The 108,456-nt window shown below is 37.7% G+C and overlaps 1 protein-coding gene across 1 annotated transcript; it reads left to right on the top strand.

Annotated features, from left to right (window-relative positions):
* The first annotated feature begins 18,766 nt into the window (after window positions 1-18,766).
* LOC121367375 (serine/threonine-protein kinase NLK-like) lies at window positions 18,767-97,695 on the top strand. Its single transcript, XM_041491512.1, has 10 exons — window positions 18,767-19,154; window positions 56,545-56,674; window positions 59,484-59,539; window positions 74,141-74,247; window positions 76,361-76,446; window positions 78,321-78,530; window positions 84,294-84,482; window positions 86,245-86,443; window positions 87,627-87,723; window positions 88,146-97,695. The coding sequence occupies exons 1-10, from the start codon at window positions 18,970-18,972 to the stop codon at window positions 88,240-88,242; spliced, it is 1,356 nt and encodes a 451-aa protein (XP_041347446.1). The 5' UTR covers window positions 18,767-18,969; the 3' UTR covers window positions 88,243-97,695.
* Window positions 97,696-108,456: the final 10,761 nt, after the last annotated feature.

The following is a 108,456-nucleotide window of genomic DNA, read 5'->3' as shown; positions in this document are numbered from 1 at the left end:
ATGAAGGAATTGGACAATTTAATTCTAAAAATTGAGGAAATAAAAAAAAATAAAAAAAAATAACAGGTCTATGGGTATGATGCCTTGTCAATGACACTAATCAGGGCACATTCGCATATATTTGTTATTAACAATTCGACTGAACCACCTTTACGTGATCTACGATTCGCCCGCTATCCTGTCAACGTATTATTTGCAAGGTCAACGCTCTAGATTAAACACATATTTTTTTCAGGAAATAAGTGTATGATTTAAAAATATGTATTCAAATATAATACTCACTATATATATATTGTAGTAATATCCATATTTTTAAAACTGTATTGATCTTAGTTTACGTTTAGTTAGCGCCCATATTTGCGTGCATAAAAAAACGATTGACGTGTGACCTCACATTTTTACTGACGTCACTCACTAATGCATAAAAATAAGCATGCAGACGACACTTCGATAGATATTTTGGGCATGATCGCCATAAATTACGAAAACTACAAATGTTTTAATTGTCATACGGGTCATGTGTTTTTGACCTATTTTGGTTCCTGTGTAGAAAAGCTATTTTTTAAGGTAACAAATAATTGGATATACATAAAAATTTCGTAGCTATTTGACTGTCTACACATCTTACAGACTTAGAACGTAAACAAACGGTAGGTACTTTAAAAAGAGGTGAAATGACACGACTTAATAGAGACAACGACTCAACAGGGGTGAGAGTATAACACGTTTATAATGTTTGAATGACGTCAGTCTTTGAATGACGTTGCATACAAGAACAACTGCTTCCGTGTTTAGAACACTTTCAATGTAAAATTGTTATTTATTTCACCGTGTTTGAAGAAAGAACGATTTTCAAAAAGTATCATTTGTTAAAACGTTGTCCACCACTGCAAACACATAGATCTTCAAACTAAATCAGTATAAGAAAATTAACTTACTATTTTCAAGTCTTGATCCAGTCGATTTCTAACAGTGACAAAATCTCTCACAATGATCCAAACGAATCTTCTTCTAACAATGACGAAATATCTCAAACGAATAACAATGACGTAGTAGATGTGGTCGTTTTCGGCGAGCGAATGATAATGAAACCGTATCTAGCCTTTTTATACTCTTTCGTGTTAGTCTAAGTAGGTCAGGGGCCGGTCTAAGTAGGTCAGGGGCCGGTCTAAGTAGGTCAGGGGCCGGGGTCAGTAGGACGTTGCACACGGCACAGTAGGCCAGTCTAAGTAGGTCACGGTCAGTCTAAGTAGGTCAGGGCCAGTAGGACGTTGCACACGGTACAGTAGTCCGTGACGTCATCAAGGCCAGTCTAAGTAGGTCAGGGCCACGGAAAGTAGGTCATGGGGCTATACAGGACGAGGTCACGGCACAAGGCCGTGACGTCATCAAGGTCAAGGTCACGGAAAGTAGGTCATGACCCCATATAGGCCCCCCTACTACTAGCGGGTTTCCTCTGGTGACTACGTGTCAGAATTACCACGTTAAGATGTAGCGGGTTTCCTCTGGTGACTACGTGTCAGAATTACCACATGTTAAGATGTAGCGGGTTTCCTCTGGTGACTACGTGTCAGAATTACCACATGTTAAGATGTAGCGGGTTTCCTCTGGTGACTACGTGTCAGAATTACCACATGTTAAGATGTAGCGGGTTTCCTCTGGTGACTACGTGTCAGAATTACCACATGTTAAGATGTAGCGGGTTTCCTCTGGTGACTACGTGTCAGAATTACCACATGTTAAGATGTAGCGGGTTTCCTCTGGTGACTACGTGTCAGAATTACCACATGTTAAGATGTAGCGGGTTTCCTCTGGTGACTACGTGTCAGAATTACCACATGTTAAGATGTAGCGGGTTTCCTCTGGTGACTACGTGTCAGAATTACCACATGTTAAGATGTAGCGGGTTTCCTCTGGTGACTACGTGTCAGAATTACCACATGTTAAGATGTAGCGGGTTTCCTCTGGTGACTACGTGTCAGAATTACCACATGTTAAGATGTAGCGGGTTTCCTCTGGTGACTACGTGTCAGAATTACCACATGTTAAGATGTAGCGGGTTTCCTCTGGTGACTACGTTACCACATGTTAAGATGTAGCGGGTTTCCTCTGGTGACTACGTGTCAGAATTACCACATGTTAAGATGTAGCGGGTTTCCTCTGGTGACTACGTGTCAGAATTACCACATGTTAAGATGTAGCGGGTTTCCTCTGGTGTGTTAAGATGTAGCGGGTTTCCTCTGGTGACTACGTGTCAGAATTACCACATGTTAAGATGTAGCGGGTTTCCTCTGGTGACTACGTGTCAGATTACCACATGTTAAGATGTAGCGGGTTTCCTCTGGTGACTACGTGTCAGAATTACCACAAGATGTAGCAGGTTTCCTCTGGTGACTACGTGTCAGAATTACCACGTTAAGATGTAGCGGGTTTCCTCTGGTGACTACGTGTCAGAATTACCACATGTTAAGATGTAGCGGGTTTCCTCTGGTGACTACGTGTCAGAATTACCACGTTAAGATGTAGCCCTCTGGTGACTACGTGTCAGAATTACCACGTTAAGATGTAGCGGGTTTCCTCTGGTGACTACGTGTCAGAATTACCACGTTAAGATGTAGCGGGTTTCCTCTGGTGACTACGTGTCAGAATTACCACGTTAAGATGTAGCGGGTTTCCTCTGGTGACTACGTGTCAGAATTACCACATGTTAAGATGTAGCGGGTTTCCTCTGGTGACTACGTGTCAGAATTACCACATGTTAAGATGTAGCGGGTTTCCTCTGGTGACTACGTGTCAGAATTACCACATGTTAAGATGTAGCGGGTTTCCTCTGGTGACTACGTGTCAGAATTACCACATGTTAAGATGTAGCGGGTTTCCTCTGGTGACTACGTGTCAGAATTACCACATGTTTAGATGTAGCGGGTTTCCTCTGGTGACTACGTGTCAGAATTACCACATGTTAAGATGTAGCGGGTTTCCTCTGGTGACTACGTGTCAGAATTACCACGTTAAGATGTAGCGGGTTTCCTCTGGTGACTACGTGTCAGAATTACCACGTTAAGATGTAGCGGGTTTCCTCTGGTGACTACGTGTCAGAATTACCACATGTTAAGATGTAGCGGGTTTCCTCTGGTGACTACGTGTCAGAATTACCACGTTAAGATGTAGCGGGTTTCCTCTGGTGACTACGTGTCAGAATTACCACATGTTAAGATGTAGCGGGTTTCCTCTGGTGACTACGTGTCAGAATTACCACATGTTAAGATGTAGCGGGTTTCCTCTGGTGACTACGTGTCAGAATTACCACGTTAAGATGTAGCGGGTTTCCTCTGGTGACTACGTGTCAGAATTACCACATGTTAAGATGTAGCGGGTTTCCTCTGGTGACTACGTGTCAGAATTACCACATGTTAAGATGTAGCGGGTTTCCTCTGGTGACTACGTGTCAGAATTACCACGTTAAGATGTAGCGGGTTTCCTCTGGTGACTACGTGTCAGAATTACCACGTTAAGATGTAGCGGGTTTCCTCTGGTGACTACGTGTCAGAATTACCACATGTTAAGATGTAGCGGGTTTCCTCTGGTGACTACGTGTCAGAATTACCACATGTTAAGATGTAGCGGGTTTCCTCTGGTGACTACGTGTCAGAATTACCACGTTAAGATGTAGCGGGTTTCCTCTGGTGACTACGTGTCAGAATTACCACGTTAAGATGTAGCGGGTTTCCTCTGGTGACTACGTGTCAGAATTACCACATGTTAAGATGTAGCGGGTTTCCTCTGGTGACTACGTGTCAGAATTACCACGTTAAGATGTAGCGGGTTTCCTCTGGTGACTACGTGTCAGAATTACCACGTTAAGATGTAGCGGGTTTCCTCTGGTGACTACGTGTCAGAATTACCACATGTTAAGATGTAGCGGGTTTCCTCTGGTGACTACGTGTCAGAATTACCACATGTTAAGATGTAGCGGGTTTCCTCTGGTGACTACGTGTCAGTATTACCACGTTAAGATGTAGCGGGTTTCCTCTGGTGACTACGTGTCAGTATTACCACATGTTAAGATGTAGCGGGTTTCCTCTGGTGACTACGTGTCAGAATTACCACGTTAAGATGTAGCGGGTTTCCTCTGGTGACTACGTGTCAGAATTACCACATGTTAAGATGTAGCGGGTTTCCTCTGGTGACTACGTGTCAGTATTACCACATGTTAAGATGTAGCGGGTTTCCTCTGGTGACTACGTGTCAGAATTACCACATGTTAAGATGTAGCGGGTTTCCTCTGGTGACTACGTGTCAGTATTACCACATGTTAAGATGTAGCGGGTTTCCTCTGGTGACTACGTGTCAGAATTACCACATGTTAAGATGTAGCGGGTTTCCTCTGGTGAATACGTGTCAGAATTACCACGTTAAGATGTAGCGGGTTTCCTCTGGTGACTACGTGTCAGAATTACCACATGTTAAGATGTAGCGGGTTTCCTCTGGTGACTACGTGTCAGAATTACCACATGTTAAGATGTAGCGGGTTTCCTCTGGTGACTACGTGTCAGAATTACCACGTTAAGATGTAGCGGGTTTCCTCTGGTGACTACGTGTCAGAATTACCACATGTTAAGATGTAGCGGGTTTCCTCTGGTGACTACGTGTCAGAATTACCACGTTAAGATGTAGCGGGTTTCCTCTGGTGACTACGTGTCAGAATTACCACGTTAAGATGTAGCGGGTTTCCTCTGGTGACTACGTGTCAGAATTACCACGTTAAGATGTAGCGGGTTTCCTCTGGTGACTACGTGTCAGAATTACCACGTTAAGATGTAGCGGGTTTCCTCTGGTGACTACGTGTCAGAATTACCACATGTTAAGATGTAGCGGGTTTCCTCTGGTGACTACGTGTCAGAATTACCACATGTTAAGATGTAGCGGGTTTCCTCTGGTGACTACGTGTCAGAATTACCACGTTAAGATGTAGCGGGTTTCCTCTGGTGACTACGTGTCAGAATTACCACGTTAAGATGTAGCGGGTTTCCTCTGGTGACTACGTGTCAGAATTACCACATGTTAAGATGTAGCGGGTTTCCTCTGGTGACTACGTGTCAGAATTACCACATGTTAAGATGTAGCGGGTTTCCTCTGGTGACTACGTGTCAGAATTACCACGTGTTTGATATCCAGTAGCCGGGGCAGGACGTAGCCCAGTGGTAAAAGGCCTCGCTTGATGCGCGGTCAGACTAGGATCGATCCCCGTCGTTGAGTCCATTAGGCTATTTTTCGTTCCAGCCAATGCACCACGACTGGTATATCAAAGGCCGTGGTATGTGCTATCCTGTCTGGGATGGTGCATATTAAAAAAATCCCTTACTACCAATGGAAAAATTTAGCAGGTTTCCTCTCTTCAGACTATATGTCAAAATTAACAAATATTTGACATTCAATTACCAATGAGTAATAAATCTACGTACTCTAGTGGTGTCGTTAAACAAAACAAACAAACATACAAAATGGAGTAATGCCGTGTTTATGATTCTAAATCATTCGCCTGTACTCAACATCAAGTGATAAAAAAAATAAAAATAATGATGATGATAATAATAATAATAATAAATAATAATAAATAATAATAATAATGATAATAAATAATTTAAAAAAACAACATGAAGACTGGAAGACAAACATAAACAAACAAGTAACTATATTTGGAACATATTAATATTTAAAAAAACAAAACAAACAAAACAAAAATAAACAAACAAATTTTTTTATTTTTTTTTTTATTTTTTTATTGCTTTTGTTCTCTAAAAACCTTTTATTTTCGATCCCTGACACGCAGACCTCCGTGGTAACGATGGAAACCACTTCACACACTATTCTCAATATTACTATAATTTATATTTATTTACATTCACGGATAATTATCTTCTTCAACTTATTTTCGTGTTTATATCCAACTAAGGTTCAAGTACGCTGTCCTGTTTTAGACAGTGCACCACGACAGGTATATCAAAGGCCGTGCATGGTATGTGCTATCATGTCTGTGGGATGGTGCATATAAAAGATCCCTTGCTATTAATGGAAAAAATTAAGCGGGTTTCCTCTCTATGACTATATGTCAAAAATTACCAAATGTTTGACATCCAGTAGCCGATGATTACTAAAACAAATTAATACCGCGAATAGCCATCACGGGTAACAATTCATCAGTGTCTTCTGATAGTACACGGTTAGCTCCCTTCAGTACTATGCCTGCTGAATGTTTCTGGTCGTCCAGTTTTATGTTTTGTTTTTGTTTCCTTTTTAAAAAGGTTTATTAACCCCAGAAACAAATATGGTAGAGTTAGGGTTTCGTCCTAATATTTTATTTCCTAAAATATATTTTCTCCAAGGACAAAGTTATTTGGAGGTAGTATGAGTAGCATGAGATGACAAACAGTACTTAATAATTTTATTAGCATATTTTAATACTGCTTGGTAACTGTATTATAATTATTAGTTGAAGAAACTTTTTCATTGTTCCCTAACCTATGACGCAAAGAAATACACCAAACTATGCTATCAAAACTGCATACTTGGTTACAATCAGCCGCTTACTTCAAACGAAGAAACTCTATTGAGTGACGTCATTTAGTATTTTTAAGTATATAGAAGCACAAAGCTTCATAAACTGAAAAAGTATATAGCTGAAATTTGTACGTATCTGAACAAGTTAATAAAGAAGTAACTGTTCCTACAAATTTTTTTTTATATATATATATATATATATATAGATTTAGCAGTCAGCAAATTGTAGCATTGTATTTGCCGATCCAGAAAATCTATCTCCCTTTTTTTTTAGGGGTGGGGAAGGGTAATGACTTTCAGGATTCCTCGGTTTCTCAACGTAACAACTGAAAACATAAAATAAAAATGTAACTTTCGCAAAATTGAGCGAGGGGGTCCGGTCCCCTGCCCCCCCCCCCCCTAGATCCGCTACTGTATTGTGTTTAAAAAAATTGCCTGCAAGATAAGGTGGAACAAACTTGTTTTGTATTTTTAGAATAGCTTTCGAGATTTTAATTTATATTTTTAATCTAAATATTAATTTAATATTGATTCAAATGGAATACTAATTATATATATTATATTATAGTGATAGTCGTATTTTTAATGTAAAACCCTATTTTACTTTTGTAATTGCTTCCCCATGGGCACCAACTGTACTCCACTACTCGCAGATTTGTTTCTCTGTGGATATGAATCAGAAATTGGGAACGTAAACAAAAGGTAGGTGGCGTATTACTTCAAAAAGAGAGGAAATCCCAAATAGCGCGACTTAACAAAGACAGCGACTCAACAGGGTGCGAGTATAACATTCAATTTTGGGATACTGTAGTCCTGTTCAATTGTTTAGACCCTAAGTTTTTGGCAAATGTTATGTTTAATTCCTATTCAATGCTTCTTTTCTTTACATTTTCATGAAAATAAACCCAAACCCCGACAGGTTTTACATACAATTCATCATCTAACATGCACGAAGTTGACTTATTACCATTTTACAAACAATTCTGTATGTTTAGAATACAGGTTCATTTTCCTATAAATAACTACGGCTATTTGCATAATAAAAGATTAGGATACGAGGCTACGTGAAGGCCATTATAGCTATTTTTATTGAATCAAGGTTATGATTGTTTTGGAATGTAAAATGTATACCACCTTTGTCTAACCTTTTCTTTAAACATATACGTAAAAATATATGTAACCATTCCACGTACATGCAGTATATTGAATCAAGTTTTGCCAATACATTATTTATTTGAATTTTTAAAAAATAAATTATATATTTACATACCGTACCTAACCTAACACAACTCGGGTGTAGTAGCAAACAAAAATCAGCTGACACAAGGTTGTGGTGTTACAGAGTCCACAGTGTTAGGTCTGGTAGGCCCCCTCTTTCCACAATTTGTTTCTTTTAATTGGGATCCCTTGTGGTCAAATCTATAGTATTTATGGTGATGCTTGGGGGGGGGGGGGGGGGGGGGTTACTTTTGTAATGCGCTAAGCATTTTTGTAAAACAAAAAGCTATTGTTCAGACTTTTTCGAGGGTTCCACCACTTGCCCATCCCCTAGATACCGCCCTGAATGTCCAAAATACGATAACATTGCTTGTACATATCAAGTCGATGGTCAATAACATATTATTTTCGAAGTATAATCTATGATTGCACGTGCTGTTGCAACATTGTGTAAACCACATGAAATACAAGTATAGAAGGGTATATAAGTTCACAGACAATGTATTACTGGATATTCCATACATTATTGTTATTTGAGTAAAATATGGGTAAATCGTGAAGCATTTCAGTTGATGTAGACCTAGATATGCTGCTTATCGAATTGTCGAATGAGTTGCCGCTGCATTTAAAGGTTCGGTTTCAACAGTGAAAAGAAGTATAAAAAATCTAAACACTACCAATACGAGCACAGAATGGATTGTATAAGAACCTGACCGAAAACTCCTCTATTTCTCTGATAAAGATGTTATTAGACGACAAGTATATCGGTTTTTTTATAGAGAGGGCGAATTAACTACATTACATAAGATTAATTTGGCTTCGAGGGAGGAATGCGGAATCAACGTATCGATATCAACATTACGTAGAACACTTCACGACCTCGATTTTAAATATCAACATATTTCTACAACTGGAAAAGTGATTTTTGAGGACGCCAATATATCAGACAGAAGACTCTCCTATCTCCATGATTCTCCGGAAAACAGACAGAGAATGGTGCAAGCTCGGACATTATTTAAATCATGTGCCAGAAAATGTAGACTTAACCATGATAGAGAACAAACCACTAAACTGTTAGCAGACAAACAAACAAACGTCAAAGCATATTGGAAATTACTGGAAGGGGCTAGTAACATGAATAACCCAAATGTTTCATGTTCCGAGTTCGCCAATTATTTTAAATGTGTAAATAATCCTTAAGTCCATGTTTTAAGCCTGGTGAAGATGTTGTGCAGTTTGTTGATACATATATAAAAAGGGAATTTGAAGTTATGTTTGACGAATTAAATATTGCTATTTCTTGTGATGAAATTACGAAGGCCATTGATGGTTTACATAATTCTAAGAGTAGTGGTCCAGGTCGTATTTTAAATTAATTTAGTATGATTGGTAAACATGTACTTTGTCCATATTTTACACTTTATTCAACACTATTTTTATGTCTGGTCACTTTCCACGCTAATGGGCTGATGGGTGTATTGTACCACTGCACAAAAAGGGTAGCATTAATGATGTTAATTATAGTGGTATTACCCTTGTAAGCTGTTTGGATATGCAAAATACTCTCGTGAGACAAGCTCAAAAAGGAATGTATACCAAATGCAAAAGTATTTACAACAATTTGTGTCGTTAAAACCTTCTCATGTGTGTGATATATTTGACAAATTAATACATCCTATTCTAAGCTACGGCTGCGATGTCTGGGGGGTTTATTCAGGGAACGGCAGTAGAAAGAATGCATTTGAAATTTTGTAAGCAGTTACTTGGTGTAAAGCAGACTACTCAAACTGATTTTGTATATGGCGAATTAGGTAGATTTCCTTTAATTGTGCATAGACATTATAGAATTATTACGTTTTGGTTGAAAATTATAAAAGGTGACAAGAGAAAATTTACAAAAATATGTTATGATATGATGATATGGTTTTCTATTGTCTGGCAAAATCAGGATGTATGGAATGAAATGGTGTTTTTAATCTTTATTAAAGCAAAGATTAAAAGATATGTTTATACAGGGTTGGCGCTCGCGATTAGACCTTTCTTCAAGAGCATCATTATACCGACATATATCAAATATGTTTTTCTTATAAGTTATATTTAGACAGTATTTCTGTTGGAAAATATAGAACTGCTTTGACAAGACTGTGCATTGCTGCTCATAGATTATTAATTGAAACGGGAAGATGGGCAAAACCTAACCCAATTGCACTGGAAAATCGTAAATGTGTTACTTGTAATTTAATAGAAGATGTATTCCATTTTATACTTGTGTGTCTAATGTATAAATCTATCAGACATTGCATACCCGGTACAAAAATATAACAAAAATAACCCTAGTATGTTCAAATTTATAGAACTGTTAAATAATAACAATGGAATAATAGTAAGACGGTTAGATTTTTATTGTTTTAAAGCCTTTGAAAAAAAGAAACATAATTCTGTACAATTCAGTTTTCCCTGCATGTGAATGTGAATGTGAATGCATAAGTAGAAAGTTTGTTATATATATACATTATGTGTATCTTTAATTTTGCATTTATTTATTTTATAAACATCATGTTAATACTCATGCGCGCCATGTCACTAATGTAACCGAATTATGTGTCAATACAATTTTACGTTATACACGTTGTATACAAACATTATATCTGTGTATACATGTATATGTATATATTATGTGTCAATACAATTTTACGTTATACACGTTGTATACAAACATTATATCTGTGTATACATGTATATGTATATATTATGTGCTCAAGGGCCATTAGGCCTAATGTGAATAAAGTTATTAGCATATATTATTTGCATGAAGTATCCAGTTTACGAGAACAGGGGTATTTAATAGTATATCAAGATGAGACGTGGGTGAACGTTCACCAGTTAACATCCCAGCACTGGGCAGATATCCACCCGGGCACAAGCACCGCCAATCACCTTCCAAAATTATAACGTTCAATGCATTTATTAACGCTTTAACACTGAAATTTTTTTCCCCCATGACATTCATTATCAGTCACTATCAAACAACCTATCAGTTGAACAAATATAGACGTGTATTACAAAACACTGACAATCAATATCAAACCATATACACCTACATACGAAGCCAGAGATGGGTGTGGGGTTGGGCAGAGAGCCACGCCTCCACCAATCGCGGGTATACAATATTCTGGACACGTGTGTGTGCAACATGTCACAATGAACATCACGAGATTAAGACCTCACCCCCACCCACCCACCCCTTACTAAAATGGAACGTGGCCTTCAGATGAACACTTGCCCGTGCATGAGTAAATAATAACTATTATATATTATTCATGGACATACAACCTGACAGTCACAATATATCAACCTATCTTATAGTTACTTTACAGTGTTTTATCCCCAATAGCACCCAAACTTATTTAGTTTTGTATCAGTACATTACATTAATGAAATAGCAGGCACGGATCTACAAGTTTTTTTAATAGCGGGGACCCAAAACCCGTTGTTGCTTTTGAACAGGTGGATGGGATAAGTTTTAATTTTTTGTGTATTCTGTAATATATATTGTTTAAAAAAAATAGAGGGGGGGGGGGGGGGGGAGGGGGTGTCACCTGGACTCCCCACCTGAATCCGCGCCTGAATTGTTTGTTGACTTATGTTTCCAAATTCTTTCTTAAATATAGGTCATACTACAATATATTCCGCTAGGAGGTGGATGCTTTTGTTACGCAAATAGCCGTAGTTATTTATAGGAGAAAGAATCTGCATTCAACACATGCAGGGGGCAGGACGTAGCCCAGTGGTACAGCGCTCGCTCGGTGCGCGGTCGGTGTGAGATCGACTCCCGTCGGTGGCCCCATTGAGCTATTTCTCGTTCCAGCCAGTGCACCACGACTGGTATATCAAAGGCCGTGGTATGTACTACCCTGTCTGTGGGAAGTGGCGAAAGCGGGTTTCCTCTCTCAATATCTGTTTGGTCCTTAACCATATGTCTGACGCCATATAACCGTAAATAAAAATGTGTTGAGTGCGTCGTTAAATAAAACATTACTTTCTTTCAACACATACAGAAATTTTTGTAAAATGGAAATCAGTCAACTTCCTGCATTTTAGATAAAAGAAAGAAAGAAAGAAATGTTTTATTTAACGACGCACTCAACACATTTTATTTACGGTTATATGGCGTCAGACATATGGTTAAGGACCACACAGATTTTGAGAGAAAACCCGCTGTCGCCACTACATGGGCTACTCTTTCCGATTAGCAGCAAGGGATCTTTTATTTGCGCTTCCCACGGGCGGGATAGCACAAACCATGGCCTTTGTTGAACCAGTTGAAGCGGGTTCTGAAATGGGTTCTGATGTGTGTTGTCAAATGGGTTCTGAAGCGGGTTGCGACATGGGTTCTGAACTATGTTGTGAAATGGGTTCTCAAATGGGTTCTGAAGTGTGTTGTGAAATGGGTTGTGAAGCGGGTTGCGACATGGGTTCTGAACTATGTTGTGAAATGGGTTCTCAAATGGGTTCTGAAGTGTGTTGTGAAATGGGTTGTGAAGCGGGTTGCGACATGGGTTCTGAACTGTGTTGTGAAGCGGGTTCTCAAATGGGTTCTGAAGTGTGTTGTGAAATGTGTTCTGAACTGGGTTGTGAAGTGGATTCTCAAATGGGTTGTGAAGTGTGTTGTGAAATGTGTTCTGAACTGGGTTGTGAAGTGGGTTCTCAAATGTGTTCTGAAATGGATTGTTTTCCATTAATATTCCACCAAGCTTTCTAAGAGTATTTCCGTATCAAACCTCGCATTTTTCAATTCAACTTATTTTCGTGCTAAGCAATCACTATCTTCCAATTGAAATTGGCAGATGGCAAAATATTGAACGAAAAAATTGAATTTGCCCTCTTTGCAAAATCACAATTGGTGATGAATTTCATTATCTATTTAAATGTCCACACTTTACTAACGAAAGATCAACCTACCTAAATAAATATTATTTCAACAGACCAAACACTTTCAAATTACTCAAGCGTTTTAACACAAAACAATTATCTATTATAAAGAAACTATGTACGTTTCTTAATGTCATTAATAGTGTATTAAAAGACACGCCTTTGTCATAGATTTATTCAACTAATATATTTTAGCTTTTGTGTATGATATATATATAGATATATAGATAGACAGATATATATATATATATATATATATATATATATATATATATATATATATATATATATATATAGATAGATAGATAGATAGATATAATTATATGCATGTATATTTTAATCAGCAGCCGCCATTGTATTGTATATATATGTTTGTAATCACCTCAATGTAACACCGTTTGGCGTTCTGAGTGAATAAAGTTCTGTTATAGAACATGGTGTGTGTGGGGGGGGGGGGGGGGGGGGGCGGCGTGATTGTGGGTGGCATTGCCCCCGCGCCGCGGGATGCAGATGGTTCGTCCACAACCAGACATTCGTCCACTGTTGAATTCGAGACGATTCGTCCACAACCAAAAATTGTTCTTAGACAATTGGTCCACTATTAAAAAAAATTGTATTAGTTATTTACCGTATATTACGTCCACAGACTAAATAAATGTATTAGTTATTTACCGTATATTACGTCCACGGACTAAATAAATGTAGTAGTTATTTACTGTATATTACGTCCACGGACTAAATAAATGTATTAGTTATTTACCGTATATTACGTCCACGGACTAAATAAATGTACGGACACTTTTTATTTTAGTGGAATATCGACACAGAGAATTGCCAGAGAAGTGCAGATTGTAACATAAGAACTTTGCCATGCCTATATCTCTCGCCAGTGGCTTTACCCGCGGCAGAAGGGGGTTACCAAGTATGATGGGGACAGTTTGATAGACATAGTCTATTATAGTTATAATATTGTATTTATAATAGAGGATGGGACAATTAAAGTAAATTTATGATCATTGTAAAAATTTACAAATTTATTATGACGCTATTTTTGAAAGAGCTATCAAATCAATGATCGATAGATATTTGAGGGAGACTACCTGGACAACTACAACAACCCTCCAGAAGAAGCTGTACCGCACAAGAAGTGATCTACAGAGAACAGTATCGTTCATAGTCACTGCTGGCCTCGACGTGTAGTCAACAAGCGAACGAAAAGATGAAGAAGCTGATCATTCAAGAATAACAACATATCAATAAAGTACTATAATGGACACAGACAGACAATAACAAGTTGATGGTGCCACTAAAATTTAGTTTGTTTTATATACTAGTAGTTTACCATCAAACGAAAATAAACCATTTCAATAGCTAAAAAATAACATTTTACATTTATTGGTCTAAATGTTGTAATCTAGTGGACGAATTGTACGGTGGACGAATTGTACGGAATGCCATGCCCCCACTTCCCGCTACGCCAATGTATAGGTGTATGGAAATAATGAGCGCAGGCGATAGGTGCTGCGGGCCAGGGGTGGTACAATACGCTCGAACACGCAGCATAGGAGAAAGAAAGAGGGAGGGGTAGAGAGAGAGGGAGTGCCGGGGGGTGTGGTTGCATTGTTATACCAAATATTTATGTCTCTGTAAAGCTTTATTTCATGTTTATATATATATATATACACATACATACATACATATATTTTAGTGATTTGTCCATTTTATATTTATATTTTATGTTCAATGGATTTTACCAGCCATTAAACATAAAATATAAATATAAGATAGACAAACCATTAAAAATAAATATAAAATATGAAATAAAGTCACGTATTTATGCCTAGGAACAGGACATAGATCAGTGGTAAAGCGTTCACTTGATGTGCAGTCGGTCTGCTATCGATCCCCGTCAGTGAGCCCATTGGGCTATTTCTCGCTTCACCCAGTGTACCACGACTGGTATATCAAAGGCCGTGGTATATGTTATTCTGTCTGTGGAATGGTGCATATAAACGATCCCTTGCTGCTAATCGAAAAGAGTAGCCCATGATAAACGAATAGCCCATATAAGTAGCGACATTTGTTGAGTGCGTCGTTAGATAAAATATTTCTTCCTATTGATGTGCATATAACTGCAATCTGTCAAAGCCGATCCCTTGCTGCTAATCGAAAAGAGTAGCCCATGAAGTAGCGACAGCGGGTTTCCTCTCTCAATATCTGTGTGGTCCTTGACCATATGTCCTACGTCATATAACCGTAAATAAAATGTGTTGAGTGCGTCGTTAGATAAAACATTTCCTTCCTATTGATGGGAACAGTCTAAAAACAACTGTGTATCTGGTCTCAAGCTAACAGTACTGGGAACTACTCTGTATAGAAGAAGGGGCCCGTCCAACTGGAATCTGTCACCTGGTCTCAAGCTAACTACATCTCTCTAAAAACAATGTGTATCTGGGAACAGTACTCTGTATAGAAGAAGGGGCCCGTCCAACTGGAATCTGTCACCTGGTCTCAAGCTAACTACATCTCTCTAAAAACAATGTGTATCTGGGAACAGTACTCTGTATAGAAGAAGGGGCCCGTCCAACTGGAATCTGTCACCTGGTCTCAAGCTAACTACATCTCTCTAAAAACAATGTGTATCTGGGAACAGTACTCTGTATAGAAGAAGGGGCCCGTCCAACTGGAATCTGTCACCTGGTCTCAAGCTAACTACATCTCTCTGAAAAGTAAACCATGGCAATAATAATTGATCACGTATGGTTTTTTGGTGACCGCTAATTTGATACTAACACATGAAAACAAAAATGAAGAGGTGCATAATAAACCAATAAATGATCCACTTTTATCATAGCATATGACATTTTATGAATTCTAATTTCACCTGTGCCATAATTAGTAAATAAATGAAGATGTAAACTGGAGATAGTCAGAGTCAAGAGAGGATCATTTGTACCAAGTTTGGTTGAAATCTGCATGATGGAACTTGAGAAGAAGATGAAACCGGTAGCCAATCAGAGACCAGGGCAGTTATCTTGGATTTTGAATCTGCTCAAAAGTATCGCTCAATCTGGATCATAAGATGATCATATGAACCAAGTTTGGTTGAAATCTATCTAGTGGAACTTGAGAAGATGTCAGATATATAAAATGTTTACCCCCACCCACCCTTAATATAGTTTCAGGGAAGCATGACTTGAAACCCCTGTAAACTTTGCTCGTCAGTCTAGACCCTACCCCACTTGCATAAATTCCTGCACACGAGCCTGCAAAGAAAGTGGATTTTACGGAATACGTCTTAAAGATTATGCGTATAACACAACATTTGCGCCTAAATTAGCCAGAGGGGACAAATATCACGCAATCACGTACATAGTAACGTATTGACATCTACGTCAGAGAGAGAGAGAGAGAGAGAGAGAGAGAGAGAGAGAGAGAGAGAGAGAGAGAGAGAGAATTATTCATTATTCAGTCCCATACCAAATGAGGGGGCCTGTTCTCCCCATTCGAGAACGAAAATGTACATTTTTTGTCCGACTCTGTCTATACAAATAAAAATAAAAATATGGTTTGTGGCTCCCATCAGAGGCTGTGATCCCCACTACTAAAGATTGTGCCTCCTAACTCTCCAGATATCGTTCCCACCGACCTGATTTTGTATTCAATACGAAAGAGCGTCTAATGCTTTTAGTAATTTATTATTATTATTATTATTATTATTATTATTATTATTATAGGCCAACTCTCCTAAATGTATTATTATTATAGGCTAACTCTCCTAAATTTATTATTATTATTATTATTATTATTATATATTATTATTTAAATAATAATAAGACATTTTTCGGGATTGTCAGGTACTCAAAATATCAATGTTAAACATATGTTTCAACTAAGAACCTTCTGTAACATTTCCCCAACTTGACATTACAAGAAAACAGTCTCATCTGCAAAGCAATTCACAATTTCATTGGTAAAAGCAAACGTTTTAACTGATGAAAACAGGTCACGTTCTCCCTTAGTCTTCTACTTACTAATCTATATCCTACTCAAAAGAATTTAAGGGTCAGACGATATTTTCGACATTATTTTCTGAATGTCAATTATATTAGCTAGACCATAATGTCACGCATGGTATTGTTCCATTTTGACGAAAGTGGGTCTAAGCAACCCATAAATGAATTAAAATCCACTGTCATTGACACTGTCGACTAGTTCTAATGGCGAAAACATGCTTACATTTGCACGTAAATTAGGGCGAAAGCGAAAGGTCTGCTAAGTGCCCATAACTTGCTTTTTCACAAAGGGCTTCATTTGCACGCTTTGCACGTGTATTCCATGTTCCCAATGCTGAATTTCCGTATAATTGGAGCTTGCGTTCGTGTACGGTGCACACTCTAAATTCGACAATGGTAAGACTTCAACTGACTATCGAAGATCGAGGAAGGGCTATTGCTTGGCTTCAGGATAGAAATACGCAAAGAAATGTTGCTCTGAGACTTGGTGTCGGTCAGAGTGTCGTTGGCCGACTGTGGCAACGGTACCAAGCAACGAATTCTGTTCGAAATCGTCCACGTTCGGGAAGACCCAGAAGCACTACAAATAGAGAGGACCGCTACATCACCAATATGGCTCTACGTCAACGCACAACCACTGCACGCCGATTACGTGACAATCTGCGGACTGCGACTGGAACTCGAGTGTCTGATCAAACCATACGCAATCGTCTGAGAGCCAATAATCTACGCTGCCGTCGCCAGGCTGTTCGACCACCACTCCTACCACGTCACAGAACGGCCAGACGTCACTGGTGCACACTTCATCTGCGGTGGCAACGTGTTCAGTGGGGTCGAGTGATGTTCACTGATGAGTCCAGGTTTAGTCTCCAGTTCAACGACGGTCGGGTTCGTGTCTACAGACGTCCTGGGGAGCGCTTCGCTGACGTTAACGTTAGACAACGTCACCGGTTCGGTGGTGGCAGCGTCATGGTGTGGGGCGGCATCTCTATCCACCACAGGACCCCCGTCTATGTGGTGGATGGCAATCTGAATGGAATCCGCTATCTGAATGAGATTATCCGACCGTTGGTTCTCCCAGGCCTTCAGCAGATTGGCGGCGGGGCAGTTCTGCAGAATGACAATGCCAGACCCCATCGCGCCAGGGTGGTAACGGACTTTCTCAGACAACAAGGTATCGCCAGGATGGATTGGCCAGCATATTCGCCTGACTTGGCCCCAATAGAGCACGCCTGGGACGAATTAGGCAGGAGAGTTCGGGATAACCATGCCCCTCCAGCCAACCTTCATGATCTGGGTCAACTTCTTATGGCAGAGTGGCAGGCCATTCCCCAAGAGTTCTTCAGACGTCTGATCAACAGCATGAGGCAACGATGTGTCGAGTGTATTCGCGCCAGGGGTGGATTCACACACTATTAAACGAATGTTCTAATGTGTAAAATCCATGTTTGACAACCTTCAACTTTGACAGCATGTCATGTGACTTTCTTGTATACAGTGACGTTTATTTGTGTTTTTTTGTAAATATGGAACAATAAAAAAAAAAATTGGTGTAGTTTACATCATCAATCTAATACACTCTGAAACTTATTTGGTTATAAATTTTTGACCCTTAAATTCTTTTGAGTAGTATATATATACAAATATTTATATTTCGACAGCTTAATAATGCAATAGTTTTAAATTTTTCAATACTAAACAGTACTTTCTAAAATCTCCACGTTGTCCAGCTAATATTTAAGTTGTATAATATAGGGAAAGGTCTTTATATAGGCTAACCAACACTTTTCCTTAAAACACAATTATTGTAATACATTGTTTACTCTAGTAAAAAAAATACTGTTCTGATATGATACAGGTAAGACCACGAACAGTAGAATTAACCACCAGACTGTAACATCCAAATGGTTAATTCCATTTAAAAAAAACGAATCAGCTGATTTCTGATTTTATCTGTAGAGGAAACGGCCTTTGAATCTTGGGAAACGTATAGGCGTGGTCACGTGATCGTCTTTGTGTGCTGGACTCACAAGCTGCAGTGAGTCAGTGCCCCGCTTACTAAGAGTTTTATGTCGATTTTCTCCGTCAAAACTTCACCTTTAGTCACCAAACTCTCCCGATTCGTAGGGGAGTCACTGCTAAAGAGACGAGAAGCCATTCTGGGTATGCTGCCATCAGGAAAGTTGGAGCTGAGATAATTTTCCGACCGGACGGGTCGAGAGCGATTGTGTATGGATTTGTAATGGCGCTGGTAGGAAACCGACTCCCGGCCAGACATATCATGACTTTTCAGGGTGGCTTGGCCCAAACCACGTCCCAACAGGCAATCCTTGCCGCTGCCGTGACCGTCCCCTATTTCCAGGTGGTCCAGCCACAGGATATACAGCCCGACCGACCCATAGGATACGGAGCGTTTGGCGTCGTTTGGTGAGTAGAATTCTCTACATTCTTTTGTCGTCCCTACGAAATCCTTTGTGTACGTTTTGACGTGTCCAATTAAAAGTCCTTTATCGGCGACAAATTAATATTTCTAATTTTAAACTGGTCTGCGGAATATATTATGAAGTCTTGTGAATATTTTGCTCGCTTTGGTTTTTGTTAATTTCGTGTTTTCTACTTGGTAAAATGAGTGTAAACTTGGTGAACTGTGGCCCTTTGTCAGTGGAAAACCAGACTGGGCTTGCCTGGCCGTGGGTGTAACAATGAATCACTCAGTAGACCACAAAGGGTTAACTATTGTCCCGCTGTACAGGTTTTGGTGGAATAAACACAAAAAAATGCCCCTCTTGTTGGGCTAATTTAATTTAGCCCGTGAACAATGCCCAGTTTAACGCACATGTAATTATGTCGTTAATCTGGGTCAGTGGGCTGGACTTAAACTAGACCAAATAAATTAGGCAAATAGGAATCTGCCTAGCTTGTATGTGCATGTAGACTGCTTTCAACTTTGATATTATGACACAGCTTTTTTAAGTGAAGAGGTAGACCCAGAGGGAGGGTTAAAGGCCCACCCCACTAAATACATGTATTCAAGTACCTCCCCCCCCCCTTTTTTAACTTATTTTGGAAATTATTGCTTTGCAATTTTACAAGTTGGTCCAAGTGTCCTTTTTGTCCTTGTCCCCTTAAAATATTTCCTGGATCCTGTAAAGTACTTAAGTTCCAAAAAATTGATGTAACTTGTCGTGGAATAACTGATGATATTCTGATTGAAGACAACCAATTATTAATTTAAAATATGCTAGTAAAACAAAGCGAACACCAGCAGTACATATTTGAATGGGGTTAGTTAGGCTATCAGCCAATTCTTAAAGACATAGACCATAATTTTAGCAAGTGAAAATGTACATTAAGTTTAGTTAATCTACAAACCAGTAACACAATTGGATAAAGTTACAATAGAGTGAAACAAGAGTCTGTGGTGTTGAAATGGGGAAGTAGTTCAAATACCTTTTAAAAAATAGACTACATTTAGTGTTTTCCCTAGCTGGTTGTAGCATGGTGCAGCACCATGCCTCAATAGTCTAGCACCATCTTGCCTTAATCAGCGCCATGCTGCCCTGAGATTAAACAAGCCTTTTTCAGAAATTAATTCTTTATAAAACACCAAAAAGGTATTATTAATTAATAAAATATGCCGTTTATATCTTTTGCCATTCATTTATTAAAGTAAGCACATAAATTACATTAATATTTATTTCCATAAATTTTTGTGTATTTTTAATGAAAAACAAGTGCTCCGAAAATGGTGAAAATGCCCCAAAAATGTTTGGTATACCATGCCTTGTCTAATTTCTAGGGAAATCACTAACATTTCTTCTCCTTAGTCTTTACTTCTCACAGGTATGTGCATTTTAAAAAATATGAAAAATGCATTTCATTTATTACAAACACAAGACTTACCAGAAACATGTTTTTTTAATATGAATAATGTAAACAATAAAATCTTATTAATGTCTGATTTCAGTTATCATAAACAGCAGTACTAGTGAAAAATATGCTGTAATGTTTAAAAACTAGGGTCCATCTCTTTAAGGGAATGTTAACCACATGACCAACACTGCACATATTATTTTTAATTACCTGCTGGTAGATAACAATGGATTATTGCATACAACACAGTGTGCATGTTTAGCAGACTGCTACAAACCACAGACAGAATGTAATATGTTCACTGGTATAGTTGGAGATTATAAGTGTTTGTTGTTGCACAATGCATTGTCTTAGTACTGGTGTCCTGATTATAGACGTGGCCAGCTAATGAAAACAATTTTAGGATCCGAACTGGCAAATAATCGCAGCTCTACTGGTGCATAAACACACACAACTATGACATGGTTGTGTGTCCTGTTTGTCATTTGCTTCAAATATTCACCTGCTTGGTCAGGAATTCATGTGAAAAAAGATTTAAAAAACCAACCCTAACTACTTGATTGTCCCATCTTGACACATATTCTAGGACCATGTTTACATTTTCTTGATGCCCACAGGTCCCTTCCATAGCCATTGATTAATAAATCAATGTGCTCTAGTGGTGGTGTTAAACAAAACCAACTTCTGATAGACTTTCTTCTTACTGCTACTTCCTACAGACAGGCACTAAATAGAGATGTATATATATGGAATAAACCACCATTTTGATAAATGCCCATTTGACAGCATTGTTGTGGGTGTAGGAAGGTGCCAAAACGTGTTTTTTTTGGGGGGGGGGGGGGGGGGGGGGGGGGTGGGGTGCACACAGTTTACAGTTATTACTAGTAGTAAGTACTACTACAAGTTGAAAGAATCTAGTTGGTGGTGGTATAATTTGGAATGCCAATTCAAGGCATTTCATATACATTTTACACAAGTTTACTTATACTTTGTACTGTATTAATTTACATTGTACTACAAGTATGTTTTACACTTTATAAAAAGAATAATAATATTGTTTTACATTGTATTACCAAGTATTGTCATACATTGTAGCACAAACCAGAGAACATTCCTCAATTGTAAAAAAAACACACAAAACAACAACAAAACACACAAAACAACAACAAAACACACAAAACAACAACAAAACACACAAAACAACAACAACAAAACACAAGAAGAAACAGGTTGGCCTATGTGCAACAATAGACAATGAAAAAATGTATATAATAATAACACAAACAAAGGTCATTCATTTATGTCAAAACAATGTAATATTTTAATATTAATGATGTAGGAGAAATCCTTGAAGCAAATGTCATGCATTAAAGTGTCTTTCTAAACTCGTAGAAAGTGATGGAATTAGCTTGATAACAAGGTGTATGAACTGTGGTCTACAATAACCTAAGAGAAATGTCACATTTAAACATGTAATGTATTTTAAGATGATAATCCGATTATACCGAACCCCCAGTGATGTGCATTATAACGAAAACCCTGAATTAAATCAAATGAAAAAGGCCAAACAAAAAATGTTGCTTGTGCCCTAGTATGTGCTGAAATTAGAAACGGAAAATAGTGTAGATACCTGTAGGAAACAATGATCAGTTTTAAAAATTAATTTTATGTGGTAAATTGATAATCATGCCATTAAAGTGAATGCGTAGTGTCATATTACATGTATTTGCATAAACCAACTTTTTCCAATAAAATATCAATTATTATATGTATGAAATTATTTTGCCAAGTTAAAATAAAATTTGTCAATTGTTTTTAAGATTCACATTTGGAACTCCCTCTGAGTGTTCTACCACCCCAGATCTGGTCTTCATTAGGCCTTAAATAAATTTTATTTCTCTGGGAATGTGCAAAAAGAAGAAAAGAAAAATTAGGTACATGTAGCAGAGCTGGCCAAAAGTACTTGTCCGCTCGCCCCAGACGAGCAAAAATGTACAATTCAGTCTTATAATTTAGTCATCCGCCGAGCAACCACAATTTCCGAACACAAACTGCCTGTTTATCCTAGTGTTTTAGCATGGCGCAGCACCATGCCTCACTAGTCTAGCACAATCTTCCCTTAATCAGTGCCATGTTGCACTGAGTTTAAAAAAACCTTTTTCAATAATTCTAAAATTGCCTTGATAAAACACTAAAAAAATTATTATTAATTAATAAAAATATCTGTTATATATTTTGCCATTCATTTATTAAAGCAAGAACATTAATTACATTTATGTTTATTTCAATTGTTGTTTTTGTCTTTAATGCAAAAAAAAGTGCCCTGAAAATGGTCAAAATTGCCCCCAAAGTGTTTTGTCTACCATGCCTTGCCACATTTCTAGGGAAAACACTATATCCCTTTTGTACACTTACAATTTTTGTAATTCCGTAGTCTGCACCAAGCGTCGTCTGCCATTTTAAAGCTTGGCCAAGACCGCGAGGCCATTCACAGCCTTCTATTGGTTGTGTAAGTAAGAAAATTATAACTGACCCCAACTCCACCCCTATATGCATACAATGTGTGCGTGGCCCCTGATTAATATATCAGTAACATATTTGACCGGAAGTTGGCCCACGTCTTTGAATAAGCGCCGCTCTTTTTTGAAGGCGTTTAAGAAATTAGGCCTTTATTCATAAATCATGGTATTTCATGTCGGTGTCCGTGAAGTAAATTGCCGAAAACGTTAAAGGATCGAGAAAAAGATGTTTAGAACGTTACTAAAATGAATAAGTAGACTCTTTGTAAAGTTAGTTTTCATTTTATCTATGTGAGCTCGTGCACCACACGTGTGGAGTAAAACGAGGTCAGGGAATTGCCACAGCACGGTTGTTTTTTCACCAACATAGTCACATTTCGTATTACGAAATTAGGTTGTCCATCTGCACATTTTCGCACTTGTTTCCCAATTAATTTGATATATTAGATACATGCAATTAAAATTTTATTGACTAAATGTTAAAGAACAGTGAATAACCTAGGGTCTCCACAAGTACTCGGGTACTTGGGCATGGGCCGAGTCTAGCAAGACAATGTGAAATTCCGGCCCGATTTAGACCATGGGGACAGGGGTCCGGGGCACTTCAGGTCTCCTCAACATAGAAATTAAATTGCATGACAAATTTAAAAAATGAACTAATTTTATAATTATTACATTTGTTTTATATATATATATAAGTAGCTCTTAGTCATGGGGACCCTCTGGCAGGGGGACCTGGGACATTGTCCCCTTTGCCCCCTTATAAATCGGCACTGGTGGAATACAATGATCCACTATAATACAGTGGACAATGTAGGACAATAATTTCAGCAGTAAATAATCCAACAATATAAGTTGCACAATAATTATATGATCAAGTGCTAGTTTCTCTTTTAAATCTGGCTGTTAAACCGTCACATCACAACATATCAACCGGTTTCTAAATGCAATACAATGGCTTCATTTGGGATCCATGTCCAATGCTGGAATTAAGATGCATAATGCTGTTTTAGTTTATTCCTTAATCTCATCATCATCTAGTGTAAGTGCCAGGTACTCGGGTCCGGGTTGAGTTTGACCCTCGAGTAGGCTACTCAAGTCCAATATTTTGGACTTGTGGAGGCCCTAGAGGTATACCCCCCCCCCCCCCCCAAAAAAAAAAAAAAATGTCCATAAATGCAGTGTCATGCATTATGCATGTACAAGTACAATTCATCCTGAAAAATAGAAGGGTATACTTATTTAAATATTTAAAACAAAATCTCTTTAATGCACTAGTCCGTCATGACCCCTAAATTTTTTTAATTCCCAACCCCCCACCAAAATTAATGTTATTCACTATGAAATCATTAACTCAAAGTAGCATCTGGTATGATGATCATATTTTCGATGATCATTCCAAAGTAATGTTTTTAAGTTAAAACAAAAAAACCCATAAACTCATTTCCAATTTTCCTTCATTCCGATAGCAATTTATTTTGGGTTACATTTACAAATTAAAGGAAATAAACATATTTAGTAATACAAGACTTACAAGTGCTTTGTATGATGTGAAATTGTTGGAGATGTACAGTTTCATTTTGATTTAAACTGCTTACATTTTTCGACAAGTTAACTTGTTTGTGGGCGAGTGAAATTTGATAGTTACTTGGCCAGTGGGCATTTGAAAAGTTTATGATATGACCAGCCCTGTTGTAGGGTAGATTGGCTGTTTGTATTTGTATTTTACATTCACCTCATGGGACCAGATAGAATAATGTGTACATACTCTTCACCTACATAGTAATTTTTAAAATGAAAAAAAATATACTTTGAAAAACCTAAAGGTCTGCCCTTATTTTTTATGCAGGGTTGGGTTCCCAGAAATATTAAATTGTCTTTTTAGGCTTTATCATGAAACCAGCATAAAAGAAGACTCTTTTTGGCTGGGGCTTATGAATTTATAGGGTTGTGACACATTTTATACAACATGTACATCAGCTGGTTTCTTTGTTTAACAATGTTTATCACTAAGGTAGGAAATAGGTCACTCATCATGCAGTCCACCAGTGTCTTTCACACATGATGTTTGTGCCAAGCGAAACGTACTCAGTTGTACACAATTGCAACTGTGGATTGAAATTAAATTGAAAACTGAATAATTTTAGGGCTAGCTCTGGCATTTGCCAATGGTGAATTTTATTTTAACTTGGCGAAATAAGTTATGTAACTGTTATTTGTAATTTTTGAAGTTTCATAGATAGCCCTGAATTTACTGTAATTAAGCAATCGTGACATGTTTTGATAGTAGATTGTTTCAGTTGTGTGTGGTGTGTTGATAGTAGATTGTTTCAGTTGTGTGTGGTGTGTTGATAGTAGATTGTTTCAGTTGTGTGTGGTGTGTTGATAGTAGATTGTTTCAGTTGTGTGTGGTGTGTTGATAGTAGATTGTTTCAGTTGTGTGTGGTGTGTTGATAGTAGATTGTTTCAGTTGTGTGTGGTGTGTTGATAGTAGATTGTTTCAGTTGTGTGTGGTGTGTTGATAGTAAATTGTTTCAGTTGTGTGCGGTGTGTTACATGCAGACGTGTATTTCAATTGTGTGTGGTGTGTTGATAGTAAATTGTTTCAGTTGTGTGCGGTGTGTTACATGCAGACGTGTATTTCAATTGTGTGCGGTGTGTTACATGCAGACGTGTATTTCAGTTGTGTGCGGTGTGTTACATGCAGACGTGTATTTCAGTTGTGTGCAGTGTGTTACATGCAGACGTGTATTTCAATTGTGTGCGGTGTGTTACATGCAGACGTGTATTTCACTTGTGTGCGGTGTGTTACATGCAGACGTGTATTTCACTTGTGTGCGGTGTGTTACATGCAGACGTGTATTTCACTTGTGTGCGGTGTGTTACATGCAGACGTGTATTTCACTTGTGTGCGGTGTGTTACATGCACACGTGTATTTCACTTGTGTGCGGTGTGTTACATGCAGACGTGTATTTCACTTGTGTGCGGTGTGTTACATGCAGACGTGTATTTCACTTGTGTGCGGTGTGTTACATGCAGACGTGAATTTCACTTGTGTGCGGTGTGTTACATGCAGACGTGTATTTCACTTGTGTGCGGTGTGTTACATGCAGACGTGAATTTCACTTGTGTGCGGTGTGTTACATGCAGACGTGTATTTCACTTGTGTGCGGTGTGTTACATGCAGACGTGTATTTCAGTTGTGTGCGGTGTGTTACATGCAGACGTGTATTGCAGTTGTGTGCGGTGTGTTACATGCAGACGTGTATTTCACTTGTGTGTGGTGTGTTACATGCAGACGTGTATTTTAGCCTTAAAGGAATCCTCGTGCAAGACTTTTGGACTGGTTTGCATATTCAATGATGTTTAATGCAAATTATTGCTTAATATTAACAAGTATAATCGTACCTATAGTTAATTAATAAAATGGTTAAATGTGATGGCTATTATATATAATGGGCACAGCCATTTTGTACTATCCCAGTGAATATGTGATCTAGTGAGCCAGTGGTTACGTAATACCTAACGTGTCACGTCAGGAATTAGTCTTAGAACTGAATAAACAAAACGTACCTGATTTTTGCTGATGCATCGCAATGTTCTGTATTAATATTCATCCAAGTAAGCCATTAATAAGTATATATTATTTTTTAATACATAATAAACAACCTTTGTCAACGTGTCAAAATAACTATTAATAATTAAGTTTTTTCCATACATTATCCCACAGTATGTACTGAAATAATAATCTGTGTTTTCTTAGTTAATTGGTATTTTCTTTCTGTGGCCTGTACTTGTGGTTCCTGATTGGCACGTGTATATTTTGGATGGTCACCAGTCAATGTATCTAGACACACTAAAAATGTGTGCCTCTTTTCTTAAGATCACAGGGTATTGTGTGGTGACCGCGCAGACACCCCTAAAATCGTAACGGACATTGTCAGCCCTCCTGCTTTATTACCGTAAATAGACTTTTCCATCTAAAATCACAGAACTGACCAATAATGTAGTCCCAAAGAAAAGAAAATTATACTTGTATATCATGAGTGGTCGTCTTTTCTCCAACGTAACCTACCAATAGGCCTAATAGTATGCATAGATTTTTTAAGAGATAAAAATACTATAACCACAGTTCGTGCTATTAATGTAAATTGAAATAGATTTAGTTAAATAATGTATTATATTATCACGTCATTTATATTATTTTACAAGTTAAAAGTAAAGTGCCTTATCGTAAATGACTGTCTTTGTTTACACTGTGCGTACAGGAGTTGGTCAGAGCTGACATCACTTCACCCCAGGCTAGAATTCTGGACGCACCGAAAACAAAAGAATATAGCTGTCCCCAGTTAGCAGGAATAATCACGTTTTTAAATTAACTCTAAAATTACACATTTTTAAAGTGTCAGTATGTGTTGGTGGTCCGGGTATGCATCTTTCCAACATATACGGCTCATGTTTAAGTTTACTCTCCCTTTAAAGTGTCAGTATGTGTTGGTGGTCCAGGTATGCATCTTTCCAACATATATGGCTCATGTTTAAGTTTACTCTCTCCCTTTAATAACAACTCTAATGGATTAGTAGTTCATTCTACTGGAAGTGGAATAGATTATTCAAATGTTGCTTTTCCCAAATACTTTGTGTTAACAGTTACATATTTCCTAACCCCTGACAGTAGATAACTAATGTATAAAAGATGATGTACTAGAGTTGGGTAAATTGTAAAACATTGTTATAATTTTGTATGTATAAATTTCCCTTTAGGCCATTCTTTAAACTACATCTTTGTTCTACAATGTTGAAAAAAGGCTTAACTCTGTAACTCCTTAGAACAGGACATGGTTAGTACACATGTTCTGTTGATCACTTGATGCATTTAACTATAATATTTACCATGACTAACATTTAAAAAGTTCTTAATTTCTCACCTCAAATATCTATAGATCTATGATTTGATACCTACTGGTATTACTTAATAATAACTACAAAACACACCAGTACAAAGGTGCCATCTGTGAACAACAAGCTGTCTAGTAAAGATGGACTGGTGACTAAAATGTATCCTTGAGTGAAGCAGACATTTTGGTTACTTCAGAAGGCATCCCAGTCCACATGACACCAAATACTGTTATGGTGCCAAAAACTAACATAGTGACATGTACAAAATAATCACATACAAGTGGTTGGTCAAGGGTTACGTTACATTGTTTAAAAAAAGATGACAAATGTTGTTGCTATTTTAGGAACTAAGAACAGGGGAGTATAACTGGGTGGGTTTTGTTACATTACCTGTGTAATATTACCTACTTCATGCACAACTGTAGCTACACTTGTGAAAACACTTTTATACATGTTTAATACGATGTGATGAGTTTCACTAGGACTTACCATGTAGAACGAAGTAGAACAATAAACTGTCTGCATGGATGATGTGATGAGTTTCACTAGGACTTACCATGTAGAATGAAGTAGAACAATAGACAGTGTCTGCATGGATGATGTGATGAGTTTCACTAGGACTTACCATTAGAACGAGGTAGAACAATAGACAGTGTCTGCATGGATGTGTTGTGTAATGATACATTGCTATTTGTCTGCTGGTGTGTGAGAGTATTCTTGTGAAAACATTGACCTACATATTTGACCTGTCTGGTGCATTCTCGCACTTGGGTAACACAAATGTACAGTAGGTTTTTGATGATTACCCAACCTCCAAGAGTCCATTTCTTTTTATATTATTGACTTTACTACAAGTTATTTATTTCTGAGCCATTTGTTTTTTAAACTACACACACAAATTTCTTCTTCAAACCAAACTGAAATTATATAAAAACAAATTTGTACTAGGATAGGATGGACTATAGCAGTTTGTAGGTTTTGTGGTAGGCAAATTTTTTTTCTTATTTTTTTTACAGTGTATATATAATACCATGTTCTGATACATATTGGTAAATCCAGAAAAACTAATCCTTTTTATGGTGAGACAACTGTTAACTTGTTGTACTGTGTAATACAACACTGGTAAGCGAACAGAAACCACCGCCCAAACATTATACGTCAATGTGCAATGGGTGAATCAATCCTAGATGTATGTAGTTTGATCAACCTTCCTGCAAGTGTGAAACTGACACTTGTACTAATAATCTGGTTACAAATTAATGTTTATAATATCGTTGTTACTTATGTCATTTATAAATTGAACTTGTTTACTTTTATACATAAGTATGGATCACAGAACCTCTTTACACACTGAGCATTGTGTGACTTCCACGATGGTCTAATTGAAATAGAGAAAAAAAAGAAAATTGCACACACTACACACACATTTGATTTGATTACATAAAGTGGACAGGTGATATGCATGTTTATTACCCCTGTGGTCACTTACAATAGGGAAAATATTTTCCGTATTTATGTAGTGGGAAATATTCTGCATTGGTCTAATGAACTATTGGACGATTTGAAGCTTACAAACCAATTACCTTGTTGGTACTAAATATGACGTCATCACGATTTGGCAAACACTAAATGACGTCATGTAGTTTAAAGAGTGCGTCTACGGCTTTCTGTTTTTGGTGTTAAATTTATAACAAAATGTCATGTTAATGCAATTTATTATAGCTTGTGTACAAAAATAAAGAAAACTTTTGTTTTTGAACATTATCTATGAAAGTAATTAAAATACAAAGTTATAGCAATACTTAGAACAGCTAGTGTGTCAAGTGGTTTACATTGTTTTTATACATGTGTGTCCAAAATAAAGGCTTTTAAAGAAAAAATAGCTTAGGTATTACCATAATAAATAGAATAACACACTCAGTACCAGTTATTATCAAATTTATGTCCCTCATAAAATAATTTTCAAAATTATTTCACTCGGGACATAAATTTGATAATAACTGGTAACTTGTTTATTATCCTCTATATATGTGCTGTATGAAATAAATTAAACATATTATTACATGTACTATATATAGTATACATACACAGATAAAGTGTACATGTGACAGTACCTACATATAATATGAGTACTGCATGCATGTGATGTATAAAATGTATGCAGCACATTTGAAAATTGTTTTATTCTCCCTGAACAAGTTTGATATTTTGATATGAAAACACTGTGTAACTAATGTGTTTTTTCACAGCTGAAAAGGTCATTCCATTACGTATGTATAGTGGGATGGGTGCAATGTACACTCCCATCATGTAGCTACACCAGTTTGACATCATAGTGACCATGTCAGAGCTTTATGAATTACAGCACACTGTATCTCTGGCAACAGTTTATTCAAATTGTATGGATGAGAATTCTTTTTAGTTTTTATTTACTTGAACTGATTGTTAATTGCCTCCAATCCTTGTGTATTTCTCTAGCCATTAAATCTGATATCTATATTTTCCCATGGATCCAATTTATATTAAAATGTTAAATTTATAAGTATAAAATTATTTAGTCCAATTATGACAACCCTCCAAACAAAACTAGTCTTCAGATTTTAAATATTTATGGCTACAGATAGTTGCAGCCAGTTCACCACGGCTGGTATATGAAAGCCTGTTGTAGATGCTAGTCTGTCAGTGGGATGGATGGTGGCTATAAAACAGCCCTTGCTACTGATGGAAAATGTAGCAGGTTTCCTCTATAAAACTAAATGTAAAAATTATCAAATGTTTGACATTTGGTAACTGATGATTAATTAACCCAAGGAATGAAGTTTTAAATAATTGTGGATTATTGTCATTGCTATCATAGTATGAGCATTAAGTGTGGATGTGAGATCTAGAATCTGGCCTGGACTGAGGTTCTCTAAGGAATTGTCTTGTCGACCATGACGCTGGAGTCTGTAGCCGTGCTGTGAGAGAAACCTGCCAGTTCATTAAAGCAGGGCTGACAGGAGGCAGATGTAATCATCCTTATCACCCCTTGTCTGGGCGCCTGCACAACATGTGTGGCAGATAGCAAGAGCCACTTGGTAGACCCTGTTACACTGCTTGTCTGTGTTATACTTGTCTGTGTTATACTGGACTGTGTTATACTTCTCATTGTGTTATACTTCTCATTGTGTTATACTTCTCATTGTGTTATACTTCTCATTGTGTTATACTTCTCATTGTGTTATACTTGACTGTGTTATACTTGTCTGTGTTATACTTCTCATATTGTGTTATACTTCTCATATTGTGTTATACTTCTCATATTTGTTATACTTCTCATTGATTCAAACATATTTTATTGCATATAAGGTACAGATGGATTGGGCACAAGTTATCCAACTTACAAGGCCCTCTCCTATATGTCTCATATGCTGTTATACATTTCATATGCTGTTTTATGTCCGATACGCTGTTATACGTCTGATACCCTGTTATACTTCTCATATGCCGTTATATATATCTCATATGCCGTTATATATCTCATATGCCGTTATATACTTTTCAATACACTGCTATACTGCTCACAGTTTACTATACTGCTATACTGCTTATAGTTTACTATACTGCTATACTGTTCATAGTTACTGTACTGCTATACTGCTCAGTTTACTATACTGCTCATAGTTTACTATACTGCTCTAGTTTGCTATACTGCTCTAGTTTGCTATACTGCTCATAGTTTACTATACTGCTCATAGTTTGCTATACTGCTCATAGTTTACTATACTGCTCATATTTTACTATACTGCTCATAGTTTGCTATACTGCTCATAGTTTACTATATTGCTATACTGCTCATAGTTTACTATATTGCTATACTGCTCTTAGTTTACTATACTGCTCATAGTTTACTATACTGCTAATGGTTTGCTATACTGCTCGTAGTTTGCTATACTGCTTTAGTTTACTATACTGCTCAGTTTACTATATTGCTATACTGCTCATAGTTTACTATATTGCTATACTGCTCGTAGTTTGCTATACTGCTCGTAGTTTGCTATACTGCTCATAGTTTACTATACTGCTCAGTTTGCTATACTGCTCATAGTTTACTATACTGCTCAGTTTGCTATACTGCTCATAGTTTACTATACTGCTCATAGTTTACTATACTGCTCATAGTTTACTATACTGCTCATAGTTTACTATACTGCTCAGTTTGCTATACTGCTCATAGTTTACTATACTGCTCATAGTTTACTATACTGCTCATAGTTTGCTATACTGCTCAGTTTGCTATACTGCTCAGTTTGCTATACTGCTCATAGTTTGCTATACTGCTCATAGTTTACTATACTGCTGTAGGGTTAGCTCTGCTACTTGTCAGATTTACCAATTATGGATTTTAAAAACAAATGGTGGATTTTATTTTAATTTATTAAAATAATTTCATATATTATTTTGTTGGAAAATAACTGAGGGTTCGTGCAATTTTTATAGTTTAATATGTAATTCGGTAAAATGTTCTGCATACTCAAAGCTACCCCTGGCTACTCATAATATGTTAAATTGCTAGTGCAATGTATACTGCTATCTATATTGCTTGTTTAATTAGTTACTTATACATTATATGTTGTTAATACTGCTTTCATATTATTATATATGTCTGCTATATTTCTTGTATGCTGTTAAAGCTGTCAATACACCCTTTGACAGAAATAGACAAAATATAATATGGCTGCCTTATTGGTGGAGAGGACACTCAGTAAAGAAGCCCCAGTCTTGTTGCTGTGGTATTATTTGGCAGCTGTCTTTTAATAAATATTGTGCCTCAAAAGGCTGACTGGTGTGTGACCTGGGTGTGAACTCGTGACCCAGTGGAGAGCTGGGCTGCCGCTCCTTGCAGGCAGTGATCAGTGCTGATCAGACTGACAAGACAAGGCCACTGGGAGTTCACAGTTTGTGCTGTACAACTGGTCAATACCTGGCCGCATTCGTGGAGATTGGCCATTTCTCGCAGAGTGGTCTCCGTCTGATTCGTCCTTCACTGTTAGCGCCAAACGCAAGGCTTGAGACTCTTGTTGTGGAATGGCCAGTAGTTATGGCCAGTAGTTATTGCATCTCATAGTTTAATCTGGAAACAATGCTAGAAATAGGCAGCAGTAGTAGATAGTTTGTATATAAGGCTAAGCTTAATTTTATGTAAATTTAAAGTAATCATTAGTTTTCTTCTTTCTTCAAAACAAAAGTTATTATTATTATTTTAATATTGGTAGTCTTAATATGAACATAGTTGGCATTAATTTCTTAATCTGAATAGTTCTACATTTTTCCGTAAGTAGCAAAGAATCTTTTATATGCACCATCCACAGACAGGATAGCACATACCACAACCCTTGGTACTCCAGTTATGGTGCACTGGCTGGGACGAGAAATAGCCCAATGGGCCCAACGATGGGGCAAAATCACAAACTCGCTGTGTATCAAGTGAGCACTTTACCACTAGTATACAGGCTATGACCTGCCCTACCACGTGGATGCATGTTAGGTTATTGTTTTTGCATATATATTCTTTAGTGATGTAAAATTTACCTTCAACCAGCAGCAGTTGTCCACGGTGTTTACATAAATCTGCCATGTGCATCAGTGTATTTGCATGTTTCATAGTGTACCACAATTCTGTCACTTGACATAAATATTAATCAGACTACTTTACATGCACTAATGTATGTACTTGTGAATGCATGTGTTCAAGTAGGTTACTGCATCTAGTAACCGTGATACTGGTACCTATTATATATACAGCGTATAGTGAATGAATTGGATGAATGCACTAAAATGTGTGTGGAATGTTTAACAACCTTGGCATGCGTTTCTCTCATTGGAGACCCTGCGCTTCCTGTGTAGTGCTAACTACTAAGCTGTTCCAGTTATGTTTTCGTAACACAGAGGGACAGATGACTAGTATATATCAAAGTCTGTGGGAACATGTAGCAGGTTTTCTCTGAGACTGTCAGAATTACAAATGTTTGACATCTGATAGCCGATTAATAAATCAGTGAGTGCGCTCTATACCATTACACTCATGTCAGTGACATAATATAGTGGTTAAGCTATTTAATACAGTGTGTGTCAGTGACATAATATAGTGGTTAAGCTATTTAATACAGTGTGTGTCAGTGACATAATATAGTGGTTAAGCTATTTAATACAGTATGTGTCAGTGACATAATATAGTGGTTAAACTATTTAATACAGTGTGTGTCAGTGACATAATATAGTGGTTAAGCTATTTAATACAGTATGTCTGGGCGGTGCTGGGTTTGTGACCCAACATAAGTTTTAACACCTTTAAGCCACTTTGTTTTCCTCTTCTAAATTACATTCATCCACTGTCTGGAGAACCACATTTAATAGTGTGGATATGTAAGGCACCAACACCAACTTGTCGTTAAGTATACTGCAATCACTAACAACCATTAACTCCCAACACCAACTTGTCGTTAAGTATACTGCAATCACTAACAACCATTAACTCAACACCAACTTGTCGTTAAGTATACTGCAATCACTAACAACCATTAACTCAACACCAACTTGTCGTTAAGTATACTGCAATCACTAACAACCATTAACTCACAATACCAACTTCTCACTAAGTATACTGCAATCACTAACAACCATTAACTCCCAACACCAACTTGTCACTAAGTATACTGCAATCACTAACAACCATTAACTCACAACACCAACTTGTCACTAAGTATACTGCAATCACTAACAACCATTAACTCTGGTTTACCATCTTGTCTCTAAGTAATTGCTAAAAAGCATTAACCTGGTCATTGACAAATACCACTGTAACAGCCACGGCCTGTGTATGACAACAGGGCTGGCTGAACCTTCATTAGATGTGACATAACAATGAATAAAACAGTGATTGACTTGTACATACAGAGGCAGGACACTAGAAGAGGTAGCTCGGTGCTTGTAACACTCGTTTTCACCGCTATGTGTATGACAACAGGGCTGGCTGAACGTTCATTAGATGTGACATAACAATGAATAAAACAGTGATTGACTTGTACATACAGAGGCAGGACACTAGAACCGGTAGCTCAGTGCTTGTAACACTCGTTTTCACCGCTATGTGTATGATGTACATACAGAGGCAGGACACTAGAACCGGTAGCTCAGTGCTTGTAACACTCGTTTTCACTACTATGTGTATGATGTACATACAGAGGCAGGATACTAGAACCGGTAGCTCAGTGCTTGTAACACTCGTTTTCACCGCTATGTGTATGATGTACATACAGAGGCAGGACACTAGAACCGGTAGCTCAGTGCTTGTAACACTCGTTTTCACTACTATGTGTATGATGTACATACAGAGGCAGGATACTAGAACCGGTAGCTCAGTGCTTGTAACACTCGTTTTCACCGCTATGTGTATGATGTATCGTGGGATAATTGATCTCCACCATAGAACCATAAATGTTTATTTGTCATTCCATCACTCTGGTACCTTGGCCCTTCCTTATGTGCATACAGTCATGTCTGTGGGAATACATTATGCATGTGTATAAAAATAGGAAAACATTATGTGTATAACAATAGGAATACATTGTGTGTATATCAATAGGAATACATTGTGTGTATACCAATAGGAATACATTGTGTGTATAACAATAGGAATACATTGTGTGTATATCAATAGGAATACATTGTGTGTATACCAATAGGAATACATTGTGTGTATATCAATAGGAATACATTGTGTGTATACCAATAGGAATACATTGTGTGTATAACAATAGGAATACATTGTGTATATAACAATAGGAATACATTGTGTGTATATCAATAGGAATACATTATGTGTATAACAATAGGAATACATTGTGTGTATACCAATAGGAATACATTGTGTGTATAACAATAGGAAAACATTATGTGTATAACAATAGGAATACATTGTGTGTATATCAATAGGAATACATTATGTGTATAACAATAGGAATACATTGTGTGTATAACAATAGGAATACATTGTGTGTATGTGTGTATAACAATAGGAATACATTATGTGTATAACAATAGGAATACATTGTGTGTATAACAATAGGAATACATTGTGTGTATACCAATAGGAATACATTGTGTGTATATCAACAGGAATACATTGTGTGTATACCAATAGGAATACATTGTGTATATAACAATAGGAATACATTGTGTGTATGCATGTATAACAATAGGAATACATTGTGTGTATATCAATAGGAATACATTATGTGTATAACAATAGGAATACATTGTGTGTATAACAATAGGAATACATTGTGTGTATAACAATAGAAATACATTGTGTGTATAACAATAGGAATACATTATGTGTATGTGTGTATAACAATAGGAATACATTGTGTGTATAACAATAGGAATACATTAAGTGTATGTGTGTATACCAATAGGAATATATTATGTATGTGTGTATAACAATAGGAATACATTAAGTGTATGTGTGTATACCAATAGGAATATATTATGTATGTGTGTATAACAATAGGAATACATTAAGTGTATGTGTGTATACCAATAGGAATATATTATGTATGTGTGTATAACAATAGGAATACATTGTGTGTATGTGTGTGTAAAAATAGGAATACATTATGTATATGTGTATAACAATAGGAATACATTCTTTTATTCTATCTCAAAACTTGTGAAGCAAACATTGCTCTCTACCATACATAGGAATTGCAAGCCTTGTACTGCTAGCATCAGCTGTATATGGGAGGGGGTTGGGGCTGGTACCATGTATAATTTTTGAAGGATTTTGTATTACGGTGTCTACTCTTTATCACCACATATTATAATTAGCCAGTATATAGAGGGTGGTATGGCTTAGCCTCAGTGACTTTCTCTAATTCTGTGCAGTTGTGTGTGCATTGAACCATGACAGGTAATCCTGTGTTATTATTTTTGACTCTGAACAAACCTGATTGATCACATGTATTGAAAGCACTAATCGGAATGCCAGCCATGTGCAGTGTCAAACTTAAACCTGCTTGGAATTCCTAACTCATGGGTGGGTTGAGAAAGGAAGGCAATTCTTTATAACAGCAACATGTCTCTTGTTTTAATCACCCGATTGTCTACCTGTATGTGGTGACTGACAGTTCATCTAGAGAAGAAACCTGTCGGTTACCAAATAAAGCTACTTGTTATTGTTATTGAACTAGCACATGTTATACTGACTCGCCACCACCACACTGAAAATGAAATAATATACAAATCAATATGAAGCTATTTATATAGCGAAAATGTCATTTCTCCCCGTCATCCCACCTTTCCGCATACCTGTGGTCCAGACCAAGCTATGGAATGGGTAGACTGAGTCAGTTAGTTTGAGATCAATCCCTGTTGGTGGGCTCACTTGGCTATTTGTCATTCCAGCCAGTGCATCACAAGTGGTATATCAAAGGCCATGGTATGTGCTATCCTGTCTATGGGATGGTGCATATAAAAGATCCCTTGCTTCTAATGAAAAGATGTAGCAGGTTTCCTCTCTAAGACGATATGTCAAAATTACCAAATGTTTGACATCCAGTAGCCGATGATTAATACATGAATGTGCTTTAGTGGTGGTGTGAAACAAAACAAACTTTAATGCTCCCCCCATATGACAAACTGGTGATTAGTCAGCCGAGTGTGAAACAAAACAAACTTTAGTGCTCCCCCCATATGACAAACTGGTGATTAGTCAGCCGAGTGTGAAACAAAACAAACTTTAGTGCTCCCCCCATATGACAAACTGGTGATTAGTCAGCTGAGTGTGAAACAAAACAAACTTTAGTGCTCCCCCCATATGACAAACTGGTGATTAGTCAGCCGAGTGTGAAACAAAACAAACTTTAATGCTCCCCCCATATGACAAACTGGTGATTAGTCAGCCGAGTGTGAAACAAAACAAACTTTAGTGCTCCCCCCATATGACAAACTGGTGATTAGTCAGCCGAGTGTGAAACAAAACAAACTTTAATGCTCCCCCCATATAACAAACTGGTTATTAGTCAGCCGAGTGTGAAACAAAACAAACTTTAATGCTCCCCCCATATGACAAACTGGTGATTAGTCAGCCGAGTGTGAAACGGTGTGAACTGTAAGTACTGAAACCAGGATTGCCCAAGTCCAATATCAGTGCACTGTGTCAACTCTGGCAGACATCGACCATGTACAAGACACACAGCAGTGTACCGCTTGGTAGTTCTTCAAGTGTGCCCAGCTAATTGGTGTGTTTACTTTCTAGGCATCACCGCTGTTGTTTAATGATGGCCTCCAAGGAACAGCTGACTACTCCAGTAGATCAGACTGAAATAACACGACTGGGGTCATCCTTGGAGAAAAATCTTCTGGAAACTAAAAAAATTATTGACAGTAGTTTCTCTTTTTTATGCTATTTATATACACAAAATTGCTGTTTACCTGCACAGGTATTTTGAGACACTCATTGAACGACAGACAATGGAATATTTCTGCATCTGTTTTCCTTTTTACATGCATGTACATATATTAAATAATATGTGACTGTAAATAACATTATTTGATATATATTAACTACAAATAGAAATTTTTTGAGGAACAATATGTCCTCATTAATTATCCATGTGTAATGCATTTTTGTTTTAATACCAATGTTATCTGACAACATTTGATTCCCTATTGATATGTCGCATGCATCAGAATAAGTTAGAACTCTTGTTCTGTCTTCAGGTTACCACATGTCAAGACTTTGTTGTGTTGTGCACAAATTTTCTTTAACAAAAAACACCACAATCAAATTTTTTATAATTTTGCGTGCTAGCTGTTTAAGTATAATTTACACACACATATATCATCAGCACAATGAGAGCACTGGTATGAATGAATAACAAGCTTATCGGGATCATTATTTATGGTAATTTCTACAAGTGTTATCAAGCACCAGCCTTATTTCAGTACCCATTGTCATTTATATTAAAGTGGTTACGGTTTAGAAATTGCTCTTAATAAGATTTAAAGTACATGTATTACTATTATTTAAGGTTTGAAATTGACGGTATGCAGCAGAAAATGTTGCTCACTAATAAACATGCTTTTTGATAATCAACTTCACAAACAGCCATGTCACGTTTCTTGATCCAGTAGCAACAGCGATGGTTTACATATATTTATATGTATGTGTGTGTGTGTGTGTCTCCCCACGTTTTGGCACCTTCCTATGCCAGTGGGAATGATATCATTGATAGTATAAATCATAAGCCATTATCTGTGTTTCCCTGTCAGTGAACCCATTGGGCTATTTCTCGTCCCAGCCAGTGCTCCACAACTGGTGTAACAAAGGCCGTGGTATGTACTATCCTGTCTGTGGGATAGTGCATATAAAAGATCCTTTGCTGCTAATCGAAAAGAGTAGCCCATGAAGTGGCGACAGCGGGTTTCCTCTTAATATCTGTGTGGTCCATAACCATATATCTGACGCCATATAACCGTAAATAAAATGTGTTGAGAGTGCGTCATTAAATAAAACATTCCTTCCTTTTTTTAATCGGTGTTTGTTCTGAAGATTTTAGTATTGCTGTTGACAAACGGAACACTGTCAGTCTGATAATGAGTCTGTAGAACTGTGTCTCAATTTCTGATGTTTTCTTCCAAATTAAAATGTGAGAAGTATGGATTGCTGCCTACTCCACAAAATGAACTGATTATTATCTGGACATGGAAGTTATATTTTCTAATAAGATCTTGCCTGGACATAGTATTTCAGACCTGAGGCTTGTTTCAGCACTCAAGGAATCTTATAGGATGTGTGTGCTTTTCATTTACAAGCCTATTATTGAAATCTGATTCCTCCATTGTTACATGTACTGCCAGTCTTTCATGATTCTGAAATATTTCTGTCATACTCAACTCTGTTGGAAATGGACCGCATGATTTGTAGTTGTTAAAAGAATATGAGAAGAAATAATAATACATTTAATTGATTTTGTAAAAATGGAGTATAAATATGCCTTACTGCAAATTTTCTAAGAGTAGCACATTATCAGTATGTCTGACACCATATAATGATCATTAAAATGTGTTAAGTTCATCATTAAATAAAACATTCCTTACTTGTATAACTGGTTGTATTCTGGTAGGCACTAAATAAACCACAAATTGTATACAAGGTTTGACCCTGTCTTTTATAACAACCTCACACATGACAAGCGATAACAACTGAAAACGATAACAACTGAAAACGGAGTGCTGAATTTTCACTGAAGTTCACTTTATTTGAAAAGGCACACACTGGTGTTGAACTACAAAATGTTTAGTGCCCCACCCCTAGATGCTGCACCTGGCTTCACATAAGCCTGTTAATACGGGTGGCTGGTTGATGCAGATGGCCACTGGAGCAGGTTTGACTGTATGATACATATCGCCCTGTTATTGTTTGTCCCCTGCCATACTTTCAACGTGTATTAATACTTTACTTTAGGCTGTTGGACCAGTTGGTCCTCAGCTTGCATGTTCTGTACTGTTACATGCACAGTGTACATCTAGTTATTGACAGTGAAGTTTGGTACTCAAGTTTGATACATGTATGTATTACACACTGCATATATGGTAATATCTTAACATTACTGGTTGGGTGGGGTCACTGTTGGATCGTGTAGCTGTTTTTCTTAAAATGTGCATGTCCAGTTTATAACTGTATACAGTGAAACCTAACAAAACCGGACCCTGAGAAAACCTGAATCCTGTGAAAACCAGCCAACTTTCATGATCTGGAATTTTCTAAATTCTAAAACGTGACCCTCTAAACACCAGATGTTAAAACACTGGATCTTAAATTGGATATATTAGGTCCCCGGTGTGATCTGGTTTAGATGGTTAAATTGGATATATTAGGTCCCCGGCGTGATCCGGTTTAGATGGTTAAATTGGATATATGAGGTCCCCGGCGTGATCTGGTTTAGATGGTTAAATTGGATATATTAGGTCCCCGGCGTGATCCAGTTTAGATGGTTAAATTGGATATATGAGGTCCCCGGCGTGATCTGGTTTAGATGGTTAAATTGGATATAATTGTTTCAAGTAGGTAGGTTTTTTATGTGTATGTAGCAGATTGTCAGTTTGACAGATGACATACAGTGATACGCAACCCCATCTTATATCAGGATATAGCTAATACCCTGAAAAATTAATTACAACATGTTTTCAAAATGCTACTAGCATCTCGAATTATTTGCACCTGAGTAATTGTACTAACATTCAGTCGGGCATCTTGGCCCCCTGACATAATCTCCTTTGTAATGAAACTATTAAATATGATCTGTACTGTAGGTTAAATATATATACTTTGCATTGCTATTAAATAACAAGTAAAATGTTTTATTTCTACTTTGTTTTCACATGAGCACTGCATAGCAACATATAAACTCACTACATGTACACTCAACATATGTTGATATGTGACGTCATTCTAATGTTTTAGTACTTATACTATACAGCACATAAAACAAATTATGTCAAAGTGTATGAACTACGTCACTATTGAAGAAAACAACATATGAACTGTGTCACTATTCTAGAAAACAACATACAAACTATGTCACTATTCTAGAAAACAACATACGAACTACGTTACTATTGAAGAAAACAACATACAAACTATGTTACTATTGAAGAAAACAACATACGAACTGTGTCACTATTCTAGAAAACAACATACGAACTATGTCACTATTCTAGAAAACAACATACGAACTACATTACTGTTGAAAAAAACAACATAAAAAACTATGTTACTATTGAAAAAAAAAACATACAAACTACGTCACTATTCTAGAAAACAACATATGAACTATGTCGCTATTCTAGAAAACAACATACAAACTATGTCACTATTCTAGAAAACAACATACAAACTACGTTACTATTGAAGAAAACAACACACAAACTACATCACTATTCTAAAAAACAACATAACGAACTACGTCACTATTCTAGAAAACAACATACAAACTACATCACTATTCTACAGCGTTAACTCTTGGTCCTTGTCCTTTAGCCAGAAAGCAGTATTTACAGTAATTTTTATAAAATTAAAATAGCCTTTATTAGAAATGACAACATGTGTAACATCATGTTCTTATATTTGACTGAAACTTGGCAAAAACAATTTGGTTTTATCTTGACTTTTTTTTATAAAGTGACCCTTGAAAGGAAACCGACTGACACATGCACAGGACTGATGGTAACTGCTGTCACTTCGTTGCTGAATATTTTGCATAACACTGGCTGAAACCGGTGACCCTCTGTCACTGGTCATTCACTGGACAGGCAGATGTTGTGGTGGTCATTCAATGATCTGACCAGGCCATGCACTGGACACACTGGTCACCGGAAGCTGATTGTCTTGCATCCTTGCAGACAGCAGCTGTCCATTCATGGTCAGCTGGCCATGAGATGGTGTCTGTAGTAACCAGTGAAGTATGTTGTACCTGTAGGGACGGGATGTAGCCCAATGTTAAATTCTTGTCGGTCCCTTCGGTGGGCCCATTGGGCTATTTCTCATTCCAGCCAGTGCACCATTATTATACTGAAATATGTTAAACTTAAATAATAAGAAAACAACAGGAATTGAAGACATTCCGTGCATGTCTTGTTGATGTCCTGTAATGATAACTGATTTTCTATTACCATGGCGATATTAACAGTTTTCAGATTTATTGCTGTTGCTATAGTAAGAAAGCAAACTTTGTCATGGGGTTGTTATGTCTTGGATCAGATGAGGATATTTAAGTCTATGGTTATAGATGAGCCCAGGGCACCGTTCCACAAAGCGATCTTAGCCCTAAGATTACCTTAAGCGCATAGCTACCCTATGCACTTAAATTGATCTTAGGGCTAAGATCGCTAAGTGGAATGGGGCCCAGGTTGTCACGGTGATTAAACACTTCATGCCTGGTCTGTCCTGTCTTTGGAACAGGTTTCTTCTCCTTGTCTCATTACTACATCATATATTACACATACCTAACTGCATTGGCCACTGAACATACCACATTCGACAACTAGTATATCAGATGACTGTGGTATGTGCTATCCTGCTTATTGGAACATGCAGAAACTGCTCATAATAAATAAATTATAACAATAAATTACCATCACCATGTGGGTTACACATACCATTTTCACTCTTATTGAATGCAATTACTGTACATTATAATGTAAAAGCCACACATTGGGCTATTTCTCGTTCCAGCCAGTGCATCACGACTGGTATGTGCTATCCTGTCTGTGTGATGGTGCATATAAATGATCCCTTGCTACTAATGAACAAATGTAACAGCTTTTCTCTCTAACACTATGTAAAGATTACTAAATGTTTGACTTCAGTAGCCGATGATTAATAAATAAATATGATCTAGTGGTGTCGTTAAACAAAACAAACTTCTTTTGTTCTCCACCAATCCCATTGAGGAGAGTGTAGCACATAAAGCAGTTTAAATGGAGCTCCTGCAGTTTCATTAGTTCATGAGGGATTGAGGATACACACACAAGAATTCTGCTGTGTTTTCTCACATTGTAGACAAAGCTACCATTCTGATTGGTGGGCAGTTGACCAGGTGACAATGGTTTGGATAAAACAAGGGTCATGGGTCTCTGTCAGTGAAAGGTGGACACAGTCGGTGGTTTTGTAATGTATCAGGTGTAACAAAAGAGGTATGCAAATATGGAGTTAAAAGAGAAAACCGCCAGCACCTTTTGACATCAACTTACCCATTCACAGGAAGGGTTGAGTTAGAGAAAACCGCCAGCACCTTTTGACTTACTCATTCACAGTAGAGGTTGAGTTTGATGTGTGATATAGCATTACTGTATGCTTGATTTTTAGACATGCATTATTTGGATTTTAAATATTGATTAAAACCATTTCTGTATTAATTGCACGATAACACTGCTGACTTGAACATCTGTACTACTTGCAGTTACCAATGGAATTCTGGGGTGTGGGTGGAGTTGTCGAGTGTGTGTGTGGTAATATTAAGCAAGCCTCTCCAACTGGAAATAGTATTCTTATGACTTGATTTTCTTTTGTTATTCCTATTTCCATGTTTACGGTATATCCAATTAAGGTTCAAGCACACTGTCCTGGGCACACAGCTCATCTATCTGGACTGTCTGTTCAGGTCACGTGGTTAGTAGTTAATGAGAGAGAGATTGTTGTACTGACCTTCACCTACCCATTGAGTCATTGAACTCTCTGGGTGTGAGCCAGTAACGGTAGGTGAACCCAGTACATACCAGCCTCTAGTACGATGGTTATGTCACTACATCACTGAGGCTGCTTTATCACTGGAATAAAGAGGTGTTATTTTATATCAGCGGTATTGAGAAGTCATTTAGTACCACCCAGCTATACCTGTTACTGATGAGTGCATGTTGAGATGGATAGCCTATAGGTAATGTAGTTTCTTGACAATCAGCGGTATTGAGAAGTCGTTTAGTACCACCCAGCTATACCTGTTACTGATGAGTGCATGTTGAGATGGATAGCCTATAGGTAATGTAGTTTCTTGACAATCAGCGGTATTGAGAAGTCGTTTAGTACCACCCAGCTATACCTGTTACTGATGAGTGCATGTTGAGATGGATAGCCTATAGGTAATGTAGTTTCTTGACAATCAGCGGTATTGAGAAGTCGTTTAGTACCACCCAGCTATACCTGTTACTGATGAGTGCATGTTGAGATGGATAGCCTATAGGTAATGTAGTTTCTTGACAATCTGCGGTATTGAGAATTCGTTTAGTACCACCCAGCTATACCTGTTACTGATGAGTGCATGTTGAGATGGATAGCCTATAGGTAATGTAGTTTCTTGACAATCAGCGGTATTGAGAATTCGTTTAGTACCACCCAGCTATACCTGTTACTGGTGAGTGCATGTTGAGATGAATAGCCTATAGGTAATGTAGTTTCTTGACAATCAGCGGTATTGAGAAGTCGTTTAGTACCACCCAGCTATACCTGTTACTGGTGAGTGCATGTTGAGATGGATAGTCTATAGGTGTCTGACCCCCCTGCAGGGCCCAGTTGTTTGATTGAGAATTCGTTTAGTACCACCCATATACCACTGGTGAGTGCATGTTGAGATGAATAGCCTATAGGTTCACAATTTCTTTACATTCAGCGTATTGTGAGTGGTGGAGTAACCCAGCTATACCATGGTTCCTGTATATAATGGCCACTATTACAGGCTAAATTCACAATCAGCTTTACATTCTGTGTATGTGACTGGTGGAATAAAGGGGATATACCATCTGGTGTATATAATGGCCACTATTACAGGCTAAATTCACAATCAGCTTTACATTCTGTGTATGTGACTGGTGGAATAAAGGGGATATACCATCTCCTGTATATAATGGCCACTATTACAGGCTAAATTCACAATCAGCTTTACATTCTGTGTATGTGACTGGTGGATTAAAGGGGATATACCATATCCTGTATATAATGGCCACTATTACAGGCTAAATTCACAATCGGCTTTACATTCTATGTATGTGACTGGTGGAATAAAGGGGATATACCATCTTCCTGTATATAATGGCCACTATTACAGGCTAAATTCACAATCAGCTTTACATTCTGTGTATGTGACTGGTGGAATAAAGGGGATATACCATCTTCCTGTATATAATGGCCACTATTACAGGCTAAATTCACAATCAGCTTTACATTCGGTGTATGTGACTGGTGGAATAAAGGGGATATACCATCTCCTGTATATAATGGCCACTATTACAGGCTAAATTCACAATCAGCTTTACATTCGGTGTATGTGACTGGTGGAATAAAGGGGATATACCATATCCTGTATATAATGGCCACTATTACAGGCTAAATTCACAATCAGGTTTACATTCTATGTATATCACTGGTGGAATAAAGGGGATATACCATATCCTGTATATAATGGCCACTATTACAGGCTAAATTCACAATCAGCTTTACATTCTATGTATATCACTGGTGGAATAAAGGGGATATACCATTTCCTGTATATAATGGCCACTATTACAGAGTAAATTCACAATCAGCTTTACATTCTATGTATATCACTGGTGGAATAAAGGGGATATACCATATCCAGGGCTAGAAATGAAAAAAAAAATCTACATGCATCAGGTGCATGCTGAAAAAAAAGTTACATGCACCATTAAAATTCTGCATGCACCAAAAATAAGGCAACTTCGTTTTTTTTTTTATACGAAGATATTCGGAATTATTCGGCAATACCTATATTTATTTATTAACAGTACCGGAACGTTATACAACTGCGTTTATTAATGATTCTTGATCAAATTTGAAAATTTCACCCAACGTAAACGCCTTACAGAAATCTATAATAAGCCTATTACAAAAACGTACGAATATTTGTGTTTTGTATTAAGCAAGTTATCAACTTTTTTACGCAATACACAGTACTTGAAAAATATTAGCATGCACCGTGTGCACCCAGTTTTAAAAGTTACATGCACACGCAAAAATCAGCATGCACCGGTGCATGTACTAACACTGCATTTCGAGCCCTGCATATCCTGTATATAATGGCCACTATTACAGAGTAAATTCACAATCAGCTTTACATTCTATGTATATCACTGGTGGAATAAAGGAGATATACCATCTCCTGTATATAATGGCCACTATTACAGGCTAAATTCACAATCAGCTTTACATTCTGTGTATGTGACTGATGGAATAAAGGGGATATACCATCTCCTGTATATAATGGCCACTATTACAGGCTAAATTCACAATCAGCTTTACATTCTGTGTATGTGACTGGTGGAATAAAGGGGATATACCATCTTCCCTGTATATAATGGCCACTATTACAGGCTAAATTCACAATCAGCTTTACATTCTATGTATATCACTGGTGGAATAAAGGGGATATACCATCTCCTGTATATAATGGCCACTATTACAGGCTAAATTGACAATCAGCTTTACATTCTATGTATGTGACTGGTGGAATAAAGGGGATATACCATCTTCTGTATATAATGGCCACTATTACAGGCTAAATTCACAATCAGCTTTACATTCTGTGTATGTGACTGGTGGAATAAAGGGGATATACCATCTCCTGTATATAATGGCCACTATTACAGGCTAAATTCACAATCAGCTTTACATTCTGTGTATGTGACTGGTGGATTAAAGGGGATATACCATATCCTGTATATAATGGCCACTATTACAGGCTAAATTCACAATCAGCTTTACATTCTGTGTATGTGACTGGTGGAATAAAGGGGATATACCATCTTCCTGTATATAATGGCCACTATTACAGGCTAAATTCACAATCATCTTTACATTCTGTGTGTATCACTGGTGGAATAACAGAAATATACTGTCAATATGTATATAAGTTTAAAGTTTTGTTTTCTTTAACGACACCACTAGAGCACATTGATGTATTCATCATTGGCTACTGGATATCAAACATTTTGTAATTCTGACAGTGTCTTACAAATTTATAAATTGTTGCTCATTGTCTTTGCTTATATCATCTTATTTGATGATATGGTTTGAAGAACACCCTTTGACTGGGAGTACAGCAGTGGTGGTGTTGGCAGATTGTGTCTGGTTTCATTAGCTCTCCTTTATTGCCCGGCCCTGTGGCAATTCCCGCTGCTTCATACCTTTATTACAACATCTCCGTCAGCCTGTAAATTAATTATCAACTGGGACACAGCCTTTATTATTGTCCATTCATTCAGAACCCTTGTTGGGCTTTTATGGTCCACAGGGCCTCCAGGTCAGGTTGGTGGGCATGGTAGTGTCCTTCACTCTTTCATGGCTATCTAGGGAGAGTTTGTTATGGTCCCCAGGGGTCTGTATTCTGGGTTGGTGGGCATGGTAGTGTCCTTCACTCTTTCATGGCTATCTAGGGAGAGTTTGTTATGGTCCCCAGGGGTCTGTGTGCTGGGTTGGTGGTTATGATGGTATTCTTCACTCAGTCACAGCTGCCAATGGAGATTTGTTATGATCCCCAGGGGTCTGTATGCTGGGTTGGTGGTCAGTGGTATAGTCACCCTGTGTGGGGAGCAGATGTCCAGTCTGTGGTCAGTTAATACTACATGACATGTCACTAATGGCTCTCATAAGATCATTGACCATCAACCCTATGCTATCTTCATCTCAGTAGTTGGCTGTCAATACAGTTATGTTAGTCTATTCCATTGTATCTTTTTGCCTGTGGTGTACGAATATTAAATCTGTATATTTAACACCCTTCCCAGTACATGTTTACACTCAGTTATTTATTCATTTATTTGTTTATGTATATTCTGTGCCATGTCAAAAAATACATACTTACAGGTACACTCGCAATCTCAAGTTATATTTTTTACTAATTGAACATAAAAAATTCACCTTTAATAAACCCATGGGTTTCTGCCAGCAACAGATACTGTTACTTGCCTACGTAAGTCTTTTGATCAGGTAAATGTAATGTGTAGCATGGTAGCATGTACTCATATTCCACTGAATACATGATGTAGTCATATTCCACTGAATATATGATGTAGTCATATTCCACTGAATACATGATGTAGTCATATTCCACTGAATACATGATGTAGTCATATTCCACCGAATACATGATGTAGTCATATTCCACCGAATACATGATGTAGTCATATTCTACTGAATACATGATGTAGTCCTATTCCACTGATAACAGTGGTAACATGCTAGCATGATGCACGGTTGGTCTAGGATCGATCACCATCGGTGGACCCATTTGGGCTATTTCTTGTTCCAGCCAGTGCACCACAACTGGTGTATCAAAGGCTGTGGTATGCGCTATCCTGTCTATGGGACGGTGTATATAAAAGATCCCTTGCTACTAATGGAAAAATGTAGCGGGTTTCCTGTCTATAAGGCTATGTCAAAATTACCAAATGTGTTTACATCCAATAGCTGATTATTAATAAATCAATGTGCTCTAGTTAAACAAAACTAACTTTCTCTCTATTCCACTGAAGCACTTGACTCCACCATTCTTTATTTCTCTAAAAACTGTGCATTTCATTGTCTTTAAGATCTAAAAAAAACATTGTTTTAAATGGAGGATTTAATGAGAAAAAAGCTAAATATTAAATGTTAAAACTATTACAGTACTAGAGATTGTAGCTTTAATTAAAAAACAAAACAAAAAAGAAAAAGAAAAGAAAAGAAAAAACAGAAACAAACCTGTACATTTCTCTTAGGTGTACTTGGGACAACAGTTACATGGTCTTGACTGTCATATGTTTGACGCACTGTAGCCAGTGATTAGGTGTACTTGGGACAACAGTTACATGGTCTTGACTGTCATATGTTTGACGCACTGTAGCCAGTGATTAGGTGTACTTGGGACAACAGTTACATGGTCTTGACTGTCATATGTTTGACAAACTGTAGCCAGTGATTAGGTGTACTTGGGACAACAGTTACATGGTCTTGACTGTCATATGTTTGACACACTGTAGCCAGTGATTAGGTGTACTTGGGACAACAGTTACATGGTCTTGACTGTCATATGTTTGACACACTGTAGCCAGTGATTAGGTGTACTTGGGACAACAGTTACATGGTCTTGACTGTCATATGTTTGACACACTGTAGCCAGTGATAGGTGTACTTGGGACAACAGTTACATGGTCTTGACTGTCATATGTTTGACACTGTAGCCAGTGATTAGGTGTACTTGGGACAACAGTTACATGGTCTTGACTGTCATATGTTTGACACACTGTAGCCAGTGATTAGGTGTACTTGGGACAACAGTTACATGGTCTTCACTATCATATGTTTGACACACTGTAGCCAGTGATTAGGACAATGTGTTAAGGTGTTGGTGAACAAACATTCCTTTCCTCTACGCTAATTAGGTCAAACAGTGCTGCCGGGAATCACCTGTGTGTTGGAAGCCGGGTGAGAACAGGTAGGCCTGTGGGTCGTGTCAACATCCACTGTTTGGCAGACTGTAAACAAATCACTTCAATACACACTTTCTTCACCTACATCTGGCTGTGATTTCCAAGCAGCGGAATGTAAGGAACCTGGACAAGCTATTGAAAATCATGGCTCATTTTAATATTCCATATTTTGTTCATGTTCAGCGTGATCAGTCCAAATCTGTAACGCTTCTACTATGACTCAGTCTGTATAGTCATTTATGCTCCATCACCTTTACAGCGTGAACATTACACATTTAGTTCCATTACGACATTTCCAATATCAATTTGTCATCCACCCATCATCATTTCCCTTGAAGTGTATCTCCTCTAAAAGTGGTGCTTGGATCATTTCACAAACTTGGTATGGGGATTCTGTGGGGCAATCTAAATTGAAAGAGATTTTGTAATAAACATTTTATATTGAAAAATCTAGTCGTGTCGGTAAGTCAATAAATTTAGTTAACTATACATTTGTCAACTATTATTTTTACTTTTGTAATCTTGAAAAGTGTATAAAAGTACTAGTGGAGCTGTCTAGGTCTGCAGGCATATTAACTGATATACCTTTCAAGTTTTATTTCTATAATACAATAAATTATATTAATTTAGTTAACTATACATTTGTCAACTATTATTTTTACTTTTGTAATCTTGAAAAGTGTATAAAAGTACTAGTGGAGCTGTCTAGGTCTGCAGGCATATTAACTGATATACCTTTCAAGTTTTATTTCTATAATACAATAAATTATATTAATTTGATATTTTTGTAATCTTGAAAAGTGTATAAAAGTACTAGTGGAGCTGTCTAGGTCTGCAGGCATATTAACTGATATACCTTTCAAGTTTTATTTCTATAATACAATAAATTATATTAATTTGATATTTTTAATTAATAGTTATAATATTTTAGGAATAATTGATGGAAATATTGATAAATGAAAAAATTATATTTATAACATTTATTTCTACATTAAATTTTTGTTTTAAAGTACCACGTTTAATGACACATATACAAACATGCAGTTTTCAATATTAATGTCCAGAAAGCAATTTAGATCATAATATAAGTTAACTTTTAGACTTACTTTGTTGTTTAATGACACCCCTAGAGTACATTGATTTATTAATCATCGGCTGTTGGATGTCAAACATACATGTATGGTCATATTGACAGTCATAGAGAGGAATTAAACCTGCTACATTTTTCCATTAGTAGCAAGGGATCTTTTTTTATGCACCATCCCACAGACAGGATGCTACATACCATGACATTTGATATACCAGTCATGGGGCACTGGCTGGAATGAGAAATAGCTCATTGGGCCCACCGACGGGGATCGATCCTAGACTGATCGCGCATCAGGCGTGCACTTTACCACTGGGCTACATCCTGCCCCTAACTTTTAGAAGATACGGTGTTAAACGTTTTATCTGAGGGATGCAAAATACTTGTGCCCTGTTTTTAACAAAGCACACATTAAAAATGTTTTCAACTCTGCCATTTGTATTTTACCATTCTGCAATGATATAAACCAATTCCTCTCTCAGTAGTTTGTTTTGTTTATTTCCTCCCACCCTGTGACATTTTCTAGTGGATTTTTCAAACAAAAAGTCTGTAACAGGCTTCTTTTCTTGCCCTAACTGTGTGTTGTATGTTGTACATGTCCTTATGTCTTATTTGCCACTATCTGAACAATGAGCTGAGAATGTCATTAAGGTGTCATTAACCAGCAGTTAGTGTCCCCCCTCCCGTGGTGTCGGTCCCTCTGGATATATGCTGCACACGCTGCTCCTCCCTGATGTGATTGTATCTCGGCAACCAGCTGCTTCAGCTCTGCTATCACTGTTAGGTAATGAATACATCAGCTGCTACAGTGAGCCATGACTGTTGTGTAACAGATACATCTGCGGCTGCTACCTGGCAGTGGATGCATGTTACCAAAACACAAGCATCATTACAGTATACACATTCATTTAAACTCCCTCTTGAAGACTGATAGATGAAACAGTTTTCTTCATAGAGCTCTGCTATCTGTGTCCTACTATTGCACTGTATTGTGGCTTTGTGACTTGAAAACAGGTCATTAATGCAGTGTGTTATATATATACTGTGCCATGCATCGGATGAAGTTTGTAGTAAAACAAAAATCTGTTTTTTGTACATATGGCATATATGCATCACTGCTTTCGAATGCCTCAGTTAATGATGATAATAATTCAGTAGTTATATACATACAGTGTGTTATTATCTCATAACAATGATAGCTTCAATAAAACGATTATTAATTGTGTATTTATTTTTGTATTGAGATTTGCAGATACATTAGCGATACACAAGTTAACTCTCGATGAGACAAATCCCACCAGTTTACTACATGTACATGTATTATCCAAACACTTTGGTATTCCAATTGGCACATGTTACCAATATCTTGCAGTGCTTATCTTTTGTTGATTAGTATGACAGAGAGGTGCAAGTTGCAGAAGAGATAAACCTGTAACATCTGTGTAAGAGTTTCCTGCAATTCGATCACTCTTACTGTGTGCATTCCTCCGTCAACACAACTCGCAGACTGACTGGAATTCCACGTAATTACCAACAACCATGCTTTACTTCCTTTTCATCGTACAATATGTACTTCATCCTACAATATGTACTTCACTGTACAATATGTACTTCATCATACAATATGTACTTCATCACACAATATGTACTTCATGATACAAAATGTACGTCATCATACAATATGTACGTCATCATACAATATGTACGTCATCACACAATATGTACTTCATGATACAAAATGTATGTCATCATACAATATGTACGTCATCATACAATATGTACTTCATGATACAAAATGTACGTCATCATACAATATGTACGTCATCATACAATATGTACTTCATGATACAGAATGTACGTCATCATACAATATGTACTTCAGCACTTCCAATTGTCACTTACATTATTATATTTGTATTAACCAAAGATGTTTTGTGAGGGTTTTTTTTGTAATTACTTTGCAGACTATATTCTCTAAACTGACCACCCACTGGCCATACAGAAAGATTAACGTGGTGACTGATGTGTGTGTGATGTGTCATGTTTATAGCAGTCCTGCCAAACATACTGAAACTGCTCCCACCAATCTTAACTACTTAAAAAAAACCCCATGTACTTGCTTAATAGTGTCTTTAAATTTAAACTTGAAGCTTTAGCATAAAACTGTTAAAATGAATCACGGCTGAATATAGGCCTTTATGAAAGGGTGGGGGTGGGATAAGACCTGAGGGGTGTTGAGACCTGCTGACTGGAGTGTTGGTATTACATGGGGGGGGGGGGGGGGGGACCTAAGAGTAGTACATGCCAAAAGGGGATGTATTCTGCTAGGTTGTTTGCCCCTTAATCTGGCCCTGTGATGTTTGTCTAGACATCATTTATGTGTGTGAGTTCATGCTCAAAGTTAGCTTGAGCGTGTAGTCACCTGTCGTATTCGCTTACACACAATTGTGTATATCGATATGAAGCTAGCACTATCTGAACAACTCTACAGTAACTATTAGTGTTACTCAGATAACATGTTTTCTTTCCCTCAAATAGGATGAGTTAAATAACATACAAATATAGATAATACTACTATTCCATATACGGATCTGGGAAGTCTTAAGTGCAGTTTAGCCATAAATCAGAACATCAACTTCGTTCAGTTTTGGCTAGCATTAGGTATTACAAGTGTAACATGGCTTATTATAACTAGTAACGTGGCCTATTATAACTAGTAACCTATTATAACTAGTAACATGACATTATAACTAGTAACGTGGCCTATTATAACTAGTAACATGGCTTATTATAACTAGTAACGTGGCCTATTATAACTAGTAACGTGGCTTACTATAACTAGTAACGTGGCCTATTATAACTAGTAACATGACATTATAACTAGTAACGTGGCCTATTATAACTAGTAATGTGGCCTATTATAACTAGTAACGTGGCTTACTATAACTAGTAACATGGACTATTATAACTAGTAACATAGCCTATTATAACTAGTAACGTGGCCTATTATAACTAGTAACGTGGCTTACTATAACTAGTAGCATGGCCTATTATAACTAGTAACGTGGCTTATTATAACTAGTAACATAGCCTATTATAACTAGTAACGTGGCCTATTATAACTAGTAACGTGGCTTACTATAACTAGTAGCATGGACTATTATAACTAGTAACGTGGCTTATTATAACTAGTAACATAGCCTATTATAACTAGTAACATGACATTATAACTAGTAACGTGGCCTATTATAACTAGTAACATGGCTTATTATAACTAGTAACGTGGCCTATTATAACTAGTAACCTATTATAACTAGTAACATGACATTATAACTAGTAACGTGGCCTATTATAACTAGTAACGTGGCTTATTATAACTAGTAACGTGGCCTATTATAATTAGTAACGTGGCTTATTATAACTAGTAACATGGCCTATTATAACTAGTAACGTGGCCTATTATAACTAGTAACGTGGCCTATTATAACTAGTAACGTGGCCTATTATAACTAGTAACGTGGCCTATTATAACTAGTAACGTGGCTTATTATAACTAGTAACGTGGCTTATTATAACTAGTAACGTGGCTTATTATAACTAGTAACATGACATTATAACTAGTAACGTGGCCTATTATAACTAGTAACGTGGCTTATTATAACTAGTAACATGGCTTATTATAACTAGTAACATGGACTATTATAACTAGTAATGTGGACTGTGGCCTATTATAACTAGTAACGTGGACTATTATAACTAGTAACGTGGCCTATTATAACTAGTAACATGGCCTATTATAACTAGTAACATGGCCTATTATAACTAGTGTTAGAAAAAAGTACAGAGAATATTCCAAGTCGGGTAAAATCAAGATGTTGATAAAGATTTTACTCTGTCGTTGATAGACAAAAACTAGTTGGGACTGTACAATACTGATGTTTAATATTCCTAGTGTGTTAGTTTGTTTTGTTTAACGACACCACTAGAACACATTGATTAATTAATCATCGGCTATTTGATGTCAAACATTTGGTAATGCTGACAAAATGTCTTAGAGAAAACCCAGCACATTTTTCCATTATCAGCAAGGGATCTTTTATATGCACTATCCCACAGACAGGACAGCACATACCATGGCCTTTGAACGAGAAATAGCCCAATGGGCTCACTGATGGGGATCGATCCCAAATTGACCATGCATCAGGAAGATGCTTCACCACTGGCCTATGTCCTGCCCACCCCCCCCCCCCCCCCCCCCCCCACCCCTCCAATGTTTAGTATTCCTAGTATTTCTAATGTTCACCTGCTATCTATATTGGATATTTTAAAACATCTTATCAGTGATAGCGTTCTTTTAAGGATGGCCTTAGATGTACTTGTATGGTGATAAGAGCTGAGACTGCATATACACATGTTACACAAGCTGCAGAGTTGCACCACACTAAGAAACCTGAAATTTGGCAATCATACAAAAGTGTAGAAAAAAGTAATTTTTACGTTAAGTAGAAAATGAATTGATAAAACTAGTGTTCCTTTTGTTAGATCAGTTTATGTAAAATTTTGTGATTATGTCAGGTATCCTCAAGTTTGTGTTAATCTTTTAAATTGTAATTAAGAATAGCATGTTTAGTAGAAGCCATCGGTAAACTAATTTTCAGCAAAAATGACAATAACAACGACAACAAAATGAACAAATATTATCAGTGACTAACTAACAGAAAAAGCTAAAGAAGAAAGGATAAATCCAGCAGGTATATGCAGCAGGTGTTGTTGTGTTCTTCTTTCTGCATTCCATGGGGTGTTCAAAGAGGCCGGAGAGCAGACAGTAATATCTGACACCTTAATGGTCAACACAGGCCCAAACCACAGCTACATGCCTGTGTTGTAGAAAAACATCAATAACACAGTGTAAGACTTTACCAGGAGCCCATTAGTCCAGTGACATATTACCATACTGGACAAACAGTGGAGAAAAACCCAATGAAATACATATGTATGTACTGTCACACATGTATATCAATGCCAGTTAGAAACCACCATAAACATGTAGTAGAATGTATTTAGTCTGTTATACGTCGGTTTGTATTCATATATAATAAATATTTATGATGGTAAAATGTGGTGTTTTCACACCACTGTGTAGTTCTGATGTGTAGTACTGTAATAAGCACCATATGAGAGACCAATCATGTATTTTGTGCGGAATATAATCCCCCCGCCCCCACCCCCCAAAAAGTGCATAGCTGCATACATTTGTGAAAGAGATTTCATCTTATAATGATACATTTTGGTTTGCTGCTTTGTTCTTTGTAACAATTTATTTTGATGTCTTGTTGGTATGTTCTTTGTTTTGATTGTTTGTCATTTTGATGTTGTTTATAATGCTGTGTTACTTATTTTGCATGTTGTTATTTTCAGGGCTGTAACGGACCCCCGCGATGGGAAGCGGGTTGCCCTGAAGAAGATGCCAAATGTCTTCCAGAATCTAATATCATGTAAACGGGTCTACCGAGAACTCTGCATGCTGTGTCACTTTCGTCATGACAACGTAAGTCTTTGTTTTCAGTTTATCTGTATTTTGGTAGATGATATAGATCAGTCGTCAGGGCTAGCTCTGGGTGAGCAAAACCTTTCACCAAATTGTATATATAAAACATAAAAAATTCCAGACATTGACAGTTATTTTCAAAAAAATGTCAATTATTACATAAAATTATTTCGCCAAATTAAAATAAAATTCGCCAACTGCTTTCAATATTTGCAATTGGTGAATTTATCGACTATCATAAGCTAGCTCTAGTTGTGCTAGCTTGTAGTGTGATGGGTCACAATATCATTTTCCCTCAATAATTTAATTTTTATGTAGTTCCAACCATGACTTATATATCAAACACTGGTATGTGGTTACTATGTACTGTACTGTCTGTGGTATGTGGTTACTATGTACTGTACTGTCTGTGGTATGTGGTTACTATGTACTGTACTGTCTGTGGTAAAGTGTGTGTAAAAGATTCTTGTTACAGTAGGAATAGCCTATGTGGCAATAGGAGGTCTGATATATCGTCTACCATTACTTGAACACTGATGAGAGGAAACCTGCTGCTGCTGCCACATAGGGTACACCTCAATACCAGCAATGAATCTGTCACATACCCTTTATGTAGATGGAGGGTATGGCGTACCTACCACAGTCTTCGGTGTACCTGGGTCACTGGGTTGGATAGGGGGAAATCATGGCGTACCTACCACAGTCTTCGGTGTACCTGGGTCACTGGGTTGGATAGGGGGAAATCATGGCGTACCTACCACAGTCTTCGGTGTACCTGGGTCACTGGGTTGGATAGGGGGAAATCATGGCGTACCTACCACAGTCTTCGGTGTACCTGGGTCACTGGGTTGGATAGGGGGAAATCATGGCGTACCTACCACAGTCTTCGGTGTACCTGGGTCACTGGGTTGGATAGGGGGAAATCATGGCGTACCTACCACAGTCTTCGGTGTACCTGGGTCACTGGGTTGGATAGGGGGAAATCATGGCGTACCTACCACAGTCTTCGGTGTACCTGGGTCACTGGGTTGGATAGGGGGAAATCATGGCGTACCTACCACAGTCTTCGGTGTACCTGGGTCACTGGGTTGGATAGGGGGAAATCATGGCGTACCTACCACAGTCTTCGGTGTACCTGGGTCACTGGGTTGGATAGGGGGAAATCATGGCGTACCTACCACAGTCTTCGGTGTACCTGGGTCACTGGGTTGGATAGGGGGAAATCATGGCGTACCTACCACAGTCTTCGGTGTACCTGGGTCACTGGGTTGGATAGGGGGAAATCATGGCGTACCTACCACAGTCTTCGGTGTACCTGGGTCACTGGGTTGGATAGGGGGAAATCATGGCGTACCTACCACAGTCTTCGGTGTACCTGGGTCACTGGGTTGGATAGGGGGAAATCATGGCGTACCTACCACAGTCTTCGGTGTACCTGGGTCACTGGGTTGGATAGGGGGAAATCATGGCGTACCTACCACAGTCTTCGGTGTACCTGGGTCACTGGGTTGGATAGGGGGTGTTCAGACAGGTTTCACTCCAGTAATAAATGTGTTATTGGAGAACATTTGGCGATCTGTTTAGACAGGTGTTTTTTAATACAGGTGTCCTCCTAACCATTTCCCGTGCTTCCAGTTCATTAACATCCATTGTAACTCAATAAGACACATGTGAAAGTAATTTGTTAATAATCATCTGAGAGGTTTTGTTCCCAGTATGATGTAATACTACTGTATTGGTCTATTGTTAATATGGGTACGGTTGTGTATGTCATGCTCTTTAGATTCATGATATGCAGCCTGGCTGATCAAAGCATGTTCAGCTAACTACTGTATTGGTATATTCTTAATACGGGTACGGTTGTGTACGTCATGCTCTTTAGATTCATGATACGCAGCCTGGCTGATCAAAGCATGTTCAGCTAACTACTGTATTGGTCTATTCTTAATACGGGTATGGTTGTGTACGTCATGCTCTTTAGATTCATGATACGCAGCCTGGCTGATCAAAGCATGTTCAGCTAACTACTGTATTGGTCTATTCTTAATACGGGTACGGTTGTGTACGTCATGCTCTTTAGATTCATGATACGCAGCCTGGCTGATCAAAGCATGTTCAACTAACTACTGTATTGGTCTATTCTTAATACGGGTACGGTTGTGTACGTCATGCTCTTTAGATTCATGATACCCAGCCTGGCTGATCAAAGCATGTTCAGCTAACTACTAGTATGAGTTGGCTCACTGTTTTGTTTGAATTCCCTGATAAAGTGCAACGCAGTCTAATCGTCTATTCTTAGCAATGCTTGATGATATCATTACATACAATCCACTCCTTTTCTTAGTAATCAGGTTAATGGGTCTCATGTATACTGCAGTCATTTTAAAATAAAAACCTGATAGCTTTTTTAAAATTACTTTGTCTATTTTTAGGTGGGTTATTGATTATTTTTCCTGAATATTTCAGTGACATTTAAGGCTATGCCAAATGAATAAACCACAGTATGAAAAAACAAACAAATTATTGCTTGAATAACTTATATAATGACTATTCCTGTTTGATCCTCTCTATCCATCCATCTATCCATCTGTCCATTCATCAATCTGTCCATGTGTATCAAACTGAAATCTGCTGTTTGAAGATGCCTTATTCAATGAACTTTATTAATAATATATGACTTCAAGTCAAAGTTACCAAATGTTTGACATCTAATAGCCAGTGATTAATAAATCAATGTGTTCTAGTGGTGTTGTTAAACAAAAGAAACTAACTTTTTATTATTAGTAATGTGAGCTTCCTTTCTCTGTAGGTTCTTTCATCATTAGACATCCTGCAACCACCTCACATCGACTTCTTCCAAGAAATGTATCCTTCTTTGTCTTAGTTATTTACTGTCTAACGCTGCCAGCATGCCAGCTTCCACAGGTCTGTATGAGCCTTTTGTCATCATTAACAACATGATAATGGTTTGCTTTGAAAATTATGCCTTGTTCAGTCATCCTGGTTTTCACAAGTACTGTCTTTTACAAGTGGAGATATCTACATATCTACAGCTATATATCTACAGCTACTGTATATATGACACCTTACTAACAGTGTAAGATTTATAGTATATTAAATGAGTTTTCATTCCGTATCATGTTTATGTCCCAAGTGAAATAATGTTCAATTGTCATGAGCTTTAGCGAGTGACTGAGAATTATTGCATGAGCGACATAATTATTTGCCATAATTGAGTTTAATCTATATCACTGAAGTCATTTAATTGACGTTCTGGTATGATTGTAGCGTGCATATCACATAACGTCGAGGTGTTACGTTACTAATACACGGAAATGCTATAATATGCAGTCCTAATGAATGGCTTTCATTTTTCTTTTAACTAGATGTTGAAAGTGTATATATTCATGTGCCTTTAGCGTGTCTATTATGCCGTGTAATTTGATAGTAGGCAGCAGATTTCAAGAATAGGATAAAAGCATGCATGTATATTTCAATTCTTATTAATCACATATAATCTGAATGAAGGATTTTATTTTTAACACATATATTAGTAATAATAGAATTTAATAAACCTATGATCTGTTTTTTCCCTACCACATATAATTGTGATTGTGACATATTGCCTAAAACAACACATTTTTCCAGATATGGAAATTCTATTTACAAACCTAACAATTAGATAAGCAAAAATAGCGTTTTCTGATTTCATTAAAAATAATCTGCAGATTGTGTGGGTTGAATACTTAAAAGCGTATAAGCCTGACATTCGTAGTATTAGGACTTGTACTTAAAGTGAGAATCTATCACTTTGATGATTTCAGTGTCAGATGAACATAGGTTTAATTTACCGTTTTATACTGCAGGGTTTGAAATTAACAATGACACGGACAGAAGTTGGACTAATTGTGATGTGATTTGCCGTGGGTTAGGCGTTTACTCATGTCAGCTTGTTGCCAACGGATAAAATCAGTGCCATTGTTGAAGGGATTATTTTTGGTCATTATATTTGTTTCAAGAAGTTGCTGGTTTAAAATTGCAATAGGGAGGCTCAGATTTGCTGTAGGTGAACATTTTGCCCGTGTCAAAAACATTTCAAAACTGTCATAGAAAACAACTTCTTCAGTACAAGGTGTCTGCTGTTTCTCCAGTTTTTTCTATACAGTGTATATTTATATATATTACTGATGGACTATATTTATATAATCACTGATGAACTATATTTATATATATCACTGATGGACTATATATATATATCACTGATGGACTATATTTATATATATCACTGATGGACTATATTTATATATATCACTGATGGACTATATATATATCACTGATGGACTATATTTATATATATCACTGATGGACTATATTTATATAATCACTGATGGACTATATTTATATATATTACTGATGGACTATATTTATATATATCACTGATGGACTATATTTATATATATCACTGATGGACTATATTTATATATATCACTGATGGACTATATTTATATATATCACTAATGGACAGCAGGACTTTGGTTTGTAGTAGAATATTTTTCCAACTGTTTGTGGCAGGATGAAGTGACAGGATGAAGTGACAGGATGAAGCACATTTAGAGGATGTACGTTGTACTTGTTTATCCTTCTTGACATATCTTCACTTTACTCGGTGGCATTGTGTGAAATTCACTTTACTCGGTGGCATTGTGTGAAAGTGCCTATAAAAGAGACCTTGCTGCTGTTACCAGCTGCTACAAGTTTACAAAAGACCATGTATTCCTTTCTTTACACCCTGTCAGTCAGAAACCATATATTAAGAAACTCTTTGTTGAGCATTCTAAAACCTGTTTACGATGTTTCTATGGCAATCTTTTCTGACTCAGTGGTGGTAAATTCTTGCTTGTCAAAGCACCAGACAATCCCAGCACTAAAGAAAGCAAGGCGTTAACCAAATGACCAGTAGTTTGTTCTGTTGTATTTTTGTCTGAAATTAATGTTTTTCAATACATTTCCTCCCCTTTGTCTGACCATGGCCCGGTTTGCACAGTCCCGCCAATGTTGGGGACATGGATGTTAAAATACATTGAGTGTTTGTCAAGAAAACAACATCAGTTTGAACAACCTCAGTCTGGGAGGTGGCCCGCTCATTGGGCTATTGTTTTTGTTGGGCCCAGCACGGGCTGTCAGTTCTCCAATCACCAGTGCAGGTTACCCATGACTCCACTGTCATTCCATCTTCCACATATTTTGTACACAAACCGTCGGGTGCTACTTTCCAGATATCCAGTCTGTTTGTTAAGACCAGCCTGTGTGCTCTTTTTGCTGACGAGAGGCTTAATCCAAAAATATTGCTTACAACTGCTTTTGTTTGTCGCTCACATACAGTGTGTTGACAGTCAGTTTTGGTTTTTCTCAGTCTTATCTCAGCAGTAATGGACCAAATTAGATACACGATCATAATCATGAATTCCATACCACGTTATATACATTAAGAAGTATTTTACAGTTTTCTAATAATTAAATTAAAGGCAAAGTCGGTAACAACTAATATTTATATAAATAGTGTCATGCCAGCATACATATGAAACAAAACCATTTTAATATTATATGCTGATTTTGAGTGTTTAATGTTATATATAAATGGTATCTAACAACCACTCATGTATTATTCTCTATATAATGGATATAACAGACACTGTCAGTGTCATTTAAAAGAGAAAAACACATCGAACAATTGAGAATAATAATTGTATATTAACGAGAACATGATACCTGTGTGTTTATTACACAGGCTGGGACAGGTGTGCATGCAATTAATCAGATTTGTTTGCTTCCAGTTAATGATGTCTGCATTGCAATTAATATATAACATATGTTCAGAAATACAAACCCTACCCACCCACACACCCCGCCCTCACACGGCCAGTAGTTTATTTTACTGAGCCTGCTGGTTATTGATACCTGTATTTTACAGTGTTCAAAATCCATATTGAAATTATTGTGTTACATTCTGCTACCAATTTGGGTTATCTTTTAGTTGGATTGATACAATCCTCAACCATCTGATGAAGTAAGACTTGAGTGCTTGTATTTGGCCATCTAATTCAGTTGCTTTCCTTCTACAGCCACACTTTCTACCCACGATTTCCTGGAGGCCTTGGTCCCTACCTGATTGCAAGGATTTAAACTGACAGGAGCAGGTAGCAGACGTTTCTCTAAAAACACAAAATGCTACCTGATAATAAGTTTTACAAGCAGCTTTTGCTTTCTATCTAATGTTGAAAATGTACAGATATTTCTCCCATCCCTAGCCATGCAAGACAGGCATATTCCAAAATCAGTTTTGCATGACCACATGACTTCTGTTATTTGAGCTTATATTAAGGTTGGGTGATGTCACATAAACGGCAAAATAATGCAAGAAATGCTTTTTATATTTCATAAAAACAAGGAAACTTGCTGTCATAATGAAATTATACTATCATTTTCAGTTTATACTTTTAGTATAAACCATTTTTGGGTACGATCTTTTCAATGGTTATGTTTATTTTATTGTAAGATAAAACATGAAAAATTTAGGTTTTTCACGTTTTCCCAAAATGCTTGTTTTTCATCTACTGGATGGGAGAAACAAAAATCCTCTATTATGTATCCATGTGGGACAGGGCTATTCCACCCTCTGGTACATAATATGATGTCAGGGACGAGGATTGCCAAATTAGGTACCCTCGGGTGGAATAGCCTTGTCCCACATGGAAACATATGAAGGATTCATTTAATCCAGAATTCCTCAGTTTTAAGGTTACTATTATTGTTATATAAAAGAGTTGCACTATGAGTCTCATGAGAAATCTACCGTTGAGACTTATTTCTCAAACACACCTCAGTTTCTAAAATTTGCTTTCTTATTAAAATCTGAGAAGCAAAGATTGCTTCCCAATCCACAAAAGTAATTTGGAGACTTATCGAATGGCCGTCTGCTTGGTCTGTCCCTAGTTTATCCTGTTCTTTCGGACAGTATTTCTGTGAGCTAAAACAGTCTTTGTCTTCATGGGGATGGGAGGGTCTGTGAATACAATGCAGCTTCCATTGTTGACGGCTCACAATACAAATCTATAAAGCAAAGACCTTTCATGTTTGAGAATTCTTTCATCGTGTATGTTCTTTATAACCTGTACTGTCATATCGCCTACACCTTGCTAAATAAAATCTAAATGGTAATCTCTACCTCTATAAAAACTGAACAAGAGCCAATTCTTTTAAACGGCAAATGGTGCCTGTTGTGAAAGGAAAGTGTTAAGTCTATTGAACGGGCTGAATAGGTAAGATAAACCAGCTTCGTACATCTGTTTGCTTTGGGTCAGAGAACCAGTCTACTCTGACCTATTTGTTATTCTCGTATATTGAGAAACTAGGCTAGGTTGACCTATTTTTGGGCTTCATCTAATCAGCTATGGTGTCATGAGATACCAGTATGACTTATTGATTAGGAGAATTTATAGAATCTCTCTATTCCCATTTTATTGCATTTTGCCAACTGTACTTTTCACTTACTGCACGATGTGTCAGAATGCTTTTTGTGGTGTATATTGTAAGATCATAATCTAACATAATTGGCCTCTTTGGCTTAGAATACACATACACAGTTACTATTTTTAGCTGTGACTGTCTGAGAGTTAGGTTTTAATGCAGAGGCTGTGTTTAGTGCAGAGGAGTTTTCATGCCTTTTGGCTTCATTCTCATAGTGCAGAGTTGTCACAAGTTAGCAGTGGGGAGGTAGGGGGCACTTCTCAAGTTGAGCTGGCCAGAATATGTTCTCCCCTCCCCCATTTGACACATTAATTAATAACTGTCCCCTCCCCATTCCCAGTTGTTGACATCTTCTAACAGATACATGTATGTGTGAAATGGGGAAAAGCCTGTTAGGGTTTAATGAGGTATAGAAAGTGTAAGTCTGTTAGGCTTTAATGAGGTACAGAAAGTGTGAATCTGTTAGGGTTTAATAAGGACACAAAGAGTAAGTCTGTTAGGTTTTAATAAGGTACAGAAAGTGTTAGTCTGTTAGGGTTTAATAAGGTACAGAAAGTAAGTCTGTTAGGCTTTAATAAGGTACAGAAAGTGTTAGTCTGTTAGTGTTTAATAAGGTACAGAAAGTGTAAGTTTGTTAGTGTTTAATAAGGTACAGAAAGTGTTAGTCTGTTAGTGTTTAATAAGGTACAGAAAGTGTAAGTTTGTTAGGGTTTAATAAGGTACAAAAAGTTTTAGTCTGTTAGGTGTAATAACAGAAAGTACTGGGACTCACATTCCAATGACGACTGTTTTCAAATAATCACGGTATTTGTTCACCCTGGTGAAATGATTTTACACCATATCAGAGAGTGATTTGTTTGTCATATGCATATGGCAGCTGTAGATTTGTCTATCAGTGTCTAGACCTGAGGCAAATTTCTTAAAGCCCTCATACAATTAAAACTGTTTGATGTTCATATGATCCTCCCCAAAGCCTTCATACCTGTATGTTTGAAGATTGATGGCAGTTGTGATTACTCCGTGACAGCTCCAGGTATTTGTACAATAGCCTAATTGCAACAAGTGGATTAGTTTGTTTTACAGTATTAACAAACAACCAGTTCCGTGTGGACACTTTACCACAAAGGATGCTTTAGTTCTAATATTGAAGACTTCACATATTAATCACTTACCAGTCCATCCAGAGTGGACTATAGATTTTATCTCTGATGTCTGTTCATTTGTCAGTCCATCTGTCTGTTTTTCCCATATACAATTTTCCAAACTCTTATGTGTGTAGCTTTATAATGTAGAGTTACAAATCAAGTTCATTTTTGATGGACATTTAGTCATTTTTCACAGGGTTCTGGCTTTTGAACTTAGGAAAGTTTGTTGGGCTCGGTAAGGGACATGTATTGCTTTAGCAGGACTCTCGGAATGCTTGTTCCTTGAAATAATCCTGTGACTTCTCGGACATCAAGAGATGTTAGCACTATACTAGTCTGCCAGTTACATGCATCTCTGATGGAGAATCCTCGGTACATCCATTCAACTGATTGGTTTTTTCCCCGTTCCAACCAGTGCACCACAACTGGTCAGAGTCCGTGGTATGTGCTATCCTGTCTGTGGGAAGGTGCATATAAAAGATTCCTTGCTGCATTAGGAAAAAGGTAGCAGGTTTCCAGTGATGACTACAAGCCAAAATTACCAAAAGTTTCACATCCAATAGCCGATGATTAATAAATCAATGTACTCTAGTGGTGTCATTAAACAAAACAAACATTTTGTGATGGAGACTGCTGATCAGTTTGAAAACCTGAAGTGAAATAAAAACCTATTACAGGTTAACACTGCCCAGCTGAATGCACACCGAGAGGCATAATTAATGCAATGGATATTTCACTCAATATTTTGTTATGGAAATGTCAGATCATATACATTAAGCTTGTGGACAAATGGTGTATTGACATCAACTGTAATGGAAAGAGGATATTGTTCAAATTGGATAAAAATGGAATAAAATCTTTTTGAAGCAAAAAAACAACAAAACAAAAAACAACAAAACAAAAAACCATCCACAACTTAGTATTTATTGGACCATGATGTGACATTTCTATAACAAAATATTCAATGAAATATCAGTTACATTATTTATTACTCTGACTATATTTTCAACGGAGATATTGATTAAGTCTTTTCTGTTATTAAAATTGACATTGTCAGCAAATAAAATTTCTTAAATTGTTTTATTTTCAAGTATATGGATGGCATATATAAAGTGATTAAATATGCCGACATATTGATTACTCTTCACAAAGAAATCAAATGGCCTTGATTGCAGGTCTCATGGTTATTAATATACATTTCAAAGTTTACACTCAAGGCCTTTAATAAAGTCTTGATTGCACGCCTCATGGTTATTAATATACATTTCAAAGTTTACACTCAAGGCCTTTAATAAAGTCTTGATTGCAGGCCTCATGGTTATTAATACATTTGTAAGTACGATTCATTGACTTGAGTATGATTAATAATATAGGTACATTTGTAAGTACGATTCATTGACTTGATTATGTTTAATAATATAGGTACAATTGTAAGTACGATTCATTGACTTGAGTATGTTTAATAATATAGGTACATTTGTAAGTACGATTAATTGACTTGAGTATGTTTAATAATATAGGTACAGTTGTAAGTACGATTCATTGACTTGAGTATGTTTAATAATATAGGTACATTTGTAAGTACGATTCATTGACTTGAGTATGTTTATAAATATGCAGCCTGTTTTGTAAAGATAATACCAGGTTCTATTTTTAGATAGATGTCAGATTTGTAATTTTTAGAATAGACCGAAGTCCTTTATGACATTGATATCCTAAGGTGATGATATATGTTAATATTTAACCTGGGCCGATTTGACCACTTGTTTTAAACATTACAATGTGTACTGGTGATAATGAGGTCAAGCGTACCAGTGTGGTGTTCACATGTACATCATTAATCTAAACCTGCTCTTCACTCTTCCTGCTACCGACAGACAGGTGACCTTCACCTGCATTGTACCTGTAGTGTTAGTACCTGCAGTGCTGACCTCACCAACAGTGAAAACTGTCTAAACCGGACACCCACAGGACCAAATGAAATGTCTTGTTTTAACGGGTATCAGAGAGCTTCTGTACTGTATTGATATTTAAACACGAATCATGAAAACTGTCTGGTTTTTAGGCAATTCCATTTCACTGAGTGTCTGGCTTTGAGGGTTTCATTGTAAATGAATAGTGAGTGATTGGTGATATGTCCCTTTGACCAGACATTACTTGTAACTGTCACCGACCAGGCACTATCTTCAGTCATGAGTTCTTTGTCGTCTGTCTAGTCCAGTTTGATATCCACCAATTTCTGGTTTATTCAAGATAGATATAGCATGCTTTCTGATTTACTCACTTTGGCTGTTAGTAATTTTGATTTAATCTTTACAATTTCTCTTGAGGTATTGTTAGCTTAGTAAATGCTGTATCACTATCAACTGATTCTTGGATTCCAGGAGATATACTGGTTCCTAGTATATGAACTGTACCATTGAGACCCCAGGAGATATACTGGTTCCTAGTATATGAACTGTACCATTGAGACCCCAGGAGATATACTGGTTCCTAGTATATGAACTGTACCATTGAGGCCCCAGGAGATTATACTGGTTCCTAGTATATGAACTGTACCATTGAGGCCCCAGGAGATATACTGGTTCCTAGTATATGAACTGTACCATTGAGACCCCAGGAGATCATACTGGTTCCTAGTATATGAACTGTACCATTGAGGCTCCATGAGATATACTGGTTCCTAGTATATGAACTGTACCATTGAGACCCCAGGAGATTATACTGGTTCCTAGTATATAACTACCACTGAGGCCCCAGGAGATTATACTGGTTCCTAGTATATGAACTGTACCATTGAGGCTCCAGGAGATATACTGGTTCCTAGTATATGAACTGTACCATTGAGGCCCCAGGAGATATACTGGTTCCTAGTATAAGAACTGTACCATTGAGGCCCCAGGAGATTATACTGGTTCCTAGTATATGAACTGTACCATTGAGGCTCCAGGAGATATACTGGTTCCTAGTATATGAACTGTACCATTGATGCCCCAGGAGATATACTGGTTCCTAGTATATGAACTGTACCACTGAGGCCCCAGGAGATTATACTGGTTCCTAGTATATGGACTGTACCACTGAGGCCCCAGGAGATTATACTGGTTCCTAGTATATGAACTGTACCACTGAGGCCCCAGGAGATTATACTGGTTCCTAGTATATGAACTGTACCACTGAGGCCCCAGGAGATTATACTGGTTCCTAGTATATGAACTGTACCACTGAGGCCCCAGGAGATATACTGGTTCCTAGTATATGAACTGTACCATTGAGGCCCCAGGAGATTATACTGGTTCCTAGTATATGAACTGTACCATTGAGACCCCAGGAGATTATACTGGTTCCTAGTATATGAACTGTACCATTGAGACCCCAGGAGATTATACTGGTTCCTAGTATATGAACTGTACCATTGAGGCTCCAGGAGATATACTGGTTCCTAGTATATGAACTGTACCATTGAGACCCCAGGAGATATACTGGTTCCTAGTATATGAACTGTACCACTGAGGCCCCAGGAGATATACTGGTTCCTAGTATATGAACTGTACCATTGAGGCTCCATGAGATATACTGGTTCCTAGTATATGAACTGTACCACTGAGGCCCCAGGAGATTATACTGGTTCCTAGTATATGGACTGTACCACTGAGGCCCCAGGAGATTATACTGGTTCCTAGTATATGGACTGTACCACTGAGGCCCCAGGAGATTATACTGGTTCCTAGTATATGAACTGTACCACTGAGGCCCCAGGAGATTATACTGGTTCCTAGTATATGGACTGTACCACTGAGGCCCCAGGAGATATACTGGTTCATGATATATGGACTGTACCACTGAGGCTCCAGGAGATATTCTGGTTCATGATATATGGACTGTACCACTGAGGCCCCAGGAGATATACTGGTTCATGATATATGGACTGTACCACTGAGGCCCCAGGAGATATACTGGTTCATGATATATGGACTGTACCACTGAGGCCCCAGGAGATATACTGGTTCATGATATATGGACTGTACCACTGAGGCCCCAGGAGATATACTGGTTCATGATATATGGACTGTACCACTGAGGCCCCAGGAGATATACTGGTTCATGATATATGGACTGTACCATTGAGGCCCCAGGAGATATACTGGTTCATGATATATGGACTGTACCACTGAGGCTCCAGGAGATATACTGGTTCATGATATATGGACTGTACCACTGAGGCCCCAGGAGATATACTGGTTCATGATATATGGACTGTACCAGTGAGGCCCCAGGAGATATACTGGTTTATGATATATGGACTGTACCACTGAGGCCCCAGGAGATATACTGGTTCATGATATATGTACTACCACTGAGGTCCCAGGAGATATACTGGTTCATGATATATGGACTGTACCATTGAGGCCCCAGGAGATATACTGGTTTATGATATATGGACTGTACCATTGAGGCTCCAGGAGATATACTGGTTCATGATATATGGACTGTACCACTGAGGCCCTAGATGATATACTGGTTCATGATATATGAACTGTACCATTAAGGCCCTAGATGATATACTGGTTTATGATATATGAACTGTACCATTGAGGCCCTAGATGATATACTGGTTCATGATATATGAACCGACACCCCAGGGATTTTGGCTTCACTGATTGTTTGGTATACACAATTTTCTTGAGTGGTTTCTTATTTACTGAGTGTATGTTTTTGAGGTTTATAGTGTAGGTTGAGATTAAAAACTTATTTACTGAGTGTATGTTTTTGAGGTTTATAGTGTCCGTTGAGATTGAAAACTTATTTACTGAGTGTATGTTTTTGAGGTTTATAGTGTCCGTTGAGATTGAAAACTTATTTACTGAGTGTATGTTTTTGAGGTTTATAGTGTCCGTTGAGATTAAAAACTTATTTAACAGTGCGTTTTAGTTTCTATTTACTACTTCACAATTACAATTAGAATGATTTTTGTTATTGATTTCTATTGCCATCCAGCTTGACACCACTTCATCATTATCATTTATCACTTGCTGTGAGATGGAATTTGAACTTGTTTAACTAATGGGCTGTGAGTCTGGTTCCAGTGGACATTTCCTTGTCCTTGCTGATGACAAATCCATAAAGAGATTTGTTGGTGTGCTTGTGTCTCCTCCAGTTATCACACTGTTTGGCCATTGGCCCTGGTAATTACTCCCTGGCATGCAATACATGTCATATGTGCATGTTAACACTTTCACTAACAAAGTTCCTTACTTTCTAATCTATTGATCGGGACCAACCCTTTCTGTGAGGTTGAAAGGGTGAAAATGAACACATCAGCTGCATTAATGATCACCTAGTAATGGGACAGAATTTGATTTGTCACTTCACAGTTTTACCTGTTGGCGCTGTGGCTACAAAAGAGATATATTGTATAGCAATGGCTGGTTAATATGCTATATATGTCACAGGTGTTGTGATTGATGGGTCGGCTGCGTGTGTGAGTGCCTTTATTGGAATTGACTGGCCTGCAGTTAAGCTTGAAGGTAGGCTTCTCCAATTGTGTAGATAGGAGCATGGGGTGTTGCACCAATCCCTGACCGGGTCACGGAGGTGATGCAGGTCATGCACTGCCATTTCCTCTCTCAGCTTGGAAGAAGTTCACCATTGTTGATGATGATCATATTATATTTAGAGTTAGAGCTACTCTCCACTATTTAAAACTCAGCCCAGTTATTTCCTGCATGGGCCTCTTATTAAGTTTTGCAGTGCAGTGAGAGTCCGTAACTACCTGGGAATCATTGAACGTTAACCTTCTTAACCCAACCCCATAGCATGAACAAGCCTCAAAACTGACAACCTGCCCCAAAAATAAGACCAAAAAAACAACAATAAAACCCCCCAAAAAAACCCCAAAAAACTTCTGGGTTTTAAACATTAAAACATCCTTGGTGGACAGATTTTGTTTTTCTTCCTTGAAGTAAATTTCTTAAAGACTGAGATTATTAAGCAGCAACAACCCCCCCCCCCCCCCCCCCCACTGTGGGAGGTGTCTATTTGAGTATTTCAGTCTAATGCCTGTATCCCACAGGAAGGCTATATACAGGCAATACTGCTGTATCACACACTCCTGTGGGGTCATTAGATTCCATCATACATGGGCTATTTCAGTCACATTGCTGTGTGTGAGAGCTAAACCTGTTTACAAGAACCTCTCAGGGGACCACAGGTCTACATGGACCACAGGTCTACATGGACCACAGGTCTACATGGACCACAGGTCTACATGGACTATTTCAGTCACATTGCTGTGTGTGAGAGCTAAACCTGTTTACAAGAACCTCTCAGGGGACCACAGGTCTACATGGACCACAGGTCTACATGGGCTATTTCAGTCACATTGCTGTGTGTGAGAGCTAAACCTGTTTACAAGAACCTCTCAGGGGACCACAGGTCTACATGGACCACAGGTCTACATGGACCACAGGTCTACATGGACCACAGGTCTACATGGACTATTTCAGTCACATTGCTGTGTGTGAGAGCTAAACCTGTTTACAAGAACCTCTTAGGGGACCACAGGTACCTCCAACCAAAATTGAAATAGCCTTTATTGGAAATGAAGAAATACATGTCATCTCCTTCTATTTGAGCATTTGTTATTCGTGTCAGTATTAAAAAGCAAAGGGCAGCAAAGGGCCATTCAACATTAAGATTATGTAGAATCTGACGATATGTTTTTTCCCCCCAATGTTTTTAACATACTCTCATAATACATATGATATAACAGCACTCTGTTTAATTGAAAATTGGCTGAATTGAAATTTGTTCCAGTGTGATCCCTAAAACAACACGTAAAGTGATCTAAAATTACCACTCTGGGATAACCGCTGTGCATAGAATATCATGCAAGTTGCACATGTAAAACACTTTTCATATTTACTGAGGTCTAAATACAGAACACTGATGAAACTTGGTTATTGAGAAATTAATCTCTTTAAATAAATAAAAGCATGTTTAAATTAAAAAAATAGTACTTTAGTTGGTAGCTACATGTAGAAATGTATGTGATGAAGATATATGAAATCAAACACCAGTTTTATTGATAATAATTATATTCTTAAGAATCCTTTTTCTTGTTACCTGTAAGAGCATTACTTGTCCAAATTGCCGCATAAAGGACTAAAAGTGATCTAGCTTGTACTCTAAAAGTGATCCAGCTTGTACTCTAAAAGTGATCCAGCTTGTACCCTGAATGACAATGGTCTTGATGTAAATGGAACCTGTGTACCGTACAGTAGACTGGCTGGTAAAAGACAAGTAAACAACAACAACAACAACAGCAGCAGCAGCTCTGTCTGTTGGTCTGGCGTGAGACCGATGACTCCTCCTGGGCCTTGTCTGGGCATGTAAATAACATCACGTGGATTATACTAGATTTACTGCTCACAAACACGCTAAATATAATCTCTTTTGGGGATGTCACCATCAAGGCCGTTCTATCATGGCTTGTGTCCATCGCTGATGTCACCAACATTAGAGAGATACATTTGACTGTTCAGAGGTTTAGTGTCTTCACATTTATCCTGTACTGTTCCACTGTTTCTTATGCTTGGGCCTAGTATTTTTTGTCTGTCGGTCTACTTCATCTGTATGTCCATACATGACTAAATCTTAAAATTCATCAATATGATCCCATCTGTGTGAATGACTAATTCTTATATTCATTAATTTATCCCATCTACGTGTATGATCAACTCTTAAATTCATCCATTGATTAACTGTATCATTGATCAATTTATCTACCCCATTCACTTTAAAATAAACCCACCGTTCAACGTTTACAGCTTTATATTTTAGTTTTCATTACGTTCTCATTTTGTGTTCTCGTGTTCTCGACATGTAGACCCTCCAATAATGATTTCTCATTTGTTAAAGCTTGATTACAGTAATTTGAGTCCACGCCGGACAGTAAGCACGTAACAAATTTGTTTGGGTTTGGTCATGAAATAATCCTGGTTAATTATGTTTTTACATTGACTTACATTAGTGAAAGTATTGTGTTATATTGTGTTATGTTGCAACTACTTTGATCAGGCTTTACAACAGGTACAAGCATGTTTCTAGCTTTAATGTGTTTGTTAATTTATTTTCATGTCTAAATCCAATTAATTTTAAAGCAGGCTGTCATAGACATGTATATCAGCTTTCTGGGCTGTCTGTTGAGAACAGGTTAATGGATAGTTAAAAACGATTTACTTGTTGAGCTGATGTGTAAATTAGTTTGGTTATGCATTTTTAAAATATCTTTATGAAGCTTTTGTTAGTGTCATTGATTGGGATTGGTTAACGGATGAAAAGCCTGCATTATTGAGATTTTTCCTTACATTTTCAAATACATTTTATTTTGGCTCTCTGAACTTGGAAAGCAAAATAAAAAAATTCTTTAACATTTGGTTCTATTACATTTTTGCATAATTTCTCACAAACCTGAATTTCCATATTGATCAATGAATTAAAACAGAACCTGTGGATGGTCAAAATTATGCATTTAGTAAACTATATAATTGAAATGTATTATTGTTTTTATGAACTATATTATTAATAAATTTTATAGTCATAGTCTTTTTTTTTTAAATTGAATTTTATAGGATTAGTATAGAGTTAAAAAGAAACCTAAAATAAAAAATAAAATTTGTGAATCATCTTTGTCTGCCACAACTTAGCTTATGCATGTGCTAGTCGAGACTGGAATAGATGGAATATTGAAGTGTGAGATTTGTGTTTTACTGTTTGCCTTAACTGCGTGTAGCTACGTTGTGACAGAACTCCTCCAAAGCGATCTCCATAAAATCATCGTGTCACCACAGCCACTCACCGCCGACCACGTCAAAGTCTTTCTCTACCAAATACTCAGAGGTACGTACACACTGAAACACTGGGGGGGGGGGGGGGGGGGGGGGGGGTTGGGGGGTGTTTTAGAATTAATCACACAGGCTAGAGGGTCTGTTGTTGAAAACGGGGGGGGGGGGAGTGTTCACAGGCTAGACGGTCTGTTGTTGAAAACTGGGGGGGGGGGGGGTGTTCACAGGCTAGAGGGTCTGTTGTTGAAACACTAGGGGGATGTGTTCAAAGGCTAGAGAGTCTGTTGAAAAACTGGGGGGTGCTATTGTTTTTGTTGGATGTTTCCTCCCATCAAATTTTATTTGAGATATTGATTCCACATCTGCAGAAAATTGATACATATCATTAGTAATGTCAGAAACACTTATAGATTACTGCTAAATATTAATTTATGTCAGTGTTACGCAAAAATAGATGCAGCAAATCTTTTTAACTGATTCCGTTTGATTGCGAATTCATTTAAGTGGGATACTAAATTCTCAGGTGGGATACCAGATTTTGAAATGTTAGTATCCAACTGCGATACTGCCCAAAATTTTTATCTCGAACACTGGAGCACCATGTACAAGAATAGCTGATGTTTAATCTCTAACACTGGAGCACCATGTACAAGAATAGCTGATGTTTAATCTCTAACACTGGAGCACCAAGTACAAGAATAGCTGATGTTTAATCTCTAACACTGGAGCACCAAGTACAAGAATAGCTGATGTTTAATCTCTAACACTGGAGCACCATGTACAAGAATAGCTGATGTTTAATAATCTCTAACACTGGAGCACCATGTACAAGAATAGCTGATGTTTTATCTCGAACACTGGAGCACCATGTACAAGAATAGCTGATGTTTAATCTCGAACACTGGAGCACCATGTACAAGAATAGCTGATGTTTAATCTCTAACACTGGAGCACCATATACAAGAATAGCTGATTGCTTAACAACTAATGCAGAGGGGCGGGACGTAGCTCAGTGGTAAAGCACTTGCGTGATGCACAGCCAGTTTAGGATTGATCCCTGTCAGTGGCCCCATTGGGCTATTTCTCGTTCCAGCCAGTGCTCCACAACTGGTGTAACAAAGGCCGTGGTAGGTACTATCCTGTGTGTGATGGTACATATAAAAGATCCCTTGCTGCTAATTGAAAAGAGTAGCCCATGAAGTGGCGACAGCGGGTTTCCTCTCTCCTTAATCATATATCTGATGCCATATAACCGTAAATAAAATGTGTTGAGTGCATTGTTAAATAAAACATTTCCTTCCTTCCTTCAGTAGTAAAGCACTCGCCTAATGCGTGGTCAGGCTACGGTCGATCCCCGTCAGTGGGCCCATTGGGCTATTTCTTGTTCCAGCCAGTGCACCACGACTGGTATATCAAAAGCCATGGTATGTGCTATCCTGTCTGTGGGAGTATGCATTTAAAAGATTCCATTTTACAAATGAAAACATTTAGCGGGTGATCAATAACATCAATATGTTCTAGTGTTGTTAAAGAAACCCACCTTCAACTTTAGCAAGCAATGACATGGTAATGTTTGTTTTGTCATTCTTGTGGCTATTCTCAAACACAGCAATCATGTTGTGTGGCATCACCTTTTGTCTTGATAGGAATCTGTTAACACTGTTGTTGTTCCATAAGAGAAATGTATACACCAAGAATGAGTTTCCTCTGTCCTAGTCTACACTAAGTATTGAAACCATTCTCTATTAGATGGCACATAGCTTTGCTTTAAAATGTGTCATGGTGTTATTAAAGAGATATACATGTATCTGGGGTTTTCCATCTCTCTGATCGAGAGATCAGGGCTATATAATGTGAGCCAGTGGGGGAATTCCCTAGATGCTCATTTTGGTGCAGAAGAGTGATCTCGAGTGACTGTTATAGTCAAGTGGTTTTAACTCTCAAGATTATATTGCTGACAGCTCTCATGACATAAATGTTTTAAGTGTTATTCTTGATATAAACTTTATCATCCTTAAACTATCATCTTAAAGATTACGCTGATATTTTTAACACTCATGACATAATTGAAACATTTATTTTTCTTGATGTAGAGTTTAACATCGTATTTTTGCAGTCAACATGTTGAAGATTATTTTAAATAATGTTGATGTGTTTTGTGTTTGCAGGTTTAAAATACCTCCACTCTTCACGCGTGCTACATAGGGACATCAAGCCAGGCAATCTTCTTGTAAATAGTAACTGTTGTCTTAAGGTAAGTTGGGGTAAATACTTTTGTTAGCTGAGTGGTAGAGTATTTCTGAAAGTTGTATAAAACAGTGGTATGTGCTGTTCTGTTGTAAGTAGGAATTGTCTAGAGGTATTTTGTTATATTTTACTGAAATACTTACATGTATATACAGCACTTTGAGCAGTGTTGATGCATCTGCCCGAGTTGTGTAAAATAGTGGTATGTACTATCATGTTAGTTGTCAAGTGCATACAGACCTGGGCCCCGGTTTACAAAGTGATCTTAGTGCTAAGTTACACACTTCGGTGATGTTAGCGATTTTTTTTAATACCTTGTTCACAATATTTTTGAATATTGATCTGGGTCCCATATTACAAAGCGATCTTAGTATTAAGATCACCTTAACTGTATATAGTAGTTAGGCACTAAAAGTGATTTCAGCATTAAGATCACCTTAACTGTATATAGTAGTTAGGCACTAAAAGTGATTTCAGCATTAAGATCACCTTAACTGTATATAGTAGTTAGGCACTAAAAGTGATTTCAGCATTAAGATCACCTTAACTGTATATAGTAGTTAGGCACTAAAAGTGATTTCAGCATTAAGATCACCTTAACTGTATATAGTAGTTAGGCACTAAAAGTGATTTCAGCATTAAGATCACTTTGTAAAACTGGCCCTTGAAAGGCATTGTCTGTGTTTTTAATTTCAGGGGTTAGGGGTGTGGTGGGGGTGGGGTTAGGAGTGGGGTGTGGTAGGTTGTATCTCAGTGGTACATGTATAACTCTCACCTGAGGCATGATGGATTGTAGGATAAATTGTCCAGAATGGACCTGTTAAAAACATATCAGCCACGAAAGCTGTAGTATGTGCTCTTATCTATGGATACGTACCTTATATAAGATATCCATTGCTGTTTCCCTAATGCAGGTTTATCTTATCTCTGTAGAATGAGAGTCGATATAACCATATAATATGTTTGATATCAATTAGTCATAGTTTAAAATGTGCTGAGGTGGTGTTAAACAAAAATTCCTTTTTTTTTCCTTTTTGTCCATTGATCGTCACTTGAGCACATAACCACTGAGCCACACTCACATTTTCAACTACCGTAGTTTACAATTGAGTGTAATCATTAATATTGATGTCCTCACATTTTCAACTACCATAGCTTACAAGTCAATGTAATGTTTAATATTGATGTCCTCACATTTTCAACTACCATAGCTTACAAGTCAATGTAATGTTTAATACTGATGTCCTCACATTTTCAACTATCATATTCTGCTATTGAATGTAATTATTAATATTGATGTTCTCACATTTTCAACTACCGTAGTTTACAATTGAGTGTAATCATTAATATTGATGTCCTCACATTTTCAACTACCATAGCTTACAAGTCAATGTAATGTTTAATATTGATGTCCTCACATTTTCAACTACCATAGCTTACAAGTCAATGTAATGTTTAATATTGATGTCCTCACATTTTCAACTACCATAGCTTACAAGTCAATGTAATGTTTAATATTGATGTCCTCACATTTTCAACTACCATAGCTTACAAGTCAATGTAATGTTTAATATTGATGTCCTCACATTTTCAACTACCATAGCTTACAAGTCAATGTAATGTTTAATACTGATGTCCTCACATTTTCAACTACCATAGCTTACAAGTCAGTGTAATGTTTAATATTGATGTCCTCACATTTTCAACTACTGTAGTTTACAATTGAGTTTCTTTAATATTGATGTCCTCACATTTTCAACTATCATATTCTGCTATTGAATATAATTATTAATATTGATGTTCTCACATTTTTAACTATGTAACTGTACTTTGCCATTGTCTGTTTTCTTAACATTGCTAATTGTGTTGATTTGTTTGCAGGTTTGTGACTTTGGCCTAGCACGTATCGACGAGCCTGACGAAGCGATCCACATGACACAGGAAGTGGTGACGCAGTACTACCGGTCGCCAGAGATCCTGATGGGAGCCAAACACTACACCTCCGCCATCGACATCTGGTCTGTCGGCTGCATCTTCGCAGAACTGCTCAGCAGGAGAATACTCTTTCAAGCTCAAAGTCCTATACAGCAGGTGAGGTTTACAAGCATGCAATCAGGTTTACAAGCATGCAATCAGGTTTACAAGCATGCAATCAGGTTTACAAGCATGAGACTCGACCCTTGTCACGGTTTTACAGAACGGTATAAAAGAGCTCTCACTGTGTGTCTGTCTCTCTCTCACTTTTATTCCAGTGTGCTGATTACTCTCGCACGGAATCACGTATATGGAAAAGGCCCCCTGTAAAAGCACTGTATCGATAAGCTCATGCACGAAAACGCACACAAAATCTTGTCAATGGAAAGCGTCCCTAAGACAGTATTATGAATACCACAAGAGCCATACTTTTTTCATTATTCACATAAGGAAACAGATTGTAATTAATGGAATATTGGAACTCAAGTGTTTTTTCCCCTCATAATATTGTATTATTAATACCATTAGAGCCATGCTGTGATCTGCATGTTTGGTATTTCATCATCTCCATATACGCTGCCTGAGACATTGGATACTGCTGCTGTGACTGCTGTCATAGCAACACATCTTTCTTCATATCTTGCTACCACAATTGAACTGAAATTGTTTTAAATATGTATAATCATAAGTCAATTATAACTAATAATTAAGCAATTATAGACCTATATTTAAGATTTTTAGAACACAAATACATGACACAGTTTATCATGAGTAAACAATTTGAACATCATTCAAGGTTATAAAAGTTACTGGTATACTGCCTTATATTAACAGGTTTGAAAAATCCCTTTTATTATTCCAATAAGTTGTACAATATTAAAATTATATGCACTCGTGAAATTGAATAATGGTAAACGACCCCCAAAAGTAGTACATTAATAGAAGACAAAAATTTTGTAATTATTATCTCTAATTGTGCTGACAAGATTTGTCACCATCACAATAGCAGGATCTGATGTCATCCCAGACAATGATTATGAAAAAGAACCAACCAGCCACCTTGTACATGTAGATGTGTTTATTGTCAACACCAAAAACACAACCAACCAACCACAATGTACATGTAGATGTCTTTATTGTCAACACCAAAAACACACATTTCACCCATAATGTCTTCCTAGTCCCTCACATGTTTGTGCTTGTCACCATGGAAACACCAAACTAATTGATTTATGTCCTGTCATGAGCAGTGCATCTTGGGTTCATTGATTCAATCCCAGAGGACAGACTTCCATCTTTCTATTACCGTGTCACATTTATTCAGGCTGACTCTACTTTGTGGCATATTATCACGGCATGTTGGCTTTAGCTTTTCACACACCATTATTTATTTACAAGAACAAAGGATCAACGTCTTTGTTCCCTCCAAATCAGTCATGTAACACTATTGCAGGTTTCATGATTTTTATTATTTGGATTTTGTTTTTAATAATTAATACCTTTGTTTACATATAGATATTTTTTGTGTCTTAGAGTTTTTGTATTGTCTTTCCATACATAGTGTTATTTATAAGGATGTGATGTAGTGTTAAATATAGTATTTTCCTTGTCAATATGATTTACAGTGTATTTTCATACACTGGTGAGGGATCTAGCTCAGTCCGTAGCGTGTGTCATAGGATCGATACACTGGTGAGGGATCTAGCTCAGTCCGTAGCATGTGTCATAGGATCGATACACTGGGAAGGGATCTAGCTCAGTCTGTAGTGTGTGTCATAGGATCGATACACTGGTGGGGGATCTAGCTCAGTCTGTAGCGTGTGTCATAGGATCGATACACTGGTGAGGGATCTAGCTCAGTCCGTAGCGTGTGTCATAGGATCGATACACTGGGGGGGGATCTAGCTCAGTCTGTAGCGTGTGTCATAGGATCGATACACTGGTGGGGGATCTAGCTCAGTCCGTAGCGTGTCATAGGATCGATACACTGGTGGGGGATCTAGCTCAGTCCGTAGCGCGTGTCATAGGATCGATACACTGGTGGGGGATCTAGCTCAGTCCGTAGCATGTGTCATAGGATTGATACACTGGGGAGGGATCTAGCTCAGTCCGTAGCGTGTGTCATAGGATCGATACACTGGGGAGGGATCTAGCTCAGTCCGTAGCGTGTGTCATAGGATCGATACACTGGTGAGGGATCTAGCTCAGTCCGTAGCGTGTGTCATAGGATCGATACACTGGTGGGGGATCTAGCTCAGTCGGTAGCATGCGTCATAGGATTGATACACTGGGGAGGGATCTAGCTCAGTCCGTAGCATGCGTCATAGGATCGATACACTGGTGGGGGATCTAGCTCAGTCCGTAGCGTGTGTCATAGGATCGATACACTGGTGAGGGATCTAGCTCAGTCCGTAGCGTGTGTCATAGGATCGATACACTGGTGAGGGATCTAGCTCAGTCTGTAGCGTGTGTCATAGGATCGATACACTGGGGAGGGATCTAGCTCAGTCTGTAGCGTGTGTCATAGGATTGATACACTGGGGAGGGATCTAGCTCAGTCCGTAGCGTGTGTCATAGGATCGATACACTGGTGGGGGATCTAGCTCAGTCTGTAGCGTGTGTCATAGGATCGATACACTGGTGAGGGATCTAGCTCAGTCCGTAGCGTGTGTCATAGGATCGATACACTGGTGGGGGATCTAGCTCAGTCCGTAGCATGCGTCATAGGATTGATACACTGGGGAGGGATCTAGCTCAGTCGGTAGCATGTGTCATAGGATTGATACACTGGGGAGGGATCTAGCTCAGTCTGTAGCATGTGTCATAGGATTGATACACTGGTGAGGGATCTAGCTCAGTCCGTAGCATGTGTCATAGGATCAATACACTAGGGAGGGATCTAGCTCAGTCGGTGGAGTGTTTGCGTCATAGGATCGATACACTGGGGAGGGATCTAGCTCAGTCTGTAGCGTGTGTCATAGGATCGATACACTGGAGAGGGATCTAGCTCAGTCGGTGGAGTGTTTGTGTCATAGGATCGATACACTGTGGAGGGATCTAGCTCAGTCAGTAGCGTGTGTCATAGGATCGATACACTGGGGAGGGATCTAACTCAGTCGGTAGAGTGTGTCATATGATTGATACACTAGGGAGGGATCTAGCTCAGTCAGTAGAGTGTGTCATATGATTTATACACTAGGGAGGGATCTAGCTCAGTCGGTAGCGTGTGTCATAGGATCGATACACTGGGGAGGGATCTAGCTCAGTTGGTGGAGTGTTTGTGTCATATGATTGATACACTGTGGAGGGATCTAGCTCAGTCGGTAGCGTGTGTCATAGGATCGATACACTGGGGAGGGATCTAGCTCAGTCGGTAGCGTGTGTCATAGGATCGATACACTAGGGAGGGATCTAGCTCAGTCCGTAGCGTGTTTGTGTCATAGAATCGATACACTGGGGAGGGATCTAGCTCAGTCGGTAGCGTGTGTCATAGGATCGATACACTAGGGAGGGATCTAGCTCAGTTGGTGGTGTGTTTGTGTCATAGGATCGATACACTGGGGAGGGATCTAGCTCAGTCGGTAGTGTGTGTCATAGGATTGATACACTGGGGAGGGATCTAGCTCAGTCGGTAGAGTGAGTGTGTCATAGAATCGATACACTGGGGAGGGATCTAGCTCAGTCGGTGGAGTGTTTGTGTCATAGGATCGATACACTGGGGGGGGGGGGGATCTAGCTCAGTCGGTAGTGTGTTTGTGTCATAGGATCGAAACACTAGGGAGGGATCTAGCTCAGTTGGTAGAGTGTTTGTGTCATGGGATCGATACACTAGGGAGGGATCTAGCTCAGTTGGTAGAGTGTTTGTGTCATGGGATCGATACACTAGGGAGGGATCTAGCTCAGTTGGTAGAGTGTTTGTGTCATAGTATCGATACACTGGGGAGGGATCTAGCTCAGTCGGTAGTGTGTTTGTGTCATAGGATCGAAACACTAGGGAGGGATCTAGCTCAGTCAGTAGAGTGTGTCATAGGATCGATACACTGGGGAGGGATCTAGCTCAGTCAGTAGCGTGTTTGTGTCATAGGATCGATACTGGGGAGGGATCTAGCTCAGTCGGTAGAGTGTTTGTGTCATAGGATCGATACACAGGGGAGGGATCTAGCTCAGTCGGTAGAGTGTGTCATAGGATCGATACACTGGGGAGGGATCTAGCTCAGTCGGTAGAGTGTGTCATAGGATCGATACACTGGGGAGGGATCTAGCTCAGTCGGTAGAGTGTGTCATAGGATCGATACACAGGGAAGGGATCTAGCTCAGTCAGTAGAGTGTGTCATAGGATCGATACACTGGGGAGGGATCTAGCTCAGTCAGTAGAGTGTGTCATAGGATTGATACACTGGGGAGGGATCTAGCTCAGTCGGTAGAGTGTGTCATAGGATCGATACACAGGGAAGGGATCTAGCTCAGTCGGTAGAGTGTGTCATAGGATCGATACACAGGGAAGGGATCTAGCTCAGTCCGTAGCGTGTGTCATAGGATCGATACACTGGGGAGGGATCTAGCTCAGTCCGTAGCGTGTGTCATAAGATCGATACACAGGGAAGGGATCTAGCTCAGTCCGTAGCGTGTGTCATAGGATCGATACACTGGGGAGGGATCTAGCTCAGTCCGTAGCGTGTGTCATAGGATCGATACACAGGGAAGGGATCTAGCTCAGTCGGTAGAGTGTGTCATAGGATCGATACACTGGGGAGGGATCTAGCTCAGTCAGTAGAGTGTGTCATAGGATCGATACACAGGGGAGGGATCTAGCTCAGTCGGTAGCGTGTGTCATAGGATCGATACACTGGTGGGGGATCTAGCTCAGTCCGTAGCGTGTGTCATAGGATCGATACACTGGGGAGGGATCTAGCTCAGTCTGTAGAGTGTGTCATAGGATCGATACACTGGGGAGAGATCTAGCTCAGTCTGTAGCGTGTGTCATAGGATCGATACACTGGGGAGGGATCTAGCTCAGTCCGTAGCATGTGTCATAGGATCGATACACAGGGGAGGGATCTAGCTCAGTCGGACTGTTTGCGTCATAGAATCGATACACTGGGGAGGGATCTAGCTCAGTTGGTAGAATGTGTCATAGGATCGATACACTGGGGAGGGATCTAGCTCAGTCGGTGGAGTGTTTGCGTCATATAGAATCGATACACTGGGGAGGGATCTAGCTCAGTCCGTAGCATGTGTCATAGGATCGATACACAGGGGAGGGATCTAGCTCAGTCGGACTGTTTGCGTCATAGAATCGATACACTGGGGAGGGATCTAGCTCATTTGGTAGAATGTGTCATAGAATCGATACACTGGGGAGGGATCTAGCTCAGTCTGTAGATTGTTTGTGTCATAGGATCGAACCAACTCAGTAAACCCATCCTCTGATTGGGTGTTTTCTCTGTCCCGACCAGTTCATCTCAACTGATATATCAAATGTCATGGTATATGCTGTCCTGTCTGTGGGAAAGTGCATATAATATATCAATTACTAAATGACTGACATACAGTAAGTAGCCGATGATTAATAAATCAATGTGCTCTAGTTGTGTCATTAAACAAAACAAATTTTATATGTCCATACATGATGTTATTTAAAGAGTCTTATGTAGCCTATTGGTACCGCTTTCACCTGAGGTGTGATGGGTCCTCCGGGGTTTCCCCCTCCTAACCAGTGCCCCATGACTAGTCAAAGACCATGGTAGATACTGGTTTCCTCTTTGTAAGCTTGTGAAAGAAGTGTGTTCTCTTTTCTCTAAACATGTCAAAATTGTATTACCATACTGTATACATGTACATATAGTGTATGTTACATTTGTTTATGTTGTTTTGTTTCAGTTGGACCTAATCACCGATCTACTAGGGACTCCAGGTATAGAAGACATGCGGACAGCGTGTGAGGGGGCAAAAGCTCACATTCTGCGGCAGCCACACAAGCCCCCCTCTCTAGCTGCCCTGTACACTCTTTCATCTCAGGCAACACATGAAGCTGTACATCTTCTATGCAGAATGCTTGTCTTTGATCCAGTATGTCCTTTAGATATCAGTTCATAGAGATGTGATAAAATACTGTATTCCATAGAGATGTGATAAAATACCATATTATATAGAGATGTGATAAAGGGTGTATACTACCAAATCAAATCCCATAGACGACAATAGTAACATATGTGGCTAAAACTCCTACCTGCAACGTATCAACCGACATAAACGCCACGGATATAAATACTACCACCCCTTACACTTAAAGTGAATCAGAAAAAAATGGGGGTCAAGCTGCTCGTTTCTGAGATAACGGGTAGCGTCTATGACTACCCTAGTTTCGCACAAAATTCGAGTACTGTTTTTTTACAGGTACCCCATACATGTTTCAAGCACAAGGCTACTTGACACATTGGTACTAGATGAAATAAAATTGCACATTTTTTTTACCCAGATGAAACTATTATTTTTTACAACCAACACACTCACATTTATAACCAATCACAGGACTTGTGGTGTTCACTTCTCTATCAAAAGTTCAGTGCACCTCGAAGTTATTTGGTTTAGTACTACCTAAAATACCGTATTACATAGAGATGTGATAAAATACCGTATTACATAGATATGTGATAAAATACCGTATTACATAGAGATGTGATAAAATACCGTCTTACATAGAAATGTGATAAAATACTGTGTTACGTAGAGATGTGATAAGATACTGTATTACATGTAAATTGACATGTGATAAAGTTCAGTATTATATATATAGTAAGAGATGTTGCTTGGTATAGAGCTGTATTACAATTCCGTATTGTATGTCTGAGGAAAGTGTTATTGTACATACATGTATAAACACTATATGCCCTAGTAGATGTGAAATGATCAGAACTGTACATGTAAGCTCCCATTATTAATATATGCTAGGCAAAAAATAACACAGCAATTAACAGCTAATTTTAATTATCATATTATCAAGCATTTTCAAAGTGTAACCAGAAAGAACATTTGTTCTGTGTGATCCACCTGATATTAAAAGTTCTAGCTAATAATAATCATATTACCATTCCACAACATAAATATTAAATCCTTTTATATATCCATTTTATATATCCATATTCAGGCATCGAAATAAGTCGAGAACGATCGTTCAGGTTACTGGGAGGTTACCACATATTAGAGAAGTCGAGAATGGTGTTTCGTTCTTGACAAAAATTTCAACGTAACGGTAGTTTCGTTTCCGATCGTAAACCAGGCAATGCATTCAGGACTTCTGCGTTTCATTATCTCGTCAGGAATTGCATCGATGTTCGCGCGCAAGTCACTCCGCGTTTAAGCAGCGTCCACTAGATGAATTTACGTCCGCGTTTTGTTTTTTCGTACAAAATTGCACCGATGTTCGTGCGCACTTGTGGAATTGCAAAGCAAATTTTGGCAATCCACGTTTAAGCAGCGCCCACTAGATAAATTTACTTCCGGATTTTGTTTCTCGTACCGATGTTCGTGCGCACCGTTACAATTTCAGAATGACCGCGTGGTAGTAACAGGAATTCAACTCTAACTTTCATATAGTTGTGGAAACCTATAGGTTACCAGGTTATATTTTGTGGTAACCTGTAAATGGGTTGCCAGACACAATGCTTATTTCGATGCCTGCATATTGTCAGGTTTCTTGCTTGGATCAGTATAGGAGTAACAAAATGAATACAGTTTATTCACTCTCCATTCTTTAACAATAATGGTGGTGGTAAGAACTCGCCTGGGAAATGTATGTTGAAGAGTATAATGTTGTTGTTGTTGGTTTCAGGATAAACGTATAACAGCCAGCGATGCACTAACCCACCCATACCTGGATGAAGGTCGGCTACGTTACCACTCCTGTATGTGTAAATGTTGCTTCAACACCACCAGTGGGCGCCACTACACCAACGACTTCGAACCGGCCAGCACGCAGCCTTTCAGTTACAAGTTTGAAGACGAGTTAACTTCAGTTTCTAAAGTCAAGGGTAAGAAAGCTTTGTGTTCTATAGTCATTCAAGAGAGTTAACTTCAGTTTGTAAAGTCAAGGGTAAGAAAGCTTTGTGTTCTGTAGTCATTAAAGATGAGTTAACTTCAGTTTGTAAAGTTAAGGGTAAGAAAGCTTTGTGTTCTATAGTCATTGAAGATGAGTTAACTTCAGTTTCTAAAGTCAAGGGTAAGAAAGCTTTGTGTTCTATAGTCATTCAAGAGAGTTAACTTCAGTTTGTAAAGTCAAGGGTAAGAAAGCTTTGTGTTCTATAGTCATTGAAGATGAGTTAACTTCAGTTTCTAAAGTCAAGGGTAAGAAAGCTTTGTGTTCTATAGTCATTTGGCTTGTTATTGTGCTCTCAAATGCCATTTTAAAAAATATGTTAGAATGCATGAATAAAACATTTTATTCTTTCTTTTATTCCTTTAGACGTTATATAATGTAAATTTTTAATGTTACTTTTCGCTCATAAATATTGTGTAATATCATTAACCTTATGCACTATTTCAGTATGAAAATATTGTGTAATATCATTAACCTTATGCACTATTTCAATATGAAAATATTGTGTAATATCATTAACCTTATGCACTATTTCAATATGAAAATCTAATGGATTCTTTTGGCTACATTCACCAATGACTAGTGTCATTTCATTGGAAGACATTAACACTTTATCTATTATCTTTCCTTTGTTGTCTTTCTCAGGTTTCTGCTTCTGTACTTTGTAAACACCTTTAAATATCTTAGTACTAATATTTAACAATATGACACCTAAAAATAAGTTTATATGGACAGACCTTAATATGGGCAATTTGCCTGTTGGTCAGTCCCAAAGTGTTATTTTTTTCTCTCCAAAACTAAAGGCCATGGATGCCTTTGTGTTAAACATTGTATAAACTATTACCACACATTTAAGCTGAAAGAGAAAGATGTAATGGCATAATGCAATATGTGTTGTAGGTTCTGAACACAGATACAGTGTTGTTGCTGGTAATCATTCACTCGTATTAATTAATGACCAACTTCATTATTCCATCACTTTTTAACATTATCTTTCACTTAACACACAATCTAATACTTAAAATCTTTTAACGAAACAAATACATGGCTTTATGTATATCATAAAAACACATCAAGATATTGTGTACATGTTTAAATTTGCCTTTCATATTTTTCAGAAAAATTGCACAAATTCATATCAGAACAACAACAAAAGGGTAAAAGAGTTCCACTATGCCTAAATCCAAATTCCATTTCATTCAAAAGTTTCCAAAGGTTTGTATTTTGAAAGTTGATATATATTGTATTATTTGATTGTGAACATGTTTTTAAAGCCTAGTTTTAACAATGTGATTGTGTGTTGACAGAACCAAAAATATTATTTTCCAACTAATCTTTGGAATTTGGCTTTTAATGTGTATTGAAGACTCGCTTACATATCTGTTATTACAGTTACACAAAATATATATTTAAATTGATACAAAATAGCTAACATTATGTGGAATTAATATTAGGCCTCTTGGGGGAAACAAAAATATGTCACTTGTTTTTAAGAATATAAACCGCTTTGCTTATTTACTAAGTATCATTTAATATTGATGAAATATGTAGTCAAGTAAGATTTAATAAATGAATCATTAAAAATGTATAGTATGTTTTTGTTTATTGATAATGTTGATGTTTATATGTATTTTCAGTGTGAAAGGTCGAAAGTCCCGCAGCCAGTCGCATTCACATCACAATTCAAACCTAGCCAGTAAATCCAGGGGGCCAAATCTTCCCTATGGCTGCTAACTGCTTTGACCTTGACCGTGACTCGGATCTTGGTCTTGTATAACATTTCTGTGATCTGCCTTTTGCAGTTCTCCAGTCATAGTTCCACCTGTGGTTCATGTATGGGGCTGAAGAAACAAACCTTGTGATTGGACACTTTACTATTCTCTCAGGTTTATCGCACCTTCTCATTGGACACTGCTTTGAGGTCTCTTGCCTGAAGACTACGATGCTGATCGAAGGTTTTGTGCAGTCTGACAGACAGAGAAAATGATGCTGGTGTGTTTAGACAATGTCATTGGAAGTGTATCTGCATATTGTCGAGATGTACACACCTCCTGATCTGTGAAGAGACTTATGTAGGAAAGGATTAAAGTAAAAACTGAACAGGATAACAATCTGGAAAGGGGTGCTGACTCCTGACATCTGCTGTTAGAGGTGGATCATCTTCTTGTGTCTGTATAGTAGGTAGAAGAGATCATAGGTCAAAAGAAGAAATATGATTGGACAATTGTTCTTTGCAATAGATCCTTGTATCAAGCAATGCCATTGCCTGAGACGGTTTTATTTGATTGACAAGCTCATCTTTTGTTTTTCATGTGAATGTTAACCCAGTTGGTCTGTATTTTCTCTCCGTTCATTGTGTGACTGCATTGTGTTTCTAAAAAGTTGAAAGCTAAATTTAGATTCTGTGACTGCGTATTTCTAAAAAGTTGAAAGCTAAATTTAGATTCCGTGATTGAGTGTTTCTAAAATAAGAAGTTGAAAGGTAAATTTAGATTCCGTGATGAGTGTTTCTAAAAGAATTTGAAATGTAAATTTGGATTCAGTGACTTGGTGCTGCCCGTGAATCCAGCAGGAGGTAAACTACAAATAGATGCATCGTTGTGTCTGTTGTTGGTACTATTTTTATACAGTTGAAATTTTACACGTGTCTTAGTATATGTGTGTACATAGGTTTGTGTATATATATCTCTATATATATATATCTGTATGTGTGTGTGTATGTACGTGTGTCCGAGCATGCTTGGTACAAGTGTGACGATTCTGCTATGATTCCAGCACACCATTGACCACATTTCCCTTTGTGATCTCATCTTTTCTTACTCTACCGTGTAGCCTATTTATTATTTATTTGAGGGTAAACGTGACATTCAGTCACTTGTATTGGCTTATGTTACTTCTGTCCTCTTGGTGTGTGCTGTCAACAACCAATAATATAACAAGACAAGTGCCACACTTAACATGTACACAACCTGTCGAATGGTAAAACATGTTACGTCCATGTCTCTGCATGAACACATGGATACCTGGTTTTCTGGGCTCATAACCCAAGTAAATTCGCTCAAGAGTCTGTTTACAGTTTTTGTTCAAACAGTTTGATTTGTTTTTAACAAACCAAAACTAAGTAAAAAAGAGAAGGCATGTGTCATTTTAAATTGGAAAAAAATATTTTTAAATTTGAACACATTAAAGAGCCACAAAGTAATTTAAAATACATTTTGCTTTTTTTGGCAAGGCTAATAGTAGTGGTACGGTACTTGATATAAATATTGTTTGCTTCCCTTCTGATGTAGCTCCTATAATGGGTAAACATCTTGTATTTTGTTGTTAAATCACTTGTAGAGTAGACTAGTAACTACAACACTGTAACGCATACAGTAAGGTTACACACAGACTTCACTCAAATACCTGACTGTTGTAAACCCTACTTGGGAATTCTTTTATTTAGAAATCATTTACAGCACGGCACCTTTCAGCAGAAATGGGGTTAATTCAACAACGTATCCTAGTCCAGACAGTCCGTGACTTTTCAGATCCGTTTCTGTGGGTATTGTATGGAACAACACGAAGGCAACTATATGCCATGTTTCTCATGTGTACATACTATATAATGTTTGTGATATGTAACAAAACTTCCAGACATTATGAGTAACGGTGCATCTGTAACTATGCACTGTAAACTTTATTATGCCAACATTTTAATTGTGTATATGATCTAACATATGTTTAGTTATCCCGTTCTTTACACAAAGTGTAAAGTGTAATAACTTAGCAGGGGCTTAGTATTCTAAACTTTTTGCAGAAAAAGTTATTCAAGTTTAGTTGTCGGTTATTAACAAGACTGAGATAAAAACAATAAAACATGGTGCATAAGAATAAACAATCAATTTTCTTATTTTCTGACAAATTTCAATTTGGTTAGTAACAATATAATTGTTATTAAATCTCGAGTAGACCAAGTTGCAATTTGGTTAGTAACAATATAATTGTTATTAAATCTCGAGTAGACCAAGATGCAAATGTTGTCAACATCCGTGTTCTACTCCAAACTCACTTTAATATTCTAGCCAACCCGTCTGGCTTACCAATTAAGATTAATTATGAGAAATGACACCAACAGCTTTCTCAGATAATACTCACACAGGGAAAAACTGCCTTCAACTGCTTGTGTTATGATAATGATATTTAAAACGGGGAATTTGTTAAACGAGTCATGTCAGGAGTTTTGTCTACCGTATATCCAAGTTACATGTATTGTCTCTATACACATAGTATTTATTATCCCATTACCTCCTGGACAAATATGTACACCTCAAAATTATAAACATAAAGTTCTGTGTTGTAACTGGGTAGCCATTATGTTAATTGTTAAAACTTTGACTTACATCACAGTAAGGAAATGTATTGATAGTTTTATGAGCATAAAATCAAATGTATAAGTATGTATTTACATTGGAATATACCACATAATTATGTTAATTTTCAAAATAAGCTACAGTCATTGAAAATGGTTCATATTAATTTTTAAATTGAGCTACATAATACATGTATATTCATTAAAAATGGTTCCTATTTCAGCCCAGTCATAAAAAAATACTTTTGTTTGTGTTTGAGTTTTTGTAAGTCGTTAAACTATGTCTCTGATAATGCTTTGTCCATTTCCAAACTCGGTGTTGGCCAAAACATAAGCAAAGACTTAGCTTTAGTCTTCTGCAAAGAAGTAAAATTACAAACAGTTTTAGGATTACGTTTTTTTTGGTTATGATATGGCAGAACAGTTAATGGTGTTCTACTTTGTAAAACCTGTATCTATTGCAGGATGAGCTGGGTATCTAAAACTGTACATTTAATGTTATCAAACTCTGTATATACTTGTAGAAAATTGATGCATTTTGTAAATTATGTTTTAAAACTTTTAAAGCAATTTTTAAATTTTCTTTCCATTTTGAAAGTTTGTTACAACATTGTAAAGCTCAAATTAGTGTAGGATTGGATTCTGTTACTTAAAGATTTCTAATATCGGTGTGATGCTGGCTCATGACGTTGTGGCTATTCAGTTGCAGCACAGTACGCATGGTTGAATAATAAAAAAATGTGCCCAATTAATGAGTTAGGCACAAAAAATCTGCGAGAATGTTTCCATTAGCTGTTGAAATATGTGAATAAGATGTTATTTGTATCATATGTGAATGTGAATATAAAATCTAAAAGTTTTTGTTTGTTTGTAGATTTTGAATGTTCTTTGTGGTGAATGAGAAATGTGCTAAGTCATTTGTATTTTTATATCATGTATATGTGTGAATTGGAGAGCAAATGTTGGTGAATTTGGCCAGTAACATTACTTGGGTTGGACAGAGGCAGCTAAAGCATATGATAAGCAATGGAATATAGTAATAATTTTGTTGATGATATATTTACAGGTCTTGTTACATCATTAAAGTTACAATTTCTACAGCATTTCTTCACAAATAGATAATCACAGTTAAATATTCTGCATTTTGAAACGTACACATCAGGAAGATGTTAAATAATGTTTAAATACAGAATTTGTTTGAATTTGTGTTTACCAATTAGGAGAAAGCACTTACTTAATTTAACCACTTATTATTTTTTCTCTGTTTTGGGTAAAGTATTATTTTGATTTCTAAGAAAAAGGGTCTCAGCTATCTAATTGCAGTCACCAACATGTGCAATGTTTGTGTCGTCTTGGGATTCAAGATCCTGACATAAACCATCTAAAAATGTACGTCTTTGATCGGTTTATGGAACACTGTTATTAGGTAGGACAATTAGAGTCGGTCTCAGAGATCAACCAGCAAGACCACAATAAGTATAGGGCCGAATTTATGAAGCCTGTTTTGTTTTTACACGTCAGTGTTTTTCTTTACGTCAGTGTTTTTCTTTACACGTCAGTGTTTTTCTTTAACCGCAGGTGTTTAAACATTGTAAATGAATGTAGCTTCATGCATGAAAGTCAAAAACAGGCTTTGTAAATTTGGCCTATATTGTTTAAATATCTAGTCTAAAGGGTGGGTTATAAACCTGCTGTCACATTTGGTTTTCTGTTGTTGAGCTGTCGACCAAATGTGGGATGAATAAACTGCCCTGCCTGATCTAGTCAGAACAATATTTAACATGAAGCTCTTCTTATCAATGAATACTGAAATAATTACTTTTTATTTTGGTGCAACAAGCTCATATCAATGGACAATTTCAAGAAATGCTTTTTATTTTTGTGCTACCTTAGAAACAGTTAAACAGTTGTATTTTATTTGAAAAGTATAGTAAATATAAATGGTGATTAAAGTTTCACAGATATAAGTTTCCCTTTATTCATTCATGACTCACTGCTGTGTACAAGAGAAAATGTTTCACTTATTCCTGTTTTACTTGTCTCTGTTCACAAACCCTAAAAAGACTGAGCACTATGAATACAAGTGTATAAAAATGAGCCAAACATCACTTGATGCTTTAATACTGCCAGCGTACGATGACCATTCATAGTCATTGAAATACAAGTCATACTCTTCCTCTCAGCTAATTACAAACATTAGTGAAGGGAGGTAACTCATTTCCAAAGGGAGGTAACTCATGACAGTGTGATTGTGTTTCTTGCAAATTTTTGCCATTCCAGTGAAGTATTACCTGTACATAGTGTGTGTGTGTTGCTGCGTGTTTTGTACAGAGTTGTCTACCTTGTGGTTGTCTGTTGCACTCATGTCTGGACGGATTCCTGCCATATTCATGTACAATTGTTTTATCACTGTATTCACTAGATATTGCTTTTTTTAGCTTGGACTATCTGTAGTAGGCAGTATTCAGTGGGTGTCTTTGGTAATACTTATCCTAAATATTTTTAAATTAGCATCAGTAAATTAGAAGGCATAATTGAACAGATCGAGAAAATGTGTCAAGTGGAAATTTTTATTTTTTTATTTTAGCATTCCAAATAAATATGATTTCCATTTATAATCCTGTGCTGGAAAAAATTTATATTATAAGATGAGGCTTTCTAGATAAACATCAATATTGAAAATATAGACAATGCTTGTATCAACATTGTGAGAAGTTGTATTTGTAGCTTATATATTTTAAAATATATTTGGGGAAGGGTTTTGTTTTTTAATTATTTCTGTTTAGGAAACTCATTCTTTGCAAACTATTTGCTTAAATGTGAATGTAAAGTACAGTATTTAATACATATAATAACATACAGGATGTGAGTGCCATATTTATAAACTCACTCTGTGAGCACCAAAATAAATCTGTTTAAAAATTTATGACAGTAAGAATACATTATTTATAGACTTATAAGTTATTTCTTCTTTGTGTATTAAAAATGTGCTGGACTGAATATTCACATATCTACTGTCTGTTAATAGTGTTAGCCCAAAGATTTACCCTGAATGTCTGCCTAGTGTACATTGTCTGTATGTGTATGTGTTACTTGTAACATGTACGTACATGCAGTCAAGCATCCAATACCAGCAATGTAGTCTTACGTTACTAACATTATACATGCGCTGGTGAGTAAATCATGCAATACACTGTTACTCTTATCTGTGTTATATGTAGCTTGATTTATTAATGTAACAATCATATTGGATTCCAAAAAATTATGTAAAAATAAATACAGGTTAAGAAATGAAAGCAAAAAGTAAACTGTTTTGTCCTTGAGAGGCAGTCTAGGCTGCTGGAACCATGGTTTGATATGGGCATGTTAATGACAATACAAAGTAAAGAAAAGAAAAACACAACTGACTTTTTTTTTTCTACTGTTTGAACTCGGACCCAGGCCATCACTTTAGTAGTGGGTGTGATGATAACCACCAGTCCCACAATCCCTTGCAGTGACAGTAGATGTTCTTTCCCTGACATAAGCTCAACTCCGTTGAAGCTACAAGCAGGTGATGAGTAATAAATGACTGATCTATGCAGGTGTACTTGCTCCGCATGCACCACTGTGATGTTTCGGTCTAAATCTCTCTCACTTACTTGAAGTCTTGTCACACATCCTCAGATCAATGGGAGAATTTTACAAAAGATCCTTTAAAACCCAGTATCACCAAAACTGAACATGTGCCAAACAACCACACCAAGACATGGTTATACACATTTATAGACAACTGAAGAGTCAAACACAGAAATGGGTGTAGACCAGTCCAATCTGAGACATTAGAACTGAAAAACACAAATGGATGTTAAAAAATAAATAATTTTATAGACATTAGAAGAACCAAACACAAACATACTGGTATACAGAAATAAATATTCCAAGACATTAAAACAACCCAAAACAAGATTTAAAAAAAATTTGAGATCAAGAAACTAACTTTCATCCATAAGGTGCTGTACAAACATGTTGTAGAAGAAGCCACCTTTACCACATTAGTATTGCATGCTGTACTTAACAGCACATTGTTTACAATCATACTTTCTTGTTAACTCTTTTGCCCTTAAGTTCCTCTTGTAGATAGCTAGTTTCATTTTGTAGGCCAGGTCGTATGCCAAGGGTAAAAGAGTTAAAACAATTGAAAACGCTACCTCTGTTGTATTTTCCAGTCATATATATATTGTGTAGTATAAATATATTATTATTATTATTATTATTATTATTATAATGTTAAGTATGGATAACTGACAGGCCGGTTGTTCTGCACCTGTGTCTGTGCTTGTACAACATGTTGATATTGGCTTCTGGTTCGGGTTTCAGTCTGGATTTATCTCCCTTACATCTATAGGCTAGTGTACGGATACCACAGTGGTTCTTTTTAAACGATTTCTGTATATTATGTACCTAAGTCAGCTTCATTGGCTACCTAGTACCTTAGCATTTATTGTATCAACAAGAAGTTGTCTTTAAAGTATAAAACAACATCGCTATGTTATGCAGATGAATATTGAATAATATGATCACAAAAATAGTTTTAATAGTTTGAAATAGTGCAAAATTCCCCCCCCCCCCCCAAAAAAAAAAAAAAAGAAGAAGAAAAAAAATAGTTTAATTGTGATACATGTAAAATATTTTTCTAGAATATCAGTAACATTTTCTAAGAAATTCTGGAATATCACTAAGGTTTTTTTCTGGAATATCACAGCAACCTATTTAAAAGCTTTCTAAAAGTACTGGTAATTTTACAGCACAAATCTCTCTAGGTTTGATCTAGAGTCGAGACTACATGTTTTACAAGCACGAGTCGAGGTTTCAACTACTGTTAGGAGTGATGGCTTGGAATAGCTAGGTACATGTTTCTGCTTGAAAATCGTGGTTAGTGTAGTTTGTTTCTCTTCTGCTGCTGCTGCTCCCCAGAAGACGGAGCCCTGTGTACATAGTTGTATCTGAAGGTGCTGGACATTGTAATATAACAGAAAATGGGTCTTTCTCGTTCGTGTTTGCTGTGGAGGCATAATTGTACCACGTGGCTTTGAGTATTTGTATGATACTTGTAGTGATGTAATTTATTCAACATGTATGATAAACAGAAACACTGCACTACACCAACCACTAGAGCTGAAGATTGCTGATACTTAATAAAACACAAAACATATGGAGATATTTTAGACTAATAGTAATTAAAATGTTAAATTTAACAATGACTAACATTGGAAAAGTAAAATCTGTTAATGTTTTGCAACATTTTAAGATATTGTTTTCAAATTTAAAATTGATATATTAAATGTGTCAAATTTAATGTACCAAGACATTTTTTAGCAAAGTAATACGTTACTGATAGCTTTGCTCAGAAAGACAATTGTTTTGCAACATCTAATGAATACTAAGATGTTTTGTACTAACTTGACCAGGTCTGAATGTTGCAGTTAGAAAAGTGTTGTTTCCATTTCACTCTTCTACACAGAACCAATAGTAGGTTGTGTTATAAATCCATGGAGGAATCACTTCTTTTTATTTAGCTATTTCCATACTCTCTTTTGGCCGTAGAAAATCATTCACTTTAAAGACGAGTAAATTTGTTATTCCATTCAAATGTTGAGCAATTCCAAGTTTGACTTTGACACATATTATTTTCGCGGACAATGGAATATATCAGTTATAAAATGATTGTTTGGCAATTATTCGTGTATTTGAAAATGCCACAGACTTTGATAATGAAATGTAAAACAAATTTAAATTAAAATTATAACAAGTATTAGTTGACGTTGTGTTAAGTTAAAAGTCAGGAATGAGGTTTGAAAATTTGCGTAAACTATTTAGGAGTTGTTGAGAAACAAATTCAAGTAACTCATTTCGTTTTTGTGTCACCCGTTATGACGATGTAAATGATGTTCTATAGTTAATATGCTAATGAACCCTGGGTTATGCAAAAGCAGACTTGCGTGGCTGACACGCAAACGAAACTATCGTTCTCCTGATTTCGCTAGGCCTGGAATGTGTAGAATGGCGGGATGATATGTATTAATGTAGTCGGACAACCACAAGAATATCCTCTTTATTTCTGTCATTCCCAGCTGTGACCACCGGCCACCAACCTCGTGCTCGTCAGTGTAACGCCGACAGAATGGAAAATAAAACGTTGGATCATCTTTTTATTTATTACATTCTTGCCCTTTTTTAAGTTTTTCAATCTGCCTCATTTCTTTTCTTTTTTCCAACTCTGTTCCATGTTAAAAATATAGTTTAGACATTTTGTTTGAGTTACTACTTTTAGTTTAAATAAAATGATTTTTTTTTTTTAAAGCTAATACAAATGAACTACATGTGTATTTGTGAAAACGAACCAAGTTTAAAAATACCAATAGGTTGTGGATATGAATTTACTCCCATAATAGTATAATCGAATAAGATTCCAATAATGAATAAGTTAAATACAATGAAAATACATGTCTACATTCGTTGATTACTGACAGGGGTCCCGTTCTACCAAGCGTAAGTGCCGAACTAACGTAATGTGATTTTAGCGCTAAGATCGCTTAGTAAAACGGAGCCACACTAAGGCTGGTGTGTGCGTGTGTGTGTGTGTGTGTGTGTGTGTGTGTGGAGTGTGTGTGTGTGTGGAGTAGCTGGGTCGGTGCGATAAGCTGCGGTTGTTGGTTGGTTGGGTGTTACTTGCAGGGACAGAGTTGTCGTCATTGTTAGATCTCCATGTTCACCATGTCGTCGCTCAATGGCGTTCGTCATCTAGATCTTCTTCATTGTACACATACTTGATTTGCAATAAAATATGAAACATATTGAGCATTGTTCATCTTCTCTTCCACTGGGGACATAGTTTATTTGATGTGGGCACCAGGGCCATGTTCCACGAAGCGATCCTAGTCCTAAGATCACATTAAGTGTATAACTTGAGGTGATCTTAGCGCTAAGATATGCTTCGTGGAACGAGGCCCAGGCGCGTTTGCAGGGCAGGTTTTGTGGGGTCGAAACACCTTCCTGCTTAAGCAAATTTCCCTGGGGATCACACCTATAAACGTCGCTCGTCAGTCTAGACCGGTCTAGTCAGTTTAGATCCGTTTCATCAGTCTACTCAAAGTCTAGACCCGTTTCGTCACAGTATAGAGCCGCCACTGCAAACATTCCTGCAGACAACCCTGGCAGTTGCCACTGCCGTGAGGATTACCGCATTGTTTTTAATGTTTTAATTAAGTATTTAGTTTTGTAATGCTGACAAGATTAAACTTCTCTCTTACACATAACTGCAAAACTGCGGTGAAAAATGCTTTGGAGACTTATTTTTCCATGGCATTTTTTATTTTCGTGACCATTTTCTTAATTGCCACTGTTACTTGAAGAACAAATATGCAAAACTCACCTAGGAATGAGTAATATATATATGGCTATCACAAACCTTTCTATCTGTAAAATGGCTATCGCAACAAATTAACATAAGACAAAACGACCAGTATTTACAAACATGGAAAAATAATATTTCAGAATCATCGAGAGGTAAAACCTACGAACTTTTTAAAGAGCAACTAAATTTTGAAAATTATCTCTGAAACGTTATGGACCATTATGATATAATTTGGACTTCTAACCACTATTTACTATTTAAGTGATTCCGTTTTGGTCAGATGCTTACACTCCACCAAAATGTGGTGTACCGCCAGAATACACTGACAGTGCTCACACTGAGGTGGAGTATCTTTTTTTCAAGATAAATGAATGGGTCAAGTAGGTATGACCGATACGAGCACGACACAAAGACTATTTCATCTTCCTGCACTGTCTATAGGAGGACTGCCACTCTCCCAAGACTGGCCTGATAGCATGAAGCTTGTTAGCAACCGCACCGTCCCAATTATGTTGCCAAGTCGAAAAGATAAATTGGTTGATACTATACTTAAAATCAGTATAAGGCACACCAACCCTAGCATGAGACAAATCCAAAGCAGACTTGGCAGTTGAATCTGCCCTTTCATTACCCCTGATGTCAACATAGCTGGGCACCCAACAAAATACAATATCTTTATTAGCAATGGGTAAAAAGACACACTTTCGTATCACCATCCCAATTAAGGGATGATCCAGCTTCATGTTTCGTAATGCTTGGGGACACGAAAGTGAATCTGTAAAAATAAATTTGGATGCAATCGAATCCTTGATTTCTTCTAAGGCTTTAATGACTGCCCAAACTTCAGCACTAAAGCTCGATGCTGAATCGGACAATCTCACGGAAATGACAGTGTCTGATGAAAAAACTAGCACAAGCCACAGAATTCCCATCCTGTGATCCATCTGTATAAATAGGAATGTAATCACGGTATTTGTCTTGAATTTCCATGAACAATTGTTTATAGACAACAGCATATGTACGATCTTTCTTCAGATGCGTAAGATCAAAAATAATTTTAGGTGATGTAATACACCAAGGTGGTAAAACAAAATGTGAAGGAGTTTCCAAAGTGTCGGTTAAATCGATGTTGGAAAGCGACGAAAGAAAACAACGTATTTACGGTGTCACCCTGAGTGTTGTTGGTGCGCTACTGATAACAGACCAGCGCTGAGGAAGGCCTGGCCGTCACCACATGCACGCAATACAGTGTGTGCTATACAAAGTGTGTATAATTGTATCCCGTACTTGTGGTGCTAGCCCGAGCAGATATAATAATACATGGTCAATAATCCTCCATTACTATTATCTAATACCTATACAACAAACATTATGTTTTGAAACATTGATATGTTTGGGTATTGTTACCTATACTACACACAATTATAACAGATGTTGCACTTGGCCTTCCATATGTTTTGTGTCCACACAGTACCTCTGGAATATTCATGCATTTAAGTGAATATACTAGTACAAGCAAGTAGTTGTGTGGACACCCAGCTACTATAGACCAGCACGCAGGTGACGATAATTATAAAGTATTACTTAGTACATTAATTGAAATCAAAACTTTTTGAAGCCGTTATAAATTAATGTATTTTAAGTGAATATACTAGTACAAGCAAGTAGTTGTGTGGACACCCAGCTACTATAGACCAGCACGCAGGTGACGATAATTATGAAGTATTACTTGGTACATTAATTGAAATCAAAACGTTTTGAAGCAGTTATAAATTCATGAATTGATGCCACTATTCTTAACTTTATGTCCGGAGGATAGTTATTTCTACCAAATTACACTGCTTTGAGGTCAAAACCACTGTTGTAATAAAACTTTGTATGGCGAATATTATCATACAAAGGACATGTAAACAGAAAGTGAAGTGTATTTTCAAACGGATAACCACAACTGCATGACGGATTGTCACCGATATATATTTTGAACCTATGATCATTTAGATCGCTACATTCTAGGCGAAGTCTACAGTGAACTATTTGACTGAAACGCGTTCCAAATTCAAGAAAGTGCCCATATGGTAAATTTAATATCGGACGGATTTCTTTTTTAAAAGCAGAAAACGATTCAATATTTGTAGTGTCAATTCCGAGATTATTCCAGATACAAGTTCCAGATAGAAGAAAAGATCTTTGATTGAATTCTGTTTTGCTATATACAGTAGGGAATTCGCCAGCGTTATGAAGAGTGTAATTTGAATGGGCGTCAATCCGGCTTTAAAAGTGGTGGTGGTGGTGGTGGTGGTGGGGGGGGGGGGGGGGGGGGACGTGTTTGTGTGTTTCGTACATCGAATTACGTCAACAATGACGTTCATACAAAACCATGATAAAAGGGATGACTATTTGCCATTTTATGATTTTAAATAAATAATTAATACAATTAATACAGTAATTAAATTATTTTTTGTTTGGTTTGTTTGTTTGATTTTTGTTTTTGTTTTTTGTTGTTGCTGTTGGTGGTGGTATTGTTGTTGCTTTTGCTAAACGAAAAAGTGTGGTGGTGGGGGGAGAGGGGGGGGGGGGACATTTATATAGATTGTTCCCCGGCATTGATGCGCACCGTGAGCCCAAGAAGAGAAAAGTTTCAGGAAAGGAGTCGCTGAAGGCATACGCTACAACAGCTTGCTCTGAATGTGCACGTAAAGCCCTATGACCTGACCTGATCATCGCTGAAACTACTACACTCTCTCCTTGGGCGATCGTGTGTGACAAGCTGCCGCGCCATTACCGGAACGCAGTCCAGGGGGACTTCACGGATCCGGCAAAGTTGGGGATACCCACCAAGGAGTCTTCGTGGAGGCCTTTACCATCTGGCAGCAACGTCAGCGACAACCTCTTCGTGACCTGCACCCGGGACGGGCTGTATCGGCAGGCTGTACTGAAGACAGACAGAGAACTCAACACTTCATCGAATTCTCAAGCTGGCCCTTCAGCAAAATTAGAGGGAAGTTGTCAGCAAGTATTGTCTCGACTTGCACAACTTCCTACCGAATTACAGACCCGAAAAGCCCATCAACACGCCATGAATCCCGCGGTCAACCTTTCCTAGGACAGGTAACCCCCTTCTTGGGGGATTAGTCGGACTTTAAAATTTTTGGCCGGCATTCAAATTTTTTTGTTTATTTTTTTGTAAACAGTCCGACGCACTTTAATTTGGCAGCCCACCAAAATTGCTCAAATCACCGTAAAACCTTTTCGGTTGAGCACTCTAATTTTATTTTTGGACTTTTTTGTCCAGACATGAGTAGGATTTGGCTTTAGGTCTTTGACCTAACTATTATATTCGTATTTCAAACTTACCCCGCCCCCCCCCCCCCCCCCCCCGGTCCGGACGTAGTCACTGTTGATGTCAGAGGTTAAGCCCGTGACAGGCATGTGCGAAACCTCTGTGGTACACGCGCACGTAAAACGAGTTCAGCTCAGCCCAGGAGAACCAATATTTTTTTCTCGTTTCAAACATATCTCAACATTTTGAACATGCAGTATAAAATTGTAAAAGTACAAGAGTGTTAAGAGAATACCAATATTTATTTCATGTATAGTTTCAGATAAGTTCGCTAGATATACTATATTCACGGTATACATCGAAAAAACTCACACATTTAACTGATGTTCACATTTTACACAATGAACATGATGGACACAGAACCAACACTGAACACTGTGAACGTACTCTGAACGTCAGACATTACTGGACACATTGGCGCCGTTCACTTCTGTTTTGTATTTACACTCTTCTTTATGAAATGTCACTGCCTATTGAACTAATGTTCACATTTTACTCATTTAACATTATCAACACAATATTTATACCAACACTGAACGTCAAACATTACGGCATACACCGGCATCCGTTCTTTCTGTTTTCTATTTACACTCTACTTTATGAAATGTCTCTGCCTGTTTTCATTTTCCTTTGTCTTGTGTCTACTAACGATGTCCAGAAGTCCATGCGACACTGAGAGGAGACAACGTCAGGTTGAGAATTCCAGTGAACGGGCAAATCTTTCCTCGAGGATGTTCTACAAGCAGATGACATCTGAAGACATCTGTGTGTAACTCTTCTTCTTGTTCGTTCACGATTCTGTCTTCGTTCCTCGTGCAAAGAGGCATCATCGAAGGAAGGACGAGAGACATGTTGAGATATTTGTTCTAAGAAGATATAGTAAACGAGTCGGTCTGCTAGATGCTTGAGTACTGAAGGTGGACACCGCTGGACCTGGCTATGTAGCAGACGAGCTGACAATCTGAAGGCTATGGCGTAGGCTCTGCAGGTTAAATGGTAACTCCTAGTTTGTACGGGCTAATGTCCTCTACATTTATTGCCATCTTCTCGGCTACTTACCTATTAGCAACGGGATTGGCAAAACAGCAAAAAAAACCCCACACCATTTTAATGTCTATCCCTTACAATGTCAAACAGCAAAATGTGGTAAAAATACAACGAACAAATATCAGTGTATCATGCAAATCAAAGAAACTTGTTTTCAAAAGCAAACTTGTGGGCTAGTTACCTCCATAGCAACGGGAAACTTGTGGGCTAGTTACCTCCATAGCAACGGGAAACTTGTGGGCTAGTTACCTCTATAGCAACGGGAAACCTTTCTGTTTTTCAAAAGCAAACTTGTGGGCTAGTTACCTCTATAGCAACGGGAAACTTGTGGGCTAGTTACCTCTATAGCAACGGGAAACTTGTGGGCTAGTTACCTCTATAGCAACGGGAAACGTGTGGGCTAGTTACCTCTATAGCAACGGGAAACTTGTGGGCTAGTTACCTCTATAGCAACGGGAAACTTGTGGGCTAGTTACCTCCATAGCAACGGGAAACTTGTGGGCTAGTTACCTCCATAGCAACGGGAAACTTGTGGGCTAGTTACCTCCATAGCAACGTATACCCCTCTACATGGTCTGGGTGCTTGTATGTATGATACTGTACGGAACAACTCATGTATACCCCTCTACATGGGCTGTGTGCTTGTATGTATGATACTGTACGGAACAACTCATGTATACCCCTCTACATGGGCTGGGTGCTTGTATGTATGATACTGTACGGAACAACTCATGTATACCCCTCTACATGGGCTGGGTGTTTGTATGTATCATACTGTATTGGACAACTCATGTATACCCCTCCACATGGGCTGGGTGTTTGTATGTATCATACTGTATTGGACAACTCATGTATACCCCTCTACATGGGCTGGGTGTTTGTATGTATGATACTGTATTGAACAACTCATGTATACCCCTCTACATGGGCTGGGTGTTTGTATGTATGATACTGTATTGAACAACTCATGTATACCCCTCCACATGGGCTGTGCGCTTGTATGTATGATACTGTACGGAACAACTCATGTATACCCCCTCTACATGGGCTGTGTGATTGTATGTATGATACTGTACTGAACAACTCATGTATACCCCTCTACATGGGCTGTGTGCTTGTATGTATGATACTGTACGGAACAACTCATGTATACCCCTCTACATGGGCTGTGTGCTTGTATGTATGATACTGTACGGAACAACTCATGTATACCCCTCCACATGGGCTGTGTGCTTGCATGTATGATACTGTACGGAACAACTCATGTATACCCCTCCACATGGGCTGTGTGCTTGCATGTATGATACTGTACGGAACAACTCATGTATACCCCCTCTACATGGGCTGTGTGCTTGTATGTATGATACTGTACGGAACAACACATGTATACCCCCTCTACATGGGCTGTGTGCTTGTATGTATGATACTGTACTGAACAACTCATGTATACCCCTCCACATGGGCTGTGTGTTTGTATGTATGATACTGTACTGAACAACTCATGTATACCCCTCCACATGGGCTGTGTGCTTGCATGTATGATACTGTATTGAACAACTCATGTATACCCCTCCACATGGGCTGTGTGCTTGCATGTATGATACTGTACGGAACAACTCATGTATACCCCCTCTACATGGGCTGTGTGCTTGTATGTATGATAATGTACGGAACAACACATGTATACCCCTCTACATGGGCTGGGTGCTTGTATGTATGATACTGTATTGAACAACTCATGTATACCCCTCTACATGGGCTGTGTGCTTGTATGTATGATACTGTACGGAACAACTCATGTATACCCCTCTACATGGGCTGTGTGCTTGTATGTATGATACTGTACGGAACAACTCATGTATACCCCTCTACATGGGCTGTGTGCTTGTATGTATGATACTGTACGGAACAACTCATGTATACCCCTCTACATGGGCTGTGTGCTTGTATGTATGATACTGTACAGAACAACTCATGTATACCCCTCTACATGGGCTGTGTGCTTGTATGTATGATACTGTACGGAACAACTCATGTATACCCCTCTACATGGGCTGTGTGCTTGTATGTATGATACTGTACGGAACAACTTATGTATACCCCTCTACATGGGCTGTGTGTTTGTATCTATGATACTGCATTGAACAACTCATGTATACCCCTCCACATGGGCTGTGTGCTTGTATGTATGATACTGCATTGAACAACTCATGTATACCCCTCCACATGGGCTGTGTGCTTATATGTATGATACTGTACTGGACAACTCATGTATACCCCTCTACATGGGCTGTGTGTTTGTATCTATGATACTGCATTGAACAACTCATGTATACCCCTCCACATGGGCTGTGTGCTTGTATGTATGATACTGCATTGAACAACTCATGTATACCCCTCCACATGGGCTGTGTGCTTATATAAACTTTAAATTTGTAAAGTAAAAACTAAATTTATTGTCCGACAGATTGCTAGTTGTCCGGATGCACTGTTTGTTAGTTTGTCGTGGCAACGCAGTCACACTTAATATAAAACAGAAACCATAGCATCAGAAACATGTCTTCATAACTGTCAACGACCAAATGCACCGAGTTTTCGGAGTCGACGACTTGAGCTTAGAGCTTTGAACTCGACCTCACCCAACCCAACCCCAATTTCTTCTGGACCGACACATCGGCTTATTTTCATTTTCCTTTTAAAAATATTTGCTGTTCACAACCCCCTCCTCCCCCCCCCCCCCCCCCCCCCCCCCCCCACTGTTTTACAAGGACATGAGTTAATGGTTATAGCCCGTTTAAGTAAAACCGAAAATGATGAAATATATTTTTAGGTTTGATTACCAAATCGAGGGACTAAAAGCCACTTTGAAAATATATGATGGCCATCATCAGAACTCAGGCTAAATATGAAAATGACGGTAAGTTTGTTTATATGTCAAAAATTAGCGTCATCTTCAAAAATGGTTAGGCATAATCAGTGGATTGAATATTGTCCACAATTGCATTCTGCAGTGGGTTTTTTAAAAATACATTTTAAAATATTTGAGAAAATACGGAGGAAAATATTGTGTAAATATGATTCAGAAAAAACCCACCTAAATACATTTTACATTTACTTTTTTGTATACACAAATGTTATTTTGCAACCAGTGTATAGATACCCACGGAAAAAGGTTCATGTGCACCAAATATAGCCTATAGAATATAATGTACTTGAAATCTGGTCATACAAAATTCGGTAAATGAACGTGCAACCACTCTATTCAATATTCCAGTGGCGTCCTGTCAATTGCACGAACTATTCGTATTTTGTGATCACAAGTTGCATTACTATCATACTTGGTCACATGCAACTATTTAACGTAGTTTTTCTTATCATTGGACTCTAAAAATATTGTATGAATTATCATCTTATCACTGGACTCTAAAAATATTGTATGGATTATCATCTTATCACTGGACTCTAAAACTATTGTATGGATTATCATCAGTAAGAAAAATACTTTTGTTTGTATCTGATCGTCTTCAGTGTGCTGCCACGCCTACAAGAAAATGAACTTCTTCGAACGATGGGTATGGTTGAGGTTAGAATGGCACAAACGCTGTTGCTGGTCATTCTGGTGTTCATTGGTGTTCACCAGAACACCACGCAGTGTCTGCAGAGTTGTTCTCGACAGCTTAGGCATACTAGGGATGTTCCATATTTTGGGATTCGACACGTGACGTCACATTAGCAAATCGTCAATACCAATAGGGTACACATATGGAATCATTTGGAAATGACAAGTTTAACATCACAATATATCCCGAGTTAAGGCCAATCAGTGGAAGAACTGTACGCAACCGATTAGGTGATCACAAAGTACGACCATGACCGTACATCAAGACGTTGTTCTGTTACATCGTTTAGGTGATCACAAAGTATGACCATGACCGTACATCAAGACGTTGTTCTGTTACATCGTTTAGTTCTCTCTTTTTCTGAATCAGTGTAGCTTATAGTGTTTCACAAAATAAAAATGTAAAGACAAAATGTTTTTTAATTTGTTTCTCAATCACCGTAGCCCATAATGTTTCAGAAAATAAAATCCCCAAATATGGGAGATGGATAATGTTTTCCCCAGTACTTTGAAATCAGGGTTGCCAGACGTACCCAAGACTCACTGAGATAAGGAATAGAGATAACCACTTATCCCTGGAGAAAAGCTTAAACCGTTTTGACGAATCATTCTTTGGCAACCTGTACAAGTCTTTACATGCTTGATTTCAAGGACGAAATAGGTTCGTACCAGATTGGTTGGTTGGATATTACGTCTATGTCCACTATTGTTTGTACAAATCTAGAACAACCATACTTCCAATGAGGATCAAGAACTTTGGGTATCCAATTTCCAAATAGTTTGTAGAAATATTTTGGGACTGTGGAAATGTGTTTTAGGTAATAGGTGCCATCGAAGACATCCCCTATGATTTCAAAATGTTTAACACCAATACCTGTATTGGACATGCAATCTACTACATCACCTAGTATATAAAAGCTTAAACTAATTATTATAAAATTGTATTTGGTTGGGTGATAATTCTGCTGGTAGCAAACTGTCCATTTATTCCACAAAAAAACCCCATCCTTTGAAAATTATCCGGTTGAAGATACAGCAAATAAGAAGTAGCACTGTCTCATGATTGAAATGAGAAGATTCTCGATTACTGGCATACTATAAGACTCCGCGATATGCGGTCATGTGAGCTAGAAAAAGTACACCTGATTACTGGCATACTATAAGACTCCGCGATATGCGGTCATGTGAGCTAGAAAAAGTACACCTGATTACTGGCATACTATAAGACTCCGCGATATGCGGTCATGTGAGCTAAGGATGGGAGAAAACAAAGTCTGTGTTACCCATGTTGTGTAAAACCATGGTGATACCGGAGAGGATAACAGACATTTCCTGGTGGAATGCCCGATGTGTTCTGACTACAGACATGAATTTTATAAAACACTTCCTTCAGTTTTGTGCATATCAATATAATATGTCTGCTGATAATAAATATATATAGGATAATAAACTAGTTGCCAGTTATTATTAAATTTATATCCTGAGTGAAATAATTTTCAGTTGTCACGAGCTTTAGCGAGTGACAAATGAAAATTATTTCACGAGGGACATACATTTGATAATAACTGGTACCGAGTTTGTTATTCTATTTATTACCTCAGCTATTTTTTCTCTAAAAGCCTTTATTTTCGACGCACATGCACGAAGGCCAACCTGTAGGGGAACGATGTAAACCACTTTACGCACTGTTCTGAGAATTGCTATAACTTTGTAATTTAATCACGTTCATAGATAATTTTCAAAAACAAAAGTTCTCTTTATTCTGCTATAAAATCTATAAGGAATTGCATTAAAATGACATTTTGTTAAAAATTTAACACCAAAAACAGAGAGCCGTACACGCAAACGCTTTAAACTACATGACGTCATTTTGTGTGTTTGCCAAATCGTGATGACGTCACTGGTCACAAGGTCATTGGTTTGTAAGCGTCAAATTGTCCAATAGTATTGTTCGTTAGACCAATGCAGAATATTTCTCACTGAGAAAATATGGAAAATATTTTCCCTGTTACGAGTGACCGCTGGGGTAATAAATATTGTTTATCAGCTGCTGAAGCTAATCATGTGGCAATATCTAAAAAAAAGGTAGAAAAATATTATTTTCAGAATAAAAGTATCTCCAGTAGTTTAACGACATATTGAATCATCGCTTAGAAATAATTATATATAATAATATAATTCATAACATATGTACT

The sequence above is a fragment of the Gigantopelta aegis genome, chromosome 3 (genome assembly GCF_016097555.1).
Source record: "Gigantopelta aegis isolate Gae_Host chromosome 3, Gae_host_genome, whole genome shotgun sequence".
NCBI classification, from domain to species: Eukaryota; Metazoa; Mollusca; class Gastropoda; order Neomphalida; family Peltospiridae; genus Gigantopelta; species Gigantopelta aegis.
This window is presented reverse-complemented; position numbering and strand designations above follow the sequence as displayed.

Bases quoted from the DNA above. Each gene is read 5' to 3' on its own strand.
- LOC121367375 (XM_041491512.1), top strand. From the start codon at position 18,970: ATGGCGCTGGTAGGAAACCGACTCCCGGCCAGACATATCATGACTTTT. The intron at 84,483-86,244 runs GTATGTCCTTTA...TGTTGGTTTCAG, and splicing joins GAATGCTTGTCTTTGATCCA to GATAAACGTATAACAGCCAG. The intron at 87,724-88,145 runs GTTTGTATTTTG...ATGTATTTTCAG, and splicing joins TCATTCAAAAGTTTCCAAAG to TGTGAAAGGTCGAAAGTCCC.